Source organism: Musca vetustissima, unplaced genomic scaffold, assembly GCF_032173495.1.
Source record: "Musca vetustissima isolate MV318-11 ecotype Yass unplaced genomic scaffold, APGP_CSIRO_Mvet_v1 utg84621, whole genome shotgun sequence".
Classification (NCBI taxonomy): domain Eukaryota; kingdom Metazoa; phylum Arthropoda; class Insecta; order Diptera; family Muscidae; genus Musca; species Musca vetustissima.
Genome location: NW_026876068.1, coordinates 58,885 through 187,804, shown reverse-complemented (window position 1 = coordinate 187,804; position 128,920 = coordinate 58,885). Strand labels below are relative to the sequence as shown.

Genomic DNA, 128,920 nt, shown 5'->3' with positions numbered 1-128,920 from the left:
AGACGCCATGCCGTGAATGACGACTACGACTTTGACTAAGGCAACATCCTTGTTTTCATCCTGAGAGCAACAATTCGGTGTGTGTGTGTGTGCGTTCAGTCGAAAAACTGAAAATGAATTTTTCGGAGACAAACTAAATGACAGCCAGACAGTTATTCGGCTAACTAGACTTCCAACTATAATAATATAAACTTTGGACAATGTCGTTCAGCAAAAGCCGCATTTATGGAATTAACTTTTGGCAAACATATTTGATGAATACATACAAACATACACACATATACGTGATATATACATGATTTTTAGGCGCGAATTTATTAAATAATATAATAATATAATAATCTAATCAAGAATATTTTTTTAAGGCCTACAAGAGGCATGGATTTTTTAAAGGCCTGCAAAAGGCATGGATTTTTAAAGAATATTTTTTCAGGCGTGGATTTTTTACTTACTTACTTAGCTGGCTTGTGACAGAACTTTCGTTCCATAAGCCGAGCTTAGAAAAGTTTTACAGGCGCGTCGGTCTTTTGCACAGTTTTTCCAATTGGAAAGACCATTTTCGGCAATGTTGTCTTCGACTTGATCTTGCCATCGTTTTCGTGGCCTTCCACTTCTGCGTGAACTATCAGCTGGTTCGCTTTTATATGCCTTCTGGGCTCGGGCATCTTCATTCATTCTCACAACATGACCTAGCCAACGTAGTCGCTGCAGCTCAATACGTCTAACAATGTTAATGTCCGAGAATAGCTGGTACAACTCATGGTTCATTCGACGGCAATATTCACCGTCAACTCAGATCGGCCCATAGATCTTTTGGAGAATTTTTCTCTCAAACACTCCAAGAGCTGCATCATCTGCTTGCGTAATTACCCATGCTTCAGATCCATATAACAGCACGGATAGTATCAGCGTCTTGTAGAGTGCGAGTTTGGAGGTGGCCTTGCTTTTGAGTTGTTTGCTCAGACCATAGTAGCATCGGTTGGCCATCACTATCCTTCTCCGAAATTCAAAACTGATGTCATTCGTTTTGTTTATGGCGGTACCAAGGTATATAAGATCTTTGACTACCTCGAAGCTGTAGTTCTCAAGTTCCACAGTTGGTCTGAGTCTACTACACGTCTTGCGCGTTGATACCATCAGCTTGGTCTTCTCGCCGTTTACTGCTAGACTCAGTGTGGCAGACTCCTTCTCAATTTGTTCAAAGGTGCCTGTTACCGCTCTTAGTGTTCGACCCATTATGTCGATGTCATCGGCGTAGGCGAGTAACATGTGTTGTTTGGTGTACAGAGTGTCATTTCTGTTCAATTTTGCCTCTCGTATGACCTTTTCCAGCAGGATGTTAAAAAGATCACACGACAAACTATTACCTTGTCTGAATCCTCTTTCGGTATTAAAGGGTTTCGAGAGGGCCTTTCCGAATTTAACTGCTGATCCTGTGCCTGTTAAAGTTATCCTGCATAGCCGAACTAATTTTGCAGGAACGCCAAACACCTCTGAACGGATAGGGCCGTCGAATGCTTTATAGTCAACGAATAGGTGGAATGTGTCGATGTGTTTTTACCAGACTTTGGCGCAGAGTGGAAATCTGGTCAATGATGGATTTGTCATCTATTATTGGTTCTGGGGTATCCACTTCACTGCTGCTATTTGATACCAGAAGTTTTTCAAAATGCTCCTTCCAGATCCTCAGCACGCTGTCTGTATCTGTCACTAGGTTTCCTTCTTTATCTCTACAGGGGGATGTGCCTGCACCAAAGGCTTCGGTTTTGTGTTTTACCCGTTGGTAGAATTTTCGGACTTCATTCTGTCTCCTCGGACTTCATCTCGATTTGCTCACGCTCCCTTTTTTCATGCTCTTTCTTCTTTTTTCTGAAAATACGTTTCTCCTTTCCTCCCGATAGTTCTCCATCGCATTACGTGTTGCTACTGTTCGCAGGGTTGTCCTATACGCTGCGTTTCTCATATCAGTAGCATTACGACACTCCTGATTGTACCACGGATTTCTTGATGGTGGTCTTTGGTACCCAAGTATTGCTTTTGCTGCAATTTGTAGGGAGTGGGCAATTCTCTGCCATTGTGCTACTATATTATTATCGGGACAAGTGGTGCTTTCGTCAAGCAGTTGGGTAAGTTGAGCGGAGCAGGCTTCTGCTATCTGTTGTGTTTGCAGATTTTCGACGTCAAAATTTCCGTATTACATTAGATCGCACCTTTGCTGCTACATATGACGGGTGCGTACCTTGGATGCCACAAGGTAATGGTTCGAATCGATATTCGCTCCCCGGATCGATCGGACGTCTAAAACACTGGATGAATGCCTTCCGGCTATCACAATATGATCGATTTGATTTCTCGTGGTTCGATCGGGAGAAATCCAAGTGGCCTTGTGTCTATCGACATGTTTGAATCTGGTGCTGCCAACTACCATGTTGTTTTTGCTGCCGCGAAATCAATCAACCTTATGCCGTTTTCTGATATTTCTTCATGGAGGCTGAATTTTCCGACGGTGGGGTAAAAGATATTTTCCCTTCAAATTTGTGTATAAAAAACTCCTAGCAGAATTTTAATGTCATGGCCAGGCAAACGATCATATGCTGTTTCTAGGCGCTTGTAAAATATGTCTTTGGTCTGTTCATCTTTATCATCGGTCGGAGCATGGGCGCAAGTGAGACTGATGTAGAAGAACTTCATTTTTATACGGATTATAGTAATTCGCTCTTCTACTGGATTGAATCTGGAGACGAGGTATTTTATTCTCCTGTTCAAGGCGTGGATTTTTTAAAGAATATTTTTTCAAAGTTCTACCCTAGGCGTGGAGTTTTCAAAGAATATTTTTTCAAAGTTCTACCCTAGGCGTGGAGTTTTCAAAGAATATTTTTTCAAAGTTCTACCCTAGGCGTGGAGTTTTCAAAGAATATTTTTTCAAAGTTCTACCCTAGGCGTGGAGTTTTCAAGGCATATTTTTTCAAGGAGTACCAAAGGCCCTTGAATATTTTTTCAAGGGCCAATATAGGGCGTGGATTTTTAACGAACATTTTTTAAAGGGGTATCAAAGGCGTGGATTTTTAAAGAAATTTTTTTCAGGGTCTGTAAAAGGCGTAGATATTTTTCAGGGTCTGTAAAAAGCGTAGATATTTTTCAGGGTTTGTAAAAGCCGTAGATTTTTTTCAGGGTCAGATTAAGGTATTTAAACAGTGTCTATATTACATTGGAATATATGGACCAACAGCCCACATTTAGAAATATCTATGGCTATGCGGTATAATGTGTGTTTTGTTCTGAGAATTTAATATTGCAGGTTCACTTCGGATGTGTGTGTGTGTGTTCGAAATCTGTTCCGTGCACATATTTAGTAGCAGCTAATTAATTATTGATTAAATTCAATTCAGTGGAGATTTTCGTATTAATTTCTCTTGTGGTTCCACAACACAGCCTTGTGCTGGGTCGTGTCCTGCTGTCAGTTAGTGAAATGAATATTAATTAGGATATTAAATAACTGTTTCAGCATGACAACAAACAGAAAATCAAAACAGGCATTACTGGAATGCTTATCTTTCGGATGAAATGATACTGAAGTGAATTCTTTGAAATGGTGCTAACCACATTCCTACATGCATTTCGATACTTGACTACTTGGGTGAGGTATAACCATTATTGAAAAACCAGTGAGCGGAGCAGTATAGTCGGACGGGGCCGACCATACGATACCCTACACAACTACCACGAACTCTAACTTTCTGAGGATGTTTATTCCGAGTCTGAGCAATATTTCGAGATATTTGGAGGTCAACTCCAATCGGACAAGAATATTCAGTACAGTCCTTATAATTACTTGTCCAGATTACCTTCACGGTGGGTTGTGTTGTGATTTTCGGATTATACTCTACTCGAAAACACACAAAAATTATGTTTTCGGTCCATTTCATCCCAAAATTTTAATCCGATCATCACCGAAAAATTGTAGGCGTTGTTCTTGACCATAACTGGAACTTCATGAAAAATTTCAAAGTCATCAGCGCCATATTTCTCCCTCTAATGTGGTAATGGGTTACTAAATAATATCTGAATACGTAAGCACCTGTAAATATTTGACTGTAACTCCCACATCTGAGTAGATACATCACTATATTTGGTATCAATTTAAAGGCCAATCACTCCTCTTGGATATGCTATCAACTCCTGGGGTCTACATCCTCCAGGAGTAAATATATATACCATAGAATACAAATTTTGTTATTTTTCACACAAAAGTCAGGGTCCATTTGACCCGCTAAATATTGACCGATCTTTATCAAAACATGCATGCTTATTCTCTGGCCCGATCCCCTTCTTCATGCAAAAATTCGCGGTGTTTGGGCCATAATTGCGGCCTCTGGAGCGACCGGAAAAACCGACAAAAATAATGTTTTTGGTCCATTTCATCCCCTAAATATTAACCGATCTTTTCCAAAAACAATAGGGGTCTTCATTGGCCAGAACCCATCCTACATGCAAAATTTCGTGAAGATTGGTCCATAACTGTGGCCTGTATCGTGTTTACAAATTATAATGGACAGACGGACGGACGGACGGACACACATGTCTAGATCGACTCAGCTAGTCGAGATATGACGATCGGTATACTTAAAGGTGGGTCTAGGACCAACATTTCGCGGCGTTACAAACATTTGGGGCTGCACAAAGCTATAATACCCTGACAACATAGTTGTGTAGGGTATAAATATTCTCTACAAAATCCATACCTTGTGTAGGCCTTGAAAAATGATTCTTTAATAAATCCACGCCTTGTGTAGGCCTTGAAAAATGATTCTTTAATAAATCCACGCCTTGTGTAGGCCTTGAAAAATGATTCTTTAATAAATCCACGCCTTGTGTAGGCCTTGAAAAATGATTCTTTAATAAATCCACGCCTTGTGTAGGCCTTGAAAAAATGATTCTTTAATAAATCCACGCCTTGTGTAGGCCTTGAAAAAATGATTCTTTAATAAATCCACGCCTTGTGTAGGCCTTGAAAAATGATTCTTTAATAAATCCACGCCTTGTGTAGGCCTTGAAAAATGATTCTTTAATAAATCCACGCCTTGTGTAGGCCTTGAAAAATGATTCTTTAATAAATCCACGCCTTGTGTAGGCCTTGAAAAATGATTCTTTAATAAATCCACGCCTTGTGTAGGCCTTGAAAAATGATTCTTTAATAAATCCACGCCTTGTGTAGGCCTTGAAAAATGATTCTTTAATAAATCCACGCCTTGTGTAGGCCTTGAAAAATGATTCTTTAATAAATCCACGCCTTGTGTAGGCCTTGAAAAATGATTCTTTAATAAATCCACGCCTTGTGTAGGCCTTGAAAAATGATTCTTTAATAAATCCACGCCTTGTGTAGGCCTTGAAAAATGATTCTTTAATAAATCCACGCCTTGTGTAGGCCTTGAAAAATGATTCTTTAATAAATCCACGCCTTGTGTAGGCCTTGAAAAATGATTCTTTAATAAATCCACGCCTTGTGTAGGCCTTGAAAAATGATTCTTTAATAAATCCACGCCTTGTGTAGGCCTTGAAAAATGATTCTTTAATAAATCCACGCCTTGTGTAGGCCTTGAAAAATGATTCTTTAATAAATCCACGCCTTGTGTAGGCCTTGAAAAAATGATTCTTTAATAAATCCACGCCTTGTGTAGGCCTTGAAAAAATGATTCTTTAATAAATCCACGCCTTGTGTAGGCCTTGAAAAATGATTCTTTAATAAATCCACGCCTTGTGTAGGCCTTGAAAAATGATTCTTTAATAAATCCACGCCTTGTGTAGGCCTTGAAAAATGATTCTTTAATAAATCCACGCCTTGTGTAGGCCTTGAAAAATGATTCTTTAATAAATCCACGCCTTGTGTAGGCCTTGAAAAATGATTCTTTAATAAATCCACGCCTTGTGTAGGCCTTGAAAAATGATTCTTTAATAAATCCACGCCTTGTGTAGGCCTTGAAAAATGATTCTTTAATAAATCCACGCCTTGTGTAGGCCTTGAAAAATGATTCTTTAATAAATCCACGCCTTGTGTAGGCCTTGAAAAATGATTCTTTAATAAATCCACGCCTTGTGTAGGCCTTGAAAAATGATTCTTTAATAAATCCACGCCTTGTGTAGGCCTTGAAAAATGATTCTTTAATAAATCCACGCCTTGTGTAGGCCTTGAAAAATGATTCTTTAATAAATCCACGCCTTGTGTAGGCCTTGAAAAATGATTCTTTAATAAATCCACGCCTTGTGTAGGCCTTGAAAAATGATTCTTTAATAAATCCACGCCTTGTGTAGGCCTTGAAAAATGATTCTTTAATAAATCCACGCCTTGTGTAGGCCTTGAAAAATGATTCTTTAATAAATCCACGCCTTGTGTAGGCCTTGAAAAATGATTCTTTAATAAATCCACGCCTTGTGTAGGCCTTGAAAAATGATTCTTTAATAAATCCACGCCTTGTGTAGGCCTTGAAAAATGATTCTTTAATAAATCCACGCCTTGTGTAGGCCTTGAAAAATGATTCTTTAATAAATCCACGCCTTGTGTAGGCCTTGAAAAATGATTCTTTAATAAATCCACGCCTTGTGTAGGCCTTGAAAAATGATTCTTTAATAAATCCACGCCTTGTGTAGGCCTTGAAAAAATGATTCTTTAATAAATCCACGCCTTGTGTAGGCCTTGAAAAATGATTCTTTAATAAATCCACGCCTTGTGTAGGCCTTGAAAAATGATTCTTTAATAAATCCACGCCTTGTGTAGGCCTTGAAAAATGATTCTTTAATAAATCCACGCCTTGTGTAGGCCTTGAAAAATGATTCTTTAATAAATCCACGCCTTGTGTAGGCCTTGAAAAATGATTCTTTAATAAATCCACGCCTTGTGTAGGCCTTGAAAAATGATTCTTTAATAAATCCACGCCTTGTGTAGGCCTTGAAAAATGATTCTTTAATAAATCCACGCCTTGTGTAGGCCTTGAAAAATGATTCTTTAATAAATCAACGCCTTGTGTAGGCCTTGAAAAATATTCTTTAAAAACCCACACCTTGTTGGATGGCCCTTGAAAAAATATTCTTTAAAAACCCACACCTTGTTGGATGGCCCTTGAAAAAATATTCTTTAAAAAATCCACGCCTTGTTGGATGGCCCTTGAAAAAATATTCTTTAAAAAATCCACGCCTTGTTGGATGGCCCTTGAAAAATTATTCTTTAATTAATCCAGCCTTGTGTAGGCCCTTGAAAAAATATTCTTAAAAAAAGCACGACTCTTGTAGGCATTGAAATAATATTCTTTAATAAATCCACACTCCCACCTAAGAAAATATTCCGAGAAACAGTCTGTCCTTTAATTTCCCTACTCAAATTTCAATTCCTGACCAATTGTGATTATATTTAGAAATTATTTTGTTATATTTTTCTTAACAAATATTTGCGGATATATGTATGTATGTATTTTATTTTTCTCTTCTTCTTCTTATTTTTTTTTCAGATTACCTTAAACACAAAGATTGTTTTGCCTACATCTACGATGACTGGCTCCATTGTCACAAACAATCGCAGAATATTATGTCGGAGGTGGCACATTCTGTCGATACCAATATGACAGAAAAATTCATGGAAATTTGTTGGTAAGTATGGGCAACAACAACAACAACAGTAGGAAACAAAGGATATGTAGAAAATCGTGTAATAACGACAGATATTTTTTATGACGACTTCTTAAAGAAGATGTCTGTTCTGTTCTTTAACCTTGATGAGGCGCTAAGGGGAGGGAGTAATGGGTCTGAAGGGACGTCTATACACTTGACTTGTTTGTTACATTCGATGTCTCGTGTTTTTTGTTTTCTTATTTTTTTATTACATTTTCTTGCCTTCTGTTTTGGCCATAAATTTCAGAAGAAAGTGTAATTTTTATTGACAAGTTCGGTAATTAATTTCACGAAGTCGTTGAAAATTATCAACAAGTGGTTTTGCTGTTTATTGACAAGATGTTGCAGACAATTTATTTTTATGACGGGAATAGAAGATCTCAAAGGGAAGATTTCAAATAAATAGCTTTGTGTCTGATAAGAGGATATTATTTTATAGGCCGGATATTCCATTTATTATAAGGGTAAAATCTAATGGAGTATTTATTGACGTGGATTTTTAAAGACTAATTTTTCAAGGGCCAACCAACAAGGCGTGGATTTTTTAAAGACTAATTTTTCAAGGGCCATCCATAGAAGGCGCGGATTTTTTAAAGACTAAGTTTTCAAGGGCCATACTAGGTGTGGATTTTTTAAAGACTAAGTTATCAAGGGCCTTCCATAGAAGGCGTGGTTTTTTCAAGACTAAGTTTTCAAGGCCCTCCATAGAAGGCGCGGATTTTTTAAAGACTAATTTTTCAAGGGCCATACTAGGTGTGGATTTTTTAAAGACTAATTTTTCAAGGCCCTCCATAGAAGGCGCGGATTTTTTAAAGACTAATTTTTCAAGGGCCATACTAGGTGTGGATTTTTTAAAGACTAATTTTTCAAGGGCCATACTAGGCGTGGATTTTTTAAAGACTAATTTTTCAAGGGCCATACTAGGCGTGGATTTTTTAAAGACTAATTTTTCAAGGGCCATACTAGGCGTGGATTTTTTAAAGACTAATTTTTCATAGGCCTACCCAAGGCGTGGATTTTTTAAAGACTAATTTTTCAAGGGCCATCCAACAAGGCGTGGATTTTTTAAAGACTAATTTTTCAAGGGCCATCCAACAAGGCGTGGATTTTTTAAAGACTAATTTTTCAAGGGCCATACAACAAGGCGTGGATTTTTTAAAGACTAATTTTTCAAGGGCCATCCAACAAGGCGTGGATTTTTTAAAGACTAATTTTTCAAGGGCCATCCAACAAGGCGTGGATTTTTTAAAGACTAATTTTTCAAGGGCCATCCAACAAGGCGTGGTTTGGACTAAAGAATATTTTTTCAAGGGCCATCCAACAAGGCGTGGTTTGGACTAAAGAATATTTTTTCAACGGCTATCCAACTAGGCGTGGTTTGGACTAAAGAATATTTTTTCAAGGGCCAAGGCGTGGTTTGGACTAAAGAATATTTTTTCAAGGGCCAAGGCGTGGTTTGGACTAAAGAATATTTTTTCAAGGGCCATCCAACAAGGCATGGTTTGGACTAAAGAATATTTTTTCAATGGTCATCCAACAAGGCGTGGTTTGGACTAAAGAATATTTTTTCAAGGGCCATCCAACAAGGCATGGTTTGGACTAAAGAATATTTTTTCAATGGTCATCCAACAAGGCGTGGTTTGGACTAAAGAATATTTTTTCAAGGGCCAAGGCGTGGTTTGGACTAAAGAATATTTTTTCAAGGGCCAAGGCGTGGTTTGGACTAAAGAATATTTTTTCAAGGGCCAAGGCGTGGTTTGGACTAAAGAATATTTTTGCAAGGGCCAAGGCGTGGTTTGGACTAAAGAATATTTTTGCAAGGGCCAAGGCGTGGTTTGGACTAAAGAATATTTTTGCAAGGGCCAAGGCGTGGTTTGGACTAAAGAATATTTTTTCAAGGGCCAGAAGAGGCGTAGATTCTTTAAAGATTACTTTTCAAGGCCTAGAAGAGGCGCAGATTCTTTAAAGAATATTTTTTCTAGGCCTAGAAGAGGCGTAGATTCTTTAAGGAATATTTTTTCTAGGCTTAGAAGAGGCGTAGATTCTTTAAGGAATATTTTTTCTAGGCTTAGAAGAGGCGTAGATTCTTTAATTAATATTTTTTTTAGGCTTAGAAGAGGCGCAGATTCTTTAAAAAATATTTTTTCTAGGCCTAGAAGAGGCGTAGATTCTTTAAGGAATATTTTTTCTAGGCCTAGAAGAGGCGTAGATTCTTTAAGGAATATTTTTTCTAGGCTTAGAAGAGGCGTAGATTCTTTAAGGAATATTTTTTTCTAGGCTTAGAAGAGGCGTAGATTCTTTAATTAATATTTTTTCTAGGCTTAGAAGAGGCGTAGATTCTTTAAAAAATATTTTTTCTAGGCCTAGAAGAGGCGTAGATTCTTTAAGGAATATTTTTTCTAGGCTAAGAAGAGGCGTAGATTCTTTAATTAATAATTTTTCTAGGCTTAGAAGAGGCGTAGATTCTTTAAAAAATATTTTTTCTAGGCCTAGAAGAGGCGTAGATTCTTTAAAAAATATTTATTCTAGGTCTATAAAGATTCCGACTCTGATGGACCACCTCATGTGGAGAATTTAAAATATTCGGATCAATAGAACGTTTTATACCTTCCAAGATTATATTTTTTCTTCAATTTTTTATATTCAAATAAAATCTATATCATCCCTTCTTTCCCTCTTTCCAGTGCCCGCTACGCCTACGAGACGTGCGTCTACAACAGCGCCCGCTACAAATGCTACAAACATTCGGCCAATTATGCCCGTGAAATGGCCAAAATGTTAACAAATGAAACCCAATTTCAGAATTGTCGTCAATACGAAGAATCCATGTGTAACCATCAGCCGGCCACGATGGCGATTGGAGGCCACCTCACATATTTGAGTACCGTTGTTATGCTGCTGTGGTCGATGTTCATTAGCCGTGCGCCCACACTTTCGAGGGTACACAATTGGTGGTCCATAGGCGGTGGTAGTTTCGACAAATGATTCTATCTGAGGATTCTGCTGCTCCCGTCAGCACAAACATCGTTGATTATTACATTTCAAGAATGGACAAATGTGGTGGGCGCAAACGAGCAAGGCAATGAAAAAGTCGAAGAAGAAGAGACAGAAGCTGTGCCACTCAAAGGTGCCATTGCAGCAAACCGACAGAATCAATACAAATTAAATTAATGTCCAGCTAAATGTGTCAGATGGATGGTCGTCCATTGTTGTTGTAAATTATACTAGTGGGAGTAGAGTGTCCTGTTGTCCTTTGGCTTTTTCGTTGATTGTTAAATGTCAGAAGATGCATTGGTCCATATATCTATTAGTTTTAAGAAATTTTTATTGCAAAAAAAAGACAAATTAATTATTAAGAAGAAGCAGAAGAAGAAAAAATGTAACTGAGTATGTACCTTATATTATCATTGTTGGTAATTGTTAAGATGTTAGAAAGCCACCCTTTGGCACATACAGGGTGTGTCATTGTGTATTGTTTTGGTTTATTAGTTTCAATTTAATAATATTGTTTATTATTTATGTTTTTATAAAATCAAAATAATAAACATTAATTAGTTTAACTGTATTTAAAAATATATTGGGAATTTCACTAGTTGGTATATCACATACACACATCGGACGTTTAGAGGCTCTAAGGTAAGTGAAAACAGATAAAGAATATTTTCCAAGGTCTATAAGAAGCGTGGATTTTTTAAAGAAGCAGGGTGCACAAAAAATCTCGCGAATGATTCAAAATACTTTCTTTTTGTTGTGTGCTCATTTTACGAATGAATTTATGGCTATAAATTCTTTACCAAACGATCATTCGCCCAAGAATGTTCGCACACACATAACAAATGAGTTCGTTCGTCCGTTTCGTTTGGTGGTTGAAATTCTTTCTGACACTCTCTCACGAATAAAAACGGCAACAACAATGATGCATGTACTTGTCTCGGACTTTTGTCTCATTTAACGGCGTTGAGGTGACAGATCCGAAAAGGTGAGCGTGTTTTTTCAACCGACAGTTTATAGAGCACTTTTGTCGCCAATAGACAAGACGCTTGAGGCTTTACTACTCAATAGCATTCGTGAATGCTACTCAGTTGCTGATCATCAGCATGGGTTCCAGAAGCAGCACAGCACAACAACAGCTTTGCACGCCATTTCCGCACACATAGCAGAAGGACTCAACCAGAACAGGCCGTGTAACACGACAGTCATGGTGGCGCTAGACCTATCAAAATCGAAGGCCCGTAGAGTTAAACTGGGAGTTTGACTGTACGGGCGAGAGGCTGAACCACTATCTCGTGGATATCGCTGACTTTTTCCGCTCGAGGAATATGAAAATATCCGCCACTAAGTCAACGGCCACACTGTTTACCACATGGACATCGGAGATGCGGCTATCTTTGGATATGCAGGTCGAGGGGTCCACAATTCCGACCACTAATTACCCCAAGGTTCTAGGGATCACATTCGATAGTCTATACAAGTCGTCCTCGCATACCACAGCTATTTGTGATAAAGTCAGGAGCAGAAACAAGGTTCTCAAGTCGCTAGCCGGCAGCACTTGGGGAGCTGACACGGAAACCTTGTTAACGACTTATAAAACAATAGGCCGGTCTGTGGTAAACTATGCGGCGAAGATCCTTCCTGTGCTTCAACACAACAAGATGTCGATGCAATACCTGCTTGGGTGTTATAGGAGCAGCCATCCAAACCGCTATCTAAGGGATAGGCACCCACAACCCAGGCATGTCAGGAAGGATCTCCATGATCTGGAGAGAGAGGTCCAGAGGTACAAAAGGGAACCTCTAGATCAACAGGCCTATCAAGCAGGATTGAATAGTATTCACACGGACGCAGTTGAAGAATATCGCGTGAATACCATCCGCCTTTGATAGCTGCAGAAGAACAGCAGCTACCTCGACAAACTAGAGTGGTCTTGGCGCAACTGAGATCTGGATCTGGTGTAGACGCCTCAATTCATATTGGGCACGAATTGATGGAGAGGTCGACAATGTCTGGCCGGCATGTGGTAACGGACAACATGACACGCTACATCTGTTCAACTGCCCAGCCAAACCCACTCACCTAACCCATCTTCTCTCTGAACTCAACCAATACATGTCGCAGCCCTTCTCAACTTGGAGTTAGAGACAGAACCAGGTTAAAGAAAATAGAAAATACAAAGCAGAACTAGCTACTACAACAACAACAATAATGTATGCGTTTTTTGTGTTTTTCAAAAGAATGTTCTTCAGCAACAAATGCTCACGAAAGAACGAATCGACGACGCTTGCAGCGAAATTTTGCGAAAATACGCGAGAGATTGCAAATGCTTGTTCATTCATTGTAACTTTATCATTCGCGATAAATTGAAAACATTCAAATTCTCGCCCGTGAGCATTCCTGAGAAAGAGCCTATTTTAATAGTTCGTCGCACCCTGGCTATAAGAATATTTGTTTAAGTCCAGAAGAATATAAATAACATTTTTTTCAAGATTTACAAGCACTTTAACTTATCGAAGGACTTCGTCAACCGACAACCATGTCAAACTGTTCGAGGACAAATAGAGAACTAACCTTCAGTCGTATTTTAGACGTTGGGTAATCAACAAGATGTGTAAACTCCAGTCATATGTAGAATTTGGAAACAGGAAGTCGAAGACCGGTAAAGTGAAACTGTGAGTTTTCCATGGTGTGGTGATTTTCTTCGCCACTGTTCAAACTCTAACTGGACGACATAGATATCGTAATATTTGCTATGGATATTTGTACAATCGTACAATGGCGTCCGGACTCATTATTTTTGACATATGTATGACATAACATAGCGAATATGGCCAAAGTATGGGGTAATTAATGTCTAAACATGATTCCATATTCGAAATATTCCGCGAGAAACAAAATACGTAAAACCACCAGCCACGTTGTTGGCCAGTATAACTTGAAGTGCAGACATGGAAATCTTGTTGATATCATTTCCATCATTTTTGAAGAAAAAATGATATAAGGAACGTGGATCTATATTGAACCTGTGGTTTTCTATCTTCAAGTAACCCGCACTGTTAGCTCTTAGGTTAAATATTAATCTAAGACCATTAGAACCCTAAAATTATCTGCAACTTAAAAAAATTGACCTGTAATGTAAATTCTCACCCTCCATGTGATGAATTACAGTAAATTTTTTGTAGAATCTTTTTAATATACGAACCTATAGAAATTGTCGGCGTTAAAGTATTTTATCTTCTATGAGCCCGCATAACCCCCCAAATTACAGCCACTTCTGTGGGAATCTTCCTAAACCAATAATAAAACACCGAAATACGATACTAGAGCATTACAATTTCACAATATCCAAAAAAGAAAATGGTGGTCCACATTACCGGAAGTTACTCTATATCTAAATCTGAACCGATTTCAAGGGAACTTGCAGAGATTTATTTATATTAATTTCAGTACGTTGTGTCAATCGGTCTAGCTATGGGTATTTAGTGCACAATTTTCGAAACTTAGAACACGTCTGGGAGCTATATCTAAATTTGAACCGATTTTCTGGAAACTAATTCTATTCTTAATTCCGCACGATGTGCCAATGTTCGTGCAAATCGAATGATATATAGGGACTTTGGTACACCATTTACCTGAAATCGGACGAAAATATATATGGGAGCTATATCTAAATCTGAACCGATTTGCACGAAACTTAGCATAGATAATTCTAGGCTTGATTCATTGCGCTGTGCCAAATTGCATACAAATCGAAAGATATATAGGGACTTTGGTACACCATTTACCTGAAATCGGACGAAAATATATATGGGAGCTATATCTAAATCATAACCGATTTTCACGAAACTTAGCACACATTATTCTAGGCTTAATTTTTTTACGTTGTGCCAATGTTCGTGCAAGTCCTAAGATATATAGGGATTTTGGTACACCATTTACCTGAAATCGGACTAAAATATATATGGGAGCTATATCTAAATCTTAACCGATTTTCACGAAACTTAGCACACATCATTCTACACCTAATTCATTACTCTGTGCCAAATTTCGTGCAACTCGAAGGATATATAGGGACTTTGGTGCACTATTTACCTAAAATCGGACGAAAATGCATATGGGAGCTATATCTTAATTGGAACCGATTTCCACAAAATTTAACACACATCGTTCTAAACATAATTGAGTACGCTTTGCCGAATTTCGTGCAAATCGAATGATATATAGGGACTTTGGTGCACTATTTACCTAAAATCGGACGAAAATATATGGGAGCTATATCTAAATCGGAACCGATTTTCACAAAACTTTGCACACATAATTCTAGGCTTAATTCATTACTCTGTGCCAAAGTTCGTGCAAATCGAAAGATATATAGGGACTTTGGTGCACCATTTACCTTAAATCGGACGACTACATATATGTGGTAGCTATATCTAAATCTGAACCGATTTCTCCCAATTTCAATAGGGTTCGTCCTTGGGCCAAATAAATGAGCTGTGCCAAATTTCATCCAATTCGGATCATAAATGCGACCTGTACTTTGTTTACAATTTAACATTGACAGACATACGAACGGACGGACATGCGTAAATCGACTCAGAAAGTGATTCTATGCATATTCTCAAAAGGAATAATGTGTTTATCTCGTTTTCTTTTGCCTGTTACAAACATATGCACAAAGACATAATACCCTGTACCACAGTGTGGTGAAGGGTATAAAAAATAGCTCAGTTATATTGGGGCTATACCAAAACAAATACAGCGGGGAAAATCTATACCCAATGAGAACCCAAAATACTGAATAATAGGGGTTCGTTTATATGAGAGTAACGCCGAAAATTACACCAATATATTTTTGGAGGGGAAATTTTCTTCCTAATAAGAAGTGAAAATAAATAATCACACAGCCACTTCGGTTGATGAACTTGCCATAAGTCCTCGAATGTGTGGAGGTACCCTTATATGGGGACTATAACCATCCATTTTCAATACCACACATCCGAGAAGTAGTAGAAACGAATGTGCACATTTCCAAAGCTCTATCACAAATATTGAGAGCTCTATGGTGATTTAAACCCCTTATATTCGGTATGGGGTCCCCAGTGAATATTTCGAGGTGTTGCAAATGGAATGACAACATTTAAAACATCTAATAATAACAGATTTTTTTGAGGTGAAATAGAGAAAAAACTCCACCATTCTGCAAATTTTTATTTCCACAATAACGGCATACACTCGTGGGAAGATTTCATTCCTCGGGGCTGATTGAGTAATTTGTATTTTTTTATTTCAACAATGAAAATACTGCAACATTAAGTAATTGCAATGCACGCATCGCCCTTATCGTCCTATTTTCTTCTGCTCGTCTCTGGTTTTCTCCCTTCCTTCGTGTAATTAAATTTTATCAAAAGATAAAAAAAATAATTGAATTGCTTCGTTTGCCATTTGAGAACGTTGACTGGCAAAAGACGGGCAAAGACTCAGTCCGACGGACGGACCAAGTAGGGACACTTAAATAACTTCAATTAAATAAAGAAACAACACTGATTATGTTTGTTGTTATTCTCATTATGATACAACAACAACAAAAAGAAAAACAAATGACTTAATTAACAGCAATGAATAAATGTTTTATTTTCTCTGATGATGATGACGATGGACAAATAAATGTTTGGTAGGTGTCGGGAAGGGGAGGGTGGGGCAGAGAGGGAAAATGCACTTTGAGGATTTTTTTAATATAAATACGCATTGGTATATATATATATATATACAAAATGCCTAATCAATATAATTTAAAAATGTTTCAAGGACTTTTTCTCAGAATAGTTCTCTCCTCTCTCGTGGACCTCTCCACCCTATTCACTCAATTATATTTTGATATGAATTTAATTTAATTAATAATATTATTTAATAATCTATAATAATAAAATAATTTTCCCCATTGCATTTTATTCCTTTGCATTTCTTTCCCTGAGTGTATGTATGTATGCAGGTATATCACTTCGATTCTCTCTCGTGCACAACACAATTGAATTATTCACTTTATTATTCATGTCCTGTCACCGCCTAGTGCATAAATATCCAATCACTCGATTTCTCTCGGCCGGCTCCTTTGCTATTGCAAATAATTATTCATATAATTAAGGAAACATTTTCAAGGCCATCGCAATAAGTGCAGGAATATGATGTATGTATGTTATGATTGTATGACCGATTGTGCATGTGCCGAAGATGGAAAATTTACATAAAATAACAAAAACAAAGTAATGCTTTCATTTAATGGACAAATATGGATGCAATGATAACTTGCAAATGTGGCTCAGAGATTAAGAACGATGTGGGAAAAATAATTGGATATTTGAGCAATAATTATGTAGGCCTTCTCAAAATATTCTTTAATAAATCCACGCCTCTTGTAGGCCCTTCTCAAAATATTCTTTAATAAATCCACGCCTCTTGTAGGCCTTCGAAAAATATCCTTTAATAAATCCACGCCTCTTGTGGCCTTCGAAAAATATTCTTTAATAAATCCACGCCTCTTGTAGGCCTTCTCAAAATATTCTTTAATAAATCCACGCCTCTTGTAGGCCTTCTCAAAATATTCTTTAATAAATCCACGCCTCTTGTAGGCCCTTCTCAAAATATTCTTTAATAAATCCACGCCTCTTGTAGGCCTTCGAAAAATATTCTTTAATAAATCCACGCCTCTTGTAGGCCTTCGAAAAATATTCTTTAATAAATCCACGCCTCTTGTAGGCCCTTCTCAAAATATTCTTTAATAAATCCACGCCTCTTGTAGGCCTTCGAAAAATATTCTTTAATAAATCCACGCCTCTTGTAGGCCTTCGAAAAATATTCTTTAATAAATCCACGCCTCTTGTAGGCCTTCGAAAAATATTCTTTAATAAATCCACGCCTCTTGTAGGCCTTCGAAAAATATTCTTTAATAAATCCACGCCTCTTGTAGGCCTTCGAAAAATATTCTTTAATAAATCCACGCCTCTTGTAGGCCTTCGAAAAATATTCTTTAATAAATCCACGCCTCTTGTAGGCCCTTCTCAAAATATTCTTTAATAAATCCACGCCTCTTGTAGGCCCTTCTCAAAATATTCTTTAATAAATCCACGCCTCTTGTAGGCCCTTCTCAAAATATTCTTTAATAAATCCACGCCTCTTGTAGGCCCTTCTCAAAATATTCTTTAATAAATCCACGCCTCTTGTAGGCCCTTCTCAAAATATTCTTTAATAAATCCACGCCTCTTGTAGGCCTTCGAAAAATATTCTTTAATAAATCCACGCCTCTTGTAGGCCTTCGAAAAATATTCTTTAATAAATCCACGCCTCTTGTAGGCCTTCGAAAAATATTCTTTAATAAATCCACGCCTCTTGTAGGCCTTCGAAAAATATTCTTTAATAAATCCACGCCTCTGGTAGGCCTTCGAAAAATATTCTTTAATAAATCCACGCCTCTTGTAGGCCTTCGAAAAATATTCTTTAATAAATCCACGCCTCTTGTAGGCCCTTCGAAAAATATTCTTTAATAAATCCACGCCTCTTGTAGGCCTTCGAAAAATATTCTTTAATAAATCCACGCCTCTTGTAGGCCTTCGAAAAATATTCTTTAATAAATCCACGCCTCTTGTAGGCCTTCGAAAAATATTCTTTAATAAATCCACGCCTCTTGTAGGCCTTCGAAAAATATTCTTTAATAAATCCACGCCTCTTGTAGGCCTTCGAAAAATATTCTTTAATAAATCCACGCCTCTTGTAGGCCTTCGAAAAATATTCTTTAATAAATCCACGCCTCTTGTAGGCCTTCGAAAAATATTCTTTAATAAATCCACGCCTCTTGTAGGCCCTTCTCAAAATATTCTTTAATAAATCCACGCCTCTTGTAGGCCCTTCGAAAAATATTCTTTAATAAATCCACGCCTCTTGTAGGCCCTTCTCAAAATATTCTTTAATAAATCCACGCCTCTTGTAGGCCTTCGAAAAATATTCTTTAATAAATCCACGCCTCTTGTAGGCCTTCGAAAAATATTCTTTAATAAATCCACGCCTCAGTTGGCCCTTCAAAAATATTCTTTAATAAATCCACGCCTCAGTTGGCCCTTGAAAAATAGTCTTTAATAAATCCACGCCTCAGTTGGCCCTCGAAAAATATTCTTTAATAAATCCACGCCTCTTGTAGGCCCTTCTCAAAATATTCTTTAATAAATCCACGCCTCTTGTAGGCCTTCGAAAAATATTCTTTAATAAATCCACGCCTCTTGTAGGCCTTCGAAAAATATTCTTTAATAAATCCACGCCTCTTGTAGGCCTTCTCAAAATATTCTTTAATAAATCCACGCCTCTTGTAGGCCTTCTCAAAATATTCTTTAATAAATCCTCGCCTCTTGTAGGCCCTTCTCAAAATATTCTTTAATAAATCCACGCCTCTTGTAGGCCTTCGAAAAATATTCTTTAATAAATCCACGCCTCTTGTAGGCCCTCTCAAAATATTCTTTAATAAATCTACGCCTCTTGTAGGCCCTTCGAAAAATATTCTTTAATAAATCCACGCCTCTTGTAGGCCTTCGAAAAATATTCTTTAATAAATCCACGCCTCTTGTAGGCCTTCGAAAAATATTCTTTAATAAATCCACGCCTCTTGTAGGCCTTCGAAAAATATTCTTTAATAAATCCACGCCTCTTGTAGGCCCTTCTCAAAATATTCTTTAATAAATCCACGCCTCTTGTAGGCCCTTCTCAAAATATTCTTTAATAAATCCACGCCTCTTGTAGGCCCTTCTCAAAATATTCTTTAATAAATCCACGCCTCTTGTAGGCCCTTCTCAAAATATTCTTTAATAAATCCACGCCTCTTGTAGGCCCTTCTCAAAATATTCTTTAATAAATCCACGCCTCTTGTAGGCCCTTCTCAAAATATTCTTTAATAAATCCACGCCTCTTGTAGGCCCTTCTCAAAATATTCTTTAATAAATCCACGCCTCTTGTAGGCCCTTCTCAAAATATTCTTTAATAAATCCACGCCTCTTGTAGGCCCTTCTCAAAATATTCTTTAATAAATCCACGCCTCTTGTAGGCCCTTCTCAAAATATTCTTTAATAAATCCACGCCTCTTGTAGGCCTTCGAAAAATATTCTTTAATAAATCTACGCCTCTTGTAGGCCCTTCTCAAAATATTCTTTAATAAATCCACGCCTCTTGTAGGCCCTTCTCAAAATATTCTTTAATAAATCCACGCCTCTTGTAGGCCCTTCTCAAAATATTCATTAATAAATCCACGCCTCAGTTGGCCCTTGAAAAATATTCTTTAATAAATCCACGCCTCAGTTGGCCCTCGAAAAATATTCTTTAATAAATCCACGCCTCAGTTGGCCCTTGAAAAATATTCTTTAATAAATCCACGCCTCAGTTGGCCCTTCAAAAATATTCTTTAATAAATTCACGCCTCAGTTGGCCCTTGAAAAATATTCTTTAATAAATCTACGCCTCAGTTGGCCCTTGAAAAATATTCCTTAATAAATCCACGCCTCAGTTGGCCCTTCGAAAAATATTCTTTAATAAATTTACGCCTCTTTTAGACCTTCGTAGAATATATTTCGAAAAAACCACACCTTAGATAGCCCTTGAAAAAATATTTTTGTTTATTTGATTTTTTTCGATATGCCATCAGTGGATGAATAATATTGAGATGTTTTCCAGGTGCTAAATAAACGAGTTATGTCGACAAATCGAATAACAATTTATCGTGATCAATAAGGTGGCTTACTTCGATTAGAAACATGTTATTCCTATTAACTTTTATTCAAATTATGGATTTTTCGTGTTAGCAGATATATCAGGTCAGAGTGAATTTTTGAAATATTGAAGGAATTATAAACATTTAGTGTGAATTTTAGCAGTTCAGAAGCCTGATTAATATCCCGCTGATGCGTATATTCTTTACCATGAAAATGGATTACCATGTCTTGTGCAAAACCCATTGAAGCATTGTTCTTAAAATACACTCAGCCAGTTGATGGAACATCACAGCCATCAATCGTTACCACCTGTGGACTTCAATGATGACACGTTGATTTATGTCGGCAGGATATTCCGACGTGGCAAAGTGACAGGTACACGACGCAATACACCATCCAACTTAATGGAATGACTGTATCATTGCCATCATTCAACATGGAATCAATTACCATTAAAGGATGAACTTCGTCCTTTTTTTTGGGAGACACAACACACATACATACATAAATAAATAACAAATGAGGTTGTAAAAGTTCTCATTTCAAATGGTCACGATGTTAGTCTTTTTGGTCGGAGAATTGGAACATCATTTGGGATACCTTCAGGGAATTAATGAAGATGATGTGGTTGGCTTCATTGCTCAAGGTCATAGGTGAAATGCCATTTTATTTAATGTTTAGTTTTTATTTAAGGAAAATATTTATTAAAGAATATTTTTCAAGGGCCAACTGAGGCGTGGATTTATTAAATAATATTTTTTTGCAAGGCCTACAAGAGGTGTGGATTTATAAAAAATAGTTTTTTCAAGACTTGCAAAAGGCGTGGACTTATTAAACAATAAATTTTTCAAAACCTACAAAAAGCGTGGACTTATTAAACAATAAATTTTTTCATGACCTACAAAAGGCGTGGACAAGAGGCGTGGATTTCTTCTAAAACCATTACAATAAAACTGTGTAATTAAATACTTACTTACTTAGCTGGCTTGTGACAGAACTTTCGTTCCATAAGCCGAGCTTATAAAAGATTTCCAGGCGCGTCGGTCTTTTGCACAGTTTTTCCAATTTGAAAGACCATTTTCGGCAATGTTGTCTGTAAGCCTTCTTGGTTCGGGCATCTTCATCCATTCTCACAACATGACCTAGACAACGTAGTCGCTGCAGCTCAATAGATCTAACACTGTCGATGTCCGAGAATAGCTGGTACAACTCATAGTTTATTCACCGTCAACGCAGATCGGCCCATAGATCTTGCGGAGAAATTTTGCTCTCAAACACTCCAAGAGCTGCCTCATCTGCTTGCGTAAGTACCCATGCTTCAGATCCATATAATAGCACGGGTAGTATCAGCGTCTTGTAAAGTGCGAGTTTGGTCTGGTGGGAGGTGGCCTTGATTTTGAGTTGTTTACTCACACCATAGTAGTATCGGTTAGCCATAACTATCCTTCTCCGAATTTCAAAACTGATGTAATTCGTTTTAGTTATGGCGGTACCAAGGTATATAAAATTTTTGACAACCTCGAAGCTGTAGTTCTCAAGTTCCACAATTGGTCCGAGTATACTGGACGTCTTGCGCGTTGATACCATCAGCTTGGTCTTCTCGCCGTTTATTGCCAGACCCACTTTGGCAGACTCCTTCTCAATTTGTTCAAAGGTGGCTGTTACAGCTCTCAGTGTTCGATCCATTATGTCGATGTCATCGGCGTAGGCGAGTAACATGTGTTGTTTGGTGTACAGAGTGCCATTTCTGTTCACTTGACCTTTTCCAGCAGGATGTTAAAAAGGTCACACGACAAACTATCACCTTGCCTGAATCCTCCTTCGGTATAAAAGAGCTCCGAGAGGTCCTTCCCGACTTTAACTGCTGATCTTGTGCCTGTTAAAGTTATCCTGCATAGCCGAATTAATTTTGCAGGAATGCCAAACCTAGACATGACTTTATACACCTCTGAACGGATAGGGCTGTCGGATGCGGTTTTATAGTCGACGAATAGGTGGAATGTGTCGATTTGTTTTTCGAGGGTTTTTTTTCCAAGATTTGGCGCAGAGTGAAAATCTGTTCAATGGTGGATTTGCCAGCTCTGAAGCGACATTAGTATGGTCCAATAATGTCATTGACCATTGGCTTCAGTCGTTCACGCAGCACGCTGGTTAGCACTTTATATGTTATGTGAAGGACATATCGTCTTGTCTCCTTTTTTGTGCACGGGACACAGGATGCTCAGGTTCCAATCATTGGGCATGCATTCTTCTAGCCAAATTGTACTAATCAGCTGGTGCATGCTCCTTAGCAGTATATGACCACAAGTCTTGAATAGTTCGGCTTGTAACCCATTGGCACCTGCTGCTTTATTATTCTTCAGCCGATTGATTGCTATTCTGACCTCATATTGGCTATACCGTCATCAATTATTGGTTCTGGGGTATCCTATTCATCGCTACTATTTGATACCAGAAGTTTTTCAAAATGCTCCTTCCAGATCCTCAGCACGCAGTAGGGATCTGTCACCAGGTTTCCTTTTCTCTCTCTCATTTTCTCCCGATAGTTCTGCATCGTATTACGTGTTGCTACTGTCCGCTGCGTTTTTCATATCAGTAGCATTACGACACTCCTGATCGTACCACGGATTTCTTGATGATGATTTCTTGTGCTTCTTATTATCGGGACATGGGGTGCTTTCGTCAAGCAGTTGGGTAAGTTGAGCGGAGTAGGCTTCTGCTATCTATTGTGTTTGCAGCTTTTCGATGTCGAGTTTCCGTGTTACATTAGATCGGTGCGTACCATGGCTGCCACAAGGTAATGGTTCGCTCCCTGGATCGATCGGACGTCTAAAACACTGGATGAATTGCTTCCGTCTATCACAACATGATCGATTTGATATCTTGTTGTTCGATCGGGAGAAATCCAAGTGGCCTTGTGTATATCGAGATGCTTGAATCTGGTGCTGCTAACAACCATGTTTTTTGCTGCCGCGAAGTCAATCAACCGCATGCCGTTATCTAATGTTTCTTCATGGGGGCTGAATTTTCCGACGGTGGGGCCAAAGATATTTTCCCTTCCGATTTTTGCATTAAAATCTCCTAGTGCAATTAAATAAACTATACAAATAAGTTATTTTTTCTTTGAACATTGTTACAAAACTCATGACAAATATATTCCCACATCCTACCGCCACTCCCAGCTTGGCTCTCTAGGGATATCAAAAATGTAGAGTTGATGGCGAACTCGGCCTTTGTGTGTCATTGGCTTTTGAACTTCAAATGGGGAATTATTTATTTACATTACATCGTGCTTTCTATTGTTGTTGTTGCTTCCTTTGATTTCATATTTTCTTCGCGCTGTTTTTTTTTCTTTTTCTATGGAAAAATATATTTATTTTCCCTTCACAACAATTGAAAAGCCCAACACAAAAAGTAATATTGATTGAAAATCTGTTATTCCCCTATGCGATGTTTACAGTTAAGGCTTTTTGTTTTTTTGTCGCTTGGTTGGAATAAAAAGCACGAAATCATAAATATTCCCCTCATTTCGAAGCGGAATATTTTTGTCAATTACATTTATTGAAATACGGATTCAATATGGAAAATTAATATATGTATATTTTTTTCGATTTGATTCAATGAATTCTATTGTTGTTTAAGCCGATAATTTGGTTTTATTTTGATTGGAAAAAATTTGTAATGGAAAAAATAATCAAAAATTACAAATCACCCTCTGATAATTTTCAAATTAATTGAAATGTAAATTTACTGGGTACTATTTATAACGATGTCCTTCAATAGAAAAGTCCACATGAAAATCGATGGGGAAATAAAATTATTAATAACGAAATATCAAAGGGAAATACATGTAGTATTGAATCGCCTGGAGAAATGTACAAAAAATTTACTAAATGTGGCAACCTTTGTATTAGGCCTACACAAGGCGTGGATTTATTAAAGAATATTTTTTCAAGGCCTACATAAGCCGTGGATTTATTAAAGAATATTAAGTGTATGAAAAATATTAAATGGTACTAAATTTGATACATTTGCATTTTGTTGAGCGTAGAGATATGGGATCCTGAAAATAGGAATTGTAAAGATTTTTCGAATATTATAATGATTTTTTCGTACCTATGTATACGAAAAGTACTAAATTTGTTACAAATTGGATTAAGGTGAACAGATATAGTTGGAGTCTTGAAATTGGTAATTAAAATGACTGTTGGAGTGTAGGATTGAGGTAGTTTGTGGACATATGTACTTATGGGTACGAAAAATACTAAATGGTACTAAAGTTAGTACAATTTGAATTTTGAGTGAACGATAGAGTTGAAAATCTGAAATTTGGAATTAAAATTACTGTTAATGATTGAGCTATAGATACAGTTTTACAAATTCGTATTTATATGTACGAAAAGTACCAGATATTGTACCAATTTAGCTCAGAGTACTGAATTAGGTCCACTTGTCTTGTGCCAATTTTCGAGAAAATCGGGTCAGATTTTTATATAGCTCCCATATATAATTTCGTCCGATTGTCAATATTTTTCCGATTTAGACAAAATTTTGCATAGCTTATTAAAATTACTGCAGGTTGACATACGTGAAGTTTTGTAGAAATCGGTTCCGATTTTATGTAAATGGCGCATCGAGGAGTCTATGTATGTTCTATTTTCACGAAATTTAACAGCGAGTCTAGAATGCTTGTTGTTAAGTTTAAAATAACTCACATATACATATACTTTAGTCCCATTTTATGTAAATGGTGCAGCATAGATCCTGTTCTAGTTGCACCATATTTTGTTGTATATACTTTTGTCCGATTATATGCAAATGGAGGAATCTTCGTATATTCACTTTACATGAAATATTACATAGCGCATTGGATTGAAGTAGTTTAAGGTTTTAATATAGCTTCCATATATATTTTCATCCCATTTCAACTGTATGGTGTACCAAATAACTATCGTTTGTCCGCTTCGGACGAATTAGTGCACAACCTACCAAATGGAATCTTGAATAACGTGTATTGAATTTTGTGTCAAAATCAATTTTGAACAGTGGACTGTGCTGCAGCATACCAAATGGTGGAGGCTACGGTTGTTCAAATACGTCCATTTGAGGTTGGGGAAAAAGAAATCCATTAGGCTGGTCGTCGAAAATGTCGATAAAATCAGAGAAATGATCGAAGTTGACCAGCATGTTAGTAGTCGTAACATCGCCCAGGAGCTAAAAATCTGCCATAAAACTGTTTTAAACCATTTACACAAAGCTGGATTCAAAAAGAAGCTCGATATTTGGGTGTCGTACCAATTGACGGAAAAAATGTGATGGATTCCATCTGCGAAGCCTTGGCTAAACAGAATGAGGTAGACCCATTTCTTAAACGGATGGTGACTGGAGATGACAAATGGATCATATACGATAACCCTCTGCGAAAACGATAGTGGTCAAAGTGCGATGAAGCACCTTAAACGGTGACCAAACCTGGTCTAACGGAAGGTTCTGCTACGCATTTGGTGGGACTGGAAGGGATTTTTTTTTATTATGAGTTGATTCCATATAGCCAAACGCTAAATTCTGATCTCTACTGTCAACAACTGGACCGTTTGAAGATAGAAATTGACCAGGAACGGCCAAAATTACCACCAGGACAACGCCTAGCGTTGTCCTGGTGGTAATTTTGGCACACACACAATCGGGAGCTTGGTTTGGATTTTTAAATGCATCCGCCATACACTCCAGACTTGTCACCAAGCGATTATCATATTTTTCTTGCATTGCAAAATTCCTAAATGATAAAAATTAGTATCTAGGGAGGATTGTGAAAATCGACTACTAGAGTTTTTTGCAAATAAAAAGCAAGACTTCCGTGAGAGGGGCATTATGAAGTTGCCTTTAAAATGGCAACAAATCATACAACAAAACGATGCATATTTGGCCCACATCGGACATTCCAAAGCATGTTAAATAAAGTCCTATAGTTCATAATGGATTTCTCTTTCCCCCCAACCTATTATATTCTTCTTTATATTTTAGTCCTTGGACAAATATTCTTCAAAAAATGCAAGCCTTAGATAGTCCTTGATTTTTTTTTTAAATCTACGCCTCTTATGGTCTATAAAAAATATGTTTTTCAAAAATCCACGATTAACACCTCCCACTGCGTGGTTGCCAATAAAAAAAGCCCTATACTATCACAGCGACATCTAAAAAGAGCTTTATTCAACGTAAAAATATGTATTTATTTTGTTAATAGTGCCGTTGGAGCTTTGAAATGTCTGCAGAGCTTTTATTCTACACTACATACGAACCAAAAGCTTTTATGGCATACATCAACTAAGCAGCGTATGTATGTTGTATCCCATATGGTCTAGTGGCTAGGATATCTGGCTTTCACCCAGAAGGCCCGGGTTCGATTCCCGGTATGGGAAGTTGTTTTTACATGATTTTTATTCATTTTTTATATTCGACAAAAAATTGAACAAAATTTTAATTAATCAGAAAGGAGAAAAGGATACATGTCATAAAATACATCGGGAATGTTTTCTGACCTTAGCAAACGTCTCAATATTCTACTTTAGAGGGGTATTCTGGACACATAACACCTATTGAAGAGTTCTAGCCATATAAGACCTTAAAAAAGTACCTGAGAGGTATTACTGGCCTTCGGCTTCAAAAAATATATTTTTCCTATTCAATTCAAATTGAAATAAAACTAAAACATCTAGAAATAAAAAATGTTTTAAAATACAAATAAAAATATTTATTTTTTTATTATTTTTACATTTCACATAAATCGCATAAAAAAAAATTATGACAATTAACAACATAATATGAAGTGAAATATTTTTGAGCTTTTCAAATTACATATGAAACATTTAAAAAAACGTACTTGAAAAAAATAAATTCTAAAAATTATACCAAAAATATCAAATGTTTATACACAATTATTTTAAATTACAAATAAACATAGTAATAAACTATAGAGCTGTTTTTTTTTATATTCTCACATTTCAAATTACATATTCAAAATTAAAACAAAAACAATAAAAAAATAACCAAAATTTAATTATAAAACTAAAAAATGAAATAAATAAAAATTAAATTATAAAATTACATATAAAAAAGAATACAATTATATATAAATAAAAATCGAAAATCAAAATAAGTTTTAAAAAATTATATATTCTACTAATAATATTTCGGACTTGATTTGACTTGAACTTGAAAGTATTTATGACACCACTCCAAAGCGTATTCATAACCGACAAATGTGGCTGCGTTAAAGGGTATCGCCCTGACGACCAACATCCAGCTGCCACGGAACAAGCTGCGCCAACCATAGTGCTATAAAAAATAATAAAATTAAATTATTATTTATTTTTTTACTTTTCAAATTAATTTTTAATTTTTTTTTTTATAAAAATGTCATCAAACTTCCCCCTTACCTTAAAATTCTTATTCAAACAATGCCATATTGAACGATACTGGCGATTCTCTTCGGCCTGCATTATGGTTTTCACTACATCGAAGGGTATAACACACACCCAGGACAGAATCCCCGCCCATGCCCCCGCCATTGTCGTTACAACAAAATCCACCTGGGTATCATCTTCAGAACGTAGCCTTCGTCGCGCCTGTACAAATTCCGTTTGATCTAAATAGGTGGTGGTATATCGATAGGCCAACATATAGATGCCATAGGGGAAAACGTCTCTGAAGAAACAGATAATTTATGTTTTTAGTTTAAAGTTTTATCTCATGACTTACCGACACATCATGGGTACCAGTCCTCGGAATAGCCCCGAAAATCCATCATTCTTAACGATTCTCTTAAACATCCAGAATGGTGTCATCCTATGTCCATAAATATATTTGTTGTAATCTGGAAGGGAAATTTCAATTAGACCTTTTGTAATCAAAGAATACTTCGAGAAATATTATGAACTTTAAAAAAAACAAAAATCTGGTCACCAATGTACATTGGGAGGTATGGCTCTGTGAAGAGCATTCTGACCTAACAGGCCTTCTGATGACAGATCACAACAAATATCGAAAAGGTACATTGGGAGGTAACAAAAGGCCTCTGGAATGCCTTATGGCCAAAAAAGACATATGAAAATCCTTCTCTGCTTATAAAATCTCCGAAAGGTCGACTGATGAAACAGTTCATAAAATTTCTCCGCATAATAGACCTCTGACAATTCCATAGAACTCCTCCACCTCCTTAAAAAACGTCTGAGAGGCCAGTGGACATAAATGCCATAGACGGCCTCAGAAATATATCTTCTGGTCATAAAAAGCTCCAAACCCCTCTTTATTAGGACTTCATACATAGAAGACCTTGGAGAAGAATAGGGCTAGAAGGTATTGTGGATGTAGAAAAATACCCAAGAAAAAAATGCAAAAAAAGACCAGGTCCTCTGACCTTTGAGAGGTTTTGAAACATCTTTTTAAAATCCTTCTGGTCATAGAGGACGTCCGAAAGCTATTCTCCTCATATAAGATTTCTGACAAGTCTTCAGACTTTTGAAAGGACAATAAACCATAGAAGACCTCTGAGAACCTTGTGGTCATAGCGGACGATCGAAAGGTATTTTACTCATAGAAGATCTCCGACAAGCCTTTCGACTCTAGAAGAGGACCATAGACGACCTTTGAAAAGCCATCTAGCCTTCCAAGATTCCAGAGAGGTATTGTAGGTATAAAAGAATTCTGAGATATCATAGTAGATCTCTTGGAGGTCTTCCAGATATAGAACACCGGTAAAAAATGTGAAGAAGAACATAACTTAATAGCCTTCATTTTATAGAAGACGCCAGAAAGGTAATTTCCTCATAGAAGACTTCTAACAAAACTTTAGACTTCAGAAAAGGGCCATAGACCTTTGAAAGCCTTTCGCGATTCTAGAGAGGCATATAAGAACTCCGGGACATCAGTAGATCTCTTGGAGGTGTAGCTTAAACGACCTTTGAAAGCCTTAGAAAACTTTAGAAAGGTCTTCTATAAAATATTGGACCAAAGAAAGATTTTTTTTTGACATAAAGAACCTCTGAGAGATTTTCGAAATCTAAAAGTCCTTTGAGAAGTATTATTTCCATAAGAGATCACTGAAACGTATTCTACCTTTAGAAGGAGCTTTAGAACCGCAAAGGACGTTCGAAACATAAAAACCCCTCTGAGAGGTTTCCACGTCATAGAAAATGTTTTCGAAGCCCTCTCAGAGATCTCCTCGCCATTGAAGATCTTCTGGCTTTAGAAGACCTTTGAAAGGTCTTCTGGTTTAAAATATATATCTGAAATGTCTTTTGGTCCTAGAAGTTCGCTGAAAGCTTTTCTAACCTCAGAAATACTTCAAGACGTCGTGTAGCGATGGACGATTTTAAATGGTCATAGAAATGTTTTGGAAAGTTACAGAAAATCTCCGAAAGGCCTCGTGAAGTGTTCTTGACATAGACTACTTCTAAGGAGTTCTTTAGCCGTAGAAGTCCTCTTTCAGGTCTTGGGACATAAAAGACCTCTGAATGGTTTTCTGACCTGCCTGTAAACAGTTTTCTGCGCAAAGAAGATCTCTGAAATACATTGTGGCCTTAGAATACATTTCGAAAGTTCTCAGGGACATAAAATGCGTCACTGAAAGCCATTGAAAATCTCTGAATAGTTTATTGACCTTAGAAGTCCTCTGAAAGATTTTCTGTCCTAAGAAAACGTCTGAAAGATTATCATGCTGTAGACGTATTCACTCTAAAGAAGATATTAATTTAGGTTTTAATAGACCTCTAAAAGACATTCTAGCCTTACAATACCTCCGATTGGTCTTTTGGCCTTAGAAGAGCCTGTCTGACCAAGGAAGAGTTCTTTAGAAAGGCTTATATGTCTTAAGGTATTCTGGTCTTAGAAGAGCTCTGAACGTCCTAGAAGACATGCAAAAGGCCTTCAAACCAATAAAGACCGAAAGGCCTTCTGATCTTTCAAGAAGTATTCCAGTTTTTAAATATTCAGACCTTAGAAGAGCTCTGAACGTCATAAAAGAATTCCAAAAGGTCTTCTGATCTTAAATTTTTTGAAAGGTTTTGATGCACTATAACCTCCCCAAAAAACCTTCTTGGCTCAGAAAATATCTGAACTGGTGTAGCCATGAAAGATATCTAAAATGCCGTCTGGCCTTCTTTAAAGGCATTTAATAAGCCTTCTTCCTTATGTTGAACTTAGAAAGGTTTCTATGCCTCAATAAAAAGTGTCCTTAGAAGAGCTCTTCTAATGCCCTAGAAGACATCTGAAAGGCCTTCTGGTCAATGAAGACTTCTTAAAGGCCTCTGATTGATCTTCTGGCTTTATAGGAGCTAAAAAATGCCTCTATGCCTTAAATAGGCCTCTAATAAAGCCTCAGACCTTAGAAGAGCACTGAAATTCCTTAGGAGATTAAAAGATATCTGAAAGATTTTGTAGCCTTATAAGTACTCCGAAAAGCCTTCCTTCATATGAAGATATCTATCAGGTTATAAGATTTGGAAGATTTCTCTGAGAAGCCTTCTGACTAAAAAAGATTCAGGTCTTTTAAAAACCTCCGAAAAACCTTCAGGATCTAAAAAACAATTGAAAGATATTGTAACCATAGAAGATCTCTAAATTGCCTTGTGGCCATTTGAAAGGACTCCTTAGCTCAAAATGCCTCCATTTTCATTTTTTCTCCTTCACGACCTTTACTTCACTTCCCTCTCTCCCCCATTCCCTCCATACTTACAATGATGTGTTTGCAGGCGAATTTTGATCAACTCTATGGGGCACGCTACAAATGACTGCACAAATCCCGCTATTGATCCTGCGATAAACATATTTTTATATTCCAGCTGTTCACGTTGATAGTCACTGTGACACACCCGCCTCAGCTGCCTCAAATGATTGCCATAGACCCCAAACAAAATTGAATTTATTGCGCCCGTTGTGACAAAGGGGAAAAACATGCCACGATAAAAGCCATTGATCTGCAAAGGATAAAGTAAAAGATATTAGATAATGTGGGAGTAAAGGATGTGTGTGTGTCCTACCCCATTGTTACGTTTGTAGATTTGTTGTACGGCTGTCGGTACCGATGTGTTGGAGGCCTGCTGCCATGTCTTTATTGTATCCAACGGATGGGCGACAAATACACCTAGGGCACCTGTTAATTAAAAAAGAGAGGTAGGATATTTTTTAATTAGAAATGATAACAAATGAAACTAATTTCTTCAGAAAAATTTAAAAACATTTATTCAAAGTCGGAAAATATAAAAAATCGAATAATTGCTACATAGGAAATCTTTAGGATTAAATTAAAAAGAATTTTAGGGGGGTAATTGGATGGGAAAATTTTGTAAATATGATCGATGGCTCTATGAGAGATTATTCCGAATTCATTTTCCCTATTTATTAATTTTCAATATCAAAAATCCAAATATCTCAATTCTTTTATTATGCTCATCACAATGTAATTTTTTTATTTATTTTTCGCCTAATTAGGTGCTTAAAAATTCATGTCGAACATGTGACAATTATTATTATTTCAAAATATTTGAAATAGTTTATTTATATTGGGTTGCGACCAACAAGTCATATTAATTTCATTCATAAATATTTCTTAAATAAATAATTTGTTGAAAAATCTAGAAAAAATGCCTCTCAACCTTATGTGGTTTAGGCAACAAAACCCGCTGCCAAATTTAAATGAAATTTTCTCGTTAATTTATATATACGACCATGTGAGTGAGCACAATATTTAAGTGGCCACATTACCTACCATTAACGTTCATCCATACGTAATTGTTCACATTACAATGCGACGAACATATCTTTTTATCTGCCAATTGTTCAAGAAACATCTGATTACACAGTTTCCATATTTTCTTTCGAAAGTCAAACAGAAATTATTAAGTAGGTGGGGTTAATTGGCTTAAGAGGGGGGAAAGCATGAATAAATTTCGCCATTATTTTTCCGTTGATTTAAGCAATTAAAAGTTTCTTCTATAAAATTAGGAGAAGCTGCTCGAAATGGTTTAAATTTTCTTGTAATTACAAGGAAATTAATGTAGTACATACACTTTATGGGTCATTCCATATAGTTGCAACTGAAGTCAGCAACAAAAAGTTGTTGTTGATAATTTTATACTGTTAATTTCGTATTCAAAATGTATGACTATATATTCGGTATATACATTATATATACATATTTCTCTTGTTCAATGACTTATGCTAAAAATTGATGGAGAATATTTTTGTTCCTTATACCATTCTTCTAAAACGACATCTTGTGGGAAAAATTGGTAAAAACTAGTAATAAGTGCGATTTTTACCCTAAAATGAAAACACTGCCACCTGACACTTCTTTACAGGTCTTATTATTTCACTGTCACTGGAATCGTCCTCGCAATATTCAAAAGAGTCATCGGCATCTTCGTTCTCACTAGAAACGTCTGGCAAATTATCGTCAAAAACTTCCGAAAGTATTTCAGGTTCGTTCGTTTCCATCTCTTTTCGAAAGGAGGCCATTTCAAAAAGGGCGAGGAACTTGAAGACGAAGGCTATTCGAATCACCAAAATGCAATGCAAAGTGTCGAATTCTCTTTGAGACTAAGCCGTTTTGATTTTGCGTTTGTGCATTTATACAGTTTTTCGTAGCACGTAATACGAGAAAACTCGTGATGGGTCCTTAATGTGTTAAGATTTTTAACGTTTAGGCGGATTTTTCAGTTTTAGTCTATTCTGAGACATATAATAAAATATTATGGCGAACATTTCTGTAGAATATTCTGAGCATCTTTAATCCCGTTTTAAATGAGTTTTCAATCACTCCTTGGAAGAGGGGACTGAAAAGACCCCTTCAATGAGTCAGTTGAGAGTTAAAGTTGTATACCAAAATATTCCTCGATATTTTATCTGTAATATTGCCGAATACACTATATACCTAAAATACGCCGATACACATGTCTTTATTTTTTAGCCCCTCTTTCATAATCTGTTGGAATATCCCGGTAATTATTTTTTATGTTGCACAGTGTAATTTTTAGTTGTGAGATTTGGCATCCAATAAGAATCCAAAATACCGAATATTGGGTATACCGTTATATGAGGGCTATACCATTAGCAATACAAAAACTCCAGAAGTACTAGCAACGTATGAGCTCCATCTATCGTGATTTCAAAAGACGGCCACGGCCAAATCGACATATAATATTATTCTGATCAAGAATATACAGTGAAGTACGGTTATAACGAACTACAAGGGACCAAGCCAATCACTTCATTATAGAAGAAGGCAAAAACTAGAATTAAGCGAAAAAATATATATTCAGTTCCATAATTGGTAGTTTTTGTTAAATTTTTGACCACACCCTGCTTCTTTTTTTCTTTGACGAACCTGATTTTTTTTTGTAAAGATAAACTTTTGTGCGGATTATCATCATTAAAAAATATATATACTTGTGGTGAATTAAAATAAAACTGAAAGCTGGGACCAAATAAATATTTTGTTATAAAAAAAGTTCGCTATATCCGCAATGCACTATAAAAATAACGATTTGTATGAAAACTTCGGGAACAGGAAATAATTCGGTATATAGATGTGTTCTTTATGGGCGTACTCGACTGCTTATACTTTATGGGTTATTTCGAGGTGTTGCAAACGGAGTGACAACTTTAATATATGTATGGAGGGTATAAAAACGTAATATTTTAAAACGCAAATATTACAGATGATTTTTATTTTTTTCCGATATATACTAATACCATTTCAGCAATCTGATTAGCACAGTGCCAAAATTGTAGTGACTAATACCAATTTAACACAATTTTCCAAAACATTTACATTCAACAATCCTATATTAATAAACCAGTGAGCGGAGCAGTATAGTCGGACTGGACCGACCATATCTTTTTGCGGTTCTAGGCCAACAGCTCCACTTTCTAATCCTGGTATATTTTCCAAATCCTGTTTTTTCCGAGGTGAATATTTACGCTATTAAATACAAAGTTGTCCACTTTAGGCTTCGGTCGATTTGACCCTCTGAGCCATTCTATGTATTTGGTCAGATGTCCTTCACCGTATAAAATATGCAACGTTCTGCAATAATGACCTCTAGATCGACTAGAAAATGAAGTTTTCGGTTCATTGCACTCCCTAAATATCATCTCAAAACCACCGAAAATTATAGGCGTCGTCCTTGACCTTGAACTATAAGACTTTATTTAACATGCTTTGGAATGTCCGATTTGGGCCAAACAAATGATCCACCGTTTTGTTGTTGTAGCAGTTTATATGAATTGCATGTTTTCTGTTATGTTTCCTCCAGTTCTGTCTCCAGATTTAGACATGCAGCTACCTCCACTGGCTGTAACCACAGATATTCCGGAGTGAGATGAGTAGGTTTGGCTGGGCAATTGAACAAGTGCAGTGTGGTATGAGGGCCTGTACCACATGCTGGGCAGACATCCTGCACCTGGTCATCAATCCGTGCCCAATACGAATTGAGCCGACTGCACCATCCAGAACGTAACCGAGCCAAAACTACTCTGGTTTGTCTGGGCAGCTGACGTTCTTCAACTGCTATGGGTGGGGGGTGAGCTCCGAGGACGGCATTCACTTTGTAACCGTTCAGCGCTGCTCGATAGGCCACTTGATCTAGAGGCTCCCTTTTGTATCGTTGAACCTCTCTAGATCATGCACATCCTTCCTGACACGCCTGGGTGGGGGAGTCCTATCCACCATATGATGGTTGGGATGATCGTCCCTGAAACACCCGAGCAGGTACTGCAACGAAAGCATATTGCTATGCTGACGTACGGAAATGATCTTCGTCTCCTCATGAAGATGGTCCACTGGTGTCATGAGGAGGCAGCCTGTCGCTGTCCTCAGGGCGGCATTCTGACAGGTCTGAATATTTCTCCATTGCGTATCACTGGAATTCGCAGACCACACTGGAACCGCATAGCTAGCCACAGACGACCTATCGCTTTGTAAGAGGTCAACAAGATTTCCTTATCTGCGCCCCAAGTGCTGCCGGCAAGCGACTTGAGGACCTTGTTCCTACTTTTTAGCTTATCGCAGATAGCTGTGGTTTGCGCGGACGATTTAAACATGCTGTCGAATGTGACCCCGAGTATTTTGGGGTAGTTGGTGGTCGGAATTGTGTGCCCCTCGACCTGCACATTCAACGGCGGCGGGTTCTACGATACCGGATTGACCCGATTTATTTCGGCCAGCGGCTGCCAACCCAGTTATATATCCACCGTTTTGTTGTATGATTTGTTGCAAATGTATCTTCAAAATGCCTCTCTCATAGAAGTTCTGATCTCTATTTGCAAAAAAACTCTAGTAGTCGATTTTCACAATCCTCCCAAGATACAAATTTTTTATCATTAAAGAAAATTTGTTTGATCGATACTTTACGAGAAACCTATCAATACAGCCATCTGCCGAATTTTTATTAATATAGATATACAAAAACAATGTCATGAATATGTTAGCGATGGTTTATTAATATAGATATACAAAAACAATGTCATGAATATGTTAGCGATGACGCCAGAGTACCATTCCTTTCGATCAATAAAATTCTGAGCAATCAATGGCGGGATAGCGGGACTAAAGAAAAACGTTCGCTACCATTATAATAGTGACTAACACAGTATCGATAACAACCACTGCGGAATAGCCCATATGTAAACATGCCAAAACGTGGACGCCAACAGAAAAAAACAAAAATTTGAATGAAAGAGATATGCCGACGAGAGCGTCATTTTAAAAATACCCCCTCAAAAAAACAAAAAGATCACGGTCGCCAAACATGAACTTGGCCAACTGTTGCAAATACGGATAAGGTTAACAACAGCTACAATAACAATTTCGAATTAGAAATTAGAAATTAGAAATATATTCGAAATGAGGTAGTCCCAAGAAACAAACAAATCAGAATCATATTAAAGAAATATAAAGATCGGAAAATCCTATAGGAGGCACAATTTGGAAGAGAATAAAAAACAACAAAACTATTTCAAATTTAGATAATAAAATTACATCATTAAAAAATAATCGGTGGCATTTTTTTCAATTTAAAAATAGTTTTTAAATACCTTACCTCCAAAACACCCCGCCACAAAATCACAGTAGGTTTCTTTCATTTTTGCATTTGGTTACTGGAAGGAAGTTTAGAATATTTGGGTTTCTTCACTGTTTGTAAAACTATATGGTATCCTATATAAGGCTCTCACACACACTCAACTACACTAAACCTACGTTCTTCTCCTTGTTGTTATTGGTTACAAAAAAAACTAATTAAAAATAATTTTCTAATTGAATTGAATTTGCTTCTTCTCTAGTGACGAAACTCGCGCGCACACCTTAGATATGTGTTAATTATTTTATTTTCTGTTGTTGTTATTATTATTATTATTTTGTTCGCACCACCACTTTAATTGCGAATTTCACCTTTCGGGTCCCGCAACACTCTTACCCACTCAAACGCACACCCGCACACCGAGAATGGGTAAAGCGTGCGAAAACCACCCGACCGAGTTAATCGTCACCGCCTGCACCGTATTTGCGATGCACCACAGACAATGGCTTTCTAACAACTGCATTGCATCGCTACGGGACCAAAACTATTCAGAACTGTTTGGTATTTAGAAATGCAATTTTTTAAATTCAACGCTCTTCTCTTACAGATGTTAAGGGAGAGAAAAAGCTTTTATGCGAAAGCTTATTTTCTGGGAAAGAGAAAAAATTTCGATTCTATTGTTACAAATTGAAGGGAATGGCAATTGGTTCGGACATCAAGTTCCTTAATTTTAATTAATTAACCGCATCTCCAGGCGTATACTTTATAGTTATATGAAGAAACATTCGTAAATATAAATCATACGCCATGTGCCCGTTATGGCGCCCAACTTGAAAAGACCTATTCGTTATTTATAAGAAAACCAACAGGTCCCTCATAGAAGATTAGAGGGTCTTCTCATAGAACACCAGAAGGTCTTCTCATAGGAGAACAGAAGGTCCTTTCATAGAAGACCAGAAGGTCTTCTCATAGAAGAACAGAAGGTCTTTTCATAAAAGACACACAGGGTCTTCTTGTAGAGCCTTTTCATCGAAGATCACAGGGTCTTCTATGAAAAGACGGTCTGGTCTTCTACGAGAAGACCTTCTGGTCTTCTATGAGAAGACCTTGTGGTCTTCTATAAGAGAACCTCCTCCTTCTATAAAGTAGTTCTCCTTCTGGTCTATGAGAAGACCGCCTGGCCTTCTATGAGAAGACCGTCTGGTCTTCTATGAGAAGACCGTCTGGTCTTCTATGAGAAGACCGCCTGGTCTTCTATGAGAAGATCGCCTAATATTCTATGAGAAGACCGCCTGGACTTCTATGAGAAGACCGCCTGGACTTCTATGCGAAGACCGCCTAGTCTTCTATGAGAAGACCGCCTGGTCTTCTATGACAAGACCGCCTGGTCTTCTATGAGAAGACCTCCTGGTTTTCTATGAGAAGACCGTCTGGTCTTCTATGAGAAGACCGTCTGGTCTTCTATGAGAAGACCGTCTGGTCTTCTATGAGAAGACCTTCTTGTCTTTTATGAGAAGAACGTCTGGTCCTCTATGAGAAGACCGTCTGGTCTTCTATGAGAAGACCGTCTGGTCTTCTATGAGAAGACCTTCGGGTCTTCTATGAGAAGACCGTCTGGCCTTCTATGAGAAGTCCTTCGGGTCTTCTAAGAGGAGACCTTCAGGTCTTCTAGGAGAATACCTTCAGGTCTTCTATGAGAGGACTTTCTGGTCGTCTATGAGAAGACCTTCTGGTCTTCTATAAGAAGGCCTCCAGGTTTTAGATAAAAAGACCTGGTCTTCTATAAAGAAGACCTTCTGGCCTTCTATAAGAAGACCTTCGTGTCTTCTTATAACGATAACATGGCGTATGATTTATATTTCTTAATTTCTACATATAGATATAAAGTATACGCCTGGAGGGTACGAAGACCTCCTGGCCTTCTATAAGAAGACCTCCTGGTCTTCTATATACGAAGACCTCCTGGCCTTCTATAAGAAGACCTCCTGGTCTTCTATATACGAAGACCTTCTTCTATAAGACGTCCTATATAAGAAGACCTTCTTCTTTAAGACGTCCTATACAGGAAGACCTCCGCATATATAATGAGACCAAAAAACATCCTGGTCTTCTATAAAGAGGACTTCTAGATTTCCTATTGGAAGACTTCCCAGTCTTTTAAAAGAAGACCTCCTGGTCTTATTAAAAAGTCTTCAATAAATATTCTACAGATTATATTCTGTAGAAAATTCTCCTGTTTTTCTACAGAAAGAGTTCCCGATCTTCTATGAAGAAGACCTTCTGGTCTTCCATAAAGAAGACCTTCTGGTCTTCTATGAAGAAGACCTTCTGGTCTTCTATGAAAAAGGCCTTCTGATCTTCTATAAAGAAGACCTCCTTGTCTTCTATAAAGAAAACCTTCTGGTCTTTTATTAAGAGGAACTTCTGGTCTTTTATTAACAGGAACTTCTTCTTCTAAAAAGAAGACCTTCTGGTCATCTATAAGGAATACCTTCTGGCCTTCTCTAAAGAAGCCCTTCTATTCTATGGTCTTCTATAAGAAGTCTTTCAGGTAGTCTAAAGTAAGACCTTCCGGTCTTTGCGAAGTAGACCTCCTTGTCGTATAGAATGGGATAATTTCGCCTTTTGTAGAGGAGACCTTTGGGACTTCTATACAAAACCCTACTGGCAAATGTCCTGCTGATCTTTTATCAGAAGAAAACCTACGAGTCCACTATTAAGACCTCTTACTTTTCTGTAAATACCCATACGAAATACTTTTGGTCTCCTACTACAAATCCTTTTGAGTTTCTCTTCCTTGTTTTTTTATCTATATATATAAAAGAGCTTAGTGTTAAGTGAGTGAGTGACTGACAGATCATCGCCCAGACGAAACGGCTAAAGCTAGAAGCTTGAAATTTTGTGTGTGGGTTGGTGTTGGTGTGTAGGCGTGAGATAAGGCTGGGTTTTTGGAAATTCGAACTAGAAGGGTACGAAAAGTACTAAAATGTACCAAATATGGTACCCTTTGTATTAGGCGAACGGGAAGAGCTAGAATTCTGAAATTTGGAATGTGGGTCACTGATGTAAAGTTAGGAAGATGTACAAAAGGATTTTTGGAAATTCGACCTATAAGTGTACTAAAAGTACTAAATTTAGTTCTAATTTTATATATATTGAACATATATAGCTAAAATCTTGAAATTTTATATGGAATAGAGGTTGGGAAGTGGTGTTGATGTATGGAAATGGTTTAAGATTTTCGTACTTATGCTTTTTAAAAAGTACTAAATGGTACTAAATTTGGTACTATTTTCATTTAGTTGAGTGTATATAGATGGAATCCTGAAAATATCAATTAGGACTACTATTGGAGTACACGAATGAGGTAGCTTTAAAAAATTGTACTTATGTGTACGAAAAGTACCAAATGGTACAAAATTTGGTGCATGTTGAATTTCGGTTCACATATAGAGCTGGACTCTTGAAATTGTGAATTAAAGTGACAGTTGCAGTGTAGAATTGAGGTAGTTTTGGAAATTCGCACTTATTGGAACGAAAAGTACTAAATCGTACTAAATATAGTAAAATTTGGATTTTGCTTAAACGTATGAGCTTAAAACCTGAAATTTGGAATTCTGATTACTGTTGAAGATTGAGCTATAGAGACATCAGTGGAAATTCGTATTTTTGTGTACGAAAAGTACTAAACGGCACTAGATATGGTACAATTTGGACTTGGGTGAACGGAGAGAGCTGGAAACCTAAAATTTGGAATAATGGTTGCTTTTAGAATATAGAATTAAGGTATGGAAGCATAGTACGTATGTGTACTAAATGGTACTATATTTGGTAGAACTTGATTAAGTGAATAGAGTTGGACTCCAGAATTTTGGAGTTAAAATGACTTTTGAAGTGTAGGATTGACGTAGTTTAATTATAGAAACAAAAAGTATTAAATGGTACCAATGGATAGGGTTGAGATCCTGAAATTTTGATTAAATTAATATTACTGTTGGAGTGCAGGATTGAAATATGTCGGTAGTTTTGAAAATTTGTCATTTCGTGTACTAAATGGTACTAAATTTGGTACAGTTTAGATCAGAGTGAATGGATAGAGATGGAAAACTTAAATTTAGAATACAAATCACAGAATTAAGGTAGTATTGGAATTTCGTACTCTTGGATACAAGAAGCACTAAATGGTACTAAATAGGGTACAATTCGTTTTGTGTGAGCGGGAACCCTAAAATTTGGAATCAAAATTAAGTGTGAAGTGTAGGATTGAGATATGGAGGTAGTTTTGAAAATGCATGATTATGTGTACTAAATGGTACTAAGTTTATTTAGATTAAGATAAAAAAACTTATATTTGACAATAAAATTACTGTTAGAGTACAGGATTGAGACAGTGTTTAAAATTCAAACTTAAAGTACGAAAAGTACTAAATGGTGCTAAATATGCTACAATTTGGATTTATGTGAAAGGATAGGGCTGGGATCCTGAAATTTATGATCAAAATTACTGTTGGAGTGTGGTGAACGGATAGAGCTGGAATCTTTAACTGTGGACTAAAGGTTATTATGGGTGAACATGACTGGGGTAGTTTTGGAAATTCGTACTTATGGGTACGAAAAGCACAACATTTGTTACAAATTGGACATTGGTGAACGGGTAGAATTCGAATCCCGAAAGTTGCAATTTAGGTTACTGTGGTAGTGTAGATTTGATAAAGTTAGGATTTGATAAAGTTAGGGTACGAAAAGTACAGAATGGTACCAAATCTGGTACAATTTGGTTTTTGATGAACAGACAGAGCTGAAATTCTTAAATTTTGACTTGCGATTACTATTTGAAATAAGGATTGAGGTATATTTGGAAATTTGTACTTATGAGTACGAAAAGTACTAAATTTGGACTTTGGTGGAATTAAGATGGCCCAAGGACGAACCCTATTGAAATTGGGAAAAATCTTTTAAAATTTAGATATAGTTCCCATATATATATTTTAGTCCGATTTTAAGTAAATAGTGCACCAAACTTCGATTTACGCGAAATTAGGCACAGCGGGCTGGATTGCGTCTAGAACGATGTGTGTTAAACATCGTGAAAATAGTTTCCGATTTAGATATAGCTCCCATATATAACTTCGTCCGATTTAATGTAAATGGTGTACAAAAGTCCCTATATATCATTCGACTTGCACGAAATTTTGCATGGGGTACTTTATTGCTTCCCTTACTGGTTTTCATCTGTATAATGGAAGTAAGAGAGATTTCGGAAAATAGTGCTTATGTGTATGAAGAGTACTAAATCGCAAACTATAGTACAACAAATTTACAGTATTTACGATACCGTATGAAATATTTTTTGTATTTCCTTTCCGCATACGAAGTAGCGGGCACTTTGCTAGTCCTTTATAAAATCCGAAATAAAAAACCCGTATCATCTTTTTTATACATTTCTCAATTTTTTATTTATTTATTTTTAGGCATTTATTGTTATTGTTTGTTGTTTTGTTTTTTTTTTTATATTTATATATTTTATTTTCTTTTTAATTTATGTTTTGTATAGATGATTTTCCATTTTATGTTTTGTTAATTTTTTCTTTCGCTTCGGTTTTTTTATTTTTGTTATTTTTTTATAAATTATTTCCCTTTACTACTAAAACTGTTTTTGTTTTTTTTTTTTTTTATATATCTTATCAATTTTTTGTTTGTTTATCTTAAATTGTTTTTTTTTTAATTTTTTGTCAATGAAAGTTTTTGGTGAGAGTTTGAGGTGAGTGAATTGTTGTTGTGTTTCAATGGGAGGGTGGCGAGGGGTGAGTTAGTTTGTTTGTGTGTTTGTTTTTATGTGACAAGTGTAGAATTTATAATTATTAGTTTGTTTTTTTTTCTTTATTTTTTTTAATAATTAATTTCTTTTTTATTTTATTTTTGTATTTTCATATGTCAGCAAATTGTTCAAATTTTTATTTTTTTTTTTATTTTTTTTTTTTTGTTAATGTTTAATTAGTTATGTATGTATATATATTTTGTTTACTCCTGCTTCTTGACTATTAACAATGCGTATGAGTTTATTTTGTTTCTAATTTTTTAAAATGATCCATAAACTAAATTAATTTAATCATTAATTAATTTAAGAAAATATAATATGTATATATATAATATAAGAAAATATAATATATATAATATATATAAGAAAATAAAAGATAATAATAAATATAAAAAAAAATAAAATATGTGTTTATGGATAAATATACTATAGATTTGAAATTGAAAAATAATTAGAAAACAAATTACACGGTGCAACACAAAAAATAATTACCGGGAACAGATTATGAAAGAGGGGCTAAAAAAGAAGACACGTGTATCGGCGTTTTGAAAGTTTACGTCGGGAGGTAAACTAAAAAGGGGGACCATATTCCCCCTTTTCGAGAATTTTGATAATTTTCGAATTATGATTTCTTGAAATCCTTCCATTTTATATATATAGTGTCTTAGGCAATATTACTAATAAAATATCGAAGAATATTTTGGTACACAAGTTTAACCCTCAACCGACTATTTTCGGTCCCCTTTTTCCAGAAGTGATTGAAAACTCATTAAAAATGGGGTTAATTTTTACCATAAGTCACTGAACCAGTGAAATCTGTATATATGATGTGTACACCGAATATATAGTCATACATTTTGAAACAAAAAATTCTAAATATTCTTGCATTTCCGAGTACTTTTTTCGACTGAGCGCATTAGTCGAAGAATAAAATATTCAACGTCAAATTCCACTGCAAGTTCCAAAACAAAGTCGTAAAGACTCGATCAAACAATTTTAATTTTATTTCGCATTAAACAAAACAAACACATCGCACAGGTAGGTCGATAGTCGATAAAATTGGACAAATGATCGAATGACCGGCATGTTAGCAGTCGTCGTAACATCGCCCAGGAGCTAAAAATCGACCATAAAACTGTTTTAAACTATTTACAATTGACCGGAAACTGCTAAAATTGGCCAACAGGGAAGGTGTCGTGTTCCACCAGGACAATGCTAGGCCACATACATCTACAGTGACTCGCCAGAAACTTCGGGATCTTGGTTGAGGTGTTATAATGCATCCGCCATACAGTCCGGACTTGACACCAAGCGACAAAATTTGCCAAACCTTTGATGCAAAAAGAAACGCAATTTCTCAGTGTTACACCGTCGACAGACGAGGGCGTTAAAGCTTCTTGATTTTAATTAATTTTTTACCTAACCAACGAAAGATTTTGCATTTAGGACGATAAATACGAAAAAAATATTAGAATATCTTCTAATATTTTTTTTTTTAATTTACATCTGGATGAATTCTATAAAAGCAGCTAGAACATTGAAACACATCTGAAATTTGCCTTTGTTATAGACTTTACAAACATAAAAAATTGACAACAATCAATTGTCATATTGATTTTGATGTTGGCCATTAACAACACATGTCTACGCAATTAATCTTTTCAATAATTAGAGTTTAATATTCAATCTTTTATTCGAGAATGTCATCTACCATTCGGTGGAATTCAAATTATCCAAACGATGGCATTCAAATTGTGACCACATCGATTAAAATCCTATGGAAAGGATCTTCAAAATACTAATGCTCATATTGTAGATATATCCTTCTACCTACCTGTATAAAACCCGAACTCAACTTACCACTTTAAATAAATTTCCAAAATTTGTGTCCTATAATAGGTCATATTAGTTATGAAAATAATAAAATCTCACATGTTTACTGTTGTAAAACATCGGACGAAATTGTAATTAATTCCGTAGCCGAGCGATAATGGGTGCTACTACAATACTCAGCTGATTTGATTGTATCGTAATACTCGTATCAAGTTTGATAGGACATTTTTGATTTACCCAGTAGGAACATTTTGTACACATTATATTTGAAATAATAAATTTTCATATTAGGGCTTTAAATATATAGGGAACCAGAAAAAAATATAAATTCGCAAGATTTTCATTCATTTTTTTTTTTTAATTTTATTCTAAAAATGCAAAAATATTACATTTTGAAAATAAATCATGCCCCAATCCCACACACTTTCGATTTTTTGCCGGCCAGCGTCCATAAACTAGTCATCGATACATCAACTAAGAATTGTAGATTGATCTTCAAGAAAAAAAGCCTAAGAGCGAAAATTGTTTAAAAGAAGATCTCGTTTTTATACAACAGCCATCCAAAAAGGATTCATTGCTATTTTTAGACGGTGTCTACATATGGTGTATGGTCCTATACCTTCTATTTTAATAGAAAGTGGACTAGCTGGAGGAGGACCCGCCTCCAGTATTTAAAGAATAAAAAAAAAAAGATTCTAAGCGTTATTTAATATTAAAAGAATCGGTACAACGTGTTTCCCTCCATTTTGTAATAATCCCAAACGACCCGAGCCTTACTCGGCCAACTTCTGTCACCTCAACCCATTGTGTAAAGCAATATCACTTCAACAATAACAACTCGTTGCTCGCCTCTATACTGTTTGTGTTATCCAATATAAATATAAGTGTTGACGTTCGTCGTAGCACAGCAAACACTACCCTATAGATGTAGAACCCCCACAAGAAGTCCATACGTCTGGATCGGAACTTGTACACAGATCAACCTTTCAAAAACTGTAATTCGATAATTACAGATGTTCGTCAAAACCATGAAACCATCGAACCCAACAAGAAATACACCTGAAACTGCGAATTCGGTTTTAATACCCTTTCAACAATTCGTTTAAGAATTCACATGTAGTGCCGCCCTTTAGAAATTGGTCGAAGTATTTACGGAAAATTTTTGGTGTTTTCAACCTAAAATTAAAAAAAAAAATCGTCATAATCGGACATACATGATTGGTCCTTGCATCATTGATTACAGATAAATAACCTCAATCAGCATTTATCTGGACTTCTGTTTGCATTATCTTTGTCAAAACTATGAATCGAAATATCGATGTCGTTGTGGTTTCCGAAATCATAATCTAAAGTTAGTCAATTCTGTCTCGGCTCGTTATTCCAGTTTTTAACCATATATGACAGAGGCATTTTACGAGTTTCATTTCCGAAAATGTATGCTTTGAAACGGATTTTATCCAACAATACTTCAGATTTAAGATCGTAATTTGATTTGATGTTTTTATAAAGCTTGGGCCAAAACGATTGCCTCGCACATCCCACAATCTGACATTCAGAAATCGGCTCCAAAGTATTTAAAATTAATTTCATCCAATTATATATTGGGTATTTAAATCCCTATTAAATTGGCTTATAATCAAACCAAATAGAAACCCCCTCCCTTTCACCTCCGGACTAGGAACACTCTATGCAAAAAAAAAAAAAGAAAATTTAATGAAATTGAATTTTTGTTTGTTTTGATAGCAATCACATTTATATGTACATAATGTTTCATTTTATTATTATTATTATTAAATTTAAATATTGAAAACAAAAAAAGATGTGTTAAATAAGATTTTCTTTTTCTTTCGAAATGAAAAAAAAATTGCAATTAAATAATTTAAAATGAAAAACAGACAATTCAATGAGATTTTACAAAAATTAGAAACAATGGAAGAGAAGAAATAAATAAAAAAGGAAACACATTAAAAAAAACACGTTATGTGATGACGGCACAAAAATCTATGCGATTTGTAATAAAAAGAAAAAATGAGGGCATTAAATATGATTTACAAATTTTTTCAAAATTATTTATTTTCATTTGAAATATAGTGTGACCTTTTTCCCTTTTTATTACAAAACGCCTTGATTTCCATTGCCATCACATAACAAAACCTGTGAAAGAGAAATAAGATATGGGATTTGCATTGAATATGCTTTGTGGCGTGGAAAAAATTACACTTTAAAAGTAAATACGACAAATGTTCAACAAACATATGTGTTTTTCTTGTTTTGAGTGAAATAAAATATTAAGTGAAATAAAAAATATATGATTTCATGTTTGAGAGTTATGGTTTTTTTAATAATAACAAGGACAAAAAGAAATTATGAACATTTTTCTTGTTTTTTATGTTATTTTTTTCATCATTTATTGTTTTCTTTTATGTTTTTTTCTTCTTCTTACGCCTCATCTTTTACTTCTCCATCTTCTTTTGTTTGTTTTGCCATTCCTGGGGGGTTTTATTTTTAAGTGCTATTTGTTTTTTATATGTATAATAATTATTATTATTTTTTATTTTTATTTGTTTATAGGTTATGTTCTAAAGTCTAGACCATGTCTGCTAACACACAATCTGTCCACATTCAGTATCGTTCTTGCTCTTCCTACTCTTCCTTTTTATCATCAATATTATATCAATCATAAATTTTGCATTACATCATTTTGCTTTTTTTCTGTTTTGTTTTTGTTTTTTTTATTATTATTGTAGTTGTTTTTTGTTTTACTATTTATTATACTGCACTTATACAACAATTTTAGAATTTCCATTTTTTTCGGTTTTTTGTTTTTTTTAATTTATTATTATTTCAGCATAAATAGCTTAATATTCTGTTCTCAATTTCGAATTTTATTTTTTTCTTTTTTGTATTATATAAAATAATAATAATTATATTTATAATAATAATTGTTATTATTATATTTTTTGTTAATATTCTTCTTCTTTTTTGTTTATTTATATTATTTTTATTTTTTATTACTGTAGCAAAAGCTGTTTTTTTCAATCAAGTCTGCTGTTAGACTCCAGACTTGAGTTGTTATTTCTTCTTCTTGTTCTGTTAACGTGGGATGGATGGGATATGGGGGGGTTGTTTGCTTGGTTTTTTTGGAGGAAAAAGAGAAAAGTTGGTTTTTGGCCTTGTCTACACATGTGGTTGTTGTTCCTTACTGCTTGTATTGAATTTATTTTTTGTAACATTATCTGTATGAATTTCTTATAATAGATGAGTTTTGTTTTTCAATCTAAAAATTACTTTTCAATTTCTTTCCAGTTGATTTTTTTATGTTTATGTTTTAAATGTAAATGAGTTTATTTGTAGTTTTGTTTTGTTTCATTATGTTCATTTTTATTTGTTGGTTTTTTATTTTTTGTTTAATTAATAATTAAATAGGCATAAGTTAAATCATATTAGAAGTTGTTGCATACACGACGACGACGACAATGAACGTACGTGCCCACCTTGGCGGCTGCTGCAGCTTTATTTCCTGTTCCAGGTTCGTTTTGCTTTCCTTTTCAGCAGCTTCAGCTGGCATCTAGGCAGGCTACTACACTTAGATCCTGTTCCTTGTTCATACTTCTGTCTTCTTTCTTCTTGGTAAGGGGGTTTCTTGTGTATGTAGTATTTATGTGTGTTGTTTGTTGGTTTCTTGTTGTTGTATAGCTCGTTTCTTAAGATTTAATTGTTTTTGTTTTTTATATTTTACTTTTTTTCTTGTTTTTATTTTCAATATATATATAATAGATAGATTTTTTTGTTTTCATCTTTTTTTAGGTTTCTCTGTAACAGGCGCTCTACGCTCTATTTTTATGATGTTTGTTTTTGTTTTTTTGTTTTCTTGGTTACCTAATAGGCTTATAACAGTTTTTTGTTTTTCATATTTTTTTTATTTTGTTTTCTTGTTGAATTAATACGATTTGTTTTTTTATTTGAATATTTCCTGATGTGATCGTGTTGTTGTTGTTTTCTTTTGTCGTAAATTATTCTTATTCTCTTGTTGTTGTTGTTTCTTTAATGTTATAATTTTTTGTTGTTGTTGTGGTGTTGAGTCATCATCGGCATTCTCATCATCATCATCATCCTCACTCAGCCTGTATTCTCAAATCAACAACACAATAATGATGAAGCAGCATCAGCGTCCGTCTTTAGTTCTCTACCTTATCCGCCTTGATTTTGGCAAAGGGATTAACACCGGCCGCAGCTTGCGCTGAACTGCCACCGCTTAACGCTGATTTATTATCGCCAGCCGCTCCCAGGGCATTGGCGGTGGCAGCTCCGCCGGCACTGCTACTATTCGATTGTTGCGAATTTGTGTTCTGCTGCTGTTGTTGACTGTTGGCGCTGTTGCTACCGCCGCCGACTGTTGTTGAGGCACCACTAGCATTTGTTGTTGGATTTGCTGCCTGTAAGCTCTTGGTACGATTGAGCTCCAATTCGTGTAGTTTCTTCCATAGCTCTTCACTATCTCTTTCGCGTTTTTTCTCTCTGTAAAAATAAAAGAGGAGAGGGGAGAATTAGCAAAAGAAAAATAAAATAAAAATCATTAAATCATGAAATTTCAATAATTTATCTGCAATCGTAGAGAATTAAAATCGGAATATTTTTCCACAGTTGTGCTAATTTATCTAAAGATAATTTGGATATTTTATCTAATAACAATTGGAAGAACTTTAATATAGATATTTTGAAAATGTATCTAAGATAATTTGGATAATTTATCTAAAAATAATTTGGATAATGTATTTATAGATAATTTGGATAATTTATAATTAATTTGGATTATTTATCTATATATCTATATAAATAAAAAATAATTTGTATAATATATCAACAGATAATATTAATAATTTATCTATAAATAATTTGGATAATTTATCTATAAATAATTTGATAATTTGGGTAATTTATCTATAGATAATTTGGATTATTTAGGTAAAGATAATTTTGATAATTTGCATAATTTATCTACAAATAATTTGTATAATTTATCTATAATTAATTTGTATAATTTATCGATAGATAATTTGCATAATTTATCTATAGATAATTTGGATAATATAAATAATTTGGATAATTTATCTATAGATATCTTGAATAATTTATCTATAGATAATTTGGATACTTTATCTATAGATACATTTGGATTATTCATCTAAAGATAATTTGTATAATTTATACACAAATGTGGATAATTTGGATTATTTAGGTAAAGATAATTTTGATAATTTGCATAATTTATCTACAAATAATTTGTATAATTTATCTATAATTAATTTGTATAATTTATCTATAGATAATTTTCATAATTTATCTATAGATAATTTGGATAATATAAATAATTTGGATAATTTATCTATAGATATCTTGAATAATTTATCTATACATTTGGATACATTTGGATTATTCATCTAAAGATAATTTGTATAATTTATACACAAATGTGGATAATTTAACTCCAGATAATTTATCCACAAACCTTAAACAATTTAACTATAGATAATTTATCTACAAACGTGGATAATTTACCTCTAGATAATTTTAACACAAGCGTGGATAATTTATCTATATATATATATATATATTTAATTTATCACTTATATGAACATAAGTTATATTCAGATAATTTTAACACAAGTGTGTATAATCCATCTCCAGATAATTTGTCCTTAAACGTGGATAATTTATTTCTAGATAATTTATCCATTAACGCCAATAATATAAATCTAGATAATTTATCCACAAAAGTGGATAATTTAAATATAGATAATATATCAACAAATGTGGATAACTTATCTTCAGATAACTGTAACACAAGTGTGTATAATCCATCTCCAGATAATTGTAACACAAACGTGGATAATTTATCTACAAATGTGGATAATTTATTTTTAGATAATTTATCTATCCAAAAATGTGGATAACTTATTTCTAGATAATTTATCCACAAACGTGGATAATTTAACTACAGATAATTATCCACAAAAGTGGATAATTTAACTATAGATAATTTATCCACGCACGTGGATAATTATCTCTAGATAATTTTAACCCAAGCTTGGATAAATAACTTCAGATAATTTTGAAAGATATTATTTAAAACCCCACGCTTTAGATAACCCTTGAAAAAATAAAATTTCTATGCATTGGGAAAAATCTCTAGCTCTGATAGATAAAGTATTCAATAAAAGTATGGATAACTTATTTCTAGATAATTTATCCACAAACGTGGATAATTTAACTAAAGATAATTATCCACAAAAGTGGATAATTTAACTACAGATAATTTATCCACATACGTGGATAATTATCTCTAGATCATTTTAACACAAGCTTGGATAAATAACTTCAGATAATTTTGAAAGATATTATTTAAAACCCCACGCTTTAGATAACCCTTGAAAAAATAAAATTTCTATGCATTGGGAAAAATCTCTAGCTCTGATAGATAAAGTATTCAATTCTTGATCTGTGGTTCGACACTTACTTTTGCCTCTCCGCCTTATAACTGGAGGTAAGTTCATCGAATAATTTCGAATTCATTTCCATAAAAGTCTTTAATACATTATAGACTAATGCCACAATTGTTTGATTCCAGTGTTCTTTGCTAATGCGATATAATGCCGGGAACATAATGGGCATTATAACGGCATTGTTTTCTTCAATTAGGGACATAGCATATTCATTGTTCCACAGATAAAGAGCACGCTCGGCAACCTGGAAAAATTAACACAGTCAGAAATAAGGACCTCTTGTATGATAATTTGGAACTCACCTGAAAATGAGGACTCGATACACATTTGGCGATTTGACGAAATAGTGGTTCTTGAATTTTGACAAACTGAGGTGGATCAATAACATCGAGTATTTCCTCAATTTCACCCAAAAACATGACTTCCTTTTGCGAACAGGTCTTTGGCCAAAATTTCAAAAGGCCCCGTACAACCGGCTCCGTTAAAAACGGATCCTTTTCGAGAAATTGTACAATACAATAGGCCAACTGAGCATGATACAGCGATAGGCATTTCACTTTGTGCAAAGGAAGCAACACCTTAACTAAAAACTGTTTATGTTCGGCTTTAAGCGGTAGAGCGAAACCATTGATAATGCTGCAAACAAAAATAATCAAAATTATTATGGTATTCAAATAAAAAATCTATCTTTTGTTGTCTTACCTTCCCAGAATTTCCAGTAATTCACCGACACCATTAAAATGCTCCGTTTCATAGATAAAACGCAAAAATATATTATTGATTTGCTTTCTTATAAATGCTCGTAAACCTAAAAATTTGCCATAAATACGATGCAAGACCGTTTTCAAAAAATCACGTTCACGTGGATCTTCCGAATCGAAAAGTTCCAAAAGCTAAAAAGAGACAATGAAGAATATTTAAATAAAAATAAATTGCATTCGGAACATCTCTGGTGTCGCATCGCTACTCACTTGTAAAACAAACTTTTGATCAATAACACGTTTACCGATGGTAGCCTGAAAATCTTGCGATTCCAGAAACCGCAAAAATACCTCATAGACCAATTGTAGGTGCGGCCAAGATGCCTCCAATGTTGGATCATCTTCTTCGGGATCAAAATCGGGATTTTCACTTGGTGGCAATGTACGAAACAAATTGCATGAAATCTGGAAATGAGGAATAAAAAATAAATATTGGAAAAAAATTGAAAAATACAGAATTGTTTTGTTTGTTTATAAACTGCGAAGAAATCTTGAAATAGACAGGAAGGTCCTTACAGAAATGAGCTTGAATGACTGGTCTTCTTCTTGTGAAGCTGTAAGTTCTTCTAAGAGATAAGCTAAAGGCCTGCTAATGCAAGCTAAAACCAATTTTCGAAGCACTTTTTCATTGTGTTTCATGTATGGCGGATGACCCATTTTATGTTTTGGCCGGTCATAAAGGCACAGGGTTGAGCCGATGTGTGCATGATCGCATTGTCATGGTGCACAATAATTCATCTTTTCCTGTTCCTTTGTGGATGACCTGAAGATCTTTCAATGAAGAAGAGAATCTGAAAAAGATCTTCTTAGGAAAAAGTGAATATGGTCACTTAAAGAGGAACTGAGGTGGATGAAACACTTCAAATAAGAAATGGAAGGCCTTCGCATACAAGAGCTAAAGGAGGATTTCTTTTTAAATTTTTAAAGAGCTGACTAAGGGCTATTCGTAGAGAAGCTAATAGGAGATCTAATGAAGGTCTAGTCCTAGTGTTGCTGAAGGTCTTTTACTCAAAAATTTGCATAGAAGAGATAAAAAGTGTTTTGGTCACAGACAAGTTTAAGCCTTGTTATAGAAGAACTGAAGGTATTCTTTTTATAGAGGAGTTGTTGGATGGTCTTCTCATTGGACAGCATCGATACAAAATCAGAAGAAGGTCTTATCATAAAAGAGTAGAAGGAGTTGAAAAGGGGTTCTTATAGAAAAACTGAAAAAGGTATTCTCATAGGAAAAAGAAAATGGAAAAAAGGTCTTATCTTAGAAGATCGGAAGATGGTTTTCTCATATACAGTCGAAATCGCTTATAACGGTCAAAGGATTGGCGAAATGGCCCTTATAAGCCACGTGCGTTATAAGCGATATCAAATAAAGGGCAGAGCTTTTCTCGGGATTTATGGATACCGTCGTTATAATCGATATATCGTTATGAATGTTGAATGTTAATTTCGACTGTATGAACAGAAGATGATATAGTCGTAGAGGATCTGATCTCATAGAAGAGCTGAGGATTTCCTTAATAAAGAATAGCAAAATGTCCTCCAATCAGAAGTTCATTGAAGCAAAAAAAATTAAAAGGGACTTCGAGTGAAAGTGGTTAATGAGGCCTTCTTGTAAATGATCTTATAATTGATCTGAGAACTTCTTATAAAAGATCTCAAGGTCTTCTTAAAAACAACATCATTTAAAGAAGGGTTTTTCATTCAAGACGCCCTGGAAAGTCTTATCGCAATGACCTCAAAATTCATCTAATCACAGAAGAGTTGGAAAGCCGTATTCCCTATAAAAGCTAAATATGTTCTTCTTACAGAATAGTTGGTAAAGATATTATCGTTGAAGAGCTGAAGAAGGTCTTCTTCACATAGAAGAGCTTGAAGAATATCTTTCATAGAAGTGCTGAAGAAAATTTCCTCATTGAAGAGGAGGAATATTGAAGAGGTATTCTCACAGAATAGCTGATGGCCTAATTGAGGAGGTGAAAAAGTCTTTTATATACGAGTTGAAGGTCTCCTGGATGAGGACAGCTTAGTGATCTACTCTCATATATATATCATCTTTAGGTAACATTTAAAGATCAACAAATTTACATGTAGGAACACAAAAGGTCTGCAAAAGGGCAAATGGGTCCTCATTTTAAAGACCAATAGGACTTTCTCTATAAAATCAAATTTGTGTACTTCTCGAAAATCAAAGACTAACTGGGTCTACGAATTGAAGCCATGAATGTCTTCATTTGGAGGTCAAACAGTCAAATGGACCTTTTTTTAGAAGTATTATTAGGATTATCCTTTAGAAGAGCAAAATATTATTTGATATTCAAAAGCAAGGCCCAAAAGTTCCTTCTTTAAAACAATAAAATTTCCTTAAGGGAACCCCCCCCATTCTCGATTTTTTATTTTTAAGATTTTAAATGGGCTGGTAAATGAATACCAATGCTTGTTAAGGTTTGTAACTTTGCACATATATATTTGAAGATTTAAAGAGGAAGAAAAATAATTTACAAAAAAAGTTTGTTGTTGTTTTGTTGTTGTTTTTTGTGATCAAAGAAAAGTCCTTATTTTTTATGGCGGGCATGATAACTCCTCACTGGAACATCGGAATCCGAAAATTCCAACGGTGTTAGAAAGAGTACATATTTGGCTCTCGTATGAACTAGGATTATTGACTTCGCTCTAAAATTAACAAAATGGCGGACCTTTGAAAAAATATTTTTGGAAAATCGCCGATTTTTTACCAAAAACCAAGTTAAAAAATAAGGAAGATCTTCACCGATTGGCTTTATCCTAGTTCATACGATAGCTATACACTCACAGAGAAACGTGTAAAAATTTGAAATCGATTGGGTTATTAGTTTTTGAGTTATCGTGCCCGCCATTCGCAAAAAAATGTTTAGAGAAAAACACGTTTAAAGTTTGAGAAGCCCTTCAGCCGTCACTTGATGCTGACACAATAAATCGGCTATATCTTCAAGAGTTCTTGAGATTTTTAATTGAAATTTTGCAGGGACATTCTTGAATTAGTGTAGATTGGAATTAAGTCAACAAAAATTTTGACCCCGAGAATGGGGGGGTCCCCTTAAAAGGCTAAAAAAACGTTCCTTTCATATAAAACCGAATGGTATACGCTGATTTTTATGTGAAGATCAAAAGCTGCTCCATTAGAGGGCAAAATTGATCTTTCTAAGTCTAAAACAAAAAGGTAAAATTTTCGAAGACCAAGTGAGGTTACAAAAGACCTTCCGGTCTTCAAAAGGAATACCAAATAAATGACAAAAAGATCCTTTTATTAATAGCCAAAAAAAGAACAAATGGTCAAAATTTCCCTAAACCAACAGGACTTCCTTTAGAAGACCAAATGATACAGTTATTGAAGAACAAATGGTCTTCCAACAGAAGGCAAAAAGTACCTTTCATAGAAGACGAATTGTGTTTTCCTTTTCCAAAAGGTTTTAATTTGGGAAGCGAAATTGGTCTTTGTTCAGAAGACTAAAAGGTAATGTTTTCGAAGACAAAATGCTGTTCCAAAAGATCTACTGGTCTTCAAAAGAAATACCCAATAAACGACAAAAACGAGGAGCCCAAAAGATGCTCCTTTTGGCCTTTAAATAGAAGACCAAATGACCCTTTTATAGAATACTAAATGATACTCTTTCTGAAGTTCAAAATCTCATCCTATAAAAAGAACAAGTGGTCTCCCAATAGATGACCAAAAGGACTTCATTTAAAATACCGATTGATACGCGTATTAAAAACCAATAGAAGACAAAAAGTACCTCTTATAGAAGACGAAATTGGTATGAAGACAAAATGGTGTTCTTTTAGAGGTCATAATTTGACTTCCTTCAAAAGACTAAAAGGGAATCTTTTCCGGAAAAATGACACAAAAAAAACATCCTCATTTGAAGTCCCAAAATATACTCCCATAGGGTCTTTTTATAAGAGTCCGATTGACCTTCCAAATAGTCCTTTTACAGAAAACTAAATGGTAACCCTTTCTGAAGACAAAAATGTCCTCCTATAAAAAGAACAAATTATCCCCCTATAGATAACAAAAGGAGACACCTATAAAAACCCAAATGGTCTAACTTTTGAGGACCAAAAGGGTCATCCTATAGGAGTCCGATTCGACTTCAAATAGAAGACTAAAGGGTACTTTTTCTGAAGACCAAAATTGTCTCCTTATAGATGACCAAAAATAACATTCGTTAGAAAAAATGGCCTTCATTTTGTAGAGATCGCTGTATGCCAGACCTTGTGGTTCTCATAGGGAAGATCAAAAGATCTTTCCCTAAATGACCAAAAGGAGTTCTTTCCTGCATCAAAAGGTCTTCCTGTAAAAAAACCAATTGAGATTTCCTTTTGAAAATTGTCTTCTACAGGAGACTAAATGATATTTCATTGAAGAACAAATTGTATTATTGTAGAGGGTCAAAAAGTCTTCAAATTCAATTCAAATCTCAAAAATTGTCCCCGTATTTTTTTTCTTCTCTTACCATACGAATAATTTCCGGATACACTGCCTCTGTAAGTACGCCTCGACCGTGTGTTATATAGGTGGATAAATCATTGAGGGCGGCACGTTTAATTTCTTTGCCCTTCAAATCTGTCACAGGATCCATAAAATCAAATGAAACGCAACACTGGCGCAATTTACGTATAAATAATTCTTCTTGCTCCAAACTAGAACAGTCGGCTATAAAACAAACACAGAAAACGAGAAAATTAATTAAACAAACTGGCATTTAAAAATAAATATCTAAATACCTTTTAGTGCCGGCAATTGTTGCAGTTCCACATCCTGTGAATTTCTATAGCGTGAGGAACCTTGACTCTTTTTACTTTTCTTTTTTAGTGAACGTTTGGCGAATGGATCGATTCGATCAACAAATGTTCCCGATGACATTTTTTCTTTTTCTGTTGTTGTTGCCGTTATTAGTATTGTTGTTGTTAGTGTTATTTATTTGTGCTTTTGCTGATCAACTTTGTTGTAATATTGTGTTTGGGTGTTAGTTGTTGTGTGGTGGCCGCGTACAAGCAGACGCCGCCTGCTGTTTAGTTGGGTTGTTGTTTTTGTGGCCTCTCGTCGTCGTATTGGTGATCCGCTTGCTGCCGCTACTTGTGTTGTTGTTGTGATTTTTTTTTTAATTTAATAGTATTTTCATGTAAATTTTCTTCTTTTGTTTTGTTGCAAAATCTGTAAATAAAGAAAAAGAGGAAGAAAAATTAAAACCCTTGTTTGTTATTAATTCCCAATGTCAGGGATAGGAAAAGAGGAATGAAAACATGTTTTCTTCTCGTTTCGTAAAGTGGAAAACAATGAAAGGCAATTGATTTCTTTGATTTCGGTTTTTATTGTTTTTAATCCCCCATCAAGAAGAAATTTTTATTCTCAAGATGTTCACAACAATTTTGTGATAGAGAGAAGGAGCTCCTACTCTATGCCCCCAAGCAAACGGAAATTGGAAATCTTTTTTCGCTAACAATTGCTAATATCTTTCGACATGACGCAAAACATTACGTCATATGGGTATATACATACAGTTGTTGTCGGCGAAGGAGATATGAATGGCCGTCCGGTCAATTAAAATGCATTCTAAATATTTGCTGTTAAAGATAAATATTGGAAATATTTGAAAAGCTAATTTTTTAATTGTTCCTCAAAGATGAATATCTGTTTTAAAATATGTATCAAATAGGGTGATATGTGATTATAATTAGAAAATATGTGACATCCAGAATACAAAGTATGAAATTATTTAAGTTGTAGAATGCTTCCTTCGGAAGACCAAGCCATCAGGCCGTATAAGAGGATACATTATGTTCAACAAATTGATTTAAATTATTCCCATAAATGATAAACATTCTGCCATTAACATAAAGATGGCCAAAAAATCTTCCTATAGAAAACTAAACGGTCTTCCTATAGCATTCCTTTAGAAGAGGAAATGAAGTCCAAACAGTCAGCCAAAAATTATCTCTTTACAAGACCAAAATGTCTTTCTTTTGAAGACCAAAAATAGGCTTTTCTTAAGCCGACCAAGATTTCATGGTATAGAATATCAAGTAATCACCCTATCGAAGAACAAATGGACTTCCGATCAAATACACCATACAATATTCCTTTAGAAGACAAAACTTCATTTCATTATAAGACAAAATGGAATTCATATAGTAGACAAAAAGAGTCTTCCTACGGAATACCGAAATGAAGGTACATTTACAAAAGTTTCTAAAAACCTAAAATACCCCAAAATGGTTATGGAAATTTGTGATCATGAGGTGTACGATAAGGTCAAAAATCAACATAGAATTGAATGATTTAAAAGAGATATCAATGTCTTCTCAGTGAATCAAATAAATACTGATTACTAAAAACCCTAAATATCTTATATTCCCTTTCAGAACCTAAATATATATTTTTATAGAAAACTTCCTCAGAATTATTAAAAGTGAGTGATCAATAACGAAGTCCTTGTTGTTTAATAGAACAACAAGGAATTTTGAATAGACCGCCTAAGGGTCATCTTATGAAGAATGTAAAGTTTGTATGTTTGTGAATGTAAAATATAAATTTGAAATGTTGCGGATAAGCATAGAAATTGTGGTCCTTGAAGAAATTCAGAAAGTCCTTAGCTTGTTGAAGTCTTATAGAAAACCAACAAATTATTGTATGAAATCGCAAAATTATTTCTACATGTTGGGGGGCAGTGGAAAGTCCAATCAAATTCATTGGGAAGCTGCTAATGAAATAAAATCGCAGACAACCAGCGAGTATTAGGAGAGAGGATCGGAGGAAATGGCAGAGTTCCCATTTCCCGCCTAATATGCCCTCCATAAGGCGGAGGTGTAGACGACCTATCTATTGCTGGTTTGTCAGATGGCTCTAAGATGAAACAAGACAAACATCTTTTCACACAAAAAATCTTAGCAATATCGAAAGCAGGTGAATTTTTCAACGAAAGTGGTATAAATATCCTAGGTCAAAAAGCAAATCATGATTTTGGAGGTGATCAGCTTGATTTACGCCGAGTCGTTAATTTATACGTGGATTTCAAGAGACAAATAAAAGTGAATGAGGTAACTTGCTCGCCTACGGTAAGCAGAACTGAATGCTAACGGACGCGTCTATACAGGTTGCGAATAGTGGAAGGCCCAATAATTTTCTTTGGGAGAGTCTCAGAGGGAATTACAGAGTTCCTATGATCCCAGGACTGACGAGGCGAGAATGGCGCCTTTCAACTATCCATTTAAAAGGTCTTAGGTCACTGCCTTTCAAAGAGACATCCCTAACGCTGGGGTGTCAAGCGACCTCGTGCCCATCAGTGTGTCACGGCCTTGTTGATACCTGGGCGCCTCAACTAGTTCTTCTGGCTTAGTTGACGAGTCTTTGCCATGGTACGATGGCCAACCTCAAATACTCACAAAATCCTTATTCTATGGAGCTTAGGAACCCGAAGCCCGTCTCCATCCGTCTTAGTCAGGAGTGCATACCGAATCAACTCTGGGACGACTCACCCTTGACAGACGAGGAAGACGTCATGAATACTACGGTGATTAGAACTACATTGAATAATATAAGAGCTATCCTGGTGACTCCTCCAAATCAAGGCGAGTCCTCTCAGATACTGAATAGGGACGCAAACCCTGGAGAGGAAGAGGATGCAAACTGCATTTCCGCGGGCTGTACTGAAGTATCAATACTTCTGAGGCAGCTGGTCGTCGAAGTGGATACTGGGGCCGATGAGCTCCCCATCGTAAAGATAGATGCACCATCGGAAAGGGGAACCACTAAACGAGCCAGCGCATAAGATATATCTGACAAGATTTACCGAAGAACGGCAAATTACTGCAATCGGTTTATCGGACGGGACAGAGACTCGAAAACGGACAACTCCTCCAAAGCAACCGAGGGTAAGGGACTGTCGACGTCAGCCTGACGGAGAGTCCGTAAAAAGGCCTTCAGGAAAGCTGAGTGGGCCCAAAAGACATCTTTTGTTGAAGACTAAGCTGTCTGATAATAAACAGCAAATTATATTTAAATAAAACTGTTTGCTCTTCATAAAAAATAAGAAGTTTTCGTTGTCATTGACCTTCTTCTGGAATTAAGAAAAAAAAAATAATAACAAGGGTTTCTCAAAAAATTCAAGCGGTAGTCTTATCGAATCGTCCTTAAAAAGAACATAGTTATATATGACTAGAAGGACACCTTATCTTTCCGAACATATTCTTGTTTTGGTTAATCCGCCACTATGAACATCTCATGGAGACCTTCATATACATAGAGGTCTTCTAAGGACAGAAGATTCATTTACCCATAGAAAAACAACAACATGGAAGATACCAGAAGTACCTCCCCCATAATGGGCAACATTTTCAAACTTTGTAAATTTTATATGTATAAAACAAACGGAATTTTAATATTTTAACCTGTCCTAGATCGAATTGCAAGATGGGACCTATCTGTTTACTGCTTCTGAAAAACTTAATTTTAATTAGGAGACAGGGCCCATTGGTCCATTCCTTCTGGTATCTCAATACTTTGTCGGTTTTTTATAGGACCTTTGTGGAATTTAGAATATGGAAATAAATTTATAATAAGGGGAGTGATTTTTCCGATAGAATATAATTCACGGAGTATCGTTTACATTCAATAAATATTCAATATATCGTCGATAGCCCCTTTTACAGACCTTCTACAGTCAGAAGACACTCAGGACCAGATTTGTAATGATAAAAAATACAAAGTTTAAAACATTGAAATATCCTATTCAATAGAAAACGTGTTCCATACTAAGAAGTGATTGTACAGGGGTCTAATATGGAGGTCGGTCTTTTATGGACAGAAAATCTTCCACTGTAGCCCTTTAGCAGGGTATTTATAGAACATTTTCAAGAGGGGTTCTTTAAGACATTTTTACTGGGGTTCTTAAGCAGCAGCAGTTCCTCTACAGACAGAAGACTTTTATGGATTCATGATTCATACATTGTTTGTGTCTAATATGGAAGTCTTTTATGGACAGAAAAAATTTTCCACAGTAGCCCTTCAGCAGGGTATTTACATAACGATTTTCAAGAGGGGTTCTTTTAGACACTTTTACAGTGAGTTCTTAAGGCAGCAGTTTCTTTATAGACAGAAGACATTTATGGGTCCATCCCTTATATATAGAGTTTTGGTCAAGTGAATGCACTTCTGATTTGACATTCATCACTGTGAGTGAGTACCCCACTGTGGCCAATTGCAAATAACTTATCTTCGTAATATGTCACCCACAGGACCTAAACAAAGCGTCAGCAGGGTATTTACATATCAAACATTTTCATGAGGGTTTCTTTAAAACATTTTTTCAGTGAGTTCTTAAGCCTGAAGACCTTTATGGGTCCATGCTTCATGTATAGTTTTGGTCAAGTGAATGCACTTCTGAATTGCCACTTCATGACATCCCTACTGTGGCCAATTGCAAATAACTTATCTTCGTAATATGTCACCCACAGGACCTAATCAAAGCTAACAAAGTTATCTATCTATCTCTCTCGACATTCCGTGAGTGGTTTTAACTTTCATATCTTTGGCGTAGTATAATCATATTTAATCCACACTCCATAGAGACCCGTTCGTTGTTATCTTATACTGACACCAAGCAGGCACCATAACCCATTGTTGTTGGTTGGTGCATTGAAAAAACAGAGAAGATTGTGTGATTGTTGTTGGTCGGTCGCTTAGTCGGTTGGTCGGTAGGTTGGTCTGTCTGCCAGTTTTGTAATTGCCAACAATTGCACAATTAGCATGCATGCCGCACATACCTCTCTCTTTGCTGTTTGTTGTTGTTGTTGCTGTTGTTGTTTATTATTACAATGATGAATAGTTGTTGTAGTTTTACTTTTGTTGTTGTTGAAGTAGTTGTTGTAGTAGTGCATTTAATGGAGGGATTGCATTTGATTACAATGTGTGTTTTTGTTGTTGGTTGGTTGGTTGTTGCAGTTGCGTCGTTGGTGCGTGTTAGATAAATGAATTGTTGTTGTTGTTTCTATATGATGGTTGGTTGGTTGACTTGGCTGGCTGTCTGACTGAATGTTCGGTTCGTTTTGTATTATTGTTTGCTGATTGTTGTTGCTTTACTGTTTGTTTAGCTTTATATCCTGCTCGTTCTGCTGCTGCTGCTAAGCTTCCATGTTTTGTAGTCTTTGACTTTTGTTGTCTGCTTTTATTTTCAGTTTAATTTTTGATGAATGTTGATGGTTGATGGCACGTTATTTTGAACTGAACAGATTCTTCTTCAGCTGCTGCAACTGTTGCTGATGATTGCTTCTTGCTCTCGTGGTGTCACTTTCTTCCGATGATGATTCCTTAGAGCATTTTTTTGTTGATTAGCACCGAAAAAACCAAATGAAACGTGCAGTTGTTGTTGTCGATTATGTACGCTGCTGCTGATGTTAGAGGTGGATGGATGGAATTGAGATGAGAGAAGAGAAGAAGAAATGGGCTTTTAGTCTGTCCTGCTGCCGCCTCTCTGATTTGTTTCTAATTAATTATTGATAAATTAGATTTGTTTTTTATTTTTCGTTTAATGAGAATATACCTTGGTTGCTTCTGCTGCTCCTTCTTCTCGTTCCGACAGAGAGAGATGCCGATGATGACAACCACCAGTAAATTGAATGAATATGCCTCCTCTCCTTTTATTTTTTCCCTCGATTTTTTTGTGGTCTTCTTCTTTTGGTCACTACTACCCAGGTGACGGATGGTGATGACTTATTTTTTTCTTGTCTCCTTTCCCGTTTTTTCTTGTTGTTGTTTATTTTCTGTTATTTAGCTTCGTTTGCTTTTTATCACCACATCAATAAAAATAATGGGTATAGTTGTTGTTGTTGTCGTCAGAGCCAAAAACAAATTCTGAAGAGAGAGAAGAAACAGAAATTCAAATTATTTCTATTGATTCGACACAATCGAAAAAATGCGGCAGTCAGACAGACAGGTCGGGGGAGAAGAGGAAGAGACGAGGACAGGTTAGGGAAAATTAAGGGAGGGAGGAGAATTGTCAACAATCGAATTATGAATCAAAATACCCAACAACCAGCAATTGTGCGATTAACCCGCCAGGCAGCCAGCCGAAACAGCCAAGCAACCGAACCAACCTAATATGGAAGTCGGTCTTTTATGGCCAAAAAATCTTCCACAGTAGCACCCTTAAGCAGGGTATTTACATATAGAACATTTTCAAAAGGGGTTCTTTAGACACTTTCTTAAGGCAACAGTTCCTCTATAGACAGAAGACCTTTCGAGGTACATCTTTCATGGATTGTTTTGGAGGTCTTTTATGGACAGATAATCTTCCACAGAAGCCCTTCAGCAGGGTATTTACATAGAGAACATTTTCAAGAGGGATTTTTTAGACACTTTTACAGAGGGTTCTTTTACTGAGGGTCTATAGACAGAAGACCTTTGGGGATCCATTTTTCATGGATTGTTTTTGGTCAAATGAAGCGGGGGAGAATTGGGGAAAAATGGAGGGAGAGAGGAATGTCAACAGAAATCATTCATTTTCTGGGGGCAATCGAACTATGAATCAAAATGCACAACAACCAGCAATTGGGCGATTAAAACGTCAGGCAGCCAGCCCAAGCAAGCAACCAAAGCAACCTTCCGACCAAGCAGCCGGCCAACCGAACCGAACCAACCATCCATTCATCTAACCAAACTAAAAAATCGATCACTGAAATCTAAAATTCTAAATCAAATAAAAAGAGAATAGGTGTTGTAGTACCATTGAGGGGTGTAGCGACCGGCCGTAGAGAAACGACGACGACGTGTGAACAGCACGGTGAGACGACAACGACGACAAAATGACTATGACGACAACAGCAACAACAATAAAAACAGCAATAAAAAAAGCATTAATGGGATGAAAAACATGTTTCGAAAAAAAAACCTACACACCACTGACCGGGGTATTATTTTTTATGAAATATTAACCAAAAGCACAACAACAAATATATGCCACGGCGTGCTGGTGTGTGGACAATAAATTAACCGATTTTGTTTATTATTAATGACGACCAGATTTGTAAAGAACACAAAAAGTTTTTAACACACATTATTAGCATGTCATATTGGAATAGAAAGAAAACGTGTTCTCTACATAGAAGAACTTCCGCTTGCATATAGAAAATCTTCAAAAGGCCTGATATAGATCCTTTTACTTGTCCTCCACAGACAGAAGACCCTCACCAGGACCCGATTTCTTAAGAAAAAATATATTTTTGGGTCCAAACTCCATAAGAGACGTTCATATACATAAAAAATTTGTCATATTGGATAAAAATTGTATTCTATACTCAAAAGAGCTTGCCCAGGTCTTATGTAAAGCTATTCAGATAAGCTTGAAGAGGTCTTTCGTGGAAATATAACAACTCTTAGAGGTATTTTCCGACAGAAGATCATTCACAGAGTAACTTCAGTAAGTGGCGTTTACATACAGTAAATATGCAACATGTCATCTATAGACTCTTTTACTGGTCCTCCACAGTAAGAAGATCCTCAGGGCCAAATTTGTTAAGAAAAAATATATTATTGGGCCCATACTACATAGAGGCTTTCATATACATAACAAATTTGTCTTATGTCATATTGGATAGAAAATTAATTCTGTACTCAGAAGTGCTTGCCCAGGCCTTGTTAGAGCTCTTTTATCTGAAAAGAAGGACTTACATATAGAAAAACATTAGCAGGTATTTTTTATGAGCACTTTTACTACTCCTTTGCAAAGAAGCCGAAAATCTTTCCAAAATAGGCCTTCCATCATCATAACAGGTTATGGGCCCTTCCGCGTTTTAAACTCGAAAATTAAGATTATTTGTACACGATCAGATAATAAAAGCTAGAAAGGAATATGGCAACGAATATGCAATTGGAGAAACTTCGCGGAAGCGAAAACCTTGAAGACTGGAAGTTTGCAGTACAGGCATATTTCCAAATGAAAGGTCTGTGGAAATCCATTCAAGGGATCGAAGATAAAGAAGACAAGAAAATTCAAGCCAAGGCAGAATTGGTCTTATTGAAGAGAAGTCTGTTTATCCTCATGTACGAGAATGTGCGAGTGCAAAAGATACAGTGGTGGTCACAGAATTAAAACATTTACTGTGGTAAACATATATTGATCAGCCCTCGATTCGTTTGAAGTATTTTTGAAATTTTTTTATTTCAGAACACTTCGATTTACTGCACTTAAGAGATTTAGTGTGAAAATAGAAAATGTTTGCATGCAATTTTTCCATAAATAACGGTTTTTATGAAAATACATCGACTTTGAAGTGGCCATATAATTAAAACATTGTGTGGGATTTTTTACTTTACTGCATTTTTTGAAAATATTTTTAGAAAATCTCTTTAATTTAGTTAAATTTTGTGCACCCAGCACCGATAAAATCATTTACAGAAAAAAATTGTTGAAAAAATCTGTAAAATCTATCAAAATTGCCAACAATTTGTACAGTACACCTTACGTTCAGAAAATCACCCTAATTATAGAAAATAAAGGTCCGAATGCACCAGAAATTGCTAGAATTAGTAGAAAACAATAAATAATTTTCAAATTAAAGAAATATTTGAAATAAAAACTCAAAAAATGGAATTAACCTAAAGAAACTATTCAATTTCAATAGTCTTTACTGAAGAAGGCCGGAATATTTTTGCAGTATGTGAGAAAAAATCGATTGATATTGGTATTTATTATATCAAATCGACTGTTCGAGTAGTACAGAATATATTTTATCAAAAAATATATCTGTCAGAACAGAACGAACAGAGATCAACGCCTAGGTTGACGAGTAAAAGTTTCTGGCATACTGCAAAAATATTCCGGCCTTCTTCAGTAAAGGCTATTGAAATTGAATCGTTCCTTTAGGTTAATTCCAATTTTTTGAGATTTTATTTCAAATATTTCTTTACAAAATGAAAAAATTCGCTGTTGCAAACATAAATTTACTGTGAAAAAAATTCACCATTAAGTTTTCTATAGACAAACGCTTCTGTCTTCATTGACAGAAAAGCTTCGACAAGTTGACACGACCTTCGACAGGCCTTCTATAGACGGGAAAACTTTAATGGATTCTCCACAGACAGAAGACCAACATCAGGTCTTCTATAAATATACGACGCTCAATAGATCTTCTATAGCCAGAAATTCATCAGAAGTCCTTCAATAGGCCTGAATACCTTAAAGGGGTCTTTTAAAGACAGGGCCCGAAACTTCAACTCGACAGAAAAGGAAATACTTCGGCAACTTTTCTCCTTTGCGATAAAATAAGACATATTTGGTTGACTATCAGAGCTCCAACAATGGACTGAGTTCTATAAGAATATTTTTTCAGGGTCTATCAGAGCTCTAAGTATAGTAATGACCGACGTTGGATTTTTTTAAAGAATTGTTTTAAAGGTCTATACGAGGCGTGGAATTTTTAAGGAATCCTTTTCAAGGTCTATCAGAAGAGTAAAAAACATTAGAGACTTTTTTAGGGTCCGCATGGACTTTTTAAAAAATTTTGTTTCAAAGTTTATACGGAACTCGGACTCGGAAAAAATATTTTTTAAGCGTCTAAGCATATGTTTTTATGGTCTATTTGAAGATCTGTTAAAAGTTTAAGTGTGGATTTTTAAGGTCTTTTAGAGGGTTTTTTGAACTCTCTTTGGGATTAAATTTTTCTCTAATAGACCTTAGAGGTCGACGAGCAGATATATTTTAAAACAGGTTTTCAAGATCTAAAGATAAACGAATATTTTTCAAGGCCTAAACAAGGCGTGGATTTTTTAAAGACTAATTTTCAAGGTTTGTCTAAGACGTGGATTTTCTATTATTTCTATTATTATTTTCAATGACTATTTCAAAAATTGAATCCAATTGAAGTTGAATTCAAATCCCTTGGAGCACTGAAGGTATGATATGATATCCGGATATCAAACAAACTAATTGTTATGGATGATTTCCACAAATTCCCAGACATTGAAATGAATAATGCAGGGCCAGCACGAAGAAGTCAGTATGCAAAGTCGACAAACTCTGCAGCAGACAACCAGAACAACAACAACGACGACGACGGATTCTGAAGAGGATTTTGATGATGTTAGCGGATGTGGGAGAATATCCTAAACTAAATATTTATAAGGAGAGGAATGGAAGCTCAACATACATGGCAAGGGTGAACACTGGTCTAGGGTGAACACTGGTCACAAAAAATAAATAAATCTGAAATACAATTTGGAGGTTTTTGAAAAATAGCTATCTAAGCCTTGAAGTTTTTTTTTTTAATTTTTAGCTTTGTGTATTTTTTGTATAAATCTGAAATAAAATTTGGAAGTTTTTTAAAATATGTATGAATAGTATGTAAGCTTTGAAGTTTTTTTTTTCGAAATTTGTAGCTTCGTGTACAAAAACCAAAAGAAATCAAAATAATATTTAAATATGCTCGTTTCAGAGTTAATATTCAGGACAGACATACGAACTGACTGGCTGACACTGAGAAGTCGTCATAAAAAGATTAAGATAAAGATTTGTTTTTCAAAGTACTACAAAAAACCCCACCACCACAACATTTGGAGGAGCCCGGTAGGTGGTAAATTTTTACAAATCTTCAAATGCAAATAAAAGCAGCAACAACAACAACAGCAACGTAAACATGTAAATTTATTTTTTATTTGTTATTCAATGTTTCACAGTTGCAGCGGGATGGTGGTGATGATGATGATATATGGAAGGAGCTGGGTGGGCTAGGAGGAAGAGGAAGAAGATGCCAGGGGAGTTTAAAAAAGATAACACCAAGTCAACACACAATATATCGTATATACCAGGGCAACTGGCAAAGGCAATTTAACGACAAACGATATTACACACACACATCTAAACATATTTAGAGACTTCATCCATGATGATGATCGCCATCGTCATCATCATCCGAGTACAAATGTTAAATATTAACATTGAATTGTTTAATTTATCATCGGTTTGTTATAAAAATAAATAAAAATTTACACACTTTGAAATGCATTCTAACAAAAAAAATTTGCACATATTCTCAAACCGGTAACACAGACATACAAAGTAAATAAATATGTAAGTGATACATAGATAATAAAACCTGGTAATAACCAGTAAATGGTTGGTTGGTTGGCTGGTCGTGTTGCAAAGGAATGTTGGTGGGTGGTTATAGATTTCAAAAACACCAACAAAGAACAACATAAACACTTGAAAAAAAAAGGAGATAATTTGTTTTTCCCCTATCGTGTTATCCACTTTGCACACAGTTATCACTGTTTGAAAACGCGAAACAAAAAGATTAATTTTCTCTAGAATACTTTTCAAAGATAAAACCGAATATATTTTATATATAAGGCAAAATGAAGGGAGTGGTGGGTAGGGAGGTGGTGGAGGTTTGGAGGAGATAAGAAATGTCTTTTTTTTATTTTATATTTTGGGTTGTCATTTTTTTTTATTGCCCAATAACAACAAAAGGGGTTATAGAAGTCATATATCGAGAGCTCTTCCCGACCTTGAAACATATTCTTTAAAAACTCTGCCTACAAGGTCTGATAACCCTTAGTGAAATATTTTTTAAAATATTTCACTTAAAAAAATTTCTGAAAAATATTCCCAATGAAGTAAAAATGGCTAAAGTCCAACCGCGGCCAAAATTTTAATACCATCAATTATGAAGTGAACATTTGAAATACCTAAAATTCGAATCGAAAATTGTATATGGAGCTGCTAAGAAAATTTGCAAAATTTCGTGCAAATCGGAAGATATATGGGGCTTTGGCGCCCCATTTACATTAAATCGGACGAAAATATATATAGAAGCTATATCTAAATCTGAACTGATTTTCACGAATCTTGACACACATCATTTTAGACTCAATTCAGTGCGCTATACCAAATTTCGTGCAAATCGAAAAATATATAGGAACTTTGGTGTACCATTTACATAAATATGAATGGGAGCTATATCTAAATCTGAACCGATTTTTGCGAAACTTGTCACACATCATTCCAGACTTAATTCAATACCTTGATGCACCATTTACCTTAAATTGGGCAAAAATATATATGGGCAATATTGCCAATTTTTTAATATTCCATTTTCAAAAAATCAGCTTTTTTGTTTTTGTGGCACATCAATGATTTTTGGTACACATATAGAGAAGAATGTTCTGACTCCGAAACCGTTCGCGATCAAATTTTTGGTTGATGCGCGCAAAAGTTATCGAGGTTTTAATTTTGGGCATAAGAAAAAAATCTTAAAATTACGCCGTTTATTATATTGACCAAAAACGCTGATATATATCTTCCCTCGTAAAATAAGAATATGAATATATTATAATAATCACGATAAAGTTGCACATCTTCGCGAAATATGAGAAAAATAATAAAAATATAGCAGATTACATCAATATTTTCATTATATTAATGACATACACACATCTACAAATCAATTTAAAAATATCTACATAATCTAAACACCATGATGAATCAAATGATATCAAAATCACACAAGTCCGTGTAGCGGTTTCTAAATCACAGCGGCAACAAAACAAGATATTGAGGAAAAATATTTGTTTTTGGTTCGAAAAAATAATGTCATCATATTTATTTTTATAATTGTATACATGAAATTTCAGAAAAAAATGTTGGGGTTATTCTGCTATTTTACCCGAATTTCGCCGAAAAATTTACACATATATTATAATAATAACTTTTTGTGTATAAGTATACGCCTTGCGGATTATATCAAGACCCTTCCGATAAATCTTAGTATTCTATAAATAGGAATAAATCTTAAAATAAAATAATATTATGAAATATACATTTTAAATTGCGTGTAAATCGCGTAATTCTCAAAATCATTTGATGCGCATGCGGTTTCCAGGATGTACTGAAGTTTATCTTCCATTTCATGTATATTTTGCGAAATTTCATTTGACGGCTAAGATGTGCCACACGTTGCATTGAAGTACTTAAAAAATCGTAAAACGCGAATAATTTCCGAAAACCCCATATGCCATTAACGCGCATCCGATTTCGGTGTGCACCCTAAAAAAATACATCGATCTATACCTATTTCAATGTGGTCCATTAAGAACCATGGATGTGCCAGCTCACACTATTTTTGAGATAAATTGAGTCTAAATCGCGTAATTCTCAAAATCATTTGATGCGCATGCGGTTTCCAGGAAGTACTGAAGTTTATCTTCCAATCCATATATATTTTGCGAAATTTCATTTGACGGCTAAGATGTGCCGCACGTTTCATTGAAGTACCCAAAAAATCGTAAAACGCGAATAATTTCCGAAAACTCCATATGCCATTAACGCGCATCCGATTTCGGTGTGCACCCTAAAAAAATACATCGATCTATACCATTTCAATGTGGTCCATTAAGAACCATGGATGTGCCAGCAAAATCTATTTTTGAGATAAATTGCGTACATCTCTCTTTCGGCTGAACTTTTTAAAGTTATCTTTTCGAAAAAGATCAAAATCCGTATGAGGTCATTTATTGAAGCGGAAATGATACACAGAAAACGCAAATAAATCCGCGATATTTTCAAAAACATTTTTTTCCAAATTTCGTGTTTTTGGAAGGCCAGTTCCCGCCGTTCTAGTAGATGGATTTTCACGAAGAAGATTTTATATCATCCGAAACGTAAAAAACCTTATTGATCGCGGGTACCCATGTCATTCAGTTGGCAGATCTAAAAATTTGGCCCGAAAAATAGGTTTTTTAGAAATTTGATCGCACAAAATTCGCAACTTCGGATGAGTATTACTCTGAAGCTGTGCATACTACATACACAAAATACATATCAAATTACGCAGATTCGCGACTACAATAATCTTATAATCGATTTTTATAAATTCCTGTTTGCGTATTAAAGCTAGAAGTAAAATTAAAAAAACGCTCAAAATCGAGCTTCAAAATGTCAGCATCATTTAAAGGTAGATGCAGTGAAAATTTTGAAAAATTATATATAAGGGGCGTATTCTCCATTTTGTTGGCTTTTAGTTTTATTTTGACACGAAGACCGTGCAATGAGTGGCTTAGTCACAAATCGATAGAGAACATAAAAAAACTGGTTCGCATCAAGGTGTTTTTACACATTTTTTTACATTAAAGTAGACACAGCATCCACCAAAATAAAGTTTGGAGGTCAATATCATGAACAGTTTGCAACGACAGTTCAATTTACCCAAAACTATTCACTTTTTTTCATATACTTAAGTAATTCCCGAGTTATAAAGGGGTGAACCTCCGCTTCAGCTATGTTAAAAAATTGGCAATATTGCCCATATATATATATATATATATATATCTGATCTGAAACGTAGCACACATCATTCACGACTTAATTTAGTGCGCTATACCACATTTTGTGCAAATCGGAAGATATATAGGGGCTTTGGTGCTCCAAATATATATGGGAGCTATATCTAAATCTGAACCGATTCTCACGAAACTTAGCACACATCATTCTCGACTTAATTCAGTATGCTATGCAGAAATTCGTGCAAATCGAAAGGTATATAAGGACTTTGATGCACCATTTACATAAAATCCGACGAAAATATATATGGGAGCTATAACCAATTTTCTCGAAACTTAACACACGTTATTCTAAACTCAATCCAATGCGCTATGCAAAATTTCATGAGATATATAGATATCGACACATTCCACCTATTCGTCGACTATAAAGCCGCATTCGACAGCTCTACCCGTTCAGAAGCGTTTAAAGCCATGTCTGCGTTTGGCTTTCCTGCAAAATTAATACGGCTATGCAGGATAACTTTAATGGGTACAAAGTGTGCAGTTAAAGTAGGAAATGACCTCTCGGAGCCCTTGAATGCCGAACGAGGATTTAGACAAGGTGAGTATTTGTCGTGTAACTTGTTCAAAATCCTGCTGGATAGGGTCATACGAGATGCATATGTGAACAGAAATGGCACTCTATACACCAAACAGCATGTATCAGCCGTCCCAGTGCTTTTTCAAAGTACGTTTTGTTGGTGACAAAACCGCTTTTATTTATTTATTTTAATTTTTTGCCCCTTTCAATATGGCATGTTATGCTTCATTGCTTTAAAAAAGGCCGGTTACGGTAGTGGAACTGCGACCATTAAGAACATTCGCAATTAGTTTAAGAAAATTAGAGCCCGCAATTTTGATTTGCAAGATGAAGATCTTGGCAGCGCACAAGGCCAAGAACGGTTCCAAAAACCACTATACACATCCCATATGCTGAATAAACTGACCTTGGCCATAACGATCCTTTGGGAAGATATTAAAATATTTCATTAATAAAAAAAAACAAAAACAATAATAATTTTGTAACATATTACCATGAATATTTTAAATTGGCTTTCGATACTACATCCAACTTACATCTGAAGCCAGTTGATTAAAAGGAAGAAACCAGCAGTCACTGGCTCTTCAATAATCTAAATTATCTATCACGAAAATATTTATCGTGGCTTTTGAGTTATTTCCAAAACTTCCTAATTTTGCAATTCCAATTTTGGCATTCCATTATTACAACACTGCATTTAGGGATTCCATCTTCCTTGGCATCCTTTACTCATATTTTTCTTTTGAGGAATTGTATAAATGTTTGTTTTCATTTTTCTTTCATATTGCATTCTTTCGTGCATTAAAGTTATCCCTTTTCATATTCTCAGTTTTTCTATGTTAAATATTACAACAATTTCCATAAATTAATTTCCAATTATTAACAAATTGTGACCAAAAATCGAAATTCTTTGAATTATGTCTTACAGCTGTTATAAAACCCATATGATTGTCAAACTACTGTCATGAGAAAACCACAGTCAACATTTGTTGTCTGTCATCCATCATCAATGAGAAAGAGAGTAACGGTCAAAGATTAACAAACAAACTAAGAGATGGATGACACAACGAAATAAAAAGAGCTGCAAAATAGGCATTTGACAACATTGATTGGGACAACGGCATTTTTCCCCTTTACCGGTGGATATTTTTTAGAAGAAGAAAAAGAAAAACAATGAAATGCCAAAGAAAAATCACATAGCAAACAAACAATTAGCCAGTATGAAAACAACAACAGAAAGAAATAACAAATAAATACCACATATTTACCACACAACTAACCTCACCAACCAACCAAACTCATCAAAATGACAACTGTCTGTATCCGGCTAATAGAGCAAAAGAGGAAGAAGAAGAATAAGCAGAAACAACGTTTTCTGGTGAGTGTGTTATTTTAACTGTTTTTTTTTCTTTTGCTAAACAAAAAAAAACCGGGTGAACCTCAACACACATTTATCCATATCCACGGTATGTATGGCTGTCTTACAAGACAAAAATGGTTAAATGGAAGAAGAAAACAGAAACACAAAATGTGTATGATTGTGGTCAGCAGGTAATGTTTAAAAAGAGTATATCACAAAAATGTGCACACAAGGAAAATGGGAGGTGTGTGTGGGGGCAGAGAGATGGGGGTTTGAATGGTGAACAAGAGAGTAGAGACCACAACAAAAATAACTACACTCACTTATGCCTGAAAAGTTTATTTCTGTAATAACGTTATTTTAATTTTTTTTGTACACACAGGAGGAGAAGAGTTAATAGGAGATACAAATAATGAGAAGATAACAAAATTAGTTTTTAAATATTTTTTATAAATTCTTATAACACTATATCTAGATGGAAATTATATAAAACAAAAAATATGTTAAGTTAGGGCTGGCCATACACCATGAGGTGGAAATTCAATACACCTAAAATCGATCAGGACATTTATGTGAGGATATGCGATTGTAAATCACTGCCCGGATGTTTCGAAATGCTAAACTAAAGATATTCAGGATGGGAAATTGGGCTAAAATGTCGAAAAATTGCGTTACCGTTATATGGGAGTTGAAATGAAAACTTTTATGAATTTAAAACCAAATTGCAAAAGGGGTCCTAAATATGGAATAATGTGATGTTTGTGCTCAAAATCGCCTAAACACCAACATTTGGTCTAGCCTGAAACTTGGGCAAATATTTAGTAGAATGACGTGCAATCCAAATAAAAACCCAAAATCCAGCAACAATGAGTTGGAAAGCGTGCCCAAATTTCCACGAAATTATGAGGTTTGCTACGATAATAAAGGTTTGCTACGCAATGATAGACCAATTCGGTTCAAAAATGTATTCAGGTTTTCCAAAATACCAACATTTTGGGGGTAACTTTACATTGGGGCTACCGAAATTATCTACATAATGGTAACCCAAAATACAGTCTATTCGGTTGAAAAAGGAGCCTAACTCCCCAAAATACCGAAATGTGGAGGAACCGCTTTATGGGAGGCTATTCTAAAAAGTGGGCCAATTTTGATAATTTTTGGTACAACCCAAAATTCTAAATTACAACCAAAGTTCACAATCCTAAAAAGTGGACTAATTTTGATAATTTTTGGTATGAAATTTTACTAGACAATGACAACCCAAAATTCTAAATTACAACCAAATTCAGTTAAAAAGCTTGTCTAAACTATTCAAAATACCGAAACTAGGGCCAATTTTAATAATATTTGGTAGAAAATCAATTCGGGTTAAAAACGTTGATATTGATATTCCCCAAAATACCAAAATTTTGGAGGTAACTTTAGATGGGGGCTACCCTAAGAAGTGGATCAATATTGACTAATTTCGATTTCGAAATTATATACTCAATGGTGACCCAAAATACAGTCTATTCTGTTGAAAAATACCTAAGAAATTTTTCTTTATGCAAAAAATAAGCTATTTCTATGTAAAAAAAATACGTAAGAAGCTATTTCTTTGCAAAAAATAAGTATTTTTCAAAAAAAAAATATTGTTTATTAATTAAATAAAATAAAAAATCACTAAATTGACATCACTACTATCAGCTGATCATTTTAATAGAATCACCTGATTATTTTAATAGAAAAACTGAGGAGAAATAGATTTTTTAAACGCAATTCATTAAAATGTTTACTAAAGATAGCAATCCAGCCTTAACAAAGAATTTATTTCTTTGCAAAAATTACGTATTTTTCCTATTTAATAAAATATTAATTTAAAAATCCATTAAAAAATTCAAATAAAAAATCACTAAATTGAGCTGATAGTAGTGATATCAGCTTATCATATTAATGGAATCAGCTGATTTTTTTAAGAGAAAAAGGCGAGCATTGCAATTTGCGTTGCAATAATTTACATTAATTCCCAATTATTTAATAAATTCTTATCACACTTTTCTGAACACAGCAAACAACCTGTCCAATAAATTAAATTATTAATAAATACCCTGGAATTTCCTATAAATAAAAAAACGTATTTTTCACATTTAAAAAAAAATCACTAAATTAACGCGTTTCCACGACAGAGGGGTCTACAATCCCAAACTACCCGAGTTATACTCGGCCAACGTCTGTCAAAAAAAACTAAATTGACATCACTACACTACTATCAACACATCACTACTATCAACACTGTCGTCTGACAGCGATACAGAAGACAGAGTCGACGGGGAGAGAGAGAGCTTTTGGTTATAAATAGTGAAAATAAACTAAACATTATTGTTTGTTTTAGAAATATTTAATAAAATAGGTATTTAAATTATTTTGTGTAATGCCCTCATTAAATTATTTAAAAATTTATTGAATTTGAAACAAATTTTAGTTGTCTTTTTGCTCTCTCATTTAATTGTTTTGATAGTAGTGATTTCTGTAGTGTTGGCGGTTTATTTAATTTGTTTTTGTTTTTGCAAAATAGTAGTGATTTCTTGTTTTTCTTTCTACAAAAACCACTACTTTGGCATCACTGCTATCAAAACTATCAAATGAGGGAGAGAGAGCAATATGGCGAATGAACAACAAAGTAAAGTAAGATGGAGAGAGAGCAGCTGATAGTAACCAGAATAGAAACTGAAATTTATTGTTTGTTTTAGAAATTTATTTAATAAAATATTTATTTAAATTAATTTGCGTAGTGCTCTTTAAATTTACATAAATATTGACTGCAATTTACAAAAAAAAGCAATAACAACAAAGTGCACTAAAGTGCAGCAGCAGCAGAGAGAAGAAATAATGCACATTTTGTCATGATTATTGGAAAAAGGGGGAAAATAGATATTGACCAAGAGGCAGCAAAGAAAATAAAAGCCCCCAAAAGAGAAAAACAAATGATGGGCGATGGATGAGCAAAACAAAAAATGTAAAAAAATAAAAAGTAATCAACTTTTGTGCTGTTGTTGTTGTTTTTGGTTCTTGAATGGATGGTTCAAATAGTATATAGCAGCAGATTCCTCCAATTGGTTGGGTTGCGGCATTTTTTTTCTTCAAATTTTGCTGGCGCACCACCATTATGATGAGCCAGCTATGAATGTTTTTTTTTGTGATGATTAGGTAATTTATTCCATTTTGCGTTGTTTGCCAAAAAATGTTTCTTAAATATGAATTTGTTGTTATTATTTGCCATTAAAAAAAAAAACAATATTTAAACACAATATTTATAGAGAAGAAAATGAAAATGGGGAGTACGAATGACGAAAACACTTCATTATTGTTCGTAGTGTGTGTATGTGTGTGTGGCTACAACATCACCAACATCATTCATGCATAATTGAATGTTTGCTGCTGCTGCTTGTCATATAAATATTTAAAGTGGCTGACTGGCCATAGGTCATTTAATAACCTGCAAGATCATTTGTTGATCATCATAGATCTCTGGGCAGATCGAATGGTGCTGGTGTGTGTGTAGTACTTCCCCCCGCACTTCATGGCGTCATTTTTATTTTTTTTTTTTTTTTGTGATAGGTGGTACATATGTTTTTTATTATAAAAATAAAAAACAAGTATTTTTATATAGTGGAGAAAAAGAAGAAGCTTACATTTCTTATGAGGCTAAGGGCCTGTATGAGTGTGCTGCGTTATTTATTTCGGCTTGCTGCTAAATAATATGTATGACGTTAGCCAATAGTAACAACAACACACATTAATATGTTGAGAACAGACAAACAACCAAACGTAACAACACAACACTATTGTGACTTTTTCACCTCCCCCTACCTTGAACTATTCAACCTAAAAGCTCACAACACCAACCATTATTTTTTCAAGCGGTCAAGTGCAGGTATTTCATATTTTCAAAAACAAAACCAGTAAGGAAAGTAGTAAAGTCGGACGGGGCCGACTATATGATACCCTTCACCACTATGGGTATATTAAACAGGACTATTAACATGAAATTGGATGAAATATAATATGTTATATTTATCTAAATGTGAATCTACCTAGATCTGTCCATAAAGAATGTAAATCGACTTCAAACAAATATAAATAGGTCATCCGTTGGGCTATGCCTGTACTTCTAGAAAACGCAACTACGTAATTCTATGCTCAATTTTGTACGTTGTGCAAAATTTGATGTCAATCTGACTAACATGAGGAGTTTGATGACCAATTTACTTGAAATCGGGCGAAAATATATATGGAAGCTCTATCCAAATATTAAGCGATTTCAAACACACTTGTCACAGGTGCGTAAATTACTTAAAATCAATCTATAAGGCAGACATCACTCTAGGCTCAATTCAGTACGTTATGCCAAATTTCGTGCAAATCGAAGGATATATAGGGACTTTGGGGCACCATTTACATGAAATCGGACGAAACTATATATGGCAGGCATCATTCTAGGCTCAATTCAGTACGTTATGCCAAATTTCGTGCAAATCGAAAGATATATAGGGACTTTGGGGCACCATTTACATGAAATCGGTCAAAACTATATATGGGAGCTATATCTAAATCTGGACCGATTTTCTTGAAACTTGGCAGACATCACTCTAGGCTTAATTCAGTACGTTATGCCAAATTTCGTGCAAATCGAAAGATATATAGGGACTTTGGTGCACCATTTACATGAAATCGGACGAAACTATATATGGGAGCTATATCTAAATCTGGACCGATTTTCACGAAACTTGGCAGGCATTATTCTAGGCTCAATTCAGTACGTTATGCCAAATTTCGTGCAAATCGAAAGATATATAGGGACTTTGGGGCACCATTTACATGAAATCGGACGAAACTATATATGGGAGCTATATCTAAATCTGGACCGATTTTCTTGAAACTTGGCAGACATCACTCTAGGCTTAATTCAGTACGTTATGCCAAATTTTGTGCAAATCGAAGGATATATAGGGACTTTGGGGCACCATTTACATGAAATCGGACGAAACTATATATGGGAGCTATATCTAAATCTGGACCGATTTTCACGAAATTTGGCAGGCATCATTCTAGACCTAAATGATTAGGCTGTACCAAATTTCGTGCAAATAGAAGGATATATAGGGACCGTTTACATTAAATCGGTTAAATATATATATGGATGCTATATCTAAATCTGAACCGATTTTTCCCAATTTCAATAGGGTTCGTCCTTTGGCCGAATAAGTGACCTATGCCAAATTTCATTCAAATCGGATCATAAATGCGACCTGTACTTTGTTCACAAAAATACATGGACAGACAGACGGACAGACGGACGGACGGACATGCATAAATCGACTTAAAAAGTGATTCTATGCATATTCTCAAAAGGAACCATGTGTCTATCTCGTTTCCTTTTGCCTGTTACAAACATATGCACAAAGACATAATACCCTGTACCACAGTGTGGTGAAGGGTATAAAAACAGACAGACAGACGGACGGACATAAACACAAAATGAAATTGAAAATTTCTACGTGATTTATTGTGGTATGCCGCCGCCGTGTTGTTGGGACTGTCATTCTGTGTTATTTTGTGTTTCATCACCACCACCATCACACGAGAACAAAAAAGAAAGCAAAACAAATGAATTAATCATAATAATAACACAGAACAGAATAACACAACTATTTAATAATTTTCACTTTCATATTTAGGTGAAAGAAAAAGAAGATGAGAGAAAAACTAGAATAATAATAAATAGGTTTGTTTTGGGGTGATCATTGATTGCAATATTATTGTTGTTTTTGTGTGGCGCTTTTCATGCCGGGAGATAAAAGGTCGTCCGACTGCTGCAGACTATACTCGTTCTCATTCTCAATTTGTGACTCTCATTGATTATTTTCTAATGACTGTTTGATGGAACTCAGAGATAATGGGCCAGTGATGCTAACATGCAAATTAAGATGGTGATTTTTCACACTTGACAAAAATGGGAGTTTTTAATTAAAAATAATAGTTTTTGGATTAAAATTGCCAAAAAAAAAAATGGGAAAAGGGTGTTTGAAAATGGATATAAAAAATTTAATGTAATTAAAGAAAAAAAAAAACAATTCTATTTTTATTGACTTTTCTGGTAAATTTAATGTTCAAAGCCTATTAATAAGGTCATACAATAAACTAAAGTTTATTGTAAAAAATTCACTCTACAATCATGAATTTTGACAGCAAATGTCGTTATTAATAGATCTTGGAGGTTTTTGAATTGTTTTAAAGTCTTTGATATAGAATTGCAGTGACAAAGGCAAATTAGAAAAGTGGTCAAAGTAAAATATAAAAAAACAGTGATGCTAACTTCTAAAATTTGTTGGTAGATTTCGTGACAAATTTAATCTTTTATCCTATATTTTCCAAGAAAATTCGGCTTAACTCTAGTTTAGTATAAACGATTAGATTTTTCTGAAATTTTTTTCAGAGGTAGGTATTTTTACCAGGGGGACGTACCTGGTTATTTGACTCGTAATTTCGGATACGGTTATATCCAGTTCCGGTTTATATAAAGTTGGTATCCTTTCCATTGAGTTTTGGATCGTTTTTCAAAATAAATCGGGACCCAAAACACAGTTTTTAATCCGTGGAACCGAGTATAACCGGGATCCCGTACCCGAACTTCCCCAAGAAAAAATTATGTCCCCATAATTAGGGTTAAAATACCTACCTCACGAAAAAAATTGATCGTTCGAAAAATCTAATCGTTTTTACTAAAGTTGTTCCGAAAATACTAACCTATTGGACAATATTAAAGCGATCAGCGCTATATTTCTGTCTTCCAGTGTGGTAATGTGTTAATAACTAATATCTGAGTACACACATTCATATTTAAATGTAACTCCCACATCCAAGAAGAAGATTGGTTCATAACTGTGGCCTGTATAGTGTTTACAAACTATAATGAACAGACGGACGGTCACACATGTCTAGATCGACTCAGCTAGTCGAGTTATGACAATCGGTATACTTAAAGGTACGTCTTGGACCAATATTTCGCGGTGTTACAAACTTTTGGGATTGCACAAAGCTATAATACCCTGACAACATAGTTGTGTAGGGTATAAATATTTGAAAAAAGATTAAAAATATTAGAAAAAAACTACGGACCGAAGATATTTTTCTAAAATAAAATATTTAAGAAAGTCTACGCTCCCATTCAATACCTCCAAGGGTTATATTTAAAAAATGTACGCTCCGTTATTTTCTAAAAAAAAATATTAAATAACACCCTACGCTCCCATATTTCATTCAAAAAATATATTTCTTAAAAAAATCAAATTTTCTTTCAAAATATTTGCAATTTTGACGATTTTTTTCACACAGAAGAGTTAGCATTACTGAGATTAAAACATCTTCTCTCACGACATTTCATGTATAATTATTGAGAGAGAGAAGAGAATGGGTGCTGTTGTTTTTGTTGCTTGCTGTTTCTTGTGGTAGTCTCTGATGACTATGGTAGGTTGGCTGGTTGATTGGATAGATGGATGTATGGTTGGCGGCTGCTGCTGATATCCAAAAGAGTGACAATGTTGCTGTTAGCTTTTTTGTTGTTGTTGTTGCTCCTGCTGATTATTGCGTTGAATTAAGTTGTGTTGTTCTTGCTGCGGTTATTTTTTGTAGTAACAAGAACAACAATTTTTACACTACATGATTTTTTTTTTGAACACAGAGCTTTAGGTGGTCTTGCTTATTTTTAAATTCTTTGTGTTAAGTAAGACCAGCGTACAAACAAACAACTATGGTCGCTGGTCACAACACTATTAACTATGGTTGTAGGTAGGTTGTCGGACGTACACAAACAAAAAAATCAATAAATTTCTAAAAATAATGTGACATACCATTTAAATAACGAAAGAATAAAAAAAGAACTAACGCGCACACACACAGAATATTGTACCGAGATCATGGACAACGATTTTCACTTTTTTTCGTTTTCGTGCTGCTTGCTCCTCTTTGTGCACATAAAATTAAAATTATATATTTTTCTTTAATGCTTTTTTATTTTCAACTTCTATACTTCATCATCATCATCAATATTATTATCACCTTATTTTTCTTTATTTTCTTTCTTCGTGTGGTGCTGGTCTCGACGTCTCCTCGTCGTATGTTTTTCTTCGTTTATTTTGTACTCAAAAAATTATTTTTTCTACATTTTTTCACATACAATAGTAGCCGAACCGAAAGAAAGAAAGAGAAACCGGAGCAGGAGCCCCCAAAAGTGGATGGAGAGGGGGTGACGACGGTGTTGACAAATCGACCGACCGACCGACCGCCGAGACGAAACACTGGTGTATTTCGAAAATCTGTGTTCATTGAAAAACAAAAAAAAAATATTCACATACTATTTTTTTAGCACACCGAAAAATGCTGAAACAAGAGAGACGGATTCACACACACACGCACGCACGTTAGTAATTTTTTTTTCAGCTACACTTGTAGTTTGGATGGGTCGCAGCACAAAACAAAAAATTGTTAAGTAATTTTTTAATGAAAGCGAAATATTTTGTTTTATTTATTTCTTTATATATTTTTTCTTTTATCTCACAGTATTTTTTTATTATTTCTTTAAAGAAGTTTTCCTTTTTCTATCTTTTTTCTTTTCTACATATATATTTTTTTTCTTCCTTTTTTTATACACCACACAACGGCCGTACCGTGTGTTCGTTCCGTTCCGTCCGTAAAAAGGAGAAGAACAAATATTTTATATTTTTCGGATACTCTTACACATTTGCGCGACGACGACAACGACAGCAACTGACGACGACGACGGCGTACTACGACATCTGAGCAACTAAAAATGTTGTCTGCTCACACACCAACCAACCAGCCAACAACATTGAGGATGATGTTTTTGTTGCTGCTGCTGTTGTTGTTGTCAATAGAATCCCCAAATATATATAACACACAAAATGTTGTGTTACTTCATCTTCTCTCCAACAAGCCCCACACACCACACACAGCAATTCTCCTTCTCCCACGGTCAACACGTTGTTTTAGTTCTCACCTCTCGGTTTTAGTTTATCAACCGAAACACACAGTTAGTCTCTCAGAGAAAACAAAAAGGTTTCTCAGTCCGCCCCAACTCTCCACATTTAATTTTCCTTTATTTTTTTCAGTTTTGTATCTCTTTCACCCATTTAGAGCCGCATACAGTTGTTCTCCAAGAGAATAACATTACTCTCCTGTCAACCATAGCCCCCCAACTCTCCACCACATTTAATTTTTCCATTATTATTTGTTTTCTTAGTAGCGTTTACTCATTCTCATTTGTGTCATTTGTCTTATGTCCCTCTCCACCACGATTTGAAGCTTCATTCGTCATTCGCAATAACGTTAACATCTCTGCGGCAGAGCCAAGCAAGCAGCTGCTGGGGCAACTGGCCTGGTACTCGTCGTCGTTCGTTCGTTATTTCTTTCATTTATATTTTACTGCTGCTATTGTTTCTTCTTCTTCTACATCTTTGTTGTATTCCTACTATTTTTGCTGATGTTTCCTTTTTAGTTGTTTGTCGCCGTTGTGTTTATTTTTTCATTTTCTTGGTAGCAAGCAAGAAGAAACCCGCAAAAAGAAGGCCCCATCAACATGGCCAGTCATGCAGCAGCAGCTGTTGTATTTTTAATAATACACCGACCGACTAACAGCACCACCACTACTACCACACACACCAACCATCAACACTTGGCCGTCGGCAATTAACGCAAACGACATTTATTATGTGGAGCACCACATTGCAAAAAAATAAAAGAAAGCACAACAAATAATGGAGGAGAGCATGCAAAATTATGTAGTAGAGGAAGAGTGTCATAATGACCATAATTATTAAATTAAATACAAGTGGAGCAATTATTATTTTTATTAAAAAAAAGTTTAAATAGCGGTAATAAATGATAGCCGACCACCACATTGGCCAACTTCGGCTATAAGCCAAACGGCCAGACAAACGAACAACAAATCTTAACCAAACATTCCTTGGCAGTGTTGTCATTTTTGTTATTTGACACACACACACACAGACGAAGGCAGGCGACTACATGAGAGAGCCCCAACAATGTAAGGTGAGTGAGAAAGAGTGCTGCCAATGTTGTAGTTTGTTGCAGTGCTTTAATAACAAAAACCGCCAAAATGGGGAGCAAACAAATCAGTTGGTAGTAATAAATGGAATTTATAAAAAACCATGTAGAATAATGGTTAATAGAAAAAATATGTAATAAAAATAATAAGTGTTATTTGACAACAATCACACAAGGCTGGCAGGCGACTTCATGATATTTTGACAGTACCAACAATTCAATGTAAGCCTTACATCTTTTACTTGACTTACAATGCAAGGCAAGTGCTGCCAATGTTGGTTGTATTTTGTGACAGTGCTCTTATTAAAAAAGCCGCCAAAATGTGTTACAATTAAATCTGTTGGTAATAATAAAAGGAATTTATATAAAAAACTGTAGAATATAGAAAAAATATATGTATATTGTTACTTGACAATCGCTAAAGGTAGGTAACTACAAGAGATGACAAGCGAGAGGCAGGGCAGTGCTGCCAAGGTTGGTTGTTTTTTGTGACAGAGCTTTAATTAAAAAGCCGCCAAAATGAAGTACAGTCACAGATGTTGGTAATAATGAGTGGAATTTATTAAAAAACGATGTAGAATAACGGTTAACACAAAATAATTATAATAAAAATAATAAATATTTTTATTTGACAATCACAAAAGGCTGGCGACTGACTGCATGAGATGATATGACCAGAACCAACAATATAAAACAAGTTAGAGACAGTGTTACCAATGTTGGTTGTTTTTTCTGGCAGTGCTCTAATTGAAAAGCCGCCAAAATGGGGTATAATCACAGCTGTTGGTAATAACAAATGGATTTGATTAAAGAAACATGTAGAATAACGGTTAATACACAAATAATATAAAAAAAATTATTATAATAAAACATATTATAATAAAAAATAATAAATATTATTATTTTATAATCACAGAAGGCATGCGATTACTACAGGAGATGATATGACAGTACGAACAATGTAAGGCAAGTGGTGAGAGACAGTGCTACCAATGTTGGTTGTATTTTGTGACAGTGCTATAATTAAAAAGCCGCCAAAATGGAGTACAATCACAGCTTTTGGTAATAATAAATTTATTAAAAACGATGCAGAATAACATTTAACAGAAAGAATTATAATAAAAAATAATAAATATTTTTATTTGATAATCACACAAGGCAGGCTACTGACTACATGAGATGATATGACAAGAATGTAAGCCTTACATTGTGCGGCAAACGCGAGACAGTGCTACGCATGTTGGTAGTACTTTGTGACATTGCTTTATTAAAAATGACGGTGTGCAATCACAGCCATTATTAATACTAATTTTTTATAAAAAAATAATAATAAAACAAATAATAAAGAATAGTTTATATAAAAAATAAGAAATTGGTGATAATAAGGAAAAAATAAAATACAATTTTTTTGCCATATTTTATAAAAAACATCGATTTTTACTAAAATTGCAAACATTTAGCCGCACTTTCCTAATACTCTCCCACTTAATCAAATCTCCCATATTGGCACTCCAATAAGAAAAATCCCCATCGAGAGGAGAGCACATGAAAAAGAGAGTAACAATTTTGTAGTGCAACCTGTCTCACAAAGAACAACGACGAGTGAAATGGACAAAGCAGCGGAGCAGCAATAGAACAGAAGAACAAAAAGCAAATAAATCTCGTGAATCGAATTGAAAATACGAATAAGAAATATTAAAAATCCAAACAACAGAGGAAGAAAGAAACAAACACACACACACAAGAAATGAATGTATAAAATAGGAAATACCTGTAAAATATAAAATAAGTGGAAACAAGTGAATAGTGAATGAATGAATAAAATGCAACAAAACTCAAATGTGTGTTTTGCAAAAATAAAAATAAAAGAAAAGAGTGAAAAAGAAGAAGAAAAAGAGGCAGCAGCGAATAAAATAAATGCTGGCGAGATAAAATAAAAGAAAAGTTAAACAAACTAATCATCGGGTGTAGAACGAATGGAACGACGACGAAGAATAAACGACACAATGTTGTATTCAAATAACCATTTAATTTGGAGAGGCTCTGCATTCTCGGTTAAAAAGAGACGACAACGTTAACGACATTGTTGTTGCTGAGACTGAGCGGCTGCCGCCGCTGTGGGAATCTACCGGGCCTATCAACAGCTGTATTCTGTTAATGAAGTATTATTTTTTTTGTTTGTTTGTTGTTGCTTATTTAGTTGTTAGCGTTACGATGGCCCCTCATCACCGTTGATGATGTTGTAGTAGTTGTTTTAAATGTTTAATAATGAAAAAAGAACGTCAAAGTAAAACAATTGAATGCAACTTGTTTTGTTGTTCTGCAAACAGAGCAAAGCAAAAATAAACACATGTGAGAGGGAAACAGCAACAAAGTGCATTTTTGCAAAAACTAACACACAAATGTGGGGAAATGGATGTGACTGACAATCGAGTGAGTGGGTAAGTAAAATGCTGGCATATTGCTAATTTAAAAATTGAATTGAAAAACTATTAATATTTTATTTTTTTATTTTCAGATTGATGCCCGAAAGAAAAATTAGAGTTCAAAATACCACTTGCGGTTATTAGTAAATCGCAGCCGGATTTGTGTCTCCCAAAAGCCCACCCACACTTAGAATATTCAGATATGCTGTATATCCGATAACAGTTCCGTTATAGATAAGCATACAATGGACTGAGGACATTTCAGAATCTCCTATATATTGGATGGTATTATGCTGATTTTTATATGGAAGATATTAACGAATAAATATCCTTCATCAGATATTTTTTTAGAATCAACCGCAATTGTTGAACAGTGTGCATAATTGCAAGGCTTCTTACCCTCATTCCGACGACCGATATCGTCCATTACCAAAGACCTGACCTATATAAACATAAGATACATACAGCGATTTACGAGCCTGAACATTATACTGGATTCAAATCATTGCTAAAACGAATTTATATCGAATATTTCCTTCTAATTGCAGACACAATTACACTACTTCTGCAAATGCTTACAAAGATGGTGGCCTATCGGGCACCGAAATTCAATAATTGATATGGTTGACTGGGGAACCAGCCAGATATTTGAGTCAATAGTTGGTTACCGAAAATAATAATCGAACAAGCAAAAGAGGTAACAACGCGACTATTTAAAATAGTACTACGTCGTATAAAATCTCTTCTCGCCGAAGAGGTACCACCACAGTTTACAATACGTGTTTATGGTTATCCTGAAACACCTGGAAGAGTTTGGAGTTGAGGGTCTGACCGAAGTCTTCAATTTGTCGATAGCCACCCACATCGTTCCTGAAGCCTGGATAATGGGCCACTTTTGTTACCAGTATCGAAGCATTACCCCATTAAGTAAAGCTATCCAGTTGGAAATCACGACTATTTCCACACATATAAGTCGATCACTTAACTAAAGCCGACCGTGCCATAGAACTGTGTTGATAGCGGTATCAAAAGGCTTTGATACCGTCAATCATGCCACATTGTTTGAGGACAAAAAAACACCAATTACATGCGTGGACACCAGTAGCATTTGGAGTTTCGAAATAAAAAAGACCATACCCCTTAGAGTGGACTGTTTAATTTCTATCTCTCCGGTATTCCACGCCCCAGACTGCATCGATATCGTTACGTATGCAGATGATTGTACGGTCTTGGTTGAACGTCTATCTCGCCAAAAACTTTGGCCACATTGTTCACCACATGGACTGCGGAGATGAAAGAATGTCATGAGAACCCCAAAGTTCTCGAGTTCTCGACAGCCTGTTAAAATCGTTCGCTAAAACAACAGCTATCTACGATAAGCTGAAAATAGGAACATGGTGCTCAAGTCGCTTGCGCCTGCATTTGGGACGCTATGCAGCACCACTGTGGCTGCGAATACTATGGAGAAGTATTCAGACCTGTCAGAACGCCGACAGGTTGCCTCCTCATGACACCAGTGGACTATCTTCATGAGCTGACGAATATTCTACCCTTACGTCAGCATAGCAATATGCTTTCATTGCATGAGTCCATCAGCTTTATCAATCATTACATGGTGGATAAAACTCCCACAACCAGGCGTTTCAGGAAGGATGTGCATGACCTAGAGAGAAGTCCTAGTTATAAAAGGGAGCCTCTAGATAAAGCTGCTTTTCGAGCAGATCTAAATATCATCATTACGTCATTTAAATGCGGGGTTTGTGGTAATATCAATGAAAAAAATATAATTATTAAAAAAAGCTTTTAAACCCCGAAATTAGTCATGTCGTTTAGTCCCATAAAGCCTTTCCGAATTCTGATTTTGTGTATTAAAATAACTGCATTCAAATAATATAACATCATTTATCTCAATCACTATTTTCAATCAATTAGTTTGTAATAATAAAAGTACACAACGCTAGTGAAATCAGCACTTTGTTTTATCCCCAGTAAGCGGAGACAATTGATCGTTGTAATCAACAGACAGACAGACAACAATGTGACCTACTCTTAAGATTTCAAACTTGGACTATTGCTGCGGCAATAATACGACAGCGCATACAAAGATAACTTATCCAATTAAGAAAAAAATATAATTGTCAATATATTTACCAGAGAAGACAAGAAATCAAGCAATTGTCAATATTATGCGGTGAGATTTGCAACTAAATCATGAAAATTCAAAACATTTTCTTCGATCAATTGAGAACCGAGAATGCAAAGAGACGAGGAAGGAAATTTGGCGACAGATAAAGTTAGCGTGTTGAGGATCTGGAAGGAAGGAGCATTTTGCAAAGATTCTGATATGAATCTTGCCCGATATGAATTGACACGACCACACCATCCTAATCGAATAGAATGATATGAAGGTTCTCCTCATGTAGACGACGATCCATAGGTGTGGTGAGAAGGCACCCTGTCGCAGTTCTAAAGACGGCTTTCTGACATGTCTGAATACTTTTCCACAAGCTTTCGCATAACGCAATGGCACCGCATAACTAGATGAACAATGTACCATTATAAGTGCTGCCGGCCAGCGACTTGAAGATATCGTTTCTACATTTTACCATATCGCATAGAGCCAGGGCTTTAATTTAAATTTAAACATGCTATAGATAATTATTTCAAACACAACTAAAGCATGACTGTGTTTTAATGAGGATCGGACAATATTTAGGGGGTCATCCAATGGATCCGACTTTTGACAAAATGTGTATTCTATGGTGTATTTACTCCTGGAGGACATATGCCCCAGAAGTTGATAGCATTGTGCAACACAAAAAAATTACCGGAAAATTCCAACAGATTATGAAAGAGGGGCTAAAAAAAAAGAAGACACGTGTATCGGCGCTTTGAATGTTTACGTCGGGAGGTAACCTAAAATGGCGGGACTTTTCAAGAATTTTGATCATTTCGAATTATAATTTCTTGAAATACATGCATTTAGGTACATAGTGTCTTCGGCAATATTACTGATAAAATATCGAGGAATATTTTGGTATACAACTTTAACCCTCAACCGACTCATTGTACGGGTCTTTTCGGTCCCCTTTTCCAGGAGAGATTGAAAACTCAATCAAAACGGCGTTAAAGCTGCTCAGAATATTCTACAGAAATGTTCGCCATAAAGTTTTACTATAAGTCTCAGAATAGACTAAAACTCAAAAATCAGCCTAAACGTCAAAAATCTTAAAAAAAACTAAAACTCCTTTTAGGGTTAATATCGTACTTATTACTATTTTTACCTATTTGTCACACAAGATGACGTTTTAGAAGGATGGTACAAGGGACAAAAATATTCTCCATCAATTTTTAGCATAAGTCACTGAAGAAGAGAAATCTGTATATATAATGTATATATCGAATATATAGTCATACATTTTGAACCAAATTCAAAATGTTCTGGTATTTTTTCTCAAAGACATTTCCCAGTATTTTTTTCGACAAAGTGCATTAAAGTAACATAGAACTTTATTTTAGGTATATAATGTCAAAGAATAAAATGTTCTACGTCAAAATCCACTTCAAGTCTCAGTTAAGTTGCCGAAGACACTATATACCTAAAATGCATGGATTTCAAGAAATCATAATTCGAAAATTATCAAAATTCTTGAAAAGGGGGAATATTGCCCCGCCATTTTAGGTTACCTCCCGACGTAAACTTTCAAAACGCCGATACCCGTGTCTTCTTTTTTTAGCCCCTCTTTCATAATCTGTTGGAATTTTCCGGTAATTATCGAAAAAATTGAAATTTGTCGCACAGTGTAATATTAGCATGAGGAAAAAGAATTACATTAGCCAGGTAGTCGAAAATGTCAATAAAATCGGAGAAATGATCGAAGTTGACCGGCATGTTAGCAGTCGTAACATCGCCCAGGAGCTAAATTCAAAAAGAAGCTCGATGTCTGTGCCACACCAATTAAGAGAGTTTCCGAATTTCCATCGATTTTCTTAAAAGGATGGTGACTGGAAATGAAGAATGGATCACATACGAGAACCCAGTGCGAAAACGATCGTGGTCAGAGAGCGGTGAAGCACCTCAAATGGTGGCCAGGAAGGTTCTGCGATGCATTTGGTTGGAAGGAAGGGGCTTAGCCATATGGCTAAATGGCTAACGCTAAATTCTGATCTATGCTTATAGCAATTGACCAGACCTCCGGCCAGATTTGGCCAACAGGAGAGGTCTCGTGTTCCACTATGACAACGCTAGGCCACAAACACGTCTACAATGACTCGCCAGAAACTTCGGGAGCTTGGTTGGGAAGTTTTAATGCATCCGCCATGCAGTTCGGACTTGGCACCATGCGATTATCATATTTTTCTTGCATTGAAACATTTCTTTAATAATAAAAAAAATATATCTAGGGAGGATTGTGAAAATCGACTACTAGAGTTTTTTCTTTTTGCAAATAGAAAGCAGGACTTCTATGGGAGAGAGATTATGAAGTTACCTTTAAAATGGCAACAAAGCGGTGCGTATTTGGCACAAATCGAACATTCCAAAGCATGTTAAATAAAGTCCTATAGTTTATATAAAAAAATTGGGGTTCTTTTTCCCCAAAGTAATATATCCTAGAGGAGGAGTTGACTTTGAAATTGATATCAATTGGCTATGTTGGATGTGTGCGAAACGGCATTGCTTCACAATTTTTAGATTACTACTCACTTTATTACTACTTGTCACATGGATACTATGTATCGTATTTAAATGGCGATTGCGAAATGAGCCGCTTTAGGTAATTCATTCTTATTCTGCGCATTCTTATCAGATGGTTACCATGTATCGTGTTTGAATGGATATTGCGGAGTGAGCGACTTCTTGTATTTTTCGGCATTTTTTACGCTTTTCTGGATTAGAAAATGTGTTTATAGTTATGGATAACATTCTTAATAGATCGATAAAATTCTGAAATTATTTACAGAGTTGTAGATATATAATTTTAAACTAGAGTTGCATTAAATCTAATCGGATAAATTAAGTAAATGAGTTTTAAATAATCTTGTAGTAATCTTGATTAGTTAAAAAATAGTGGATTGCTTAAGGTGTATATACTTGGACGTGCATAAGGTTCGGGTTATGGTCAAGAACGACGCCTATAATTTTCGATGATGATCAGATGATATTTCGATGATCAGATGGTTTTCTAGTCGCTTCTAGGCTACCACAATTATAATCCGAACATCACAAATGTTCCATGGGGATTGCGATTTCACTAACTAATTCGAATAGCTGTCATGACCGGTCGGTCAATATTTAGCGGGTCAAATGAACCAAACAAAACAAAATTTGAAACTTATGGATTGATATTTCTCTCGGATAGCAATTCAATATTATTTCTCTCCTGGGGTTACTGATAACAACTTTTGTGATTTTATGACTGGTGTGGGGTTGGTTGGAGGATGTGGGAAACGACCTATAAAAAATTATTTAAAAATCTAGGCCTATAAAAATTAAATATTAAATAATTATTTTAAAAATCTAGGACTTTTAAATTTAAAAGATTCAGATTCATGAATAAATTATTTAAGAAATCTACGCTTATGGTAGACTCATGAAAAAATTATTTAAAAAATCTAGGCCTTTAATAGATCTACAAAAAATTATTTAAAAAATCTACGTCTATGGTAGACTAATAAAAAAACTATTTAAAAAAAAACTACATCTTATTTCCCACCTTTCCATCTTATTTCCCACCAAATTTCAAAAGTAAAAAAAAAGAAAATTATAAAGTGAAAGCGTTATAAATATATCAATGAAATAAAATAAATAATATTATTATTTTTATATGTATATGGTATATAAATATATCGGCAAGCTGTGAGAGAGGAGCCTTGTTTAACACAGTCCATTGTTTATTGTTTAAAAATATAATTTTTTTTTTGGTAAAAAAAAATATTGTGTTGATTCTGTAACAAAAACAAAATAAAAAGAAAATAGCTCAAGGAAAAGTAAAAACAACAACAAAAAAGGAAATTAATTAAAAAAACACAACGATCGAACAAAAAACATACAAAGATCTCTCAGACAGGTGGGTCTGGAGGAAGACAACAACCGAAAGAAAAAAAAACAAAATTGTGTTCTTTAATGACACTTCCTAAAGGAATGTCTTTTGTATTATATGGCAATGAAAGAAAACAAACACACAGAAAACAGCTATTTATAGATGAACAGTGGTGATCTTTTGCTCACAAAAAAAAAACGCATATAGCTGGCTAGCTAGGTAGATATATACGGAAATGATCAAGTTCAGTTTTGAAATAGCAACATTCTATGAGCATGTTTTTTATTTATGTTTTTCTTGAGTGGGTGGATGACCAACCAACTGGTGAATGCAAACTACATACTAATAATTATTAACCAAACACAAAGTATGAAAAAATTGCGGGTAATAAGTTAGAAAAAAAAAAGGCATAGCTCAAAGTCATTTTTGCTAGCCAGCAGCCACTCAACGAAACAAACAACCGGCTGGCTGGAGTTAAAACCTACATACGTTTCTGTTTTGTTTCGTTGCGTTGTTTTTCATTCATTCTTCATAGTTTTGGATTTGTGGTGTCATTTACATTTGTTGCCTGGCCATTTTGGAGGAGGCATGTATGCATCATAGCATACATTCGTTTGTTCATTTATTCATTCATGTGTGTTTTGTGTCCATAAATGCATTTACTTGCACTTTTCATCATAAAGGGGTTTTAAAAAAGAGTTATTATTTTTTTATTATTTTAATATCCCCTTTTATGGTGGAGGTAGCACAAGGGGGAGAACGATAGTCCCATTGTTTGGGCATGTTTGGTTAACGTAATACCATCATGTGCCCCAAGTAGGTGTATAAGGATTTTTAAGTTTGAAAGAAATTTTACGATATATAAAGTTTGGATGAAATTTGGACCTGGCTAGTGCTGGACATAAAAATACCCTCCACCAATTTTTCGACATTCAAATCAATCGGGACTTAAATTTGGGAGGCACCATTATAAGGTGGCTACCCTACAAATTGGACTGATATACCTTATTCTCAATAACAAACATTCTAGGAGTAAAATTAGATAAATATCAAAACTCTATCGTAATAGTATGAAAAATTGTGCATTCTGTGACTTAAAATTTAAAGTTAGCTGAACAAATTTAATTTTAGCTTGAAACTGGACAAGTACCAAATAACCATATCTACAACTGCCTTCGAGGCGCAGAGCTGAATGCCACAGGTTCATTGGGTAACTGTGAATAACAAATAAACAGTCGCGGACAATCAGCGGGTTCAGGGGGAGAGTCTCGGGGGAAATGACGAGTGCCTATGATTCCTGGGCTGACGAGGCGAGAATGACGCCCCTAAATAACCATCTCAAAGGTTTGGGTCACTACCTTTCAAAGTGACCCCCACCTAACGCTGGGGTGTCATGCGACTTCGTACCCATCAGCGTTCTACGGTTTGCAGTCAGGGCCCCGACTGTATTAGAACGGAGCCTTGTTGATACGTGGGCGCCTCAACAAGCTTATTTTATAGAGCCGAATCCACAAAGACGGAAGGTAGGGGACTGTCGAAGTCGGCCCAAAGGAGAGCCCGTAAAAAGACATACAAGAAGGTCGATAAAGCACAACCACCTTCTGTCAATCCACCCTCTGGGGTTTCATGCAAGCGTTCTACTTTGCCAGGGCGGTTTTAAGAGGCTATGCCTTGTTGATACGTGGGCGCCTCAACAAGCTTATTCAGGCTTAGCTGCCAAGTCTTTGCTTCACATACAGCACATTTTATAGAGCCGAATCCACAAAGACGGAAGGTGGGGCACTGTCGAAGTCGGCCAGAAGGAGAGCCCGTAAAAAGGCCTCCAAGAAGGTCGATAAGTCACAACCACCTTCTGTCAATTCACCCTCTGTGGATTTCCGGATGCGGATGCGCCAAAAGTAGCGAGCGCGAAGCAGGTGCCTGCGTCGGCTGGGTCTATCTCTGAGGCGGTTGCAACGCCGGGTGTCAAATCCCGGCCACAGCCCACAGCAGGTAGCCCCGTAACCTACAACGGCGCACAGCGACTCTGCTGCTCCACAGGAGGTGCCAAGAGCAGTGAGTGTGTGGTGAAACCAAACACGCTGTCTCGAAACAGGTAGCCTGTAACCTACAACGGCGCACAGTGACTCTGCTGCTCCACAGGAGGTACCGGATGATCTGCGAGGATAAATGGTTGATGGTCGACAGCTATCTGAAGGAAATTTTGCAGTCCGTTTACTTTAACCATTTTTGCTTCGATGGGTCGGACTGCAATATAGAAAGTGGTTAGAAAAATTTGAACTGTTAAAGAGCGTCGTCTCTCATGAACAACTGAAAATATTGTTGCTACTAGGGCTCGCAAAATCTAAGTTTGATTGTTGAGAAACTTCTCCTCCACCCTTAACGTCTTAGGGCTTATAAAATTCAGTTAGAACAACAAATTAAGGTCCAGTATCATTACCCATATGAGAATACCATCGAAAAATAATCTTTAGTGACCCATTACCACCTCGGTGAGTACATCAACAATCTAACTTATCGAGAACCCTCTTCATTATCAACCTGTTTGTTGTTGTAAAAATTAGTTGGTGGTAAAAATAGGCGAATTTTCAAAAAAAAAATTAAAGGTTTGCGATTTTGTTAATTTTTGGGCGAGGTCAATAATTGTACTAACACCCTTAGAATTTCCGAATTTCGATATTTTCTGACGTGCGACGTTCGAGCGATAGCATCCAACCAACATGTTGTGCCTAATTGACTGACTGACTTAATGATTGATTAACTGGAGCTATAATAGAATCTATAAGTATCCGAAAAGTACTAAACTGTACTATATTTGGTACCATTTGGTACAATTTTGTAGCATGTGAATGGTAAAACTTGAAATTTGGAATGCGAATCAAGATTAAGATGTGTAGGGTCGAAATAAGGTGGTAGTTTTGCAAACGTGTGCTCATGTATACGAAAAGTACTAAACTGTACTAAATTTGGTGCAATTTTTAATTGAAGATACAAATCGAACTGGATTGCTGAAATTTATAATTAACATTATCGCCGGAGTTTAGGATTTGAATATGTACGTGATTTTGCAAATTTGTTACTTATGTGTACGAAAAATACTAAATCGTACTATAATTGGTACAATTTGAATTTTCCTTGAACTGATTGAGAAATTTGGAGTTAGGATCATTGTTGGGTTGTTGGATTGGGGTATGTAGAAAATTTTAGAAATTCGTACTAATGTGTACTAATTGGTACGAAATTTGGATTGGTACTAATATGTACAAAATGGTACCAAATGTGGATTTTGTGATCCGATAGAGCTGGAATACTGAATTTGGAAATAATATTACAGTTGAAGTGTACAAAATTGTACTAAATTTGGTACAATTTGAATTTTGGGTGAACCTTGAAATCTTGAAATTTGATGTAAAAAGTTCGGCAAACTTTAGAGTTGGAATCTTGACATGTGGAGTTAGGATCACTGTTGGTGTGTTGAATTGGAGTATGTAAAAATTTAAATGGTTTGAATAGTACGATGTCATCCAACTTCCTTAAAGTTATAGGAGACAGGTAAAATTAAATTCTTGAGCCGGATTGAAGATTATTTGGAAAATTTATCCCCATCAAGTCCAAAGGGCGCAGACTGCAATGATTTTATTCCTTTTATCCTACAGTATCCAAAATCCTTTATATCGGGTTAGACGATGTTTTATTTTTCTTAAGCAAAAATTGTTGTTGGCCTCGCATAGGCCGAGGATTTATGTTCTACTAAATCCACAGTCGTGGAAACGGCATAACTGTGTGGCTGTTATAGCAGCTGTGAAGTACAAGAAAGGAATAATTATATCGGGTTCTGGTCATTCTGTATCCAAATTCCAGAGAGTCACAACCATTATTGGCTGCATCCACAGGAAATTTGAAGATAGAGGCGTAGGTGGACATCCGAAGAAATTGTTGGGTATCGTGTCCAATAGATATTGAAACGGTTGAAGCATTCTGTACTTAGCTGGACATGCTCTGCTGTTGTCGATAGGACTCCGCTTATAGCATTTATATGATATTATTTCGTTTTTGTGGATTTAATCGAAGGAGATTTTCTACCAGAAGCTGCCGCCTCATGAAATACAAGAGCATGATCTTCGTGCCCAATTGAAATGAAGGCGGTTGCTCTAATCTGATCTTAGCTGTGTTAAGGCTACTCGTGCTTGTCGGAACATTTCTTACTATACACAAAAGCTATGGAATCGGAGACTATCGATTATAGAATTCATACGGTATTGTTCTAATGCCTGGGAAACCTATGGGACTCTTTTGATCTCATAGCAGATGTATTTATGCACTCGAGACAGACACCTCAACAAATTTAAATGCGCACTCTTAGTAGCCATTTGGCCAGCATTCGAAGGAAGTGACTGTCATTTCAAGAAGTACAAGAGCGTACTTGTTGTGGTTATTGGACCAATATTCGATGAAAGTCTTCGACCCATTTGACTGGCATTAGTTGGACATTTGACTTTCATTAGATTTCAATTTCATCTTTCATTATATCTAAAAAATCGAATTTTTAATATCAAAAAACACATCTTAATGGAAAACCCTATACTTGCACATTCCAACCAAAATTTATTTTCCTACTACTATTTTATTATAAAGCATCTGTTGTGGTACACAACAGGGCCACACAACTAATGACGACGAAGTCAGTCACTCTGGCCGGCAGACGAAGTGATGGACGACGAGTGTGTAGCACTTTTTTGTTAATCGGTCAATGTTCGCTTGTTTTTGTTGTTATTGCCGTTTATCTTTTGCCTACACTATTATTTTCCTTTTCTATATGAGGTACCTAACCCCCGAACGGCACTTCAAAATTGCCTGTAAAATGTTTATGGGTGGAAAAAGTCTGACAGTGGGTTGGTGGTCCTCACCACAATTTGTAATTTAACAAACAAAAAACTAAAATAATTAAAAACAACATTTATAGAAAATTATTGCAAAATTATTCATGCACATTTACTTACCAAAAAATCACATTAGTAATCTCGTTTTTTTGAGAACGACCCCAAGCGGATCATTAGATTAGTAGTCGTCGATCGAACTGCTGCAACGATGCAATGTAGAACTTCTATTCTGCGCTTTTTCAGATTTTTTCGATCTGTAAATATTGTTAACAGGCTTTTTGTTGGATTTTCATAAAAAAGTTTTTTTTTCTACAAAAAAATATTTTTTTATTGAATATTTAATTATTTTTTTTGAAATTTGCCGATATTTTCGGATGATTCCCCAAAACCGACTGCTGATTGCTGCTGCTGATACCCTCGTCGGTATATATTTATGTGTGTATTATTATTAGTATTATATGAGGAGGAGATCAGCAGGCAATGAGAAGTGTAGGAGGAGCGGTGTTGGGGAGGTTGGTAGGTAATTTTTTTAGTTATCTTGCAATTTGCTGAATTATTGTTTTATGCGTTTGCATTTGTTAAATATTTTTTTTAGCTTGGCCCGACACAGACGGCGACGACGAAGAAGTCAACGTCGACGAATATCTACAAAATTAGATTTCAAGAAAAATGATTAATTTTTATTTCGTCACTAATTTTTTTCGAGTATTTTTCTTTTTTGCTTTTTTTATTTAAATTTTATTTTATTTCGGTTTTTCTTCGTTATGAGACATCAGGAGGAAAATCGATTTTCTTTTTATTATATTCTACTCATTTTCCGTGTCTTGTCGGTCGGTTGGTTGGTCGGTCCTGCCTCACAATCCACCACTCTTCTCTCGCTATTTAGGTGCTGTGTTTCTGCTGCTGGTGGCTCGCTGGCTGGCTGGTTGGTGTGTATAATTCAAAGTAACCGTGAGGGGGAGAAAATATCCACACACAATTTTTTTTGCACAAAATTATTTTTTCTATTTCTCTTTTATTCCTCTTTCTCTTCTTTTTGAAAAAATTTGCTAAAAATTAATTGCAAAATATTTTTTCTCCACAATTTTCTTCAAAAAATTTTTTTGCAAAAATTTCATTAAATTTTTTCCCAATCTTTCTTCATTTAATTTTTTTCGCTTGCTTGCTTTTGCTTCTTTTTTTCTATTTTCTCTTTCTTTTCGATTTTTTCTTTCTGGGGCACACACACAATTTTTTCTTTCTTTCTTTCTCCAAAGTAGTAATTTTTTTCTTTGAACAATTTTTTTGGTTAATTGCTGTTTCGGAAAATTCTTTAGCTTTCTTTAAATATATTCGCAAAATTTACACACTTTTCGTATCCAGAGTTTTTTCACCACCAATAGAATTGCATTGCAATTTATTATGGAATTAAATAAACGTTTTCGACACAAAATTCCTTTTTCTATTTTCTGCGTTTTACAAGAGCTGGCTTCGAATAGGGTTCTATAGCTCGTTAGTCGGCGATTGTGCAAGCTATCGGCGAGTAGAGATATCTGTTATCATTTGTAATCGTTGAACGTAATCGATAGAGAGAGTGAAAAAATGGTGTTGGATGTTGAGTGGCATGGCGATATGTTTAATTTTAAACCGTATGAATTATTTTTTTTTTTTAATTTTTATAGTTTTTTCAAGCATAGAAAAGGAAAATAAAATAAAAAAAAATAACAAGCGAACATTGAACGATTAAGAAAAAACAGAAGAAACATATACAGGGTGAGATAAAACAAGTGGAAAAGCGTTAAGTAAACCGGGCCGAACTTTGGATACCCTCCACCATAGATATAATGACAGGTATTTGAAATAAAAATATTGGGAACATACCAAAAAGTGTACCTATACCGACATTTCTACAAACCGATTATGGTTCTAAATATTGGTCCTCGACACAATGTTTGTTTGGGCCCCATTTGTTTCAAAGTTCAAGTTCGAACATGAGGAATATCGGTCCACTCCTTCTTGTACCTCCTACACATGGGCTAGGGCTAAATGCGGGCTATTTAGCCCGCAGATGAAATGATTACAACAGAGTCTTAGAACCAAACCCAAACACGGAAAAAATTATATAACTATTTGAATATAAAAAGGGGATTATATGGGGACGATCCGAAAATATGGACATATATTTATAATTTTTTGTGAAGAGATTTGTTATCTATTAAGAACTAAAAATACTAATTTACAGCCAATTCGGTGGAAAAAAATACGATAAAAACCACCAAAATACTGAAAATTAGGAGGTACCGATATATGGAGACTACCAGAAAAAGTGGACCTATATTTGTAATTTTTTGTGGAGACATTTAGTACCCAATGTACCAAATTTCAGCGTTTTCGGTTAAAAACGCACTAAAGAAACCCAAAATACCGAAAATTGGGGGTACTGTTATATGGGGGCTATGCCTAAACGTGGACCGATATATCCAATATTCGAACTTGCCTGTAGACAAAAGACAAACCTATGCAGCACCCTATCTTAATTCCTTCAGAAATAGTGATTACAACAGACGGAAATGGCTAGATCGTCTTAGAATTTTACCCCGATCTCCTGGCTTTCCTTTTCATTGCAAAACTTAGATCATCAAGCTCGACTCGAAAGAGTATAAATAACCACTTAAAATAACTTTCAAATGATCACTGCCCTTACAAGGCAAAATTCAAATAACAAAAACTGATCAAGAATATATATATATATAGAATTGATATACCCTCCATACTATGGTGGACCTGCCTGTAGACAAAAGACAAACTTATGCAGCACCCTATCTTAATTCCTTCAGAAAATAGCGTGATTACAATAGACGGACATGGCTAGATCGTCTTAGAATTTTACCCTGATCAAGAATATATATACTTTATAGGGTCGGAAATGAATATTTCGATGAGTTACAAACGGAATGACAAAATTAATATACCCTCCATACTATGGTGGAGGGTATAAAAAAGGTTAAGATAAAAAGACATTTTATTTTTTAAAATAGAAGTATAAGTGATATTGTTTTTACATACTTCCGTTCATAGATTGGTAACTGGTGTGTGCTGAGAAGTTATGAAAAACAGGAAGTGGGATAGATCTACGGTATTTGATATAAATACATCAGTCATTGAAAAGAAAAAGGATACCGGAAGCGAGATGACAGAAATTAATCCCAATGATGCACAGATTAGGGACTTATCTCACTCTATAAACGAGAATTCTCCATTCACCAATTCTTTGGGGCCCGTTTTTCTCCAGGGCCAAATCGGAGAACAACAGCCAGGGATTAATTCGGTAGGCTTCTCTCTCCGAGATCATGGGTTGTGGAATCGGCAGCTTGAAAATAAACTAAAGGACCTGAAAAATTAAATGGATTAAATAAAGAAGTCAATAATGGAATTGACCAAAGCCCTCATGGCGTTGGTCAGGTTCATCAGGTAATATCACCTTAGCAACACATCCAGTTATAAACGATAATACCTCATTGTCCGGTAATCCAGGTGTTCTGCAGGCATTTTCTCAAAGTAATCAAAGTGCATCGGAATCCCCCAGTAGGAACACAAATTTCAAGCCATTACACAACGTAATCAATCAGTGCCATTTGACCCTAGGACCAGTGTCGATAAATAAATTAGGTTTACGTTTTGATGGTAGTTCGACCGGGCTGTGAGTTGAGGAGTTTATGTATCGCCTCGAATATTTTAAAAGGCAGTACGGAATCCCTTGGTCGGAAATCATTGGAGATTTTCTACTCCTTTTATCAGGACGTGCGGAATATTGATGCTGGTTATTCCAGAAGACCAATAGGCTACACGATTGGGAAAACCTAAAATATAGCATATTGAACCAGTACCAGACTTCCAAGTCTAATTTTTAAATTCTTACGGACATGACTCAACGAAAACAGCTACCCAACGAAACCGTGGACAACTTTTTCCACATAATGGGGCACATGAGGTCTCAACTTTTCAAGCCAATTTCAAAATATGATATGATAAAAATCATGAAGAATAATATGGAGAATTAAGATAGAGGTGAGTGTTGTGATGTGGGCGGATTACGGGGTCACATAATGGAAGAAAAGGCCGATTTTGACCAAGGTTGGGTGGGGAGATTAACCATCAGGTTTAGGTCTCTATAGGGCAACGATGCATTTTTGTGTAAGTGTATTAGTGATTCTCTTCATTCTCGTTGCGTGTCTGAAATTGGGATAGCAGGGTTTGTACTACACCCTAGGGAAATCACAATCTAATTATAATTATTATAACCCAATACTCCATTCCGGTTCTCATTGTGGGTAGACCCAAGCGAATATCTCGGGATGTCTATATATATGAAGCCAATCCAATATCCAATAAACTAGCTTAATGTTGTTGTTTTGGTCGATAGACCAGCAGGATACTAGCCTAGACAGACGGTAGCCTTAATTTGCATTAACAGCCTTAATTCAAATTAATTTGAGCATTATCTCCTTTTATATGTCAAGCTAAATGCACGAATTTGAACTGAATTTATACTGAATTTAGAAATTTCAATATGGCAATGCTGTTGAAAATCAATCAATCATTGTCAAATAGTTTACATTTTGTGTAAATAAAAATGGAAAACACAACAGAAAAAGTAAGTTTTTTTTTTTAAATTTAAGAACGAAATATTAATAATATGAATTTTAAGATGTCAAAGGGGAAGAAACGTAGTGTGTGGTGCGACATTGATACACATCATTTACTTCAACTTTGGGAAGAACGTGCCAACGACTTGCGGCGTGCAAAACGGAATGGTCACATTTACCAAGATATTGCAGCGCAAATGAACCATAAATTTACTGCGGAAGTGGTGCACGTCAAGATTCGAAATTTCACAATAATGCGGAAGTTTTGGAATCGTTTTTATTTGTAAGAAATAATTAATTATATAATATGCATCTATAAATTTTGTCTTTATTTAGGAATACACGTCTGATTCAAGCAACCATCCCGAAACATCACCATTGTCTCCATCGCCACAGCCATATCTTGATGTCGTGTTTCCCCCAGCAACCCCCTCTTCGTCGTCCTCTGCAAAAAAGAGAAATAATTTAGGCGAAGTTATAAAAATTATGAAAGAGCAAAATGATATGCTGAAATGTGTGTTAGAAGATAGCCAATGTCTGTCAAATCAAATTGTGAGTGCTATCAGAGAACAAAATGAAACCAGCCGAGAATTTATTATTTTAATGAAAAATTTAATAGATAAGATTTAGAATTTACTTTAATTTATTTACTTTAATATATAATAAAATATAATTTTACTTACTGAAACTCAATGCTATTGCATTTCTTATGATTGATGCTGTCACATCATTTTCACCTCTTCTTGTTGTGTGGCTAGGCTGAGGAGGTGTAGTTGAGTCTCCGGCAACATTTTCCATCCACACAAGAGAAACTTCATCGTTCTCCATTTTCAAGAAGTTGTGCAAAATACAACATGTTTTTATTATTATGTTGATATTTTTTGTTGATACTTGTAAGCCTCTACCTATTCTCCTAAATCTAGCTTTCAGTTGCCCAAATGCATTTTCAATCACGCGGCGACATTTGGATAGTCGGTAGTTAACGATTTTTTCTACATCTGGCTGATTTATTGAGTAAGGGAAAGGCTTCATCATATAGCGCGATAAGCGGAAGGCTGAATCGCCAATAAGCAACAATGGCACATAGATACCGGCAATTATTTTACTGTTTTGGGCAAAAATGTATAAGAGTCATTATTTTTCCCACTTGATCCAATGTTTATATATGTAAATTTTGACCTAAAATAAAGAATAGTTAACGTTTTCAAAAAATATTTAAGATAAAATTTACCTGTAATCGCAACTTGCTAACAGTATTACTGAATACCAGCCTTTGTAATTGTGGTAATCCACGGCATCTTCTTTTTTTGGCTGAATTTCTATATGGCAACCATCTACTGCTCCAAAACATTGTGGAAACCCAAGTTCTTCGAACCCGTCAACAATCCGCTTAATTTCCTCAGTAGTTCGAGGATATGAATTTATGCAATTAGATAGGTTATTACATATCGCATTGCAAAAATCTCCCACAATTTCACCAACGGTGCTGCGTCCCACCGAAAGGCACTCCTGTTGAGGCGAAAGTTTTCCTTAAATCTGCTATCATCCATCGCAGGCACGTCATGTTCCCAAAAAGTGCTATTCCGATCCTATAAAAATACATATATACATGCGAATGTTATACTATATGAAGTGAATGTTATACTAATTTCCACAATTGCCTTTCTCTTATTTCAGATCCTTCTTCTGCGATTCCAACTTGCAACAACACTTTATGATTAGTGGTTGATAGTGCATGAATAACTCTCAAGTTCTGGATCAATTTCAGCAACAACAATTTAAGCTTCCTTTCAAATAAGTATTGATGTTTCACAAGCATCATAGCTGCTGATCTTATTTTTTGTTTTCTATCCATTTTTTTTCTAGCGTCTTCCAAATTATTTTTATTTTTACACAAACAAATATGTATTTACAAGAATCAGCAGTAACATAAATGCAGAAACTGTCGTCTGTCAGGGTGAAATTTAAATTCAAATTAAAATTTGTTTAATGCAAATTAACGTTCTCGTCTGTCTACGGTATACGATATTAATGAAAGTAACTAGTTCATTTGCTAGAGAGGAACGATCGGATGTAGTTTCTTCATTTGATTTTTGTCAGCATTGCCATACATACATAAAGTCTTTTGTTTGCTTATGATTTTATTTTTCCTTTTTTATTGTATTTGTTCCAATTGCTGAAGTTGCACTATACGCAAATGAATTTCTAAAAAAAAACTGAAAACGGTGAGATGGATCGCTTAAAACTAAAGTTGGATGATATGGAAAATGCGACCAATTCAGAAAAATGTGCAAAAACATATTCAAACACACAACAACCTCCAGAAGATGTGGTACCTAATGTGGAAATGGGAAGTAACTCGGAAGGAAAATGCACTAAAAATGAAAGCCCTACTGGAGAAGAAGTGTAAGATAATGCATTTTCATCACATATATGTATTTTAGCAAAGTTAAATAACACCAGTTGGGCGACACGTTAAATAATGAAATTGTAACAACATGAAATTTAAAGTTAAATGGTCAGTAATATTGTCGTTGACTTATTATAGAATTGCATTACAAATTGTATTATACAATTTACAAGATACATTGTAACTACATTTGTTAAAATCTTACTCATTACATTTGTGGGAAAATTGACGCAATTGGGGCCATATGTGAAAATATTAATAAAAGCGAAATCGATGTGTTAAGAGAGGAAAATGCGAAAATGAGGCTAAGGGAAATTATACTAAATGAGGAAAATGTAGTTTTGAAGGGTAAAATACATGATCTTACGACAGAGCGGGATAGTTTAATTCGAGAAAATGCCAAATTCAAAAATGAGTTGCATAATTTTAGGAAAAATTGTATAATTCCCTCCCATTATATGACAGAAGATGCACTAACATTAGCCCGAACGGATTTTAGCTCAAATTTATATTTTAGAGGTGCGAGGTGTTATAAATTTAGGAGGGACAAAATTAATTTTAATTTATCAAATCCTAGGTCTCTGACCGATGGATACAGATTCGGTGTGTGAGTCCATGATTAGATGCTGCTGTTATAAATTGCCTAAGCATGCAAGTGCAGAAAATGTATTCCAAAGAACGCATCTGCTTCCTAGTGTTTGATGTAGTGGACATAAAACAAACAAAGCACAATATGTTGTTTGTTGCTTCAAAGATTTTGGGAATGACAGAAGTCAAACAAAATGGCTCATAAGTGTCTCTTTTCTATGATTAAAGGTATTTGTTCCGACTGGAAATATGTCATAAGTTATTATCCTGTATCCAAGCATCTCACAAAAGCGTTGTTGTATAATATTTTGTGCGAAAACCTACACATTATGCAGGATAAAGGCTTGGATATGAGAGTCATACTTTGTGACCAGGGGGCCGCAAACATTGGCCTATTTAGTTTCCTAGTGTCGTCATATAATGAACCCTATTTTACTTTTAATGGTCGAAAAGTGTATTGTATGTATGATTATTGCCAGCTTTTAACATCTATTAGGAATAATTTGATGAAACATGGATTCAAAACCAATTCAGGAGAAATTATCAGTGTTTGAAATTGAATTGAAAATACAAATTTCACAGAGAAGCACATAAATCCTGCCCTGTGTGATAAAATGAGCGTCAGTAGGGCCAAGCAATTCGGTAGCAGCAGCTTGGCGCACATGCTTAGAAAACGGATACATCTCAGATGATGCATTCCCGACTGCTGAGTTCATCAAAAGAATGAATGATATATTTGATGAATTGAATGCTAAAACCCCCTCATCACTCAATTTCAAAAATAAAATAGGTCAACTCCAATAAGCGAGAGATTACCTTTGTTGTAAATAACAGTGTTAATGTGCATTGTATTGGTGGCTTCAGTCAGAGCATTCCATGCCTATTATTTCGTAGCGAGGACCTATTTGATATTAAATTCATATTGCCAGGAAAAATAAATCAAGATGCTTTGGAATACTATTTTCACAATTACCGTCTTTAGTAGACAATAATATGCATCCATCAGTAAGGAAAATCAGAAATGTGAATGTGAACTTCATATAAAAGAATATATAAATTCGGTTACACTTAAATCCGAAGACGACGAAGACTTTGGATTTATTTTCCAAAATTTTCAGTTTCCAGATGAAATGTTACAAATTTGCTTTTCAAAAAAATGTGTGTCCAATCAAAATTTAAAAACCACAATTTATAATTACATTATTGAGAAAACAAATGAACTTTATTGAATTGAACTTTGAACTTTATTCTTTAGCTTCTTCCTTACTATTCTTTATTTCATATTTCTCACATAAATAGTATGGAGTCTGCTTGTCACATTTTGTAAGTTACAAATGGACGCAATACATAAAACAGTGACGCAATAATAATCTGTCAAATTTTTCCATATAATATTTCACATGGTTGGCAACATTCCACATCAAATTCAGGTAGAAATTGCGCACTTTGACATTTAATCAAGTCATCAGCTGCGCTAAATGGACTGCCTATTTATTGTGCCATGCATAAAACCAACCTTAAACTATAAACAATTGCATTGGAATTGGCGTATAGCATTCTGATTATAATACTGTTAAATTTAAATATTTGAACTATTAAACATTATTTATTTCAACATTTCTATATATATATATATATATATATATATATATATTCATTCAATTAATGATATTTTAATATAACATTAATTATAATTTATAATTATATTTTTTAAACTGTTTCACAATTTTGTGCAATTCTTTGCAGAATGGCAAATAATTGCCCACTCCCAACAAACTGCAGCAAAATCAACACTTGATACCAAAAACCACCATCAAGAAACCCATGGTACGATCAGGAGTCGTAATGCTACTGATGTGAAAAACGCAGCGTATAGGGCAACCCTGCAGACAATAGCAACACGTAATGCGATGGAGAAATATCGGTAGAGAAGAAAGAACAAGAAAATCGTAAGCATGCGCAAATCGAGATGTACAGAAGTCAGAATGAAGTCCGGAAATTTGACCAACGAGTAAAAAACAGAGCGAAGGCTTTGGTGCAGGCACATACTCCTGTAGAGACGAAGAAGGAAACCTGAACAGATTCAGACAGCGTCTTGAGGATCTGGAAGGAGCATTTTGCAAAGCTTTTGGCATCAAATAGTAACGGTGAAGAAAGTACGCCAGATCCAATTAGAGATAAAAGTATAGAGTGTAGAAATTAATTGGCTGGAAAATAATTAAGCAGCAAGCCGATGAATTACCAACCGAACGATTCAAGACCGGTGTTCAGATGCTGGTCAGGAGCATGATCCAGTTGATTAGTACAATTAGGCTAGAAAATGCCCATTGATTGGAACCTCAGCATCCGTGTCCCGACAAGACGATATGTGCCAACTATAGAGGAATAAGTCTCCTTCCCATCGCATATAATGTGCTATCCAGCTGTGTGAACAACTGAAGCCAAAGGTCAATGACATTATTGGACCATACAAATGCTGCTTCAGACCTGGCAAATTCACCATAGACCAGATTTTTACACTGCGCCAAATCCTTTTCCGCATTCGATAGCCCAATCCGCTCAGAGGTTTTTAAAGCCATGTTTGTGTTTTGCATTCCTGCAAACTTAATACGGCAATGCAGGATAACTTTAACTGGCATAACGTCGCCAGTTAAAGTCTGAAAGGACCTTTAAGAGCCATTCAATACAAAGTGAAATGTCGTATGATATCTTAGTGAAAAATATGAAAATATGCAGAAAAATACACTCGATTACAAACGTCAATTCAATAGCGTATAAGTCACGTTAATCCTGTTCACAAATCCTGACGTATAATCTATGGGACATTTGAGGTGAGGTGGATTTCGTAAAAATAAACATTTAGACATTAATTCCGTTCATAAATTAAACATTTTTCCATTTTTTATCAATCATTTCCAGAAATAACTTCTAATTACAACAAATTACATGTTATCGATGGGTATTATCGATCTACCATCTCAAAATAATCGGAATGATAGCTCAAAGCGCATCTACACCAGGTGCTGCCAAATCTCACCGTGTTCAAAGAGCAATTTGTATAAGTGCTGCCATTTGTTATTAATTTCGATCTCTAAGTCCCTGTATCCCAAAGTCGACTTCAGTATCCCTAATTCATTTTGTTTAGACAGCCATTCTCATCATAGTTTGTGAATCACTTCTCATATTTGTTGCTTTAAGACGTGAAAAAACAATACTCGGAAAAAATTAAGAAATTTGTGAATACGCAGACAGGCAGCCACCCAGCAGATACATTCGAGGACGACGCCAAACAGCAGTAACAACGATCTCTATTCACACACATCGATGTATTTCAATTTATGTTAAGCGAAAAAGAACGAAGACAAAATAAAACAGAACACCAGCAGAAATAACAACAAGTAAAGAGCGTTGCGTCGCGTTGAGTGAGTGGTCGTTGTGTGTCCGAGATGTCGTCGTCATTGTCCGCCTCAGCATCGGCTGAAAATGTAAATGTCGGTGGTGGTAGCGGTGGCGGCAGTGGTTCAGCTGGTGATGGCTCCTCACAGGATGGCGCCGCACCGAGTATGTGCCTGGAATTGGCCTTGGAAGGTGAACGCCTGTGTAAGGCTGGCGATTGTCGGGCAGGTGTGGCCTTCTTTCAGGCCGCAATTCGTGCAGGAACCGATGACCTTCGCACACTGAGTGCGATCTATTCTCAGTTGGGCAACGCCTACTTCTATTTGGGCGACTATTCCAAGGCAATGCAATATCATAAATTGGATTTGACATTGGCCCGTTCCATGAATGATAAATTGGGTGAGGCGAAGTCATCGGGTAATTTGGGTAATACCTTTAAGGTAATGGGGCGATTCGATGAGGCCGTAATGTGTTGTGATCGTCATTTAACACTGGCACGGCAATTGGGTGATAAATTATCGGAGGGTAGGGCCCTCTACAATTTGGGTAATGTTTATCATGCCAAGGGTAAGCATATGGGTCAAAGAAATCCTGGAGATTTTGGTGATGATGTGAAGGAGGCCCTGACCAAAGCCGTGGAATATTATCAAGAGAATTTGAAATTGATGCGGGAGCTGGGTGATCGTGGTGCCCAAGGCAGGGCATGTGGTAATTTGGGCAACACCTATTATCTGTTAGGTAAGGCGGCAGCGGGATGAAGTGTTTTGAAATGTGGGTATTCTGAAATGTGTGTGTGTTTTTTATTTACAGGTGACTTCCAGGCTGCCATTGAACATCACCAGGAGCGCTTGCGCATTGCCCGTGAATTTGGTGACAAGGCGGCGGAGCGTCGTGCCAACAGCAATTTGGGCAACTCACATATCTTTTTGGGCCAATTTGAAGAAGCTGCCGATCACTACAAACGTACCCTGGCCTTGGCCATTGAATTGGGCGAGCGGGAAGTTGAGGCCCAATCCTGTTATAGCTTGGGCAACACCTATACTCTGTTGCGTGAATTTGCCACCGCCATTGATTATCATCAACGTCATTTGGGTATTGCTCAGGAATTGGGTGATCGTGTTGGTGAGGCTCGTGCCTGTTGGTCACTGGGAAATGCCCATTCAGCGATTGGAAATCATGAAAAAGCTTTAAAATATGCTGAATCGCATTTGCATTTGGCCAAAGAGCTACAGGATCCGGTCGGTGAGAGTACAGCTCGTGTGAATATTGCCGATTTGCGTAAGCTGTTGGGTATGCCCGAAGTGGCACCATCTCCGGTGGAGTTGGATGATCGTTCAAGTAATACCGACTTGTCGCAGGGTAGTGATGTCCAGTCAGATGGTTCGGAAAATTCGCAGGGAAGGATGGTAAGTGTCCTAGGGATTTTTTTTAACTTTGATACGAAGCTTGAAAAATATTTTTAAGGCCTATCCGATCAATGGGTTTTGAAAGAAGCGTGGACTTTTTAAAGGATATTTTTTCAAGGCTTACAAAAGGCGTGGATTTTTTAAAGAATAGATTTTCAAGGCGTGGATTTTTTCAAAAAATGTTTTCAAGGCGTGGATTTAAAAAAAAAAATTTCAAGGCGTGGATTTTTTTCCAAAAAAAATGTTTTCCAGGCGTGGATTTTTTTTAAATATTTTTTCCAAACGTGGGTTTTTTTTAAATATTTTTTCCAGGCGTGGATTTTATTAAAAAATATTTTTTCAAGGCGAGGATTTTTTAAAAAATATTTTTTCAAGGCGTGGATTTTTTAAAGAATATTTTTTCTAGGCGTGTTTTTTTTTTAAATATTTTTTTCAAGGCGTGAATTTTTTTAAACATATTTTTTTCAAGGCGTGTATTTTTTAAAAAATATTTTTTCAAGGCGTGAATTTTTTAAAAGAGTTTATTTCTTAAAACAGTCCTTTCCAAAAAATGTAATCATTTATTAATTTCTTCTTTTTCTTCTTCCAGGTCCGCGTTCGCCGCCAGAGTATGGAACAGCTGGATTTAATTAAAATCACACCCGATGGCAAACGCCAACAAAAACAAGATGCCAACAATAAAGCAATGCGTCCGCCCATGGCCAAAGCTCAGGATGATGATTTCTTTGAGCTGTTGTCACGTTCCCAGTCCAAACGTATGGATGATCAACGTTGCTCCATTAAAATCAATAAAATTAGTAGTCAGGGACCAAATATTTCCGCACCAATTGCTGTGGCTGGTGGTGGTGGTAATGCAGCTGCTACCGCCGGAGGTGCAGCCTCCGCTAGTGGTGGAGCTACACGTAAACCCTTGCAACAACACAATTCAATACAAAACAACAACGGCTTTGCAAATGGTGGTGATGGTGCAAATGGTTTGCCGGGTCTGAAAGCTAATGCTGCCAGTAGTACATCATCAAATAATGGCACGGCAAGTGGTAACAATGCCACTGCCGCAGCCGCCGCTAGTCATCCCCAGTTGTTGCGCAGTGCCACTGCAACGGAAAAAGTTGACGATGACTTTTTGGATATGTTAATGCGTTGCCAGAGCTCCCGGCTGGAAGAGCAACGTTCCGAATTGCCACGACCAAATGTTCTCATTGATGCTGAGGCTCAACCGAGAAATCGACCATCGGCTGGTAGGGGTACCACAGTACCTGATGAGGATTTCTTTTCGCTTATTATGAAAGTTCAAAGTGGCCGAATGGAAGATCAAAGAGCAGCTATACCCATGACTAGGCGTGATGGGGCCACAGGCAGTGGAGCCGGAGGTGGTGGCTCAAACAAGTAAATTGTTTTTTTTTTTACAAAGAAACAAACAGTAGATAGTCTTATATGTAATCCTTCCAAAAAACACACACACATCTATAACACAACAAAAATTAAATATATATCTCTCCTAACCTACCTCCCTCCATCCCCAAACCTTTGATTGGTTAACCGCGACATCCCTTATCTCGAAGTGATTCCATTTTTTACTATAATTATTATTGCATTTTAGCTTTATTCGTAATTATTTTTTCTCTCTATCTCTAATCATGTATCTCTTTCTTGCTCATTTTATATTAATATATATTTTTTTAAACCATTATTAATTAAAAATTAATTTTTTTAATAAGTTTATGCTCAACAAACATTCGAAAACGTATCTAACACTATATATATTTTTTAATAAATATTCCACCATTTATTAGTATTCAAGAACCCATAGAAGTTCTTTAAAATTAATCGGAGATAAAAATGAAATATAATTATTATACTAAAATAAAGAAATATTTATATTTACAAACACATATTTGCACATAGATATTGTGAAGATCATAACCAAAAAAGGAAAATACAAACCTGTTTTTATTTATTTATTTTTTCTCTCTACAAGGAGGCAAATAAGTCTTCCATACAAGCGTACCTATTGGTTTTCTATTCCCTAGAGAATATCTGAGGTCATTTACTGGTTGTAGACGACCTTTAGGTCTTCTATTGTATATAGACGACCAAGAGACCTTCTATGGTCTATAGAAGATCAAAAGGTGCATATTAACTATAGTATACCTATACCTAGAACTTTTTTATTTCCCTTAGAAGACCTTTGAGTATTATTGTCTATAAATTGTCTATAAAATACCTAGAGGTCATCTATTGTCTTAAGAAAGTCGAGAGGATTTTCAAAGATTAATTTTTCCGATACTATCCTACTCGTGCAATTTTTTACGATAAATATTTCAAGGCCTATCAGAATCTTGTATTTTTAATTAATTTTTAAAGCACCTTGGATTTTATTTAATGTTTTTTTAATATTTTTTTTAAACTCTTTTCTATTACGAAGTATTTAGAAACTAAATTTTCAAGCTCCTTCCGACCTTGGATATTGGATAGATATAAAAAGTTATTTTTTAAGGGGACCCCCCCCATTCTCGGGGTCAAAATTTTTGTTGACTTAATTCCAATCTACACTAATTCAAGAATGTCCCTGCAAAATTTCAAGTTAAAATCTCAAGAACTCTTGAAGATATAGCTGATTTATTGTGTCAGCATCAAGTGACGGCTGAAGGGCTTCTCAAACTTTAAACGCGTTTTTCTCTAAACATTTTTTTGCGAATGGCGGGCACGATAACTCAAAAACTAATAACCCAATCGATTTCAAATTTTTACACGTTTCTCTGTGAGTGTATAGCTATCGTATGAACTAGGATAAAGCCAATCGGTGAAGATCTTCCTTATTTTTTAACTTGGTTTTTGGTAAAAAATCGGCGATTTTCCAAAAATATTTTTTCAAAGGTCCGCCATTTTGTTAATTTTAGAGCGAGGTCAATTATCCTAGTTCATACGAGAGCCAGACATGTACTCTTTCTAACACCGTTGAAATTTTCGGATTCCGATGTTCCAGTGAGGAGTTATCATGCCCGCCATCAAAAATAAGGACTTTTCTTTGATCACAAAAAACAACAACAAAACAACAACAAAATTTTTTTGTAAATTATTTTTCTTCCTTTTTAAATCTTCAAATATATGTGTGCAAAGTTACAAACCTTAACAAGCATTGGTATTCATTTACCAGCCCATTTAAAATCTTAAAAATAAAAAATTGAGAATGGGGGGGGGGGGGGGGTTCCCTTAAATCTCCTTTCGACCTTGAATGTTTTAATATAAATAATATAACATAAAAGTTATAACCATCTGATTAGTACAATTTGGCTAGAGGAATGCATGTCCAATGATTGGAACCTCAGCATCCTGTGTCCCGTGCAAAAAAAGGAGACAAGACGATATGTGCCAACTATAGAGGAATAATTCTCCTTCCCATCGCATATAAACGACTGAAGCCTATGGAAAATGGGATTATTGAAACATACAAATGCGTCTTCAGCCCTGGCAAATCCACCATTGACCAGATTTACACTCTGCTCCAAATCCTGTAAAAACCCCACGAAAAACACTTCGACATATTCCACCTATTCGTCGACTATAAAGCCGCATTCGACAGTCCTATTCGTTCAGAGGTGTTTAAAGCCATGTCTGCGTTTGGCATTCCTGCAAAATTAATTCGGATATGCAGGATGACTTTAACAGGCATAAGATCAGCAGTTAAAGTCGGAAAGGACTTCTCGGAGCCCTTTAATACCGAACGAGGATTCAGACAAGGTGATAGTTTGTCGGGTGACCTTTTTAACATACTGCTGGAAAAGGTTATACGAGAGGCAAAAGTGAAGAGAAGTGGCACTCTGTACACCAAACAACACATGTTAATCGCCTACGCCGATGACATCGACATAATGGGTCGAAAACTGAGAGTGGTAACAGCCACCTTTGAACAGATTGAGAAGGAGTCTGTCAAAGTGGGTCTGGCAGTAAACGGAAGCTGATGGTATCAACGCGCAAGACGTCCACTAGACTCGGATCAACTGTGGAACTTGAGAACTACATCTTCGAGGTAATCAAATATTATATATATCTTGGTACCGCCCTAAACAAAACGAATGACATCAGTTTTGAAATTCGGAGAGGGATAGTGTTGGCCAACAGATGCTCCTATGCACTGAGCAAACAACTCAAAAGCAAGGCAACATCCCGCCAGACCAAACTCTCACTCTACAAGACGCTGATATTACCCGTGCTGTTATATGGATCTGAAGCATGGGTACTTACGCAAGCAGATGAGGCAGCTCTTAAAGTGTTTGAGTGAAAAATTTCTCTGAAAGATCTATGGGCCGATCTGCGTTGACGGTGAATATCGCCGTCGAATGTACCAGCTATTCTCGGACATCGACATTGTTAGACGTATTGAGCTGCAGCGACTACGTTGGCTAGGACATGTTGTGAGAATTTTAAAAAAATATTTTTTTTTAACGATTTCATCCTTTGAATTAACAAATTATAGTTTTCAAGAATTTATCGAATTTGAATATTAAAAAATGGTTTTCAATACCCTCTGACCTTGGGTTAAAAAAATGTCAAGCCTTTGGTTTTTTTATTTAAATTATTTTCGAGTAGCTTCCACCATCGGATTTTTTTAAAATATTTTCGAGTAGCTTCCACCATCGGATTTTTAAAATATTTTCTCCTTTCCGGCCTTGAATTATTTAAAAATTTTTTAAACCACTAATATTATTTTAATTAAAAAAAAAATTAAGAAACGACCGCTTCCTCTATTGCCTATCGAAAACCTCTAGATCTTCGATTGCCTTTAGAAGACCTCAAGGTGTGTATAATATACCCAAAGGCCTTTACATGTTGCTTTACATATCTTCACTTTTTTATTCAACTTTATTTAAATATTCACTTCCTCAAAACAAAAACAAATCCCTAACTCCCTTCCCCCTCCTTCACCTCATAAAATTATTTTTCTAAACATACAAAAATAAAAAAACAACAACAAATATTTATACACTCCTTTTTAGAATTTATATTTAAAAAATTTACAAAAACAAAAAAAACCTAGAAACTAAATATTCACTTTTCTAGTTAAATAGATTAACAACAACAACTACTACTAAAAAAATTGTTATGTGAAACAAAACTACCTACTTTTTTTCCAAAGATCGTAACAAAACTGAAACTAAAAAGAATTTTTTGGAGAAAAATCAAAAAAATTACAAAGGCCAAGATTCATAAATCTCACTCTCTCTTTTTCTATATACATACATAAATTAAAATAAAACAAAATATATAATATATCAAAATGACTTCCAAAGAACAACAACAAAAAAACTCTTTTTTTTCCATTGCATATTTTTCTTCTTATTCATAAAAAAAAAGACCACTAGCAACAAAAAATTAGCAACACAACATTTGTTATCAATTTGAAATATCTATTTATACATACACACATGTATATACATATTTTATTACAAACTAACATTGCGAATTTCAGAGGGGCATTTATTTTACAATCATACACACACACATAGTGATAGTTTGGAAAATACAAACAATCAAGATTGTTTGTGTTTAATTTTTCTCGGTTTGTTAATCGCGCCCATTTTTTCCTATACACTTTTGAATCGCAATGATCAGAACCAAGTGGTGGTTCTGACAGCTTTGTTTACAGATATAAACACACAAATATCGTTATACTATTTATAGACAGATAAATATTATCCAGATTTACGTAGAGTAATGTATTATTTAGAATGTGAGAAAATATTTCACTAAAAAAATTGGAACACACCTACATACACATACATACATATATCTGAAGATTTATAATTGTAATTCATTGAATAATGCATTTTTTTATTGTAAGATAAAAGGTTACCCTATCGCAAATCTGAAATATTAAAAGAAAATATTAAAAAATGACCAATAATTTTAAAATTTGAACACAATTATTAACAAATATAATGACCGATGTTAAAATTGGCGGACAGCAAGAATACAAAATTCCTGACAGATATCACTTTAGTGATAAATCTGATTTTAAAGCGATTATTTTGAAATCAATTTGCTGCAAGACCCAGAATTCGATAAAGCTGATATAGATCAATCCACACTCCATAGAAGACCTCGATGATGGCTAAATTATGTGCTACAACTGTCAAAAGATATTGGTATAATTTTTTAATTCGAATCTCAAATATATAAATGGTACTAATTTTGATTTACATTTTCAGACTGACACAGTTACCTTCCTCTAACGATCAAAATCAATGCAATTCCAATAAAGGATTATTATATCGCTGGAACTTGAAAAACATCTTCGTTTTATGGAACCTATTTTCTAGTCAAAATTGCCGAATAATTTTTAAGATTAGATGACAAATTAAATATTCTCAGCTCAGTTTAGGGTAAAAGTACGCCATATTTCGAATTTTCAAATTTTTTGGTGAGTAAAAAAATCGCTCGAAAGAGAAATAAATAAAAACCAGTGAACGGAGCAGTATAGTCGAACGGGGCCGACCATACAATACCTTAAACACCTACCATGGAACACTAACATTCTGCGGATTTTTATTCTGAGCCTGGGCAATATTTCGTGATAGTTGCACGCTCTTGCTCGATTAGAGGTCAACAGCACCACTTCCTTACACTGACATATTTTCCGAATATAACTAATATTCAGTACAGTCCTATACCCTTCACCGTGGGTTATGTTCTGAAGTCTGCATATAATTGTGTATTCGGTCCACTTTATCTCAAAATTAGTATCTGATCATCATCGAAAATGATAGGCGTTGTTCTTGACCATAACTGGAACCTCATGGAACTTTTCAAACCGATCACCGCTATATTTCCGCCCTGTAGTGTGGTAATGGGTTACTAAAATAATATTTGAATACATAAGCTCCTGAGAATATTTACGTGTAACTCCCACATCCGGGTACATACGACAATATAATTGTGAAAAATTCTTCGCTAACAAAATTTCGACATAGATCCGTGTTTTTACATATCCCTTTTCGGTATGTTGAATTTCCAACCTGAGTCTATAATTTTGTTATTCGTTTTCTTGTGTTATACCCTCAATTTACAAATGTCCGTCTGTGTCTGTCTGGCCGGAAGGTGTCCATTTCATCCAAACTGTGCACATCGTAATATTTCTTCCAAACTTAGTTTAAGTTCAAAAATGAGGAAAATTAGCCCAATTTTTAATGATACCTCCCCCATAAAATGGTCAAAATTTTGTAGATTCGATAAATAGAGAAAACCTGCAAACTAATGCCGAAGACTGATAAAAATCCCTGTTAACTGATTTCTAACAGTCCAAAAGTGTGATTGATCACTCGGCCGTGGTAAATTTTATGAATTGATCGTTATTTTTTGAGAAAGTGTTTGTGGTCAACTTCTTTGCATGTAATTTTTGCTCCTTCAAATATCTCTTCCTATTCGTTATTTTGAATTGGGTGTTTCTGGTTTTTGAAGGCTATATCTATAAATAAAATAAAAATTGTGGAAACAATAGTTTGAACATAAAAACACAAATCTAAAGACTTGTTGTTGTAGCATTGAATATGTGTTTGTTGAAAAATTTCACGTCAATATTTAAGGGATGAAAATAGTGAAAGCAAGTTGAGCAACAGGTGCATTATTCCGTTTGATCCCCGTCTATATGCCGATAATGCGTTTGGTATTGTGTTGTCAATTTGTGTCGAATACAATTGAGGCAGCTGTCTAAGTACTGCAATTACAATCGACGCATCGGCATTAGAATATACTAGTCATAAGATTTTGACATGTGTGGATCGGACGATAGCACACAAGCAGGTACTGCGTCGGGATCACCACCAAACTCGACGTGGACCAAAAGAATGCGCAGGAGGAAAGAAAAAACTCCCCACAAGCACATAGTAATCTTACTCAGCCAACGTCCGTAACCTCAGCTCATTGCGCAAAAAGCAGTTGGGCTGCTACAACAACCAAGTGTTGAAGTGTAGCCATGTCAATGATTTCTTTTTATTTTATTTCCAGGTGTTGGCATAGGCCCATGTATTTGGTAGGCATTTTAAAGATCCTTGTCACTATCTATACTAATAAATGGGTAAAGTGATTGACTGACTGACTGACTTAACGATTCATCAACGCCTAGACGAAACGGCTGAAGCTAGAATCTTGAAATTTTGGGTGAGGGTCACTCTTGGTCCAAAGATGACAGATAAGGCTGGGTTTTTGGAAATTCGTACTAGAACGGTACAAAAAGTACTAAATGAGATACCATTTTTATTTTGCGAACCGGTAGAGCTAGAACTCTTAAATTTTAAATGAGGGTCAATGGTGGGGTGTAGAATATACACTAAATGTACTAAATTTGGTACAATTCCGTAGCATGTGAATGGATGGAGCTAAAAATTTGAAATTTGGAATGCGAATTAGGGCTGAGATGTAGATCTATTAAAGGAAATTATTTTGAAATCGTATTTTGTGGATTTTCATACCCTCAGCCGTATGGCTAATGAGGGTATATACTCTTTGATATGTCAAAAATATGGTCTAACCCCATGTTTCTTTTGACCAAATTGAGACAAATTGGAGCCGATTAAGAAAAGTCCGTCTGTCTGTCTGACCGGATAGTGGACACGGCTACTCTCGAGCGGACCAACCGATTTCATCCAAACTTTGGACATCGTAATATTTCTTCCAAATTTAGTTTGTGTTTGTAGATGGGGAATATCGGTTCACTCCCTCTGGTACCTCCCCCACAAAATGGTGAAAATTGTGCAAAAAAACTAATTTCATAATATTATGCGAACGGACTGTCCAGACTATGAAGTCCGATGATGGAACCCATTGGTCCACTACTTCTGGTACTTCCCCCGCAAATGGTAAAAATGTTCAATATTTGTGAATCCACTATGGAATGTCTGATTGGATCCAAACTTTGCAAAAACAATTATATTTGCCAAGCCTAGATCAAGTCCGAAGATTGGACCATTCTGTCCTCTCCTTCTGGTACCTTCCCCACAAGGAGTAAATATTTTAAAATCTTTTGATTTTAATTTGAAGCGATTGAACAATCGAATTCAACCGAATCGACTGTAATTTGGTATTTTTAAATCTTATTGGGTAGCAAATCTCTCTACCAAAAATGATCGATTGGTATTTTGAATTTCCACTGGGTAGCAAATATTTGGCCTATTTTTTTGGATAGCCCCCATTAAACATAACCTTACAAATTTCATTATTTCGGGGAGATTGGTTACGCTTATCAAACGAATAAGCTGTAATTTGGTATTTGAAATTCTAATTGAATAGCACATCTTCCTACCAAAAATTATCTAGATTGGGGTACTTTTTTGGGATAACGCCCATTGAACATAACCTCACAAATTTAAATTTTTTCGCGAATTATTTAAATTTTTCAAACGAAATGGTTGTAATTTGGTATTTTGCATTTTTCTAGGGTAAGACATCTTCTTACCAAAAATTATCTCTATTGGCCTACTATTTAGGTTAGTCCCTATAGAACATAACCTCGAAAATTGCATTATTTTGGGGAGCTTGGGCATACATTTCAACCATGTTGGCTGTAATTTGGTATTTTAAATTCTCATGGGGTTGCAAATTGCCCTACCAAAAATTATAGATATCGATACACTTTTTAGGATAGCCCTCATTGAACATAACCCCACAAAATGTCATTATTTGGGGGATCTTGGGCACATTTTCAACCGAATTGGCTGAAATTTGTTATATTGAAATCTCATTGGGTAGCAAATCCCTCCACCAAAAATGATCGATATCGATCTACTTTTTAGGATTGAACATAACCTCACAAATTTCATTATTTTGGGGGGCTTGTGTACAATTTCCAACCGAATTGGCTGTAATTTGGTATTTGGCATTTTCATAGGGTAACACATCTTCCTTCCAAAAATTATTAATATTGGTATACTATTTGGGTTAGTCCCCATTGAACATAACCTCACAAATTTCATTATTTTGGGGAGCTTGGGCACATTTTCCAACCGAATGGGCTGAAATTTGGTATTTTTAATTCTCATTGGGTAGCAAATCTTCCTTCCAAAAATTATTCATATTGGCATACTTTTTGGGTTAGTCCCCATTGAACATAACCTCACAAATTTCATTTTTTTGGGGGCTTTTTCAAGCGATTTGGCTGAAATTTGTTATATTGCAATCTCATTGGGTAGCAAATCTCCCCAACAAAATTATCGATATCGATCTACTTTTTAGGTTAGCCCCCATTGAACATAACCTCAAAAATTGCATTATTTTGGGAAGCTCGGGCACATTTTTCAAGGGAATTGGCTGTAATTTGGTATTTTACATTTTCATAGGTTAACACATCTTCCTACCAAAAATTTTGTCCATTGGCCCACTTCTTAGGATAGCCCCATAGAACATAACCTTTCATTATTTTGGGGAGCTTGGGCACATTTTTCAGCCGAATTGTCTGAAAATTGGTATTTTGCATTTTCATAGAGCAACGCATCTTCCTACCAAAAATTATATTGATCGAGCCACTTTTTAGGTTAGTCTACATAGAACATAACCTTATAAACCTCCGAGGTGAGATCTACATCCCCTGATACTTCTCGTAGAATATATGTCTATATAGGTCCTTGTTTTTATTAACGTTTATATCTGTATCTTAACAAAGTTGACAACTGACACTATAACCGTTATCATTACAACAACAACTACAACTGCATACTATTACCACTACTACAACTACACACACACATAGAGAAACATTCGTTCCTTCCTTCACTTTTTTTCTTCAAAATATAAGCAACAATATCCATCCAAATACACACATCCAATTCTTGGGGATTTATTTCGTACAAATTTATTTATTCATATTTCAAGAAAGAATAATTAAAAAATAATAATATACACAAACATAACTTACATAACTACAAAAATATATAATTAAATAAAATAATAATAAAAAATACACACAATATTTATATTTAATAATAAAGCACAGATGTATTTTTGTTGTTGTTGGTTTGTTAATGAATGAATGATGCAAAAAATTAATCGATGAATGTGAGGCGATAAAGGAAATACAAAAAACACAACAAAAATTGTTTAAACAAAATAATGGATAGAACGGGAAAATGGATTTTAGGTAGTCGTCATTTAGCATTTAGCCGAAGCACAGACACACACTCAGCATCTCTGCCGAAGCTCTGCCGGCAGAGAGGTGATTAGATAGTCGAAGGAAAATAGAGATTTGAAATGTTTTTTGTTTAGAAATAGAAACAAATTCCAGAAGTAAATAGAAAATTAAAAGAATACAGTAATGATGAAAATAGTATGTAGTACAACATACAAACACATACATATAGACGACGAAGAAATAACCATACAAATAAACTTTTAATGAAATTTTAATGGACCAATTTGAAACTATTTTGTTTCAATTGGTCCATTAATTGAAACTATTATATCTCTTACATTCCTCTTCGTCTGTATATGTCCGTACATACATACATAGAAATATACACACATACATCCAAACAAATTATGCTGAATATAATTTAGAGAAAATATTATTATTATGAAAATAACAAAAAACAGATATTAGAAATTTATATATTATTATACATAAATATATTAAATATATAGTATATATAGAAAGAGAGTAAAATCTACATACATACATATTAAATATTAAAAAAATAAAAAAAATCTTAACAAAAAATATGAAAAATAATAAAAAAATACATACAAAATATTTTTAAATAATTAACAAGGTTTTTATTTATTTTAAATTTTCGAAAAAAAGGAGAACAATTTTGAATCAACTACAGATGACCAAGAGGGCTGAATATGGATGTTTTTATAAGAAAAAATTGTTATTCAGCATGGCTGAATATGAATTTTCCATAAAAATTTGTTATTCAGCATGGCTGAATAGGGATTTTCTAAAGAAAATTTGTAGCATTGCTGAATATACATTTTCTATATCAAATTTTAATTCAGCATGGCTGAATATACATTTTCTATAGAAAAATTAATATTCAGCATGACTGAATTCGAATTTTCTATAGAAAATGTTTATTCAGCATTGCTGAATAGGACTTTTCTATAGAAAATTTGGGAATTTTTTATAGAAAATTTTAATTCAGCATGGTTAAATTTGAATTTTCTATAGAAAATATTTATTCAGCATGGCTGAATATAGGTTTCTATAGAAAATTTGTATTCAGCATGGCTGAATAGGGGTTTTCTATAGTAAATATTTATCCAGCATGGCTGAATAGGAATTTTCTATAGAAAATTTTTAATCAGCATGGCTGAAAAGGGATTTTCTATAGAAACCTATATTCAGCCATGCTGAATAAAAATATTCTGTAGAAAATCCCCATTCAGCTTTAGCTGAATAAAAATTTTCTATAGAAAAGTCCTATTCAGCAATGCTGAATAATAATTTTCTATAAAAAATCCGAATTCAGCCATGCTGGATTTTCTATAGAAAGTTTTTATTCAGCATGGCTGAACATTTTCATTAGAAAATGCTATTCAGCAAGGCTGAATAGTACATTTTCATTAGAAAATGCTATTTTCAATTTGCATTAGAAATTTTTCATTAGGCTGAATATTAAATTTTCATTAGAAAGTGTTATTCAGCCGGACTGAATATTAAATTTTCATTAGAAAATGCTATTCAGCCAGGCTGAATAGTAAATTTTCATCAGAAAATGCTATTCAGCCAGAAAATGCTATTCAGCCAGGCTGAATAGTAAATTTTCATCAGAAAATGCTATTCAGCCAGGCTGAATAGTAAATTTTCATTAGAAAATGCTTTTCAGCAAAGCTGAATAGTAAATTTTAAATCGAAAATGCTATTCAGCAAATCTGAATTTTAAATTTTTTATTCGAAAATGCTATTCAGCCAGGCTGAATAGTAAATTTTCAATAGAAAATGCTATTCAGCCAGGCTGAATAGTAAATTTTTAATAGAAAATGATATTCAGCCAGGCTGAATAGTAAATTTAGCTATTCAGCCAGGCTGAATAGTAAATTTTCATTAGAAAATGCTTTTTAGCAAAGCTGAATAGTAAATTTTAAATCGAAAATGCTATTCAGCAAATCTGAATTTTAAATTCTAATTCGAAAATGCTATTCAACCAGGCTGAATAGTAAATTACATCAGAAAATGCTATTCATCCAGGCTGAATAGTAAATTTTCATCAGAAAATGCTATTCAGCAAAGCTGAATAGTAAATTTTCAATAGGAAAGCGTATTCAGCCAAGCTGAATAGTAAATTTTCATTAGAAAATAGCTATGCAGATAAGCTGAATTGTAAATTTTCATTAAAAAATTGTATTCAGCTCAGCTGAATTTCCAAAAAAGTTATCTTTAGTTCCTTATAGCCCCTTTTCAATTCAAAATTAACCTCTCTTTTTTAATTTTCTGATTTATCTAAAAAATAACTATTTACAAAAAAAAATTTCATTTCTCAATGTAGATCGACATGACCACACTTCCTCCTCTCCCGCTCCTCTGTCGTACGCTTAAAACTTCTGTTGCGGTTTATTTTCCAATGGTGGCCGAATACTTTCCAAATCATGTTCGGGACTTAAAACAAAAATGGGTGAGGCAAATTCTGAATCATTTGTCAAACTGGATTTACGTGACTGATATGGTGGCGGAGCGCCTGCCCCGACCACAGCATGTTCATAATACAAGGCCTTCTCTTTGCCCCGCTTGAGCATAAAGTAAACAACAAAGGCACAAATAAGCAGGGTGGTACAACTGGCCGTTATGAAAAGTACCAACTGGATGGTACCCTCATGGGATGTCACCACCTTGGCATAGGTTGGCAACTCTTCGCGACGATGTATGAATTGGGTGCGGGTTATGTCCGTGGTATAGTGCCCGGAGGCCAATTTAAAATCTCCACTCAATATGGTAGTTTCAATGGCAAAGGCCAGATCCACTTTATCCTCACTGTGCAATTCGAAGTGTATGGCGGCAGTACCATCGGAATATTCCTGGACTCGTAGATTTTCCACCGGCCTTCCCAGGAGTTGCACCAATTCACTGCGAATGATATCGTAGACATTATGGACGGCGGTCCCCGTATTATTCTGCATATGCATTTCAATGATCACCGCCGAAATCGGCGTGGGGGAACAGTTATGTTCACCCTTTTCAAACATGGGCGAGGAGTCCAATTGATTGCCCGCGGTATCGACACACCAACAATATTTCTTGTTACACTGGATGGGACTGAAGGCGCCATTTTCATCACACGACACAGGGAAGGGGGCACTTTGGGCCAGGGCACGGCATCGTGTGGTCTTGACATGCAAGGGTTTCACCGAGTCCACCACCAACTGAGAATCCAGCAAGGAATTGGCCAATTCCAAAACACGTTCGGTGACACTTGGCTGCAGGATATCCGTCTGCGAAGTTGTTGGCATTTTTGTGGTGGTTGTAGAACTGCTGGTGATTTCAAAATCCAAAGGAATACCCTCCATTCTATGCTGCCTTCCCTCAGTTCCATCCTCAAACTCCAGCTCCGGTTCCGATTCCAAATAATTATCGAAATCCGTCAAGACCGTCATTTGCCGAATCAACTCCTCCATGACATTTAACTCGTCGCTCTCCTGGGGCCTAAATCTCCTACCCTGACGGCTATTGCACACGGGTTCAACATCCCTCGTTAGAGAACCCTTAATCGGAGCGCCCTTCTTATCGGCACACCAACACACCCCATAAGGTGAAGCTGGCTGATCCAGAGGAACACTCAAACCATTGAGGTCAGGTTGTTTTCCCAAACATTGTACGGGACTCCAGTGACCTGTTACCGGATCACATCTAGGTTTAAACCACACCGAAGAGTGGCCAGTTCTTTGGGCAGCCAAGGTATTTTTCAATTTTAATCTTTCACATTGGGTTAGGGCGGGACAGACGGAATTACAGGACAGCTCATTGTGGAAAAGATTTTTCGTCTGACAGCCACTTCCCTGCAGATCAATGGTCACGGGGACACAACGATTGGCCTTGGGATTGAAACGGTAGCGGGTGGCATTTTGGGCGGTTGATGCCTTTGCCAGGCATGTTGGGTCCATGGATTCGAAGCAGACGTCTCCTTGAAAAAGAGAGAAGCCAAGTTACACAAAAATATCTATATTCAGCCAAGCTGAATACGAAATTTTGAAATTAAAGTCAAATTCAGCCAGGCTGAATTATAAAGTTTACGAAGAAAATTAAATTCAGCCGGGCTGAATAACAAAATTTCGTTAGAAAATGCTATTCAGCCAGGCTGAATAGTAAATTTTCAACAGAAAATGCCATTCAGCAAAGATGTATAGTCAATTTTTAATAGGACATTTTCAAGAAAATGCTATTCAGCCAGGCTGAATAGGAAATTTTCAATAGAAAATGCTATTCAGCCAGGTTGAATAGGAAATTTTCAATAGAAAATGCTATTCAGCCATGCTGAATAGTACATTTTCAATCGATATTTTTCAAATGATATTCAGCCAGGCTGAATAGTACATTTTCAATAAAAAATGCTAAAATTTATGATTTGGCTCAGCTGAATATGATTTTACTTTGGAAATATCATATTCAGCATGGCTGAATTGAATTTTCCGTCCTAAATTTCCAATTCAGCTTGGTTGAATAACACATTTTTGTTTGGAAATTTTATTCAGCTAGGCTGAATAGCATATGTCCTCACGAATATTATATTCAGCTAAGCTAAATTCGAAAAAAAAATCCTTCACTTACTCGTCTTGGTACAGCAAACTCCTCGATTGGTAACCGGATTCAATTGACAAGTATGAGAACTGGGGCACGATTCATTTTCATTATGGGGACCACAGCTAACCTCTACGGAACCCTGTTTCAAAGGACTTCCTTCAGGACAAGTAGATTCACGTCGCGGCACACAAATCGGCATTTTGGGACAATGGGAGTCCACACATTCCACACTGATTAGCTGGCAATCTTCCCCAGCTGCACAATGGATTTCATCACAAAAGTCCCGACATTCACAGGTCTGGCAACCATTCGAATCTACCTTATAGCCAGCTTCGCACACCATGTTCGGATCACAGGTCATCTTTTGACATTGGAAGGCGGAATTCTCTTTGCATACAGGGTTGGGATTCTTCACTCGAGTACCACTCATTTCCTCGCCCCGCTCATTGACACACCAACAGAAACCGTCTGGCGAACATTGGACCTGTTTCCATTCTCCAGTTTCCGAATCACACAACGATATGTTCATTTTCTTGACCGGAATTCCCAGTTCTGAGGATTGATGCATTTGTATGGCCTGCAGATGTTGACATGCTGTCTTCATTTGCGGGAGGACACATTGGGTGCCGCAGCCATTGGAGCAGCAGCGTTTGGCTCCTTCACAATGCGAGTCGGTACGACATTCATAGGCACAGGCATTGGTATCTTGATTATCCGGTCCAGGAGGTACTAAATATGGACATTGTCCGGGTTTACGTGCCAAACAGGCTGGTACGGGAGGACAATATTCGTCATCACAGGATACCTCAACAATGCGGCATTCTTCATTTTCTCCGCAGATTACATCCTGACAGGGGTCACGGCACTGGCATGCGGGGCACCTAGTGTCTGGATCCAAGGTGAAACCATATTCACAACCCATGCGACAGGTTAAATCGAGGCAGGCGATTTCCTCACGCAGTTTATCACACGACTCATCGGTGACATTGAAGCCCCGAGACTTGGGAATCTCGGTGCCGAAGCTATCGACACACCAACACTCCTCGACGTCTAATTCAATGATCTCTTCATCATTCTGGGGTCTCTTCGGGGCGGGTACAACTTTTTTGAAATCGGTTTCGAAGAGTTGTCCCAGACTTTGTTCCCTAGCAGCTCCCATATCAATGACCTTGGCATTGCGACCCATCACGGGTGCAGCGACCTGAACCTTAAGCAGACTATCATCGACACGATAGAGCTTAAGGCGTTCCGTATTACGTTTGCTACGCTTGACAGGTGGCGAGCCGGCCAGCAGCATACGCATGCGTCTTATGGTGTTCTCTTCGAGGATCTTACGTTGTTCCGCACGGGTAACCTTAATTTTGCGATACGAACATTGGCGGCTCTCATAGTTGCCTTCGTCCGTGCAGCGAGGTGTTGGTAAGGCCAATTTCATGCCTTCTTCGGTGCCTTCCATGCGCTGGGAGAAGTCACGAAGATATTCGCACACTAGAATGGAGATCATGAGATGGAGAGAGAGAGAGGGAAAGAGCGACAATTGAAATAGAGATCCATCTGGAACCATCATAAATTCCTCCGAACTTACTTGTCTGTTGATGGCTCTCCTTGGTAGGGACCGGTTGCACCTCACTCACAATGGGACAGCAAACACTTTCCGCCTCACCGCGCAATTTGGTACATTTGTAGTCACTGGGGCACATAATCCGATTGGACATGGAGCGGGACTGCTTCGATTCGGGTTCCACATCAAAGAATGATTTAATTTCACGGCCATAATCCTTGCGTTCTGCAAAAATAAGAAATCGAATGAGGTCACCAGTATATGGAACAATGTCATCGAACTTACCCTGCATGCAGTACAATACCTCACTGGTGGAATTATCGGTTAACGGTGTACCCACTTCACATGGATTGGAATATGCCAACGTGGGTTTACATACCGGCCAGGAGGCACAGAGAGCTGAGCCAGATTTACACATCGGATCGGTGGCAACTTCACATTGCGAACCCATGGGACATTGGAAACCATCACAGGGTTCGGAACATTCGCACGTTGGACAATTGTTGTGATCGTTCTAAACAAGGAGAGCAGGGAAATTATAGAATTGTTTATTGAAAATTTGCTATTCAGCCACGCTGAATAGTATTTCCCATTAAAAATTTACTATTTAGCCTAGCTGAATTGCATTTTCTGTATAGGATTCTCTGATGAAAATTTACTATTTAGCCTGGCTGAAAACATTTTCTTTTAAAAATGTACAATTCAGCACGGCTGAATAGCAATTTTCTAACGAAAATAGCATTTTCTAACATTTTCAGGCTGGCTGAATAACATTTCCCAACGAAAATTTATTATTCAGCGTGGCTGAATAGCATTTTCTGATGAAAATATTATATTCAGCCTGGCTGAATAGCATTTTGTAATGAAAATGTACAATTCAGTCTGGCTGACTATAATTTTCCAATGAAAATTTACTATTAAGCCTGGCTGAACATAATTTTCTATTGAAAATTTACTATTCAGCCTGGCTGAATAGCATTTTATAATGAAAATTTACTATTCAGCCCTACTGAATAGCATTTTATAATGAAAATTTACTATTCAGCCTTGCTGAATAGCATTTTCTAATGGAAATTAACTATTCAGCATGGCTGAATAGCATTTTCTATTGAAAATTTACTATTCAGCCTGGCTGAATAGCATTTTCTATTGAAAATTTACTATTCAGCCTGGCTGAATAGCATTTTCTATTGAAAATTTACTATTCAGCCTGGCTGAATAGCATTTTCTAACAAAAATTTACTATTCAGCCTGGCTGAATAGCATTTTATAATGAATATTTACTATTCAGCCTGGCTGAATAGCATTTTCTAATGAAAATTTACTATTCAGCTTGGCTGAATATAATTTTCCTTTGAATTTGTGTTGTCTTTCCACTCACCTTAAATCCATATTCGCACACAGCTGCACAAATATTCGTATCACATTTATTCTCGTTAAAGCTGCGACCCATTTCCGAACGGCTGATCATATTTTCCCAACCATCACAGTTGACAGTATTGGCCGCACCCATGGTACCGCTTATCTTATGACCGGTTCGGGGATCTACACACCAACATACGAGACCGTTACGGGAACATTGCCTGGGTGCAAACATACTATTCGGACCAGTACAATCCGGAACATAACCACGACCCTCTCGCTCACTAATACTTAGTATTTCCGACAAAGCCTTGACCTGTTGACAGTTCGTGACATTGTGGGGCTGTTGACAGTTAAACTGACAACCGGCTGTGAAGCAACACTTGGCCATATGCGGACATTCCAAATCATGGGAACATGGGGTACCGCACATATGTCCCGTTTGGGGTGTGTAATTTTCCGTCTCCGGTGCAGGACATATACCTGGTTTGCTGAATCTAAAGGCACTTGGGCAGCACACACCATAATCGTTGCCATTCTCGACCATACATTGATACAGGGGCGGACACTGGGGTTTACCCTCCTCCAGGCCGCAGAGGAACGGACGCATGCTATTGCTACCATCTTCAATGGCCAATGGCAGACCAGCAGGACAGAAGTTGCTCAAAGAACGTGCTTTCTTACAGGTTGGTACCGGGGGACAGGGTTCCGTCTTGCATTTTACTTCGACCAGTTGACAGGCTTGACCATTCGGACAGTTAAGTTCCTCACAGGGGTCACGGCAACGACATTGGGTACATCCTGTTTTGGGGTCGCGAGCAAATCCTGCTGGGCAGAACATGCGACACGCAGAGGCAGGACAATCCTCGGGTTCCCTGCATTGGACATCCTTTTTGTTGGCCTGTCGGGTACCGGGTATTTCAATGCCATACTCATCGACACACCAACAATCTTCACCACGCTTTGCATTAACACATTGTATGGGTTCGAAGCGACCCGATTTATCACATCGTGGAACACGATTTTTCAATGCCTTTGCACGTCGACCGACTGAGCGGCGTAAATGTTGGCAGGCTGTGAGATTTGCTGCAAAGAGAAAAGGGGAGATGTCGATTTAAAAGAAAATTTAATTAGAGTAATCAAATTCAGCAAAGCTGAATAGGAAATAATCAAAAGAGAACTATATTCTGCCAAGCTGAATGGTAAATTTCAATAGGAAATGCTGTTCAGCTAGGATGAATAGTAAATTTTTAATATAAAATGCAATTCAGCCTAGCTGAATAGGGAATTTTCAAAAGAAAATGCTAGTCTTCCAGGCTGAATAGTAAATTTTCAATAGAAAATACTATTCAGCAAGGCTGAATAGTAAATTTTCAATAGTTAATTCTATTCACAAAGACTGAATAGTAAATTTTCAATAGAAAATTCTATTCAGCAAGGCTGAATAGTAAATTTTCAAAGAAAAATTGTATTCAGCAAGGCTGAATAGCAAATTTTCAAAGGAAAATTCTATTCAGCAAGGCTGAATAGCAAATTTTCAAAGGAAAATTCTATTCAGCAGGGCTAAATAGCAAATTTCCAAAGGAAAATTCTATTCAGCAAGGCTGAAAATGATGTTCAATAGAAAATGCTATTCAGTCTGGCTGAATAAGAAATTTTCAATACTATACTACTATTCAGCCATGATGAATAGTAAATTTTCAATAGGAAATGCTATTCAGCCATGCTGAATAGTAAATTTTCAATAGA

At 35.6% G+C, this 128,920-nt stretch overlaps 6 protein-coding genes, 1 long non-coding RNA gene and 1 other non-coding gene across 8 annotated transcripts in view; 4 read left to right on the top strand and 4 right to left on the bottom strand.

Moving 5' to 3' along the window:
• Positions 1-7,499: 7,499 nt before the first annotated feature.
• On the top strand, positions 7,500-10,644 carry LOC133338596 (uncharacterized; the record flags this gene model as incomplete). The annotated part of the gene is made up of 2 exons (XM_061546763.1): positions 7,500-7,638; positions 10,344-10,644. Coding segments are annotated over 2 exons (440 nt in total), but the record flags the coding sequence as incomplete, so codon positions are not given.
• Positions 10,645-26,746: 16,102 nt separating this feature from the next.
• Positions 26,747-26,818, top strand: Trnae-uuc (transfer RNA glutamic acid (anticodon UUC)). The gene has a single exon. It is a non-coding gene; the product is annotated as a tRNA-Glu (tRNA).
• Positions 26,819-27,578: 760 nt separating this feature from the next.
• LOC133338595 (solute carrier family 25 member 45) lies at positions 27,579-32,245 on the bottom strand. The gene is made up of 6 exons (XM_061546762.1): positions 32,164-32,245; positions 31,436-31,548; positions 31,132-31,372; positions 28,158-28,272; positions 27,836-28,103; positions 27,579-27,734 (listed from the first exon to the last, which is right to left on the bottom strand). Exons 1-6 carry the CDS (start codon positions 32,243-32,245, stop codon positions 27,579-27,581), a joined length of 975 nt encoding a protein of 324 aa, XP_061402746.1.
• Positions 32,246-47,009: 14,764 nt separating this feature from the next.
• Positions 47,010-47,203, bottom strand: LOC133338591 (uncharacterized). Its single transcript, XR_009754634.1, has 2 exons — positions 47,142-47,203; positions 47,010-47,103 (listed from the first exon to the last, which is right to left on the bottom strand). It is a non-coding gene; the product is annotated as an uncharacterized LOC133338591 (long non-coding RNA).
• Positions 47,204-48,304: 1,101 nt separating this feature from the next.
• On the bottom strand, positions 48,305-56,352 carry LOC133338598 (serine/threonine-protein phosphatase 2A 56 kDa regulatory subunit epsilon isoform). The gene is made up of 7 exons (XM_061546764.1): positions 56,149-56,352; positions 55,878-56,077; positions 51,601-51,795; positions 51,332-51,522; positions 50,932-51,265; positions 50,644-50,873; positions 48,305-48,644 (listed from the first exon to the last, which is right to left on the bottom strand). Exons 1-7 carry the CDS (start codon positions 56,285-56,287, stop codon positions 48,305-48,307), a joined length of 1,629 nt encoding a protein of 542 aa, XP_061402748.1. The 5' UTR covers positions 56,288-56,352.
• Positions 56,353-100,789: 44,437 nt separating this feature from the next.
• On the top strand, positions 100,790-101,357 carry LOC133338594 (uncharacterized). The gene is made up of 2 exons (XM_061546761.1): positions 100,790-101,010; positions 101,084-101,357. Exons 1-2 carry the CDS (start codon positions 100,790-100,792, stop codon positions 101,355-101,357), a joined length of 495 nt encoding a protein of 164 aa, XP_061402745.1.
• Positions 101,358-107,171: 5,814 nt separating this feature from the next.
• LOC133338593 (G-protein-signaling modulator 2) lies at positions 107,172-109,917 on the top strand. Its single transcript, XM_061546760.1, has 3 exons — positions 107,172-107,859; positions 107,932-108,527; positions 109,117-109,917. The coding sequence occupies exons 1-3, from the start codon at positions 107,172-107,174 to the stop codon at positions 109,915-109,917; spliced, it is 2,085 nt and encodes a 694-aa protein (XP_061402744.1).
• Positions 109,918-122,048: 12,131 nt separating this feature from the next.
• The window catches only part of LOC133338592 (uncharacterized), a 15,122-nt gene continuing 8,250 nt past the window's right edge, over positions 122,049-128,920 (bottom strand). Inside the window, exons 2-6 of the mRNA XM_061546759.1 lie at positions 127,191-128,257; positions 126,095-126,323; positions 125,834-126,034; positions 124,276-125,736; positions 122,049-123,631 (exon numbers count right to left, since the gene is read on the bottom strand). Coding sequence (XP_061402743.1) covers positions 122,049-123,631; positions 124,276-125,736; positions 125,834-126,034; positions 126,095-126,323; positions 127,191-128,257 — 4,541 coding nt within the window. The remainder of the gene's footprint in view (positions 123,632-124,275; positions 125,737-125,833; positions 126,035-126,094; positions 126,324-127,190; positions 128,258-128,920) is intronic.

Excerpts from the sequence above, each read along its gene's own strand:
- LOC133338598 (XM_061546764.1), bottom strand. The coding sequence starts at position 56,287 with ATGTCATCGGGAACATTTGTTGATCGAATCGATCCATTCGCCAAACGT. Across the intron at positions 51,796-55,877 it reads ATCCGGAAATTATTCGTATG|ATTTCATGCAATTTGTTTCG; the intron begins GTAAGAGAAGAA and ends CCTCATTTCCAG. Across the intron at positions 51,523-51,600 it reads ATCAAAAGTTTGTTTTACAA|CTTTTGGAACTTTTCGATTC; the intron begins GTGAGTAGCGAT and ends GTCTCTTTTTAG.
- LOC133338594 (XM_061546761.1), top strand. The coding sequence starts at position 100,790 with ATGTCAAAGGGGAAGAAACGTAGTGTGTGGTGCGACATTGATACACAT. Across the intron at positions 101,011-101,083 it reads TTTTGGAATCGTTTTTATTT|CAACCATCCCGAAACATCAC; the intron begins GTAAGAAATAAT and ends GTCTGATTCAAG.
- LOC133338595 (XM_061546762.1), bottom strand. The coding sequence starts at position 32,245 with ATGTTTCTTGAACAATTGGCAGATAAAAAGATATGTTCGTCGCATTGT. Across the intron at positions 31,549-32,163 it reads CGTATGGATGAACGTTAATG|GTGCCCTAGGTGTATTTGTC; the intron begins GTAGGTAATGTG and ends TTTAATTAACAG. Across the intron at positions 31,373-31,435 it reads TCTACAAACGTAACAATGGG|ATCAATGGCTTTTATCGTGG; the intron begins GTAGGACACACA and ends TATCCTTTGCAG.
- LOC133338593 (XM_061546760.1), top strand. The coding sequence starts at position 107,172 with ATGTCGTCGTCATTGTCCGCCTCAGCATCGGCTGAAAATGTAAATGTC. Across the intron at positions 107,860-107,931 it reads CAACACCTATTATCTGTTAG|GTGACTTCCAGGCTGCCATT; the intron begins GTAAGGCGGCAG and ends TTTTATTTACAG. Across the intron at positions 108,528-109,116 it reads AAAATTCGCAGGGAAGGATG|GTCCGCGTTCGCCGCCAGAG; the intron begins GTAAGTGTCCTA and ends TTCTTCTTCCAG.